The 104,631-nt window shown below is 40.1% G+C and overlaps 2 protein-coding genes across 2 annotated transcripts; one reads left to right on the forward strand and one right to left on the reverse strand.

Moving 5' to 3' along the window:
* Nucleotides 1-6: 6 nt before the first annotated feature.
* Nucleotides 7-2,249, reverse strand: LOC117083827 (transcriptional repressor p66-alpha-like). Its single transcript, XM_033211928.1, has one exon. It carries the CDS (start codon nucleotides 1,799-1,801, stop codon nucleotides 197-199), a length of 1,605 nt encoding a protein of 534 aa, XP_033067819.1. The 5' UTR covers nucleotides 1,802-2,249; the 3' UTR covers nucleotides 7-196.
* A 17,243-nt stretch (nucleotides 2,250-19,492) lies between these two features.
* Nucleotides 19,493-80,776, forward strand: LOC117083834 (probable ATP-dependent DNA helicase HFM1). The gene is made up of 13 exons (XM_033211940.1): nucleotides 19,493-19,658; nucleotides 28,467-28,598; nucleotides 31,202-31,287; nucleotides 31,507-31,590; nucleotides 31,716-31,873; nucleotides 33,652-33,755; nucleotides 34,216-34,362; nucleotides 67,033-67,113; nucleotides 67,359-67,474; nucleotides 69,908-69,987; nucleotides 71,231-71,334; nucleotides 77,914-78,024; nucleotides 80,582-80,776. The coding sequence occupies exons 1-13, from the start codon at nucleotides 19,493-19,495 to the stop codon at nucleotides 80,728-80,730; spliced, it is 1,518 nt and encodes a 505-aa protein (XP_033067831.1). The 3' UTR covers nucleotides 80,731-80,776.
* Nucleotides 80,777-104,631: the final 23,855 nt, after the last annotated feature.

The raw sequence follows: 104,631 nt of genomic DNA on the forward strand, positions 1-104,631 counted from the left end.
CGTCTTCTTCCAGTTGGAGGTGCCGCTGCCCTTGACAGGTTCATTCGGAATGTCTGCCGGTCCTGCTGACCAGGGCTGTGGCCAAGGCTGAGTTCTGCAGTTTGGGTGACGGACTGAACGTATGCAGGACACCTCGGGGCGTCATGGCCGAACCCCGGGACAGTAGGCTAAAGGCCTGTGGCACAGCCCCGTTACTCTAGTCGCAGGCCTCTCCTGAGTCGAACGCCAACCTACGCCGGAGTTTTACGACCTGCTTCGGCGTGGGATGTGGGGCGGCGGCGGCCTCGGCCTTGGCCGGTGCAGCAGAGGCTGTGCCCTGCTGCAGGAGCTGCTGCTCAATCTCCTGCTCCTGCTGCAGCGCCTTCACGAAGGCGGCCTTCAGCCGGCTGGTGTGCTCCACCTTGAGCGCCTTCTTCTGGTTGGTCGTCATGCAGTTCTCACACATGATGGCGCCGCTCTTCTCCTCCCGCCAGTGGCACGTGAAGTCCATCTTGCAGTGTGCACACATGTAGGGCTCCCGGGACAGTACAGCGGCGGCCAACATCCTGCCCGCTTGTGTCTCCAGTAGGTTCTGCACCACCTCCTCCAGGCTGACCAGGTAGATGAACTCATTGTTGGGGGAGCTGGGCAGAAAGTTCATCTCCGGGGCTGGGGGCTCGGGTGGGGGCATCTCGAGTAGCGTCTTCTCCAGCTGTTTGCGCAGCACCAGCCTGGCGGCCGCCTGTCGGCTTGCTGAAGACTCGGTGGAAGTGACCACAGAGGCCACGCTAGTTGGGGTGGAGTTGGCCTGAGCGTAGGAGGCTGTCGTCCCCTTCAGTGATGCTGGGGTGGGCTGTGGGATGTTGACGAGCAGGCTGGTGTTGGGAACACTGGCAATGTGGATGAGGCCCTGCTGGACGATCCTCTGTCCCTGAATCTGCACACTGGACACCGATGCCCGGGGGGCCAGAAGGAGGGGCGGTGGGCTTGTGCTGGAATGTTTCATAATGCTGTGGATTTGCTGGGCCCCCCTGACGAGTGGGGACATGACGACCTGCGAGTTCCCCTGCGGCCCCAGCTTCACGGACGCCTGCTGCCCACCTCGGACCTGGGGCGGAGATATGACACTGCCGAACATCCGAGCTGAAGAGATCTGGAGTGATGGCTTGCCAGCAGGAATGTTCTGGGTGCCCCGAACAAGCGGCGGAGGGGTGGTCACGGCGCTCCAGACAGAACCTGCGGGCTTCTGGGCGGTGGCTTCCTTTCGTGTTTGACTCCTCCGCAACTTTTTCAACAAAACGAGTTTTGCTTCTTCTAACCTCAACTCTTCTTTCAGCTGCTTGAACATCCTTTCTCGTTCTTTCGGGTTGCTTTTCATGAGAGCCTCGGTGCTAGTCTCCAAGGCCACCATGATCAGCGCATTCTCTCTCGGGCTGGAGGGCTGCTCGTTGTGGGAGAGTACAATCACGTCGGGTGAGGGGGGGTCTCCTCTCAGATTTCGTGTCACTGTATGAGGAGGGCATGTCCACGGTCCATCGCCCACCAGACCTTCGCCTCTGCCCACGGCCACCGTCGTGGCCCCTGTTGCCCTCAGCAATCCTTGGGCTGGACCCGCTCCCGGCTCAGGTGTCACCCTCATGTCTCTGTCAGTGTTTAAATCTGAAGCCAGCAATCCTCTCTCCATTGTTATTTTCTTGCTCTTCACGTCGTCCTCCGTTGCGTCCAGTTCAAGTGCTCGTTTCTGACGCGTGTTTGGCATGCTTCTTCGGTCATTCTGAACTGGCTTCGCGGTATGGGGTGCTGGTCCTACCAGTTTGGTCATGGCCACAGTGACGTCAAAAGGCTACCTACTTGAGACGACGTGCTGACCAACCCAGCCGTGGGTCGGCCAGGTCCTGGGCAGCGCGCGGGGTAGTGGGGCTGCGGGTCCGGGGTCGCCCGCGGGGCTGGGCGGTGTTGGGGCCGGGGGCGCCGGGCCGCGCGTGCTTGTTCCGCCTGTGGGGCCGCCCAGGTCCACCGCACTCGCTCACCTGTGCTGGCTCAGCCTGTCTGCTGGCCCGCCAGCACCACCGGCCAGATAATGCGTCCCGGGGCCGCACACATGGAGCCTGGCACCGGCGTCACAGCCCAGGACATGCGCACCAGGTCAGTGCGCTCGGCCCGCGGTCCCCAAAACACTGGGGAGCTTTCACAGGCTACGCCACCCGCCGGTGCCCAGCTGGGCGGGGCCTTACACTGTGCTTTCTAACAAAAACTGAATGAAACTAGGAATTAAAAGTCAGATGGCAAATTCAAAAAGATGTGAATACAAAACACATTCTTCAACATATTCTTGCTCGGGGGTCAAAAAATTTCATTGTTCAAATTTGTCAATACAACCAACGGTTAAAAGCTACAGTATCAACCCTGATTAAAATAAAGTTGAATTATTTCCTTGAATGATACAAAAATATATTTTAAATAAAATACTTAGACAAAATGAACTAACAAATCTTTTAGAAAAAATACCAAAAAAAGCCAGGCGCGGTGGCTCACGCCTGTAATCCCAGCACTTTCGGAGGCCGAGGTGGGCAAATCATGAGGTCAGGAAATCGAGACCATCCTGGCTCACACGGTGAAACCCCGTCTCTACTAAAAATACAAAAAAATTAGCCGGGCGTGGGGGCAGGCGCCTGTAGTCCCAGTCGGGAGGCTGAGGCAGGAGAATGGCGTGAACCCGGGAGGCGGAGCTTGCAGTGAGCAGAGATTGCGCCACCGCACTCCAGCCTGGGCAACAGAGCAAGACTCTGTCTCAAAAAAAAAGAAAAGAAAAAATACAAAAAAAAGACATGACACTGGTCTTGGCACCATTTTCTTAGATACACCATTAAATGTATAAGCAACAAATAAAAGAACAGAAAAGTTTACACTACACTTCAAAATTTCTGAAAGAAAAAATTTCAAGAGTGACAACGTCCCTTAGAAAGTGGCTGAAAACATTTGCATATTACTTGTTAGAGGAGTTACTATTCAAAATATATAAATGACTCTTTAAACAGTAAAGTTGAATAAGTTGATTTAGAAATGGACAAAAAACTTTTCTCAAAAAAATACACAAATGGAAAAATGCACTTGAAATGACACACAAAATTACTAATTTGTAGAAAAATGAAAAAAAGAAACATGATAACATACAAAATCACCTCACACCCATTAGAGTGGCCACTATAATTTTTTTTTAAATACACCAAATCTGTTGATGATGCAATAAAAATGAAATCCACGTTGACTGGTGGAAAATAATTTTGCAGCCATTATTTTAAAATGTTACAAATGTTCCTCATTTATAAATCTATATCCAAAATACGTAACACAGGCCAGGCACAGTGGCTCAAGCCTGTAATCATAGCACATTGGGAGATCAAGGTGGGCAGATCAAGTGAGGTCAGAAGTTCAAAATCAGCCTGGCCAGCATGGTGAAACACTGTGTCTACTAAAAATGCAAAAACTAGATGGGCAATGTCACATGCACATAATCCCAGGAACTTGGGAGGCTGAGGTAGGAGAATCGCTTGAACTCAAAAGGCAGAGGTTGCAGTGAGCCGAGATCACATGACTACATTCCAGCCTGGGTGACAGCATGAGACTTGATCTCAAAAAAATAAAAATAAAAATAACAAATAACAAAAGAAACAAAATATGTAACACAGGACCTGGAAGACACATTTGAAAATCCATGTTTATTGTACCAGTATGCACAAAAGTCAAAAGGCTGAAGCAACCCAGATGTCTCTTGATTTATAAACATACCAAAAAATGTAACATATACATATGATGGAATATTATTCCACCTTAAAAAGAACAATCTTGTCACATTTTAAGATGAACATTGAAAATATGTCACCTGAATTAAACCAGTAACAAAATTATGGATACTGTATGATTCCACTTATATGAGGTATCTTTATTTTTATTTATTTATTTTTTTTGAGATGGAGTTTCACTCTTGTTGACCCGCCTGGAGTGCAATGGCACAATCTCGGCTCACCACAACCTCCACCTCCCAGGTTCAAGTGATTTTCCTGTCTCAGCCTCCCAAGGAGCTGGGATTATAGGCATGTGCCACTATGCCCGGCTAATTTTTTTGTATTTTTGGTAGAGACAGGGTTTCTCCATGTTGGTCAGGCTGGTCTCAAACTCCTGATCTCAGGTGATCCGACTGCTTCGGCCTCCCAAAGTGCCAGGATTACAGGCATAAGCCACCACGCCCAGCTATATGAGGTAGCATAAGTAGTCAAAAATCATAAAAACAGAAAGTTGAAGGTTTCTCTGTCAAGGGCTGGGGAGGGGGTAAAATGAGCAGTTGTTACTTAATGGAATTAAGTTTTAGTTTTATAAGATGTAAAGTTTCTAGAAGTCTTTTGCATAACAATGTGAATATACTTAACATGCCTGAAATGAACAATACTTTTTGAGACAGGATCTTACTCTGCAGTGTAGTGGCACAAATTTGACTCCCTCTCAATCTCCCAAGTACCCGGGACCACGGCTGCATACCACCATGCTTGGCTATTACTTATTTTTTTATAGAGAGGGGTCTCCATATATTCTCCAGGCTGCTCTCAAACTTTTGGGCTCCAAGGATCCTCCTGCCTTGGCATCGCAAAATCCTGGGATTACAGATGAGAGCCACAACCATGCCTGGCCCTGAAATGTACACTTCAATAGATTTAAGACAGTAAATTTTATGTTATGTGTTTTTAAAACAATTTTATAAAGAAAAACTGAAACAAATACAGAATTATAAATCCTATTGAAAATTACCTTCAAATCACAAAAGTGTTTTTCTCACAAAAGGAAGTATATATTCATCATTAAACACATGGAAAAAATAAAACTATCTCAATGACTGCTCACTTAAAACTACCATCACAAATCAGATAAGAAAGAATATAAGAGAAGCCACAACTAAAATTGGCGTCATATTTATAGATAAAGACGCATACATATGTAATCTGATTGTAATAAACTGCATAATTTTATTTATTTATTTATTTATTTTGAGACAGAGTCTCGCACTGTTGCCTGGGCTGGAGTGCAATGGTGTGATCTCGGCTCACTGCAACCTCCGCCTCCTGAGTTCAAGTGATTCTCCTGCCTCAGCCTCCCAAGTAGCTGGGATTACGGGCACCCACCACCACACCCGGCTAATTTTTTTGTATTTTTAGTAGAGATAGGGTTTCACTATGTTGGCCAGGCTAGTCTCAAACTCCTGACCACATAATCCACCTGCCTCAGCCTCTCAAAGTGTTGGGATTACGGGCGTGAGCCACCGGGCCCAGCAATTTATCTCTTATTTAAACCTCAAATTGACTTAAATGTACAAACAGAATTGCAAATTTTCTAAAATTATAACATAAAAGTAAAACCAAGACACAATAAACTGATATTAAGAAACCTACACTAAGGCCGGGCACAGTGACTCACTCCTGTAATCCCAGCTCCTTGCAAAGCAGAGACATGAGAATTGCTTGAACCTGAAAGGATATTCAGTCTGTCCAAAAATAAAATGGGAATCACAACTACCCAAGCCCCTGTACCAAGCCAACTAAAGGTGGGCCCTAGTGCAGACCCAGCAGTCTTATGACCAAGCAACAACCCCTTTTCACTAAAAATTCACAGTGTATCTCATCACCCTAAGGGCCCAATAAAAGAAGATCTTTACCTTCTAAAATCAGTTTATGAAAACTTGAAGAGGTGTTTGCTCCATCAAATTTAGATACCAATACAAAACTACATTGTGCCCATTGTCGATGCTTCTATTTTTTTTTTTTTTTTAATTGAGACAGAGTTTCGCTCTTGTTGCCCGGGCTGGAATGTAATGGTGTGATCTCAGCTCACTGCAACCTCTGCCTCCCGGATTCAAGTGATTCTCCTGTCTCAGCTTCCCAAGGAGCTGGGATTACAGGTGCATGTCACCACACCTGGCTAATTTTTGTATTTTTAGTACAGACGGGGTTTCATCATATTGGTCAGGCTTGTCTCGAACTCCTGACCTCAGGTGATCCACCTGCCTTGGCCTCTCAACGTGCCTGGATTACAGGTGTGAGCCAGGGAGCCCAGCCAATGCTTCTATTTTAATGTAGCACTGGAAGTATGTGGCAGAAGAATTAGTCAAAGAAATAAAAAACAAAAAACAAAAAACATTGAAATTGAAAAAAAAAGTAAAAAGTTGCTGTTTGTAGATCATACAATCATATATTTTAAAAACCATAAATGGTACATTAAACCCTATCTAATAAATACAGTCAGTAAATTAGCAAAATATAAAGTTAACATACAAGTATATGTATGGTTTCAAACACCTTTTTTTTTTTTTTTTGAGAAGGAGTCTAGCTCTTTTGTCCAGCCTGAAGTGCAATGGGGTGATCTCAGCTCACTGCAACCTCTGCCTTCCAGGTTCAAGCGATTCTCCTGTCTCAGCCTCACGAGTTGCTGGGATTACAGGCATGCACCACCATGCCTGGTTAATTGTTTTGTTTTTAATAGAGACAGGGTTTCTTTGTGTTGGTCAGGCTGGTCTCAAACTCCCGACCTCAGGTGATCAGTGCATTTCGGTCTCCCAAAGTGCTGGGATTACAGGTGTGATCTAGTACTTTGGGAGACTACGCCCAGCTATGGTTCAATACACTTAAACTGCACCCAGCTACAGTTTCATACACTTAAACTATCTGATAAAATAGAGAAAAAAAATCTTATTTACTATAGCATTAAATAATACATTTCTGAGAAAAAAATTAACTAAGGATGTAAAAAACCTTTACAATTAAAAAAAATCAATGAAAAAAGCGAAGATCAAAATAAATTTTTTAAAATTTTATGTCTTTGGATTGAAAGAACAAATATTAATAAAGTGCCATATTATCCAAAGTGATCTATAGATTCAATACACTTCCTATCAAAATTGCAGTAGTATTTTTTTCACAGTAATGGAAAATTCAGTTGTAAAATTTACATGAAACTAAAAAAAAAAAATGCAACAGAAACTACTACTGTCACGCATTTCAGACCTGATGTAAAAAGAGGACTTAAAAAAAAGTTTTAGTTTCTCAATATTATGCAGATATTTGTGTGTCCCCAAAACAATGGAAAAGCAGCCACACTGTGAAGTCTCTTTCTTCTTTTTTTTTTTTTTTTTTTTTTTTGGTGAGATGGAGTCTTGCTCTGTTGCCCAGGCTGGAGTGCAATGGCATGATCTCAGCTCGCTGCAACCTCCACCTCCCAGGTTCAAGTGATTCTCCTGACTCAGCCTCCCAAGTAGCTGGGATTATAGGCACCCACCACCACGCCCAGCTAAATTTTGTATTTTTAGTAGAGACGGAGTATCACCATGTTGGTCAGGCTAAGTGCAAACTTCTGACCTCATCTGATCCACCTGCCTTTGCTTCCCAATGTTCTGGGAGTACAGGCATAAGCTACCACGCCTAGCCTGCGCAGTCTCTTACATGCCATGAAGAGGATTTTGGCTCTCACTGTGAACTTGAAGGAAGCTCACCAAAGGAGAAGTAGAATTCTTAGAGAATTTAAAAGCGTAAGACAGAAGATGCCCTTTTGTGATAGCAAAATTAAAATACAGCTGCCCAGGAACTATTTCCTTTGGAACACAGCATCCCGAATCACATTTTAAAGACTGGCTTTCTCTTTGACATTGGGACATCTTATCTGTGTCATCTGTTGTATTCATTTTCACTCACACCTACCTGGGGATTTGGCAATCATCTCATGTCTCTCCATAGGTTTTTTTCCTTGCTCCAGATAGGTAACCAGGTCTGGCTTAGAGACAACAATACCTGTTTTATTAAAAATAAATAACATGAATCTTGCTCATATACTCCAATTACAAGCTAGTAATGTGCTCAGCAGAGATGTCATAAAACATTCTAGTAAATTAATACCAAAATAATAATTTATAACAGAAATTTCTAAATATTTAGAAAATACTTTCAATTTATAGGTTTCTTAATTTCACTATCTGGTACTACTGAATGAAAAATTGGTGGTGACAATTAGATTTTTAGGTGGGGGCAACAATATTTTATGTCACTAAATGTCTGGAATTACCATTAATTTAGAGTGAAGAATACAGCTCAACTCAGGAATGTGGAAAGTTTGGATTAAGATTAAACATGTTGAAGAAATTATTTTCTAAATAAACAAATTAGGAAGACTTTCTGGAAAAAGGGGATCTGAAACTCTTTTATGCAAAGAATAAACTACTAAAAAACATTCTACAAAAAAGAGAAATAAAACCTTTCGGGTATATTATGAATTATGTATTAAAGTTATCCTCACCAAGGAAGACCAGGTTTCTGTAGTTCTCTAACATCACATCCCTATATAAATTCCGCTGTGCAGTGTCCAGGCAATGCCACTCCTCCAGAGAGAATTCTATAGCCACATCTCTAAATTGCAATGGTCCCTGAAAAACACACACACACACATATTTACTAAATAGCCATGAGTGGAATTTTTAATTTGACTGAAGATGAAATTAGAGAGTAAAGAGAACTAGTTCTGACTCATAGGACTGCCTAAAATTATCCAATAAAATATTTTTAAACACAAAAATATTCTCTAATGTATTCTCTAACTCTGAGAAAAAAGAGCAGCACAAGATCCACAACATCAGTTCATATATGATATTTTTCTAGATAATAGAGTATAAAATTAGGGCCATGAATATGTACATTTTTGAGTGCTATATTTGCATCATATGGAAAGAGTTGTGAATATTTTTCAGATGCAAAAGACATCTTGAGTTAGAAGGTACCTTTCAAATTTTAATATACACAATAAGCTGAAAACTTTGTTGTGCAGGGTTTTTTTTTTTAATTCCAGAAGATCTGGCATAAAGTCTGACTTTTTGAATTTCTAAAGAGCTCATCTCTAATGCAAATGTTTTTGGCCCAAGAACGGTATTTTGTCAAACATCCAGTAAATGGAAGAACCTGTGTTTTTCCCAGTTTTTCTGGCCTGTAAACAAAGATAAGAACCTTCATTTTCCAAAGAAAAGTATGTAGCAAAAAAGAGAAAAAAGGACAGCTGCCAGATTAAATGTGATGCTTTATGCACATCAGCTGCATAAAAATACTTAATAATGAAGAGAAAAATAATTAACTCTATTGTAAAAAAATCTATCAGAGAACCATGTCACCAAGTGAATCATTAACCATTAATTGCACTAGGACAAATTTTTATGATGTGCTAATGCACACAGAAGAACACAGCATCATGGCTGAAATATTCCTCCCAAAGAAAGTAAATAAAATTCTGAATTTAACCATAAAGAAACATGTTTTACACTAACTTCAAAATACAGATAACTCCTATGTTCTATAATTTTTAGTAGGAATTTTAAGTAGGCTTCATTTAGCACCCTAGAGAGCAGGTATCTTAATTTTTTTTTCCAGAACTTTCTGGTTAATAACTGCCATCCCATTTAAATAAGCTTTTCCTTAATCTTGTTCGGCATAGAGCTAATGGAACACATAAATGGGGCCTCAACATTATGTTTTCCATCTTTACTAAGGACCACAGTTTCCCCCAATAGAAATCTTGAGTATCCACAACTTTCCATGTTCAACAGCCACAAAGGGAGCACTTTTAATATTGCATATCATAAATTATTGCTGAGAATCCTGCATGGCATATAAGAAGCTATGATGTAGCGACTGTAGAGGAGGCTCTAAGGTATAGAAAAGAAATATTTTACAGAGACCGTTGACTATCATAAGAATTTTAAGAAGTATTTAAACCAAACTTATTAGAAAAAAAAAGCAAAAGTAGAGAAATAAATGTTTGTGAATACTAAATGCATAGCATTCGAGGAGGCAGAGTGAATACAGGTCTTGATCTGAGACAGAAAAGCCACTTTTTTTCTTTCTCCTGCTTCTCTGGAATTCCTTCTCAGATGAGATTCTCTGGACAAATTATACCTGTATCTTGAGAATATGTCCTTAAAAGTGTCAGCACCACCTGTTTACCTGGTAGCATGACATCAAATGGGAGAAAAAAAAAAAAAAAAAAGACAGAAAAAGTCCACACATTTCTGTCCTTTAAAACAGAAGAGATTCAGGAACAATAAGCTGCTTCATGAAGATAAAAATATAAGTTTCTCCTTTCCTGTCCGCAGGTGCCCTCCCTGCCAGAGACACCAGCAATTTCTGCTACAGTAATGGAAACATGCACCACAATCACCTCTCCCTACTAAACCCAAACAGAACAGGCCCTGTGACCACCCTTTAGTGCAAAGGTGGAACTTAACTCTCATGAATGAGAGCATTGCCTCTAAAGTTTTAATGAGCTTATAAATCACTTGGTAATTTTGACCCCACTTTATGTAATGTGATTCTGCAAGTTTGAAAAGGGTCCATGAATGGGTGTTTTAAACAAGTTTCCTGTCAATGCTGATGTTGCTCCCCCTTGGCTCATTATTAGCATTAGTTAGAGAAGCAGGCACAGCACAGGGTCCCTTACACTCAGCACTCTTGTCACAACCAAATACTTCTGGTACAAATAAAGACAACCCATCTCCATCCTAAAGTTTTATATTCTTTGCTGGCTCTTTAAAGTTTACAGAAGAAACAGAAAGCAGTAATGTCTGAATAAATCTGTATTTAAAAAAGAACATGTACACATGTACTAATGCAATGTTTATTAAGCAGGTACTATGTGCTCGAGGGTATGATACAGAGCACTGTCCTGGGCATAATAAATTATGTGATTTAATTCTCATAACACCCTGGGAGCTGGGTTTAATAATTTCCAGGGTTTAGATAAAGCACCCAGCATTTTTATTTCTTCTTCTGTTTCTCTGTCATCAACTTTTAAAAAAAATTATATGGAATAAAAGCTAAATATAGACAGATTTCAAGCTATAGAAAGAAAGAGTTTAATGTAGTGTAGAGAAAATTTTATTCTGTTTATATTTACTTCTTTTTTTGTCACTTGTGGAGCAACTACTGGATCTTCAGAAATACAAAACAAGTTGCTAAATAGAATGTCTCTGCGAGCGCTGGATTCATAGAAAATTTAAAAATTAACACCCTCTAATACATACTTTGTTTTTCTGATTTATCTGCTTTTGAGTTTCAGTAAATTCTAAGCACCAGCTCTAGAAAGGCAGCAGGATTCAACAGCCAAAACTCTGATCTCTTCTAATCATTTCTGCGAGGCAAGACTCCAGGGTAGATTTAGACCTAAATAAGGCCTCTAAAAAGGGTGATCTTAACAGGTCTGGGATCGGGTGAGAACCCTATGTGGAATTCGGTTCTCTATGCCACTAGGGTATTTCCAGTTTTGTTTTTTCTAACCTTATCTAAAAGAAACTTAAATCCCAGAGTTTCTGTAATTTTTATTTTTTCTAGCCACCAGCCTGTCAATTTTATACTATATACTACTATGCAATTTAAACAAATTCCCAAAGTTTTCTAGGGTAATTTTTATTTTCTTTTTTTGGAGACAGAGTCTTGCTCTGTCGTCCAGGCTGGAGTGCCCTGGTATGATCTCGGCTCACTGCAACCTCCACCTCCCGGGTTCAAGCTGTTCTTTTGACTCATCCTCCCAAGTAGCTGAAACTACAGGCGCATGCCACCATGCCTAGCTAATTTTTGTATTTTTAGTAGAGACAGGGTTTCACTGTAATGGCCAGGATGATTTGGAATGCCTGACCTTGTGATCCACCCGCTTCAGCCTCCCAAAGTGCTAAAATTACAGGTGTGAGGCACTGCATCAGGCCTTTCTAGGGTAATTTGATTAGAAAAGAAATATGTGGCTGGGCACAGTGGCTCACACCTGTAATCCCAGCACTTTGGGAGACAAAGGCAGGCAGACTACCTCAGGTCAGGAGTTAAAGACCAGCTTGGCCATCATGTTGAAACCGTCTCTACTAAAAATACAAAAAATTAGCCGGGTGTGGTGGTGGGAGCCTATTAATCCCAGACACTCTGGAGGCTGAGGCAGGAATATCGCTTGAACCTGGGAGGCAGAAGTTTCAGTTATCTGAGCTCACACCATTCCACTCCATCCTGGGCAACACAGAGAGACTCCATCTCAAAAAACAAAAATTAATTATAATAACAATTCTTCTCTTCGTGAATATCCCTACAGGTGTAGACATCAGAAGTCACAGCAATATAAAGTGGCCTAAATGAAGCCCAAGATTTTGGACACATCTATTTATTGTACCAACCATATGATGCATAATTCAATTATTTATCCAGTGGCTAGGTTACGCTAAAAGTTTCTGGATTGTAGGAACCATGACTGCTTCATTTTTTTTTAAATGGTTATATGAAATGTAAGGAAGTACTTTATCTATTTAGGTCTCCAGATCTCATCCTTGTTTATCATTCAAGCACCGGAAACTGGAGAAACTCTCATCTGGGTACCAACCAAAGACACCTCTTATATGAGGGGAGGAACAAACACAAGATGACTCATTTATCTTACACTGAGACAGAAGCGCAATTAACCACACTTCTCAGCCTGACACAATTCTGCTCTGGACATCCTCGAATACCCCAAAGACACCTAGATCATTGTGAGAGAATTCCCAGTGACCCTGGATTGATGGCCCAATGATAAACCAGGCTGGAGAGACTCAGGCTGACTCTAAATAAAAAATAGAACTGCACTGGTGGAGCTCAGAACCTGGATCACCCATTCTGATTTGCTAGCTCTTGGGTAAGAGAAAGAACAAAAATACTCTGCTCCAGTCTCACATTTTACAGGTAAATGTAGCTGTGGTCATGGCTCTGGATACTTTGTGGCCTTGATCTCTCACTCCTAAGATGCTTATTTACACTTACAGATTCTGCCATCATTTCCTCCTGGAGCCTCTCACATAACTGTAGCAGGTCAATGAACAAGATGTGAAAAATCTCAGAGCCACACTCCCAAATGGGGGCTGTAAGATGTCTATGTTGACATCTCACAATGCAGAAAATGTCTTTTGCTTGTTTTCTGTACATTCTCAATCAAAAGTCCGGCCCTTTTTTGTAAATCCCAGGCAGAGGCCAGACTTTATCTGCAGATTCTACATAGGATCCACCTGGCTCTGCATCTTCTGGTATTACAGCAAGTGGAGTACAATAGGAGAGATCCCCTCATAGAGGCTGCTCTAGCCTTTCTAAATGATAAGTCTCCATGAAAGAAAAAAAAGCTGATACAACATGAATATAAGTAGACAGTTTATTTGGATCAAGCTTAAGGATTGTAACCTGGGAGCAAAGATTCAAGTTGCCTGGAATCTACACTTTGATTAGCAGCAGTTACAAGAGGATTGGTAAAGACAGGAAAACAGTGGGATGATACAAAGTTGTCAGAAATTTTTATTTACAGAAATAACATTGATTATATATATTTACATATATATCATTATGGTTTAGGCTGTGGGGTATAGTGTCCAATGTGGCACTGTTAGCTTAATTTATAGCTACTTGTGACAATAGTGAACAGTTTCAAGAGATGAATACATAGTTCAAAGGGGGAGAAAGACATAACCGTACTTTTTTAACATCTGAGTTTGATAACCAAAAGAACTTGCATTTGTCAGATAAAAGTTTTTTTTTCCCAAATCTCAAAAACTTGGATTCAAAATGTGGAGCTGCAGATGTAGGACCTGAATGGCTGCAGTAGCAGCAGGTGTTACCTGCATATCTGTAAGCATTTTAGCAAGAAGAGAAAGGGGAAAGTGGAGATTCTCATGTCTACACGTCTACTCAATGCATACATGTTACTGTGATTTGGTCTGTGAGCTCCATGGTCTCTGAATCAGTTTCAGGTCTGAAGATTCAAGAGTCATTCTGAGAGAGAGAAAACAATTGATCACAGCCCAGTGAAGTTCATAGAAATGTAGTCTAGCCTCTCTTGAAGAGACTGTAGAGGACTATAGATGCCAAATAGGAAGAGACACAATTTTTTCTGCATATTTGGGGGACAGCATGCACTCTGCTGCACAACTGTGAGTTGACTGGAAGCCTGAGAGGGAAAGTCCCCTCTAGAGTAAATTCTGGTTGGCACTGTATGTGTTTGTATCATGTCTGGTAATTCTAGACAGTGTTTGGAAACAATAATTAAAAGAAAAATTTTATCTAGCCCCAGAAAATCTTCACAATAAGACAAAAGAAAGAAAACGTTTTTATTACACAATTAAATGTGAATGTGACATGCATCATTGTCAATCTGCTTAAGAGGCTGCAAAGACAGAAAGATGATCACCACAATTAGTCCACAAGTAGAAGAATTTCCAGCACCATGTCATACATGGTGCTAGAAATTCACCTGGAGATTGAAGAGGTCATCTGTATATGCTAATTGCTTATATTCAATGACAAATAAACTTTTCTCATCTTCATAAGAGGATGTAGTTTAGCAGCTTGAAGCCAGGTGCCTGCTGAAGGCAGGATTTCACTCTGCTAGCATTCTATCTTTTTGGCTATTTACATTTTAGAGTAGTGGCTCAGTGCTCCCTGGCACTGGGCTACGACACTCCTGCTTGCATTCTCCTGGTTGCTAGTGTCATCTCTTGACCTCTACCATCTGCCACTGAGACACAGATCAGAGCACAGTTCACATTTTATGTGAACCCCATTTTCCACAGCAGCACTCTAGTGTCACATCACAGAGTGAGGCCTGAGCTGCAGGAGGAGAGGCTGCAGGCCACGTGGGTAGAATTGCACCTTCACAATCATGAGAATGTGAGCAGTGTTTCAGCCACAGTTTCTACTTGTAATGGTGACATGAAGAAAATACTGCTGAATTTCCAGGATGAGTCCAGATAGAAATAGCTCCAAAAGTTCTCACGGTGACAACCCACCTCATTCAGACACCATGGGATGCTAACAGGGCTTCTGAAACAGACACTGAAAGTATTGGAGAGAAAAACAGATATCCATCTGAGCAAGATTATTTTGACAGAAAAATGTTAAAAAATCTTTAAAAAAAAAAAGCTCAGGTTGGCCGGGCGCAGTGGCTCAAGCCTGTAATCCCAGCACTTTGGGAGGCCGAGACGGGCGGATCACGAGGTCAGAAGATCGAGACCATCCTGGCTAACACGATGAAACCCCGTCTCTACTAAAAAATACAAAAAGCTAGCCGGGCGAGGTGGCGGGCGCCTGTAGTCCCAGCTACTCGGGAGGCTGAGGCAGGAGAATGGCTCAGGTTAAGATTGATCAAATGGGCCAGAAAATGTTCCCCTAAAAGCAATTTCTCTATAAACACTCAAAGTGCACAGGTACTCTCAGCATGAGAAACATGAGCATTATGAAGAAAGGGGGCAGAGTTTCAGAAGAATTTTATAAAGTTTTTTTCCATCTCTGCTGCTCTCTCATCTCCTAGCCATTGAATGGGGGTTCTATATTGAAATACATCTGACAACTTCCAATAACACTTAAAGATGAAGAAATAGAATCTGACTGTGTTCATATAGTGGAATATATTACAACTTGCAACATAGCTAACTGAAGAGCTATCATGGTTCTTGGTGGCCACATCACCTGTCTTTATTTTTCCTGTAATAGCAGCATTCCAATTTAGTGAAATAAAAGATTACAAAATTGTGTTTACTCATAATTATTCCTATTGAGTAAAGTAATAAACATATCAGACTAATATCTACTCTAACAATTTTATAGTAAATTTTCTTTGGATATTAGATATAAATATCTAAGTATGAATAATTTTAATGAACTAGACATAATATATGTAGCTTTTGTTTGTTTGTTTGTTTGAGACACAGTCTCATTCTGTTACCCAGGCTGGAGTGAAATGGTGCAATCTCAGCTCACTGCAACCTCCGCCTCCCAGGAACAAGTGATTCTCCTGCCTCCGCCTGCCGAGTAGCTGGGATTACAGGTGCGTGCCACCATACCCAGCTAATTTTTTATTTTTAGTAGAGATGGGGTTACACGATGTTGGCCAGGCTGGTGTCGAGCTCCTGACCTCAGGTAATTAACCTGCCTCAGCTTCTCATCTCAAAGTGCTAGAATTACAGGCGTGAGCCATTGCACCTGGCAATGTATGTAGCATTTTTAAAAACTGCAACTATACTTCAGTTAAAACACTTTATATTTCAAAAGTATAAATAACAATATTAAAATAACCATTTAAGTGAATCATTCAAAGTAAGCATTGTGGCTTTATATTCACACCATCGTAGAAAATACTGTTTTTGGCTCACGCCGGTAATACCAGCACTTTGGGAGGCTGAAGTGGGTGGATCACCTGAGGTCAGGAGTTGGAGACCAGTCTGACCAACATGGCGAAATCCTGCCTCTACTAAAAATACAAAAAAGTAGCTGGGCATGGTGGTGCACGCCTGTAACCCCAGCCACTCGGGAGGCTGAGGCAGGAGAATTACTTGAACCCAGAAGGCAGTGATTGCAGTGAGCCGAGATTATACCACTGCACTCCAGCCTGGGCAACAGAGTAAGACGCTGTTTTAAAAAAGAAAAAAAAAAAGAAGGCCAGGCATGGTGGCTCATGTCTGTAATCCCATCACTTTGGGAGGCTGAGGTAGGCAGATCACCTGAGGTCAGGAGCTCAAGACCAGCCTGACCAACATGGAGAAACTGCATCTCTATTAAAAATACAAAATGAGCTGGGCCTGGTGGTGCATCCCTGTAATCCCAGCTACTCGGGAGGCTGAGACAGGAAAATTGCTTGGACCTGGGAGGCACTTTGCCTGAGCCAAGATCACACCATTGCATTCCATCCTGGACAACTCTGCCTCAAAAAAAAAAAAAAAAAAAAAGTTTAATGTATATGAATGCAGGTTGCCTACAAACCCTATACATAACTATGCTAATTGTTCTGAAGTAATAAATAGAAAGCAAGGTACAACTACAGACTCCACTGTTTAGTTTATGCACTGAACTGTTCTTGCTTGTGCAGTATAAGTACTTCAGCCTGCAAATATCAGATGATTACCTTGGATAATCAGGTTTCTGTCAAAGAAACTTAGTATCTTTTAGTCTTTATCATTCTGTATTGCTAAATTTAATTCTATCTTTGTGCTAAGCTTCTGTGTGCTCTTAAAATGGACTTTTATCTAAACAAATCTGTGTATAATTTAAAGGACTAAAAATGAAAAAAATAAACTTTTCAGAAGCAAAAACAAAGCAATAATTCTGAAGTACTACATAATCTGGACCTGAAAAAGTGACTAAAGGTTTATTTAAATGTTAATACGATTTACATATATTTCAAAAAAGCAGAGAAAAATCTATATATAACCTAAATTCCTTAAGAAAATGAAGAATATCAAAATATTTTTGAAACTTTTTATTATTTATTATACTTTAATTTCTGGGGTACATGTGCATAATGTACAGATTTATTACATGGGTATACATGTGCCATGGAGATTTGCTGCACCCATCAACCCATCATTTACACTAGGTATTTCTCCTAATGCTGTCCCTCCCCTAGCCCCCCAACCCCCTTTTTGGAACTTTTTAAAGAGTTTTTGAACTGTTGGACATCAGAATTTTGCACACTGTGTGCACTTGAAAAAATGTTTATGGGGGAAAAAGCAGAAGAGAGACAGATGTTATAAAAAAATCCATGAGTGCACAAGACCAGTGCAACAGACTAGAGAGCCCAGAAATAATGCCACCCTCCTACCATCATCAGATTTTTGGCAAAGCTGATAAGAAAAATGTGGGAAGGTTTCTCCATTTAATAAATGGTGCTGAATAACTCGCTAGCACTATGTAGAAGACTGAAACTGGACCCCTTCATTACACCATATACAAAAATCAACTCAAGATAAATTAAAGACTTAAATGAAAAACTTGAAATTGTAAGAAACCTTGCAAGACAACCTAGGAAATACCATTCTAGACATAGAAACTGGCAAAAACTTCATAAGCTACCAAAAGCAATTGCAACAAAAGCAAAAATTGACAAATGGGACCTATTTAAACTAAAGAGCTTCTTCACAGCAAAGGAAACTATCAACAGAGTAAACAGACAACCTACAGAATAAAAAAAATATATTTGCAAACTTTGCCTCTGACAAAGATCTAATATCCAGAATTTATTAAGAACTTACACAAGTTTACAAGAAAAAAAAATCTCATTAAAAAGTAGGCCAAAAAAACATGAACAGATGCTTTGCAAAAGAACATATATATGTGGCTAGCAAGCATATGGGAAAAAAATGCTCATCACTAATGATTAGAGAAATTAAAAGAGAAACCACAATGAGATACCACCTCACACCAGTCAGAATGGCTATTTTTAAAAAGTCAAAAAATAACAGATGCTGGCAAGGTTGCAGAGAAAAGGGAATGCTTATACTCTACCTATATAATTGGGTATATACCCAAAGAAATATAAATTATTGTATTATAAAGATACATTCATATGTATGTTCATTGCAGCACTATTCACAATAGCAAAGACATGGACAGGCCCTATCAATGGGAGACTGGAAAAAGAAAATATGCTATGGTCAGATGCGGTGGCTCATGCCTGTAATCCGAGCACTTTGGGAGGATGAGGCAGGTGGCTTGCCTGATCTTAGAAGTTTAAGACCAACCTGGGCAACATGGCAAAATCCTGTCTCCACAGAAAATACAAAGAGAAAAATCGGCCAGGCATGGTAACACAGGCGTGTAGATCCAGCTACTTGAAAGGATGAGGTAGGAAAGAATTGCTTGAACCTGGGAAATTGAGGCTAAATAAGGCCATATCACACCACAGCACTCTAGCCTGGGCAATAAGTGACACCCTGTCTCCAAAATTAAAATAAAATAAAACAAAATAAAAGATGTAGTAAAAACAAAATATGGTACATAAACATCATGGAATAGTCTGTGGCCATTTAAAAACAAATGATCATGTCCTTTGTAATAACATCAATAAAGCTGCAGACCATTATTTCAGAAAACTAATGCAGAAACAGAAAACCAAATGCATATTATTTACAAGTAAGAGCTAAATAATACGAATACACAAACACAAAAAGGGGAACAACAGACACTGAGGCCTAGTTGAGGGTGGACAGTGGAAGGACTAAGAGGATCAGAGAACATACCTCTTTGATGCTATGCTTAGTATCTCAGTGACAAAATAATCTGCACACCAAACCCCCATGACATAATTTTTGCTGTATAACAAACCCACATGTGTAGCCTGAACCAAAAATAAAAGCTAAAAGAAAAAGAAAAACCTCTGGGTGGGAGAGAGTGCAATGTAGGTGAAAGACTGATCTTTGCTACAGATAGTGACCCAGGTGGGGCTGTACTCTGATTTATTTCTGTGTGCATGCAGGCAGATGAGATTATGAACAAGTGATCCAAATCCTAGGTTGGTGGAGAAAAAAAGTTTGCTGCTGCAGATTCAGTGTCTGGGGGTGGGGAAATGCCAGAATTATAGACACTGTGGGCTCTTGGCAAGAAACACTAGGATCAAAAATGCCGTGGTGAAGTTCCTGAGGGTTGTGCCTATGCCTGGGAAGAGTGTGGACATGCCAATGTCTAGTGTGTGTGTTTGTGAGTTGGTGGGAATCCTGTGGTGGCAGCTGCGGGAGAAGGGAGTCTGTCATCAGAGCTCCTTTCCTCTAAGTTTGCAGTCTTCTGTCACCCTGGGAGAAGAACTAGAATCACAGGACAATGGGCAGTGTGACAGCCTGTGTACAGAGGCTCCCACTCCCAGACACCCAGAGTTTTATTCCAGGCCAGGCCTTGGCGATACGTTTTTCCTGGCACCAAATCCGTAGTGTGCTGCACATCAAACAATTCTCCAACAACAACTCTTGTCTAACATTTGAATTCTGACACCACCCAGAGTCAGCACAGACCCTGATTCAGGGCTAGGTCCCACAACATTGTCCTCACTGCAGATGCCAGTCACAAACCCCATGGGTCCATTTATGCTTCTGAGCTACTGTTTAAAAACCGGGAACTCCCATAACCTCCCTGAAGTTCAATAATTTGGTAGAGCTACTCACAGAACTCAGCAAAACACTGCAGTTATGTTTACTGGTTTCATATATAAGATGCAGACCAGGAAAAGCCAAAAGGAAGAAATGCATAGAACAAAGAAAAGAGATGGGGAAAGATGAAACACATAGATAATCCTGAAAAATATTTATGATTAATAAAATTCTCCAAGTTTTGTGTACTCCAGGAACAGTTTATGGAAAGAGACACCCTTCCCATTATGACTTAGATGGTACTCTCTTTTCTTACCTATCACACAGCCAGACACACATTCTGCACATTTTCTCCTTTTTCCCATTAAAAAAAAAAAAAATCAGCTGAATTTGTCTTCAGTGGTTAAAATAAAATCTTTTTCTTTTTCTTTTTCTTTTTAGCCAGGGTCTCACTCTGTTGCCCAGGCTGGAGTGCAGTGGTACTATCTCGGCTTACTGCAACCTCCGCCTCCCGGGTTCAAGCAATTCTCCTGCCTCAGTCTCCCAAGTAGCTGGGATTACAGGTGCCCACCACCACGCCAGGCTAATTTTTGTTATTTAGGGGTTTTTTTTGAGACGGAGTTTTGCTCTTGTTGCCGAGGTTGAAGTGCAATGGCACGAACTTGGCTCACTGCAACTTCTGCCTCCCAGGTTCAAACGATTCTCCTGCCTCACCCTCCCGTAGCTGGGATTACAGGCATGCACTACCACGCCTCGCTAATTTTTTGGATTTTAAGTAGAGACGGGGTTTCTCCATATTGGTGAGGCTGGTCTTGAACTCCCAACCTCAGGTGACTCGCCCACCTCATCCTCCCAATACTTTTTGTATTTTCAGTACAGACTTTCACCATGTTGGCCAAGCTGGTCTCGAACTCCTGACCTTGGGTGATCTGCCTGCTTTGGCCTCTCAAAATGTTGGGATTACAGGCGTGAGCCACCGCACCCAGCTTAAAATGAAATCTTTTTTTCTTTTTTGTTTTTTTGAGACGGAGTCTTGTTCTGTCGCCCAGGATGGAGTGCAGTGGCCGGATCTCAGCTCACTGGAAGCTCCGCCTCCTGGGTTTACGCCATTCTCCTGCCTCAGTCTCCCGAGTAGCTGGGACTACAGGCGCCCGCCACCTCGCCCAGCTAGTTTTTTTGTATTTTTTAGTAGAGACGGGGTTTCACCATGTTAACCAGGATGGTGTTGATCTCCTGACCTCGTGATCCGCCCATCTCGGCCTCCCAAAGTGCTGGGATTACAGGCTTGAGCCACCGCCCGGGCCAAAATGAAATATTTCTTTCTTTTTTTTTTTTTTGAGATGGAGTCTTTGGAGTCTTGCTCTGTGGCCGGGCTGGAGTGCAGTGGCCGGATCTCAGCTCACTGCAAGCTCCGCCTCCCAGGTTTACGCCATTCTCCTGCCTCAGGCTCGCGTGTAGCTGGGACTACAGACGCCCGCCACCACGCCCAGCTAGTTTTTTGTATTTTTTAGTAGAGACGGGGTTTCACCATGTTAGCCAGGATGGCCTCGATCTCCTGACCTCGTGATCCGCCCGTCTCGGCCTCCCAAAGTGCTGGGATTACAGGCTTGAGCCACCGCACCCGGCCGAAATATTTCTTAATCAAACTTTACTTAAGTTTATCTCCCTCCCTCAGGCTCCTGACCCTCAGATCTGAGTCAACATACAACAGCATTTTATGTCCCTCCTAAGAACATGCTGATTTCAGGGTAAGGCCTTCTCTTTTCTATAACTTGACTTTTTCACCCTCTCATTCCCCTCCCACCTCCTTTCTAATCTTGTTTGCTCCTCCCTAGGAAAGAAAGCCCTTTTCTGCCCAAATTTTTCAAGCCATAAAGATCTTATAATTAGGCCAGTCGCACTCTAATTATAACCTAGGAGTCACTAGGTCTAAGCTTTAATTTCCATGTCAGAGTTATTCACTTGGAAAAATGGCTTGCAAAAATTGAGTGTTTGGAAAAACCCAGTGAAATTACTCATTTACAGTGTTTACATAAAGGAAGGAAATTTTAAGGTGCTAACTTTTTTTTTTTTTTTTTGAGATGGAGTCTTGCTCTGTCTCCCAGGCTACAGTGCTATGGCATGATCTCAGCTCACTGCAACCTCCACCTCCCCAGTTCAAGTGATTCTCCTGCCTCAGCCTTCCATGTAGCTAGGACTACTGGCATGTGCCACCAAACTGGGCTAATTTTTGTATTTTTAGTAGAGATGGGGTTTCACCTTGTTGGGCAGGCTGGTCTCAAACTCCTGACCTCAAGTGATCCAGCCGCTTCAGCTCCCCAAAGTGCTGGGATTATAGGCGTGAGCCATTGCACCTAAGGTGCTTGTATTTTATACTTTCATAAGAAAAGCAAATATATCTACTTCTTTATTTCTATTAAAAAATAATGTAATTAAACATTAATCATATGGGAACACTTGTAGAAGGTACCACATTTCAGCCGGGTGTGGTGGCTTATGCCTGTAATCCCAGCACTTTGGGAGGCTGACTCGGGCGGATCACCTGAGGTCAGGAGCTCGAGACCAGTCTGGCCAACATGGTGAAACCCCGTCTCTACTAAAAATACAAAAAGTAGCCAGGTATGGGGTCATGCACCTGTAATACCAGCTATTTGGGAGGCAGAGGCAGGACAATGGCTTGAACCCAGGAGGCAGAGGTTGCAGTGAGCCGAGATTGCACCATTGCCCTCCATGGTGGGTGACAGAGCAAGACTCCAACCAAAAAAAAAAGGAGGTACCACATTTCATCACATATAATTTAGCATTAAACTCAGAAATCAAGACAACAGGATATAGAACCGAGATATTCACTGTCACAAATTTACCCTGCAAAAGGAGAAACTGATATTTTGATCAATCTATGTAACTCATCAATTATCTACCACATTTTCCTGTGGAAACCTATTTCTTATCTATAGTCAAAATGGAAGAGAGATTTTCCCTATTTCTTTCCTTGGTAGCTAGCATTCTTAAAGCTAAGGCTTGGAATTCTGTTTGAAGCCACTTAGCCATAAAAAACACACCTGAGAAAATTCCTAAACTCACTCTGAGAAATAAAAAGGTAAATGAGAATTATTAACAAATGGAATATGTGATTAGATACTTATTTTTTGAAACTCATCTGTTTTATGTTCTTTATAAATATTTTCTTACTTTTCAAGCCCTAATAATAAAATGCAAATTATACTTAAAAACTGATGTCAGCTGGGTGCAGTGGCTCACACCTGTAATCCCAGCATTTTGGGAGGCCAAGGCCAGCAGATCACTTAAGACCAGAAGTTGGAGACCAGCCTAGTCCATCTCTACTAACAATACAAAAACTAGCTAGGTGCAGTGGTGCGCATCTGTAGTCCTAGCTACTCGGGAGGCTGAGGCATGAGATAAACCCAGGAGGTGGAGGCTGCAGTGAGCTGAGATCAAGCCACTGCATTCCAACCTGTGCAACACAGTGAGACTGTCTCAAAAAAATAAATAAATAAAAATAAAAGTAGTGAGGTCAAAATAAGGTTTAGCTGTGGCTCTCCCAATACTTGCAGGTCACACGGCCACAGAGGCTGGGTCTTTATAAGCACAGGACACAAAACACAGAAGATAAACCTGGAGCTCCCGCTGCAGCCAGAAACAAAGGCCTCCAGACAGCATTCTCTTCGCTCCAGCTGCGTACCTGATTGGACGGATTGAAATCTTTTCAAGGTACAGATCCAATCACCCACCCCATCCTGCTCCCTTACATGCTGAATAACCACCCTCCCAGGAGATACTGCGCTATGCCCCAGTGAGTGCACCAGGTGCATTTTACTTTGTAAGTTTTTACTCCATCTCACTGGGGTCAATTTTTTTGTCTTTTGGAGTGTTTTTTCACGAACTTTTCACTATTATTTTTTTCCACTATTTTTCTGTCCCCGCCAAGAGAATCCAGGAAGCAGAAATTATTGGTTTTTCCCTCAATACCAGCATCTGATCGGCTGACCAGCAATGTATCTCCAAGAAATGGAGCTAAGTTAGGTGAAGACAATCTTCATGTCTCAAGGTGTTAGCTTTAAAAAAAAAAAAAAAAAAAAAAAAGGCACCAGGAGATACCTTTCAGCCCCAAAGCTGCCACCTGCTCCTATTGAGAGGCTACACTCCATACTTAAGGTGGTTCTATGGGAGAAAATGACCAAAGAGCTAATAGTCACTAGACACTCTAGCAGACATAGCCATGGTAGGTATCTTGGTTTATCCCCAGAAAGTACTAAAACAGCCTAAGTGGAGTGGCACGATCTCGGCTTACTGCAACCTCCACCTCACGGGTTCAAGCGATTCTCCTACCCTAGCCTCTTAAGTAGCTAGGACTACAGGCACGTGCCACCACGCCCAGTTAAGTTTTTGTATTTTTACTAGAGACGAGATTACACTGTGTTATCCAAGGTGGTCTCCATCTTCTGACCTCGTGATCCGCCCACCTCAGCCTCCCAAAGTGCTGGTATTACAGGCGTGAGCCACTGCGCCCCGCTTCAAAAGGGAAATGTTGACCCAAAAACATCCTGGTAAGTTCTCTGGAAAAATAAAAGAAAAAGAGGCACAGATATTTTTTACAATACAGTGTCAGGGGATTAGTCCCGCTTCACATTGGAAATATTTACAAACAGAAAATCTTTTCAATATTGTTAGGCAATGCTTTTTAAAAAAATGATTAATTGAGGAACATGGAGTACAGTTGAGGCCCTGCTTGGGATACATGTGAAAAATGCCAGGAATAATCAGTCTCCTGTGGGGTGTGAAAATAACTAAGTGGCAAGCAATTAGACTGAGGAGGGTCTAGTCCCCAGATTCCTACTTCTAAAACAAAAATCTAAACTCAAGTGCATTTTTTGGTAAATTACTACATTAGGGGAAAAAATTTTAGGCTTAAACAACTATAAACTGCCAATTAAGCTCTGATTACATAACCAGGAAATTTCTACCTTGATTGTACAAATTAAGGAACTATGTAAATATACCTAACCAATTATTGAATTTGTTTTCTTCATCATGCATTTTGTTTTATTTTATTTTTTGTCTGAGACAGAGTCTCTGTCGCCCAGGCTCGAGGGCAGTGGCGGGATCTCGGCTCACTGCAACCTCCGCCTCCCAGGTTGAAGCGATTCTCCTGCTTCAGCCTTGCCAGTAGCTGGGATTACAGGCACGTTGTCACCACGACCGCCTGATTTTTGTATATTTAATAGAGACAGGATTTCACCATGTTGGTCAGGCTGGTCTTGACCTCGTGATCCTCTGGCCTCAGCCTCCCAAATTCCTGGGATGGCCAGTCACTGCACCCGGCCATCAGGCATTTTATAAATGTCTTTTCTTCAAGCCCCTCCATGGACCACAAACTACAAACTGTAGCTGGGTGCTCTACAATTCTTGAATCACTCTTTGATTAAATTATTTCATATTTGTGCAGTGACTCTCACAATCTTTTTTTTTTTTTTTTCAGACAGAATTGCTCTGTTGCCTAGGCTGGAGTGCAGTGGCGCGATCTGAGCTCACTGCAACCTCCGCCTCCCGGGTTCAAGCAATTCTATCACCTCTGCCTTTCCAGTAGGTGGGACTACAGACATTCGCCATCACACACAGCTAATTTTTGTACTTTTAGTAGAGATGGGGTTTCCCCATTTTGGCCACGCTGGTCTTCAATTCCTGACCTCACGTGATCCACCCGCCTCGACCTCCTGAAGTGCTGTAATCACAGGCCTGACCTACCGCGCCCGCCCCATAAATTTTTAATAGGAGAAAAGAGAAACTGTGAATCCTGACAGATATAATAGACTCCTCTTCAAAGGCCTTTCTTGTTCCTTGTTCTTAGGACCAACTTTTTTGTACCTCCTTGTACCTAGACACCCACTCTTCTACATTTTTGGTGTGTCTCTTGTGCCTGGTGGCATTATAGGCACAAAGTACATGCTAAGAAAATGTTTTAATTATTTTTAACTTTTTGTGGGTAAATAGTAAGTATATATAGACTCCAATTTAATTAAAATATTGCTCAGGAATTTTAAATGGTCACCTGTTGTTTTACAAATCAAATCCAAAATATAACCTCTTTTAATATCATTTGAGGGCTCTTTCAGGCCTCTCTAGTCTATCATTTTTCTTTTTTTTTTTTTTTTTTTTTTTTTTGAGACGGAGTCGGCTCTGCCGCCCAGGCTGGAGTGCAGTGGCCAGCTCTCAGCTCACTGCAAGCTCCGCCTCCCGGGTTTACGCCATTCTCCCGTCTCAGCCTCCCGAGTAGCTGGGACTACAGGCGCCCGCCTCGTCGCCCGGCTAGTTTTTGTGTTTTTTAGTAGAGACGGGGTTTCACCGTATTAGCCAGGATGGTCTCGATCTCCTGACCTCGTGTTCCGCCCGTCTCGGCCTCCAAAGTGCTGGGATTACAGGCTTGAGCCACCGCGCCCGGCCTAGTCTATCATTTTTCATGTTTTATAATAAAAATAAGTAACCCTTATTAAATATTAGGCACCATGCTAAGTACTGTATATCCATTTTTAATTGCACTTAATCTTCTCCACAACAAACTTCTGAGGTGGGTGGTTTTATTATTCCCACATTACATTAAGAACCTGGTCACGTAACTTGTACATGATCACTTGCCTGTCCAATAAGAGGAGGAGCAGGGATTCTAATCAACTCAGTTTGATCAGGACTCATAATCACTATCAAGCCATATGTATTTCCAGCCATCATTACAGTATTCTAAAGATAGTCTTTTTAACTTTACTCTTTGGATAAAGAGGATTTTCCCCAAGGTCATAATTGCATTATTTCCTCTCTACCAAACCTTGTTAGTCACTTTAAAAACCCTTCTCAAGATCCATTATTTGTAGTAGGCTGTTCTACACTGACCATTCCTCTTAGGTTTGACTTTCTCCATACTCCAGTTTGTATGTAAATACTAATGTTAGCTAATTTTTTGTCCTCTAGGTACTTGGCATGTAGTTATCTTTCTAGTCAACCTATAAGTTCTAGAGATTGTGTCTTCTACATTTTTGGTGTGTCTCTTGTGCCTGGTGGCATTACAGGCACAAAGTACATGCTAAGAAAATGTTTTAAATTATTTTTAACTTTTTGTGGGTAAATAGTAAGTATATATATTTATAGAGTTCATAAGATATTTTGGTACAGGAATGCAATGTGTATAATCATATCATGGAAAATCCATCCCCTCAAGCATTTATCCTTTGTGTTACAAGCAGTCCAATTATACTCTTTATTTTAAAATGTATACTCAAATTATTATTTACTATAGTCACCCTGTTATGCTATCAAATACTAGGTCTTATTCATTGTTTCTGTTTTTTTTTTTTTTTTTTTTTTTTTTTTTTTTTTTTTTTTTTTTACCCATTAATCATCCCCACCAACCTCCCTTCCACCCTCTCACTACCCTTCCCAGCCTCTGGTAATCATCTTTCTACTCCATGTCCATGAGTTCAATTATTTTGATTTTCAGATTCCAAAAATAAGTAAGAACATGCAATGTTGGTCTTTCTGTGCCTGTCTTATTTCACTTAGCATAATGACCTGTGGTCCCATCCATGTTGTTGCGAATGATAGGATCTCATTCTTTCTGTGTCTCACTAATACTCCGTTGTGCATATGTACCACATTTTCTTTATCCATTCATCTGTTGATGGACACTAAGTTGCTTCCAACTTGGCTATTGTGAACAGTGCTGCAGTAAACACTGAGAGTGTAGATACTTCTTTGATATAATGATTTCCTTTCTTTGGGGTATATACCCAACAGTGGGATTGCTGGATCATATAGTAGCTCTCTCTTTAGTTTTCTGAAGAACCTCCAAACTATTCTCCATAGTGGTTGTACTGATTTACATTCCCACCAACAGTGTACAAGGGTTCCCTTTTCTTCATATCTTCACCAGCATTTATTATTGCCTGTTATTTGGATAAAAGCCATTGTGACTGGGGTGAGATGATATCACATTGTACTTTTGATTTGCATTTCTCTGATGATCAGTGATGTTGAGCACCTTTTCAAATGCTTGTTTGCTGTTTGTATGTCTTCTTTTGAGAAATGTCGATTCAAATCTTTTGCCCGTTTTTCAACTGGATTATTAGATTTTTTCCTATAGGGTTGTTTGAGCTCCTTATATATTCTGGTTATTAATCTTTTGTCAGATGGGTAGTTTGCAAATACTTTCTTCCATTCTGTGGGTTTTCTCTTCACTTTGTTGATTGTTGCCTTTGGTGTGTAGAAGGTTTTTTAACTTGATATGTTCCCATTTGTTCATTTTTGGTTGCCTGTGCTTGTGGGGTATTACTCAAGAAATTTTTGCCCAGACCAATGTCCTGGGGAGTTTCCCTAATATTTTCTTGTAGTAGTTTCGTAGTTTGAGTTGTTAGATTTAAGTATTTACTCCATTTACTGCAAAGATTTCCAGACATGGCTCCCGAATTACAAGATGTATGTTACAGGATTAGTGAATTTTAAATATTTTTTCCAATAAACTGGTATATTAGATTTAATATTGGAAACTTTTTTTTAGGGTTATCAGATTTTGTAGCTGCTCAAGAAAAGAAGTTCACCGTACTATTGAATTGTTTGATTTTAGCTAAATGTTTTAGGTGTAAACTTTGGGAAAACTCTCTGCATATATCCAAACAACTGGAAAAAATTGGTAGGTACTGAATACAGGCAGGCAGTTTGGCCATGTCTGCAATTTATTTTGTATTCACTGTTAGTAAAATTATTCTGTGATGATTACAGACCTTCAAGGAAGATATGTGTTTGTAGGCTTAAATAAGTGCTATACTTTACTTTCAAAAATCTGATTTTCATTTGCTCCTGATTAAAGGATTCCATTTGAAATCAACTGAATGGTACATGAGTACATGAGAAACCTAATAAAAATTAATGCTCTCATTTGAAAATTTTTTCTCATAACGAGGGGGAAATTTGGTTATAGTAATTAGGTAACTATGTGATGCCCTCTCTTCCACTTTTATGACTAATATTTTGTTTTAATCTCAGTTACAAGGTACAGAGTCAGCAGTCCCAGCCATTCCTAATTCGTTACAGAAAATTATGTCACTTCTTTATGTCTTAATTTTTTTTTTTTGGTTTTCAATAACAGTAGGGTATTAATACTGATTTTCATAGAGATTCTATAGACAAAAGATTGTACCTGATTATTTTGTCTATAGGAACCTTGTGTAGTATGTGCTCTGAGACTGTAGGGAGTACCATTTACAAAGGATTTTCCTGTTTGGTACCTGTGACCTTGTGACCCTATTCCTTCTTAGATAGCTAGAATTCTAAAAAGAGTTACTATCTTATGACTGACAGCCTTGTTATTTTACAATTTTGTATGCATCTTGGGGGTATCAACAAATTAAATAATGGATGTTTAGGGATATTTTGTTATTTATTTGGACAAAGATCACCAACTGTTTATGAAGAAGTCCTGCCTTTTGTATCTGTGAAATTTGAAATCAGTGGGATGGCGGAGGACTGACTAGGAAGACATAGGAGCTGGGGTGAAGGGGAGATTGGCTGGTGAAAGTAAGGGGAGAGATTCCTGATAGAAAGGCTAACCTTCTTACAGAAGTCCTAGTAACCAAATACCACATCCATCCCACAAAGGCAAGAGTTCTCAATTGGAAAGGTGGTTCCATACAACATTTAGAAAATTTTGAAATTCGGCTAAGTGATTACTAGTAAATTTTATTATACTTGAAAAAGACAATCTTTCTGGCTTTCTAGAGTATTGTCAATATGGGCATCCATTGCATTCTGTCCCTTCCAGATTGGTGAAACTAACCTGTTTTCACACATACTCATTACAGCTGAACAGAAAAAAGCAAATATTGCCCAGAAAAAAATAATAAATCATACACTAGAAAAGTGAGAGAATCCAAACAAAAAGTCACATCCAATATGTTATTGAGCATCTTGAAAAAAATAATTCATAGAAATTGATTTTAATGGTGGCTATAAACTAAAAAGTTAAAAGTCAATAAACATTTTCAGAGGAAAAGGAAATGAACATTAAAGAATTATGAGTACTAGAAGCTGTGTCTTCAGAACTAAGAGAAATTCCCAAGAACAAGTAAATATATGAGTAAGGAAATAGGGTCATGTCTTCACCAGTAACACATGTAATATATGTGCCTTAGACAAGGTAGTAATATTTTGGAATTTTATACTGCTCAGTGTCTTCTATTTGGGGATTTGGATAAATTCATTCATAAGCATTTAAGAATTTTAAATTCTGCCTTCTGAAAGTATAAGGAAATAGGAAAGATCCAAAGAAGAAAAAGAACTTGATGTTTTTTGTTGTTTGTTTTTGAGATGGAGATTCGCTCTGTTGCCCAGGCTGGAGTACAATGGCATGATCTTGGCTCACTGCAACCTCTGCCTCCCACGTTCAAGTGATTCTCCGCCTCAGCCTCCTGAGTAGCTGGGATTACAGGCATGTGCCACCTCGCCTGGCTAATTTTGTATTTTTAGTAGAGACAGGGTTTCTCCATGTTGGTCAGGTTGATCTCGAACTCCCGACCTCAGGTGATCCACCTGCCTCGGCCTCCTAAAGTGCTGGGATTACAGGCATGAGCCACTGGGCCCGATCAAATTTGATGTATTTAAGGAATAAAATGAAAGCAAGAGTGACTGGAGAGTAGTCAGCAAAAGGAGAGTTAGAAGAAATTAGATTTGAGACATAGGCTGTAGTCAAGTCATATCAGTAAGGAAATTTGACCCCAGTAAGGAAATTGCCACTTCATTCTAAATGCAATGGAAAAGTATTGGAAGTTTTAGGCAGTAGAGTAAAATAGTCTGGTTTAGATACAGAAACACAGAACTGTATTTCTAAGACAGAAATGGTCAGAGAGCCATAGCTTCATGAAGCAGTATTCCCTTGCTTCATTCAAGCATGATCCTTGAATCATGTTGCCTTTCTTTCAGGCATGAGTACAAAAGTACATGTCTCTTGGTGATTGGCCTATGGATGACATATAGTAAAACTAAATGTCCATCATGTGGACCAGAGTTTCTCTTCCTTTTATAAAGCAAATGCATATTTTATTTGTCTGAATAAATATGAATAATTGAATAATGTCACAAACCAAATAATCCAACTGAAAACTTTTTACAAAAACTATCAGTTAGTTATTTGACTGGATCTTTAAATTTTTTTTTACTAATTTAGTTGTTATATATTTAAATATATGTTTTATTTAAAGTGGATTATTTTTAAGTTGTTGTTTGATTAATTTTCCACAGGTATAACATTGTCAAATGCAATCGTAAATGCTGGTTTGACTTCCTTTAAAAAAATAGAAGAGACAGATGCAAGGGAACTTGAATTGGTATTTATATTCACTTATTCCTAATTCCTGAATTCTATCTAAATTCTGAGGCCTACCTTTATTTCTATTAAAAGTTATTTTCCTTCTCATAGTCATAAGTATTTTAAATTACCAAGGTTTTGGGTGATAAGCATTATTAAAGCTATGTATTCTAAAAAATATTTTACTGAAAGAATTTCATGTGTTGTGGTAAGGATATAATGATGTAAATATTTTTAGATTTTAAATAGACATCCCCCCTTTGGAACCCAGATAAAAGAAGCTGTGATGTATCTACCAAAATATGAACTTAAAGTGGAACAGGTAAATATTTTCTGTTTCTTAGATATTTTATTGTCTTTTCATAAATAAAGCTACCCATAAGTAGGCTTCAGCTGAGTATAAGAAAGATTATTTTTAACACTTTTTATACTTGTCCTTTTTTAAAGATTACAAGATACAGTGATACGACGGCAGAAATATTAGTGACTGTTATATTAAGAAACTTTGAACAGCTACAAACTAAAAGAACAGCATCGGATTCTCACTATGTTACCTTAATCGTAGGTGATGCAGATAATCAGGTAGTTTATCTGCACAAGATTATGTAAGTATGAAATTCCTGATGTTTGATTTTATTTCTAAGCATATACTGTAAAAGAAAAATTCTACTGGGAAAAAAGAAAAAAAAAAAAGAACATTATGGGATCAACTAAATTACATTTTCCTGACCCAATAATGGGGTAGTTTGTCTATTTTTCTGTTGAAGAAGATATTAACATTGGGTCTGTTTTAAATTGTTATATTGAATACTCAAATGAACAAAGTGTAAAATCTATCACCGTGGTCTGAAACAAGTGAGTAGATTATCTCTAGGAGGTCTTTCTTATTTCATTGCTTTTGTCCAGTTATTCATGGCCCTAGTACTGTTTGGATGCAGTCTTTCTCCTACTGACCTCAAAATACACCTTCTACTTCCAAATTAAAATCTAACAAATTACTATAACTCCATTGTAGGAGCCAAACAAACAAAGCAAATGTATAGAGGAGGTACCCTCCCTTATATCTAGTTCTGTGTCATGCCATTCTATAATTTTTACTTCAGCATTTTTCCAGATACTAATATTTTCTCCCAGGATATCATAAGCAATCTCTAAGTATCAGTTGCAGCTATAACTAATTTTTTTTAGCACTTAGTAGGTTTCAAATATTGAATTATTTAATATTTGTATGAGACAGGTTCTATCCATATTTTGTAGAGGAGAAAATTGAGACAAAAAGAGTTTAATGAGTTTATGATTAATCAAACCTTAATCATGGTCATATAGCTAGTTAACAGCAACATCTAGATTTGAACCCAAGCAGTTTGACTCCAGAGCCTAGACTGCCAACCATATTACTGTACTTGTAAGTTCAGGAATGGCAGTGATTCTGAAATGGGAATCTCCTAATTGTGCCAGTATACTGGAAGATACCTTCCCAAAAAGTCGCATGCAAGGTTTCTGAAGGGACTGCAGTGACCAGGATATCCCTTTCACTGGTAACTGCTCTCCTGCAGCTAACCATGACCCACTTACAGAGAATATGCTATTGTACAAATCTTTGTTCTCTGTGACTAATAAATCTATGACTATATGAGACTAAAATAAGTTCAGTCATAAAATTGGTTGCTGGTTTGTTTGTGATGTTTTTAGATACAAACCATTTTATATCAATTTAAAAATACTATTGAAATTGTTCTCATAATACATGTAACCTACGTATAGCCAGTTTAAAATGGTAGTAATTTAGGGACAAGCTCATGTGCTATTAATACAAAGTATATTTTCTTATTGGGACTAAAATGAGTAAATGCAACTTGTAAACAGCTGTAATTAAGGAAATTAGGGATCAGATGGGGTGGCTCACACCTGTAATCTCAGCATTTCGAGAGGCTGAGGCAGGAGGATCACTTAAAGCCCAGAGTTTCAGACCAGCCTAGGCAACAAGCGAGACCCTATTTCTACAAAAATAAATAAATAAATAACCTGGGCATAGTGCCAATGTGCCTGTGGTCCCAGCTCCTCAGGAGACCGAGGCAGGAGGACTGCCTGAGCCTAGGAGTTTGTGGCTGCAGTGACGTGTGATTGCACCACTGCGCTCCAGCCCAGGCAAGAGTGATACTATCTCAGAAAAAAGAAAATTAATTAATTTTTAAAAAATCATGGGCAAGAGAGTTCCATTGATACTTTATTCTCCCTTCTTAAAAGTTGGGGAAAGCAGTTTTCAGTAATTGATTTCAGTTTATTACTAGAGAGTATCTTTCTTAAGAACAATCAGCCCTTGATGATTAATATGTATTTAATTCAGTGTTTGGATCACTATTTAAACTCTACTATTTTTCAGGGATTCTGTTTTGCTAAAAGCTGGAAATTGGGCTAAAAAGATGGCTGTGAAGAGAGCTCTTAAATCTGAAGATCTTAGCATAAATCTAATAAGTTCTGAATTTGGTAAGTTAGTTGAAGTAATGAAGACATGAATATAAATAACATAATTGCATTTAAAAATTACATCCTTTATGCTGGTACAGAAAAACAGTATAAATGGTATAATGCAAAAATAATATATTTAGATAATGTGAATAAACTTTAAAGGAAGTTTCATGTATTTAGGTATGTAAAAGATATCATGGACCAGGATGCCATAATTGAAAGTTTATCTTTTCATTTATAGGTATTTTATTTTCCTAGATAGTTAAATTGCAGTTATTTTTGGAAGATTTTTATTTTTATAATGATCAATATATAATTTTTTAGTTGTCATATTTTTTAACCTTTCAACATATTTTAACTTTCTGGACTTCTTAGCTCTAGAAGTTATAAAAATATAAGAGAGATAAAAAGAAATGTGTTCTCATATGTGGATTTATATGACTTAAATAAGCATTTGTATACGTTTTTCATTTTCCAGTTGGGCTTGATGTTCAGCAGAAATTTACAGTCTTTTACTTAGAACTCAAGAGGTTTGGAAATCAAATGACTATGCAAAGAAAATCTGAAACACAGATTTCCCTTTCTAAACTTTCAGATAGAGCTACAATAGCAGGACCTAATAAAGGTAAATAGCTCTATTAATTCTTATTTTATATTAAAGCAAAGGTATGGCTAGAGAGGAATATCAGTGTTATAGTACTGCAACACTCCGATTGCGGATACTCTGGAATAAGATACTTAAGATTCATAGTTATTGCATTAATAGTATATAGTAGAGATTCTTATAGTTAGTATTTATCAAATTGGGGTGATAATTGGGGGAGAAATTTTTTGATTCACCTTTTGCTATATGTATTAGTCCGTTTTTGTGCTGCTGTTAAAGACATACTTGAGACTGGGAAGAAAAAGAGATTTAATTGGACTTACAGTTTCACATGGCTGGGGAGGCCTCAGAATCATGGTGGGAGTTAAAAGACACTTCTTACATGGTGGCAGCAAGAGAAAACTGAGGAAGAAGCAAAAGCAGAAAACCTTGATAAACCCATCAGATCTCATGAGACTTATTCACTATCAGAATAGCAAGGGGAAAACTGGCCTCCATGATTCAGTTACCGCCCCCTCAGTCCTTTCCACAACATGTGGGAATTCTGGGAGATACAATTCAAGTTGAGATTTTGGTAAGGACACAGCCAAACCATGTCAGTATACGTTTTTCCTTTTCCATACTTATGCCATCGTTACAGCCATTGTCAGGGGAGAGCAAGTGATGTACAAGAATCAACAGATCTGTTAAGACAAATCAGAGTGAAAATGAATTATTGTTTTTTATTATGGGAATTTTTCAAACATATACAAAAGAAGATAGAAGTATATGATGAACTTTCTTTTTTTTTTTTTTTTTTTTTTTTTTTTTTTTTTTTTTTGAGACGGAGTCTTGCTCTGTCGCCCAGGCTGGAGTGCAGTGGCCGGATCTCAGCTCACTGCAAGCTCCGCCTCCCGGGTTTATGCCATTCTCTCGCCTCAGCCTCCCGAGTAGCTGGGACTACAGGCGCCCGCCACATCGCCCGGCTAATTTTTTGTATTTTTTTAGTAGAGACGGGGTTTCACCGTGTTAGCCAGGATGGTCTCGATCTCCTGACCTCGTGATCCACCCGTCTCGGCCTCCCAAAGTGCTGGGATTACAGGCTTGAGCCACCGCGCCCGGCCTGAACTTTCATTTACTCATTATCCACTTTAAACAGTAATTAACTCATGGCTACTACTTTCATCTATACCTCTCTTTAGTTTTTTTCGATCCATATTTTGAAGCAAATTTTAGATATCGTATTATTTCCTCTGTAAATGTTTCATTATATATCTATCTAAATGGTAAAGATTTTTTTTTAAACTACATTACTTTTATAGATAAAAACTAATATCCAATATTAAGTCAGGGTTCAAATTGTCTCATAAATATTGTAGATATATTATCATCTTCATACCATCTAGATATACTAGATTAACTCCTGAGTTCTTTTGACTGTTTCCAGTAGTTTTGATAGTTTCTTTGCTATGCAGAGTAATATGCTGTTCTAGGCTCATCTTGTATATATCTAGCTTCAGTCCCATACATAATAAACCCTTTGTTCAAGAAGCCTATTTTTTAATGTTAGTAGGTTTCAGAGATCACAATCTGTGTCCTAGAGGAGCTCATTGCCTTTGACTGATCATGATCTCTTAGATTTTTTCATGCATAGAGTTGAGTATTATGTGATTTTTTTTGTCTTAAAAGACATCATGAATTCATACTTATCAAATCAAATTCAGAGATAACAGAATTTATCCTTAAACTCAATTATCTATATACACCTTCTATCATGCTGAGAAACTTGGTTCTCAATGGCTCAAAAATAATAGAATATCACTAATTTTCTATCCTTTGTATACATTACACACATAATAAACAGTCTGAAAATAGCAGCATCAGACTATCACTCTTAATATGATCATTAAAATTTGAGAATTATTTTGCAGGTATTTTTGTTCTTAGACTGTATCTTACTATCTTAGACTATATCTCAATAGTAAAATTATGTGTTTAAAAATCACTTGGAATAGATCCTCTGTATGCGGCCATGTCACTCTGGATACATATACTTTCATTTATTTCATTTTATATTTTTAGGAATAGCTTTTAAAAATTAATTTTGTTTTATAATAATGTAAAACATTTACATGGCTCTGTAATTAAATCTACAAAACAAGTACTAAATATATAAACACTTGCAGCATAGGCAGTCTGCCTTACATGAAGCATAGGCAGTCTGCCTTGTAGTGCATTCTCATTCAGTTGGTCCTATTTTCATCCTTTTGACCCCATAATGGGAGCAGTTAACAGGCACTGGGGAATTTGAGAGCAGCAGTGTGATTAGTCATGCTCTCTGAATAGTATTGGCAATTATGATAAATAGTAACTGCAGTGAGTAGTGGCAGGAAGAGCACATTTAGAACCATTCTGTGAGCTCATGAGCATTCATCTTCTTCCTTTTGAAGATCACAAGAGAGCTTCCATTTCTGGGTAGGATATAGTTTTGTGGTAGGCCAGTGCTTCCCCAGCTACAACTATGAAAACCTTCATACCTTATAAAATTATAATTTTTAGGGCATCAGAGATTTGTGGAAGCAATAAGGAATAAAGGATCTAAAATTCTTATACAAAGGCTAGGTAGACCATGCCCTATAAAGGGGTTTACATGATCAGCCACTCAACATGTTTGCCTGACAGAAGAAAATGGAAACCTCTTCTGGTGAAATATAATCTGGAAACCACCACACAATGTCTGCCATACGATAAAAAAATTATGAGGCCTGCAAAGAGACAAGACTATATGACTGATAATCAACTGTGTAAAGAAACAAGCCAGACATGGTGACACACACTAGTAGGCCTAGATATTCAGGAGGCTAAGGCAGAAGGACTTCTTCAGTCCAGGACTTTGAGGCTGTAGTGCACTATGATCATGCGTGTGAATTTACCACTGCACTCCAGCCTGGGTCACATAGCAAGACCACATCTCTTTAAAAATGTATAAAATAACTATGATTAATATTTTTAAGAAAATATAGAAAAAATAGGTAAATGCACAAAAAGATGGAAAGTTTTACCAGATAATTATAATCTATACAGAGATTTAAATGGACTTTCTAGAACTGAAAATACAGTATCTGAAGTGAAGAGCCAGTTGGGTAGGTTTAACATTAGATTCAATATAAGCAAATGTAGGATTTGTGGGCTTTGAGACATATAAGTAGAAAATATCCAAATTGAAGCCCAGAGATAAGAGAATGGAAAGAACACAAAGGAATATAATACTCAAAAAAAAAAAAAAGAAAAAGAAAAAGAAAAAGAAAAAGGTCTAGCATATGCACAATTAAAGTCCCAGAAGCAGAGTAGAGAGAGAATGGGACAAAATTAACCTTCAAAGAGACAATGGCAGAGTCCATTTCAAAATAATAAAAGACATCAACCAACAGATTTAGAATTTTGGTAAACCCCAAACAGAGGCAAATACAGGGAAAACCACACCTGGACACATTGTAGCAAAACTGCTGAAAATGTTAAAATTAGACACATCATTTATGCATTCCCTTCAAAAGAGCAACAGCGAAACTGACAGCTAACTTCTCAACAATAATGATGGAAAACAGAAGACAATGGAATGTCATATTCAAAATTTTACCAACCTAGGTTTCTGCCCAGTGGAAAATATCTGTCACGATGAAAGTGAAAAAAGACATAGAAAAAGAAAATAACTAAATAACTTAATTACTATTAGTATATTTGTCAGCCTGAATTAGAATAAATACCAAGGCCAGGCTCAGTGGCTCATGCCTATAATCCCAGCACTTTGGGAGGCCAAGATGGGCAGATCTCTTGAGCCTAGGAGTTTAAGACCAGCCTAGGCAATGTGGTGAAACCCTGTCTCTACAAAAAAATTAAATTAGTGAGTGTGGTGACATGCACCAGTGGTCCCAGCTACTTGGGAGGCTGAGGTGGGAGGATCATTTGACCCTGGGAATTTGAGGCTGCAGTGAGCTGAGATCACACTACTACACTCCAGCCTAGGTAACAGTGTGAGACCCTGTCTCAAAATAAAAAATAAAATAAAATAAATACTAAAGAAATTTCCTTAGAGGAAAATGATTGCAGATGAAAACATGGACGTACTGGAGGGAATGAAGAAGAGTAGAAAGGATAAATATATGGCTAAATATAAATTGACTATGTAAAACAATAATTGAAATGGCTTGCAGAGTTTAAAATATATGTGGAAATAAAATGCAAAGCAAAAAAATACAAGCTTGCATCTCAAGAATATGCCATATCAAACAATAATGTAATGAGAAAAACAGAAATCAACGATACATAGGATGTAAATATACAACAGAGAAAAATCAACAAAGCTGAGATTTGGTTCTTAGAAAAGATAAATAAAATTAAGAACTCTCTATGAGTGAAGACTGATCAAGAGAAAAAGAAAAGAAAACACAAGTAACAATATCAAGAATGAAGAAGAGGATATTACATTGTACATCAAAAAGTTATTGAAGATATTCAAAAGCACAAAAACAAGATATTAACAATTTTGTAACGATAAATTTGACATAGTTTGGGTTAAAATGAGAAAATTTATTGAGAAGCAGAGGTTACCAAAACTGACAGAAGAAAATAAAAACTGAGTAGTCTGATACTAGTAATGAAATTGCAGCAATTGTTAGTAAAAATTTTCCACAAAGAAAACTTGAGGCATGGATGACTTCACTGTTAATTTTTCTCAATTAAGAAGAAATAATATCAAACTTACCTAAACTTTTCCAGAGAATAGAAAAAAAAAAGAATATTTTCTAATGTTTCATTTTTTTTTAATGAGGCCAGTATGTCAAAACCTGACAAGGACATTAAAAAGAAAGGAAAATTATTTAGCAACGTATCTCATGAACATAGATCCAAAAGTCTTTAATGAAGTATTAACAAGCTGAATTCGGCCATATTTTTAAAAGGCACAATTAAGTATGGTTTATTGCATGTATGCAAGAGAGGCTTACCATTCAAAAGTAGATCAACATAATTCACTATGTTAACAGAGAAAAGGGAGAAAACCATTTGATCCTCTTGATAGGTGTCAAAAAGTTTGACAAAATTAAATACTCATTTATGACTTTAAAAAAAACTCTTAGCAAACTAGAAATAGTAGGGAACTTCTTTTGTTTTGTTTTGTTTTTGTTTTTGAGACAGAGTTTCACTCTTGTTGCCCAGGCAGTAGTGCAATGGCGCAATCGCCACTCACTGCAACCTCCACCTCCCAGGTTCAAGCTATTCTCCTGCCTCAACCTCCCGAGTGCTGGGATTACAGACTTGCACCACCTTGCCCAGCTAATTTTGTATTTTTAGTAGAGACGGGATTTCTTCATTTTGGTCAGGCTGGTCTCGAACTCTCAACCTCAGGTGATCCACCTGCCTCAGCCTCCCGAAGTGCTGGGATTACAGGGTGAGCCACTGCACGTGGCCTGGAACCTCTTAAATATAAAGAATATCTACAAAAACTATAGCAAATGTTATACTCGACAGTAAAATGTTAAACACTTTCCTATTGAGTTGGAGAATGTTACAAGAATGCTCTGTGTTACTATTTCTATTCAACATTGTGCTGGAAGGTCTTAGTAATACAATAATACTTAAAAAAAGCAAAAAGGGGGCTAGGTACAGTGGCTCATACCTATCATCCCAGAACTTTGGGGGGCCGAGGTAGGAGGATCATTTGAATCCAGGAGTTTAAGACCAGCCTGGGCAAGAGTGTGAAACTCTGTCTTTACAAAAAAGAGAAAAAAATTAGCCACATGTGGCAGTGCTTGCCTGTAGACCCCGCTCCCCTGGAGGCTGAAATGGGAAGATCATTTGAGTCCAGTTTTTTGAAGTTACAGTAAGCTATGATTACACTGCTCCATTCCAGCCTGGGTGACAGAGTGAGACTTTGTCTCAACAAAAAGGAAAAAAAAAAAAAAAAAAAGAATTAAAGAAATTGTCATTATTTCTAAGCAACATGATTATTTGTAAAGAAAATCCAAAAGACTCTATAGACATGCTGTTGGAATTAATATGTTTAGAAATATCACTGAATGCAGTCAATATAAAAAACAATTGTACAATAGCCTCAAAAAGAATAAAATACTTAGGAATAAATTGAACAAAAAAGCGTAAGAAATGAACACCGAAAACTACAAAACACCATTGAAATAAATTAAAGAAGTTCTAAATAAATTGAAAAATATTTTATGCTCGTGGGTTGAAAGTCAATATTGTTAAGATGGCAGCACTTCTCATATTAATCCACAAATTCAACAAAGTCTTTATCAAAATCCTAGCTGTATTTTTTGCAGAAATTCACAGGCTGAGCCTAAAATTCATGTGGAAATACAAGGGACCCAGAATAGCCAAGCCAACCTTGAAAAAAAAGAACGAAGGTAGAGGACTCACAATTCTTGGTTTCAAAACTTGTTACAAAGCTGCAGTAATTAAGACAAGGTGCTGCTGTCATAATAATAGACATAAAGATCAATGGAATACAACTGAGAGTATAGAAATAAACCTATACCTCTCTGCCATTGATTTTTGACAAGGATGCCAAAACAATTTGATGGTAAAAGAATTTGAGGCCGGGCGCGGTGGCTCACGCCTGTAATCCCAGCACTTTGGGAGGCCGGCCGAGACAGGCGGATCATGGGGTCAGGAGATCGAGACCATCCTGGCTAACACGGTGAAACCCCGTCTCTACTAAAAATACAAAAACTAGCCGGGCGTGTGGTGGGTGCCTGTAATCCCAGCTGCTGGGGAGGCTGAGGCGAGAGAATGGCGTGAACCCAGGAGGCGGAGCTTGCAGTGAGCTGAGATCGCGCCACTGCACTCCAGCCTGGGCAACAGAGCAAGACTCCGTCTCAAAAAAAAAGAATTTGAAAATAATTTTTCAAGAAATAGGGCTACGGAACTGCATAGACACATGCAAAAGGATGTATCTGGATTCCTACCTCATACCATATACAAAAATTAACTCAAAATGAATCAAAGACCTAAAAGTAAGAGTTAAAACTATAAAACTCACTAGGTGCAGTGGCTCACGCCTGTAATCCCAGCACTTTGGGAGGCTGAGGTGGGTGGATCACCTGAGGTCAAGAGTTCAAGACCAGCTTGGCCAAGATGGTGAAACCCTGTTTCTACTAAAAATACAAAAAGAAAAAAGATTAACTGTCCATGGTGGTGGTCCCCTGTAATCCCAGCTACTCAGGAGGCTGAGGCAGGAGAATCGCTTGAACCCAGGAGACGGAGGTTGCAGTGAGCCAAGCTCGCTCCATTGCACTCCAGCCTGGGCAATAAGAGTAAAACTCTGTCTCAAAAACAAATAAAAAACCCTATAAAACTCTTAAAATAAAATATAGGTGTATATCTTCATCCATTACCATGTACAAGGCAACAGTTTCTTAGGTATGACATGTAAAGCTCTAGCAACCAAAGAAAAAATAGATGAATTGGACTTAATCAAGATTAAAAACTTTTGTGCTTCAGAGGACACTATTAAGAACATGAAAAGACAACCCACAGAATGGGAGAAAATACTGCAAAATATATCTGATAAACTAGTATTGAGTATATATAAAGAAATCTTACATTTCAACAGTAAAAAGACAAATAGCCCAATTAAAGTTAGTCAAGGGGCTGGGCACAGTGACTCATGTCTGTAATCCCAACACTTTGGCAGACTGAGGTGGGTGGATCACTTGAGGTCAGGAGTTCAAGACCACCCTGGCCAACATGGTGAAACCCCATCTCTACAAAAAAATGCAAAAATTATCCAGACATAGTGGTGCACACCTGTAATCCCACCTACTCAGGAGGCTGAGGTGGAAGAATTGCTTGAACCCAGGAGGTAGAGGTTGCAGTGAGCTGAGATCGTGCCACTGCACTCCAACCTGGGTGACAGAGTGAGACTTAGTCTCAAAAATAAAATAAAAATAAAACTAGTCAAGGGATCTGAAGAGACATTTTCCAAAGAAGTGATACAAATGGTTAACACACATATGAAAAGATCCTCTACATTGTTAGTCAATGCAGAAATGCAAATCAAAACCACAGTAAGATACCACTTCCCACTCAGTAGGATGGCTTTAGTCAAAATGATGGACAATAGCATGTGTTGAAAAGGTTAGGGAGACACTGGAACCTCATACACTGCTAGTGGAAATGTAAAATTGTGGACTGCTTTGAAACACAGTTGATAGTTCCTCAAGAAATTTAACATGGAATTAACATATGATCCAGCAATTGTACTCCTAGGTGTATATCCAAAAGAATTGAAAACATAATCATATGAAAACTTAGACATGAATGTATATAGCTGCATTATTTATAATAGCCAAAACTGGAAACAACCCAAATGTCTATCAGCTGATGAATAGATAAGCAAAATGTGGTATATCCATACAATAGAATATTATTCAGCCAAAAAGAAAAACTATTGATACATGCTACAGCACCAATGAGCCTTGAAAACATGCTAGATAGAAACTAGTCACAAAAGACCAGATATTGTATGGTTCAATTTATATGAAATGTCTACAACAGGTAAATCTATAGAGATGGAAAGTAGACTGGTGGTTTTCAGGGGTTGAGGGCAGAAATAAATGAAGAATGACTAATGATCATTATATGGTGGGTTTTTTGTGTGTGTGGTGATGACAGTGTTCTGGAATTGTATGATGACTGTTGCACAGCCTTGGGAATATACTAAAAAGCCACTGAATTGTACAGTTTAAAAATGTGAATGGTATGGTATGAATTATAATTTAATTAAGAAATTTAAAAGTCCGTTGTATTCCTATATACCAGCAAAAAGGAGAAATTATAATTTTAAAACAGCATTTACAATAGCATAAAATACCAACCTAGTAATAGAATAACAAAAGATGCTCAAAACCACTACATGAAAACTAAAAATCATTTTTAAAAGGCAATTAGAGAAAACATACATTAATTAAGATACTATTTCACGGACTGAAAAGTTTAATATTGTAAAGATGTCAGTTCTCGCCAAATTAATCTTTATATTCAATGCCATCCCAATTTCAGCAGGGTTTTGCTGTTGTTGTCATTTTTTTTCTGAAATGACCAGCTAATTGTAAAATTCATATGAAAATTCAAAAGGACAGGGTAGTCAGGGCAAACTTGAAGAAAAACATATTTGGGCAACCTACTTTACTAGATATCAAGACCTGTTATTAAACAATAGATAAAAGAACGTGATGTAGGCATAAGGATAGACACATTAACCAGTGGAATGGACTAGAGTCCAGAAATACACCTATGAATAATACAGTCATTGATTTCTGACAAAGGTGAAGTGCCACGCAGTTGGAAAAAGGACAGTCTTTCAATAAATGCTGCTAGACCAACTGGACGTCCATATTGAAAAAATTGTATGTCAGGCCGGGCACGGTGGCTCACGCCTGTAATCCCAGCACTTTGGGAGACTGAGATGGGCAGATCATGAGGTCAGGAGATTTAAGACTATCCTGGCTAACACGGTGAAACCCCATCTCTACTAAAAATACAAAAAATTAGCCGGGCATGGTGGCAGGCACCTGTAGTCCCAGCTACTCAGGAGGTGACTGGCATGAACCTGGGAGGTGGAGCTTGCAGTGAGCCAAGATTGCCACTGCACTGCAGCCTGGGCGACAAAGCGAGACTGTGTCTCAAAAAAAAAAAAGAAAAAATTGTATGTCAACCCTGACCTCACACTGTACACAAAACTTATTTCCAAATAGATGACTGATTTAAATGTGAAAGAAAAACAGTAAAACTTTTAGAGGAAGAAAAATAGGTCTTCAAGACCTTGAGATAGGTTGGCTTTTTTTTTTTTTTAAACAGGGCACAAAACATTCTAACCATAAAAACACAATGAATTTGACTATGTTAAAATTAAGAACTCTGTTCATCAAAAAGATACCATTAAGAGAGAGAAGGGTGCAAGTCACTGAATGTGAGAAAAAAATTGAATACTACATAGCTAGTTGTTATGAGCTGAATTGTGTGCACCCCCAAATTAATATGCTGAATTCATCAGAGTGAGACTGTATTTGGAGATAGAGTCTGTAAAAGATAATTGAATTAAAATAGGGTTCCTTAGGGTGAACCCCAATCCAATATGACTAGTGTTCTTATAAGAAGAGGAAATTGGGATGCAGGCATGCATGGAGGGAAGATCATATGAAGACACAGTGAGCGATAAACATTCACAAGCCAAAGAGAGGAACCCTATGAACACCTTAATCTTAGACTTGTAGCCTGTAGAATTGTGAGACAATAAATTTCTGTTGTTTAAGCCACTCAATCTGCCACTTTGTTATGGCAGCCTTAACAAATTAATATACTGAAAAGAACAATTTTACATAATATATAAAGAGCTCTTATGTGTATAAGTAAATATTTTAAAAATGAGTACCCAATTGAACAGACACTTCAAAATAGAAGATATCCAAAAAGTCAAGAACATATTAAAGGGTATTTAAGTTCATTAGACAATGTGAGAATGAAAATCTACAATGAGATACTGCTGTATCATTGTTCAACCATCAAAAGGACTTAAGTGAAAAAGAAAATACCAAGTATTGATAAGGATATATAACAGCTGTTACTCTTAATCACTAATATGATTATAGATTGCTACAACTACTTCAGAAAACTAGCAGTATTTATTAAAGCTTAGCATATGCATTCTACGATAGAGTAATTCCCCTGGCATATTATGTGATAGAGCCATTCTTCTTCTAGGTATATACCAGGTAGAAGTGTGCATATATGTTCACCAAAAGATGTATTTTGGAATGTTCATAGCAGTACTATCATATTAGCCCTAAAATGGAAACCAGCCAAAAGCTCATCAGCAGTTAGATGGACAAATGAATTGTGGTATATTGACCCAATAGAATTCTACAGGGGTCAGAAAACTTTCTTAAAAGGCCAGATAGTAAATGTTTTTGGTTTGCAGACTATAGATCTTTATAACTATGCAAGCCTGTCTTCATAGGTCTTTGCAACCCAAAAGCAGCCGTAGACAATATGTAAATGAATAGACATGGGTGTATTCCAGTAAAACTTTATTTACAAAAATAGATGGCTGGCCCATGGACTATAGTTTCCAACCCCTGCTGTAGAGCAAGGAGATTGAATTAGCTATGACTACACACAACAATATGAATGAATATCACTAACATAAAGTTCAGCAAAAGAAGCCAGACACAAGAAGTAATACTGTATGAGCCCATGTATATAAATTGCAAAAATAAGCACTACTAACTCTCATGGTTTGAATTGTGTTTCATGAAAACGTATGTTGATGTTCTAATCCCTGGTACCCGTGAATGTGATCTTATTTGCAATAGTTTGCAAATGTAATCAAGTTAAGGTGGACCCTAATCCAATAGGACTGCATCCTAATCCAATATGACTGGTGTCCTTATATGAAAAGGCAAAAAGACACAGACACAGAGAAAACTCCAGATGAATACCGATACAGAGGAAAGACAGCCATTCAAAGACAAAGGCAGAGCTTATAGTTCTGCTCCCACAAGCCAAGAAATGTCTAGAGTTATCAGAAATTGGAAGAGTCAAGGAAGGATCCTCCCCTAGAGGCTTCAGAGGGCATATGGCTCTGCCAACAACTTTATTTCAGATTTTTAATCTTCAGAACTGTGACAATAAATTTCTGTTGTTTTAAGCCACGCAGTGTGTGGTATTTTGTTATAGCAGCCCTAGAAAACTAATACACTAATCTGTGCTGTTAAAAGTCAAGATAAAGTTTACTCTTGACAGAGTTGACTAGAATAGGACAGAAAGATAGTTTCTAGGGGTACTGATATTTCTCTGTTGTGGGTAGTACTGAACCCTATATGTATTATTTCCTTATTAAGTCAAGAACTTTCACCTTTTCACTTAAAGGAAACACTTTACAGCTTCTCTTTGGCACATCCAAATTGCCAGCATCACTACTCTTATGCTTTGGAGCCATTATTAAGTAAAATAAGTGTTACTTGAACACAAGTACTGTGATACCATGACCGTCGATTTGATTATTGAGACAGCTACCAAGTGACTAAGGGGTAGTTAGCATATACAACCTGGATATGCTGGACAAAGGGATGATTCACATCCAGGACAGAATGAAGTGGGACAGCATGAGATTCTATCATGCTATTCAGAATGGTGTGCAATTTAAAACTTATGAGATATTTATTTCTGAAAATTTTCATGTAATATTTTCAGACCAGAGTTGACTTTGGGTAACTGAAACTGTGGAAAGTAAAATCATGGATGAAAGGGGCTATTGTATGTAGTCATCCAAATCTTAGGAACTTATGCATATCCCTATTGTACAATTCAATTTTTATATGCAAATGTATATATCCCTGGATAAAGATACACAATTAAACCTTTAAACATAACATACCTACACTATTTCTTAATAACTGACACAATGAAGGGTCAATAGATTACCCTACTAAGGTTGTGACACCAAATTTGGGCCTTTTCTTTTCTTTTTTTTTTTTTTCTTTTGAGATGGAGTCTGGCTCTGTCGCCCAGGCTAGAGTGCAGTGGCAGGATCTCAGCTCACTGCAAGCTCCGCCTCCCGGGCTTACGCCATTCTCCTGCCTCAGCCTCCCAAGTAGCTGGGACTACAGGCGCCCGCCACGTCGCCTGGCTAGTTTTTTGTATTTTTTTAGTAGAGACGTGGTTTCAACGTGTTAGCCAGGATGGTCTCCATCTCCTGACCTCATGATCTGCCCATCTCAGCCTCCCAAAGTGCTGGGATTACAGGCTTGAGCCACTGTGCCCGGCCTGGGCCTTTTCAAAACAATCCAGATTTCAGTTGTTCTAATACCTTGTCAGATTGTGTTATTAAATGATACAAACTGATATTTAGTTCAAAGAATATAATTGCTAAATGGCTATTTCCAAATGTGCTTGCAAGTTGAACAAATGTTTCTATTTTGTGTATTACCAAATTATAGGACTATGTATAAAAACAAAAACACACACCTTAGGGAATGTAAAATAATGGAAAATTCTTTTCATGCTTTCTACAACTTATATTAGTCCGTTTCCATGCTGCTGATAAAGACATAACTGAGACTGGGTAATTTAAAAGAAAATGAGGTTTGTTGGGCTCACAGTTCCACGTGGCTTGAAAGGCCCGTCTCACATGGTGGCAGACAAGAGAGAATGAGAGCCAGGTAAAAGGGGAAACCCCTTATAAAATCATCAGATCTTGTGAGACGTATTCACTACCACAAAAACAGTATGGGGGAAACTGCCCCCATGATTCAGTTATCTCCCCCAGTTCCCTCTCACAACATGTGGGAATTATGGAAGCTGCAAATCAAGATGAGATTTGGGTGGGGACACAGCCAAACCATATCAAACTTTTTGAAAACATTCTTTTAGCTGCAATTTCTCACATATGGTTATAGTTCCAAGAGGTAAAATTCTTGTACAATTTGAAGAAGAACATTTTTGTTATTTTTAGTATATGGCAATGTGAAACATATTTTTAAGTTGTAAAAACAAAAATTAAAAAATGTTCAGGCCTACTCTTAGTATATGAAGATTAGGCATTCAAACTTCTTATCCTTTAAATGCATTCTAAATAAGAATTATAGGCTTTGCTTAATTTGAAGAAAATCTATTTGACATTAATAAATTTATCTTCATTTGCAGTGTTTTTCTGAATATGAAAATTTAATGTCTTCGGGCTGGATGCAGTGGCTCACACCAGTAATCCCAACACTTTGGGAGGTCGAGGCAGGCAGATCACCTGAGGTCAGGAGTTCGAGATCAGCCTGGCCAATGTGGTGATACCCCATCTCTACTGAAAATACACAAATTAGCTGGGCGTGGTAGCAGGCACCTGTAATACCAGCTATCTGGGAGGCTGAGGCAGGAGAATTGCATGAGCCTGGGAGGTGGAGGTTGCAGTGAGCCGAGATTGCGCCACTGCACTCCAGCCTGGGCAACAAAGTCAAAACTCTATCTCAAAAACAATAATAATGATAATTAACGTAGTTGAATGAATACAAGGATAAAGCCAATCCTCAGGCACATTGTGTGTCCATCTAAATACCAGTCAAAAGGCAATCTGCTTTTCTTTATATTCTTTGGTGTGTATGTGCATTAAGTTGCAAAATCAAGGACTCTAGTTCAGTGTATTCCTTTTCTTCATAAATAAATAACAAAACGATAATATAATATTTGACAGAAAAATGAAAAGGAGACTCTCTTATCATTAAAAACAAAAGTAAAACCATGAAGTGCATAAATCTATGATTAGCATAAATGGAGAACTGCAAAAGTCAAAGTAATATTAAAAAATACTCCAGTGGCTTCTGCACAGACCAGATTATTTGAATTTATAATTAGAAAGTTACACTAAGTGTGTCAGAGATTCTTGCTATTTTCTACTTATTGTCAGGACTTTTTTTCTAAAGAAGTGACCCTTGCCCCGCCACCTGTTAATGACCCTGTTAAAGTAATTTTAAGTATTTTCTTTCAATACATTTCTATTTGATATTTTTAATAAATTTACTTTAAATGCTTGGAACTGGAGACTTTATAACAAGTAAATTAATATAATATGTGGCAAAACTATGAAAATATTTGCATCTCAGATGATGACAGTGATCGAATATGGAATCTGCTATCTTTGGAGTATACTTAAGAGTACAGCTTAGGCTGGGCACGGTGACTCACACCTGTAGTCTCAGCACTTTGGGAGGCCGAGGTGGGTGGATTGCTTGAGCTTACAGGTTCGAGACCAGCCTGGGCAACATGGCTGGTCTCTACAAACCCTGTCTCTACAAAAAATACAAAAATAACTGGGTGTGGTGGCGCATGCCTGTAGTTCCAGCTACTGAGGGGGCTGAGATGGGAGAATCGCTTGAACCCGGGAGGCCGAAGTTTCGGTGAGCTGAGATGGTGCAGCTGCACTCCTGCCTGGGTGACAGAGCCAGACTTTTTCTCAAAAGAGAAGAGTACAGCTTAGATTAATTTTTTTCTGAGAACCTTATCTTTCTAATTACCAATATCTGTAAGCTTATATTGCTAATAAGACAAATTCAGACAATTCTCAGGAGGTAGGGAGGGCGGCAGGGTAGAGGGGAGCACTTTTATTTTCGAAGTACCATGTGTAACAAAAATACAGCAAAAAGATTTCGTCAGGTAGTATCCATTTGCTAGTATTATATAGACAAACAAATAAAACTTGCATACAGTCCTCATTCCTGACAAGATTTGCCAACTTTGCCTTGAAATTTTTGGGAGCCCTCAAAATCTCTCCATTAGATTCCCAGATCGTAGTTGTTGCCACTGGGAGCAAATGTGCGTAGTTATTGTGCACCACCTTGTGGCAGCGTTTAGACATCCTTTTTCAGAAGTTCTTTAGTATTTAAGAGACAAAGGCAACTCTTTATTGCTCATTTTAAAACAGCAACTTGCAAAGCTTTTCTTCCTAGTCTTCCCACCTCAAAACAATAGGTTCCTTCTCTAAATAAGTTAAATGAATCCTTTGGAGAGCTGAAGCAACTGGTACAACTAGAGAAAATTGTTGATAGATCAGGCTCTGGAATTAGACTACCTTGAATTAGAATCTCAAATTTGCTACTTACTAACAGCATAGTCTTGAGCATCTTACTTAACCTCTGTAAGAATTTTCTCATATGCGAAATGGAGATATGGTAGGAACCTTACAGGCAGACAACCAAGGGTGACTAGACATTTGAGGAAAATGTAGAATGTGTGAAAGTCCAAAATAAGTAAATAGAAAATGGATGAAAGAGCAACAGGATAATTCAGGAATGTAATAAAACCTAATATAAAACTTTACACTTTGGGAGGCCGAGACGGGTGGATCACGAGGTCAGGAGATCGAGACCATCCTGGCTAACACGGTGAAACCCCGTCTCTACTAAAAATACAAAAAACTAGCTGGGCGAGGTGGCGGGCGCCTGTAGTCCCAGCTACTCGGGAGGCTGAGGCAGGAGAATGGCGTAAACCCGGGAGGCGGAGCTTGCAGTGAGCTGAGATCCGGCCACTGCACTCCAGTCCGGGAGACAGAGCGAGACTCCCTCTCAAAAAAAAAAAAAAAAAAACTTTAGTAACCTCAGAGAACTTTAGTAACCTCACAAAACTGAATAGGATGCCATTTTAAAATAAAAAGAACCACAGCAAGCACAGAGAAGCAAAAATTATGTTTGGAAAGAAAACTGGAGGGCTTGAAGATAAAGTCAGTACCTTCTCACTGAAAGCAAAAAGTCAAGAAGACAGAAAATATAAGAGAAAAAGGAGGCAATTTAAGAGCCCAGTATCTAACTTTTAAGTATTCAAGAAAGAACAAATACATCAGAAGAAATAATTTGAGAAAACTTTTTAGAACTGAAGTGAGACAGAAATCTTCACATTAAAAAGGCTTACTTAATGCTAGTTAGGCTGAATGAAAGGTCTACATATAAAGCATAATTGCAATATTTCAGAACATTGTGGATAAAGATAAAATTGTAAATGCTTACAAGGAACGAAAATAAAAAATTGCAATAGTCTTTTTGTGAGCAAAGTTGGATGCTAAAAATCAATTGATTTAAAATTGCACGGGTAAGCCAGGTGCAGTGGTTTGTGCCTGTAATCCCAGACACTTGAAAGGATGAGAAGGCAGGATTGCTTGAGCTCAAGAGTTCAAGGCTGCGGTGAGCTATGATCTCATACCTGCACTCCAGACTGGGTGACAGAGTGAGACCCTGTCTCCAAAACTGTAGTAATAAAAAATAAAATTCCAAAGGAAAAATGATTTTCTACCTTATATGCCCAGCTAAACTACTAAGTATGAAAGTAATATAAAGATACCTTAATGGCCGGGCGCGGTGGCTCAAGCCTGTAATCCCAGCACTTTGGGAGGCCGAGACGGGCGGATCACAAGGTCAGGAGATCGAGACCATCCTGGCTAACACGGTGAAACCCCGTCTCTACTAAAAATACAAAAACTAGCCGGGTGAGGTGGCGGGCGCCTGTAGTCCCAGCTACTCGGGAGGCTGAGGCAGGAGAATGGCGTAAACCCGGGAGGCGGAGCTTGCAGTGAGCTGAGATCCGGCCACTGCACTCCAGTCCGGCGACAGAGCGAGACTCCGCCTCAAAAAAATAAAAAAAATTAAAAAAATTAAAAAAAAAAAGATACCTGCCGGGCGCGGTGGCTCAAGCCTGTAATCCCAGCACTTCGGGAGGCCGAGACGGGCGGATCACGAGGTCAGGAGATCGAGACCATCCTGGCGAACACTGTGAAACCCCGTCTCTACTAAAAATACAAAAACTAGCCGGGCGACGTGGCGGGCTCCTGTAGTCCCAGCTACTCGGGAGGCTGAGGCAGGAGAATGGCGTAAACCCGGGAGGCGGAGCTTGCAGTGAGCTGAGATCCGGCCACTGCACTCCAGCCTGGGCGACAGAGCGAGACTCCGCCTCAAAAAAAAAAAAAAAAAAAAAGATACCTTAATGCATTCAAAGATTCAGACAATTTTATTCTCACACATCCTTTCTTAGGCAGTTGCTTGAAACTGATCACCAGTAAAACAAGAAAGAAAAAGCCCAAGAATCCATTCGTAGCAGATTCAGCCCAGGAAATTAATGAAAAAAAGTTCAAAGATGACAGTTATAGGACAGGGCTAGGTTGCATTAGGAGGCAGATAGAGGGTTCAAGGAAGGAGGCATCTATGAGGGAGAAATAAATGGGTGAGGTATTTCCATGTATTTGTTTTTACCCTTGAACTATTGAGTGAACTTAAAGAAACAAGGTGAATATTGCTAGACTAAAAGGAAGGCTGCAAAACTTCAGGGGAAGCAATATGCTGCTCAAGAAAGAAAACCACTCCACTTGATTCTGTGTTAAAAATATTTTTACCGGCCGGGCGCTGTGGCTCAAGCCTGTAATCCCAGCACTTTGGGAGGCCGAGACGGGCGGATCACGAGGTCAGGAGATCGAGACCATCCTGGCTAACACGGTGAAACCCCGTCTCTACTAAAAATACAAAAACTAGCCGGGCGAGGTGGCGGGCGCCTGTAGTCCCAGCTACTCGGGAGGCTGAGGCAGGAGAATGGCGTAAACCCGGGAGGCGGAGCTTGCAGTGAGCTGAGATCCGGCCACTGCACTCCAGTCTGGGCGACAGAGCGAGACTCCTTCTCAAAAAAAAAAAAAAAAAAAAAAATATTTTTACCTTCTGTATATCTCTCAAATCAGTCTATTCTCTGTAACTCTACCTCCACCACCACTCTGGAGTTACCATCATTTCTGCTTAGACTTCTACTGGTTTTTTTGCATCCTTTCTGTCTTATCTCAAATCTCTTCTCCATATTACATTCTATATAGTGATATTTTTCAAAATGCAAATCTGATTATGCCCCCTCTTTGACTAAAACACTTCAGTGGCTTCCCATAGCTCTTCGAATCTAAATCATTAGCATCCCCTAGAAGGTTCTATATGGTCACATGGTCAGCCAGTCCCTAAGCAGCAATGCAGTGGTAGCTGCTATGTAGTCTTGCCTCACTTTTGTAGATTTGGCTGGTAAGGATACCCTGATGGATTTAAACAGTTTTATTACTTACACAGATGGCAAAGCAAGATCAGCATGGTATTAGCTGCTTTATCCCCAATTCCACAGGATGATACCAAACTAGAGGGGTCAGATGACAGACAACATAAGTGGTAGGTTGCTTTGTTTTTGAGACGTGAACTCTAGGCTGCAGCTAAGCAGTTTTATCCGAAATGGACAAAGTGGAAAGTTCCATGCCTTAGTGGAATCAGGGAGGCAGATGAGAAACTGCCTCATGGCAAGTCTTCTGCAAGATCGGGGGTCTTCTGCAAGGTATGGAACAAATGTGAAATGGCCTTTGATAGCTCCTCACAAGACTGCCTATCTTGCCCTTTTTAAGGGTGATCACAGGGCATTCTGCCACCAGTTGAGTCTTACCTACATGGCCTATATGGAGACATGCAATTGCCATGGTGCCATGGTGGAACTGTTCCCCTGCTAACATAGGCTGCCTTTACTACCACTATAGTCTCATCTTATGTACTTTCTCATATTTGCTAGCATCAGTCATACTGATCTTTCAGTTTCTCCAACGTGCCATGCTTTTCCTTGTCATAGAGCTTTAGCATATGCTATCCCCTTTGCCTGAATCCCACTTTCTCCTCCTTCTTTGCCTTCGTAACTTCCCTTCTTTCTTCGGTACTCAGCCCAACATTCCTGACCAGAACAGCTCCACCTCTTGTCACATAGCATGATGTACCTTTCCTTCACAGCATTCAGAACTATTTTAGTTTTAAATTTATTTGTATAATCTTGAATTGATGTAATAGTAGAGATAGTGGAGATAATATACATTAATATATTATCACTTAGTTGCAAATGTTTTTACATACTTAGTTACATTTTATTTTTACATCTCTGTGAGATAAACAGAACAGATACTATTTTAAATCTATTTTTTCCCAAATAAGAGCTTATATTAGAGCTCATTTTTAAATTCTATTTTAGTGTTCCCTGTACTTCACCACTATGTTTTTTCTGTAAATACATTAAATATAATGCAGCATACAGTAAGCAATAAGCACAGAGAAAATGCCACAGGGGCCCAAAGGAGAGGGAAATGAGATCAGGTCATCACCATAGACCTCCAACCCAGAGGTCCCATTTGAGTCAGACTTGAAGGTTGGTAGGCATCTGTTGGGCAAGGAAGGGAGGGTCTTCTAAGACAAGAGACAGTATCAAAGCTACAGTTCTAGAAAGGCATGGGGCTATTTGAAGAATGGCAGTTGAATGTGTTTTGATGGATGTAGGGTCCCAGGAAGGGAAGCTGGAATTGGATCGTGCAGGGCCTTGAAGATGGAATTGATTTTGTTTGCAGTAGGAAGTAACTCATGTTTCTAAGTGGGCAAATTGATCTGATCAGCATTGAACTTTAAAAGCATTAAATAAGCAACAATGTGTAGAATAAATTGTAGCATGGAGGACTGGATTCAAAGAAACCAGTTCTGCTCTAAGTGAGAGGTAACGGGATCATGATTTGGGACAAAACACCTGAAGCAGTAAGTCATGACACACCTTACAAAGTTTAATGACAAAGCCTTTCAGTCAGTGCCTAAGAGGAACACACTTGTGTTTGAGGAATGTTAGGTTTATTTAATATACTGCAGCAAAGGAGAGCTCCATAGCAACAGAACTGTGGGTCATCTCAGGGAGCCAGGAGGATTTTCTTCTTACAGGATTTCAGAATCTTATTATAGGATTTCAGCTTGTGCTGGGTGACTCTTAGGAAGCTTTAGGGAAGCAGAGGTCAGTTCTAGATTGGATGCTCTCAGGAAGTGAGATATTGGGTATTTTGGTACATTTTATTTTGGAAGTGAGAGGATTTAAAAAATAGTAGTCATCTGTGTTAGCCAGAAGAGGGGGATGTTTCATTATTTTTTATGGTTCTTGAGACTTCTTTTCTCTAGTTTCAGAAATATTTATATGGTAGTCTATCGAGGACCGCGCCGGGGATGGTGGAGAATGAACAGACACAAGAGACAAAGACAAACAGAGAACATGGCGGCCGCGCGCAGAGCCCCTGCCTCACTTTATTTATACTCCATAAACCCCACGTCAGCAGAAATAACACAATGCAAAACAACTTTTCTCTACCCAGATGTAACCTTCTGCTTAGTTCCTTGTCTCTAGGCTCTTCCTTATTTATCTGCCTTCTTGGTGCCTACTGGAGTTCATTAAAAGTTCAACTGAAGATACTGTCCTTGAGCCCTATCTATTCTTAGCATATTGTTTTCAATGGCCCCTGCATTTCCCCCTTTTTGTTTTGCCTCAATCCTAGAAAGGTAGCCCATACTTGTTCCTGTGTTTCCCTTTGTTTTTGGATGCGACGGAGGGAGCATCGGATCACCATGAGAAGTAGAACCAATCCTAGCACCCAAAGCAATATACTTCCAGAGATTGTAGAAATCCATGTTTTCTTCTGGGTCCATGGGTTAAGGGCAGCAAGGCGTTGACCCAGCTCCTGCAGGGTAGCTGATCTGGACAATACATGTAATTGTTGTCAAAATGCTTCGGAAATGTTTTGAGTGAGTTCTTGGATGTCCAAACTAATATTTTTATGGCCTACTAATAATTTTTGGATTTCGGTCCAATTCTCAGACATTAAAAGGCACAGGCATTATGCAAAATTGAGTGGAGTTCCAATCACATTGCAATGTTATCTGAGTACTGAGGACAGTGAGCTGATTTCCAAGCCACGTTAAGGCTTGCTCCATGTTGTCCAATCTTTCAGCAAGTTGAGAGTCAATGTTTCGTTGTTGAAGCCACAACTGGTGAGATTGCTTGTGCCATTGCTGCACGGATTCAGCATTTTGTATGCTTTGATGTAGAGCGAGCCCTGCCACGGCCGCAGTGGAGGTGATGGCGACAAGGCCCATCATTGAGGCAATTATAAGTCCAAGGGCACGGCGGGTCCACTGGAGCGAAGTCCAAATATAAGTCTCAAGAGGTGATGCCCCCCATGGTCGCGTAAGGTTGACAGGTAGCCAAATTTCCTTACAAGCCCTGAGGATATAAATATCCCCAGTAAAGTTGTGCCACCAGGAATGATTGAGGCAAGACAAAAATGTACACGTATCTGTACAATTAACAATCCCCGTATCATTATCCCATGTTAAATTCCCTGCTAATAATAGGTGAGGCTTTCAGACACAAGCAATAATATATTGGGAGGTATTCCGATGTAACTGAATATGAAAGGAGCTATTTGGGTTAGAAAGATTAAGGGACATATTCCCCACAAAAGTACTAATGGCATCGCCTGCAGCTAATAACTTCCAAAGATGACTCTGTACTTGTAAAGAGTGTTTAAGATGAGGCATAGGTGGCGACAGGCCTCCTTCACGCCATACCAAGGTTTCATTACTGTCAGCAGCAATACTTTTATTTACCTGGTGCCATTTCAAAGGTATGTGACTAAATTTTGTTTGAAAATCACCGTGCACACTCCAATCAGTTATAATGCAGCCCATTATATTCTAATAAAATCCGGGGCTTAGTTCCCCAACAGTGCTGCCACTCCAGCACCTCAATATTAGGGGAAACCTCTGGGATAGGACAAAAAGGTAAGGAACTAGGAATAGTCTCATTACTATATACAGTATGATTATACTGAAAGCTTCTAGTTACAATAATAACAGTATTAGCAGCCACATGGCTATGATTATGGCGAACAGCCCAAGCTTCATGCGATTTCCGGAGACACTGAGGACTATTTCCCATGCAAATTGGAAGTCCTTCCACTCCAAATTGATATGTGCTGTTTATTATTCCCATTTCCCATTCTATGTTGTCCTTGTCCATATAGGGGGACGGCATCCAAGTAGTGTCATTGGTGAAAACCTTAATTTCCGCCTCCTCCCAGGTGACTCCCTGATACAAGGGTGGAAAGGGAATATAAGTCCAATATTCATACAAAGCCTCACTAAGGGAAATAAGTCCCCCACCGAGGCACATCCAACAAAGGAAGAGATGCATGCTGAGTCCAATTTTCTTTTCAACAGGGTTTCAATCGCCTTGTAGGAAACCACTCAGGTCCGCTCCCTGTAAGGACAAGAGCATAGCCCCATCCCTGTTTTAGAACTTGCCCTTGAGCATACTTACCTTCTTCATTAGGATACCAACCCTTACATTGTTGGCGGGGACTATCACCAAGGGAGGTGAGGAAAGATGGGTTACGGCAGCGGAGTCCTGCAATGTCTCCATTGATTCAAAAAATTTAAGATAAAAAGAACCTTCAGAATCTGGTTTCTGGGGGACTCATTTCCCCCTTTTTGTTTTTGCAGCTGAGTTTTTAAGGTTAAATTTGCGCGCTCAATGATGGCTTGACCTTGACTGTTGCCCGGGATACCGGTGATATGTTGAATATTGTATTGCTGTAAGAAAACCTGTAATTTACAAGAAACATAGGAAGGGGCATTATCAGTTTTAAGTATAAGAGGAATGCCCATGATGGCGAAACAAGCTAAGAGATGAGTAATAACAGAATCAGCTTTTTCAGATGGCAACGGAGTTGTCCACTGAAAATGAGAAAAAGTATCAATGGTATGATGAACATACTTTAATCGTCCAAAAGAAGGGACATGTGTGACATCCATTTGCCAAATTTGATTAACTTGAGTACCTCGTGGATTAACCCCAGGATGGAAAGATGGAATGCTCAAAGGAGCACAAGAAGGACAAGCTCGAATAAGAGAACAAGCTTGTTTACGAGTTAAATGAAACCGTCGTTGAAGGCCAGAACTATTAGTGTGATGTAGAGCATGTTCTTGTTCTGCAGTCTGTAGGTGGCCGATTAAAAGCAAATCCATCTGAGTATTACCATGAACTAACGGTCCAGGAAGTTGAGAATGAGAACGAAGATGAGTGATGAATAAAGGAGCTCGACGTTGGCTCAAAGTAGAGGACAACAAAGAAAAGAGTTTTTGAAGAGAAGAAGTAGCACAAAGAGGTAGAGTGGCCTGAGAAATATAAGAAGTAACATAAACGGCGTATTGAGAATCACTAACAATGTTACAACTGGTGGTAGGGAAATCAAGTAAGACCATGAGAATAGCAAACAGTTCTCCCTGTTGTACCGAGGGATAAGGATAAACTGTAACTCGAGATTGATGAACACTCCAATATCCAGCCTCACCATTGTTACTAGCATCAGTAAAAAAGGTAGGACCTTGAACAGCAAATACAGATATTGGTGAGAAAGGCCACACAGAATGTTGCCTGCAAAATGAAAAGATCGGAGACTTAGGATATTGGGTAGAAAATTGTCCAACAAAAGAGGCGCAAGCAACTTGCCAAGAATCAGAAGTGGCAAGAAGATAAGTAATCTGACTATGAGTGAATTGAGAGATAATTAAGGAAGGATCTCCTCCCCAGAGTTGTCGACAGTGATGCCGTCCTTTGATGATCAATTCAGCTAAATGGTCGATATAAGTAGTCAAGCATTTAGATGTTTTATTGGGCAAAAAGATCCATTCTAACGGCCGATTTGTTTGATGAATCATTCCTGTGGGAGAATGTAAAGTATGAAATAAACAAAAGGAAAGGGGAACGTCGGGAAGGATATAATGTAAATGGGCCTTTTGAAGTTGCTATTCTACAAGCTGGAGTTCCTGTAAAGCCAAAGGAGTTAAATGACGTGAGCTGTTCAAGTGACTGTCTCCTTCTAGAATAGAAAAAAGATGTTGTAACTGATACGTTGGTATTCCTAAAACAGGACGCATCCAATTAATATCTCCTAAAAGCTTTTGAAAGTCATTTAATGTTTTTAAATGATCGCGTCGAATTTGAATTTTTTGGGGTCAAATATTTTGTGCTCCCAAGGTATAATCTAAATATTGAATAGGAAAATCCACTTGAATTTTTTCTGGGGCAATATTAAGTGAGTAAAAAGAAAGCTGAGTTTGTAACGATGTGAAAGCTTCTTGCTGCTTTTCTTTGGTGGGTGCAGCAAGAAGAATGTCATCCACATAATGATATAAAAGAACAGAAGGATGACGCTTTCGAACAGGATCCAGGGCCCGATGGACAAATTCTTGACACATGGTAGGGCTCTTTAACATACCTTGAGGTAAAACCTTCCACTGATATCAAGAAAGTGGCTGAGAATTATTAAAAACAGGGACAGAGAAGGCAAAACGCTCACAATCCTTTTGATCCAAAGGAATAGAAAGAAAACAATCCTTTAAATCAATAACCATGAGCAACCAATCTTGAGGAATCATAGAAGGGTTAGGAAGGCCAGGTTGTAAGGATCCCATGGGTTGAATACATGCATTAATAGCATGAAGATCTGTTAATAGTCTCCATTTACCACTTTTTTTCTTTATTACAAAAACAGGGGAATTCCATGGAGAAGTACTAGGTTCTATATGACCTAAGGATAATTGTTCCTGAACTAAGTTTTCCAAGGCCTCAAGCTTCTCACGTGTTAAAGGCCACTGTTCAACCCATAGAGGAATATTAGTTTTCCACGTTAAGGGAAGGGCTTGAGGCTGCTGAACAGTGGCTACATGTTTAAAGATTTTTCTCAGGTTTGTTAAACATCAGATGGCTGTAGATGTGTGGTATTATTTCTGAGGACTCTGTTCTGTTCCATTGGTCTATATCTCTGTTTTGGTACCAGTACCATGCTGTTTTGGTTACTGTAGCCTTGTAGTATAGTTTGAAGTCAGGTAGCGTGACGCCTCCAGCTTTGTCCTTTTGACTTAGGATTGTCTTGGCAATGCGGGCTCTTTTTTGGTTCCATATGAACTTTAAAGCCGTTTTTTCCAATTCTGTGAAGAAAGTCATTGGTAGCTTGATGGGGATGGCATTGAATCTATAAATAACCTTGGGCAGTATGGCCATTTTCACGATATTGATTCTTCCTATCCAAGAGCATGGTAAGTTCTTCCATTTGTTTGTGTCCTCTTTTATTTCACTGAGCAGTGGTTTGTAGTTCTCCTTGAAGAGGTCCTTTACATCCCTTGTAAGTTGGAATCCTAGGTATTTTATTCTCTTTGAAGCAATTGTGAATGGAAGTTCATTCCTGATTTGGCTCTCTGCTTGTCTGTTACTGGTATATAAGAATGCTTGTGATTTTTGCACATTAATTTTGTATCCTGAGACTTTGCTGAAGTTGCTTATCAGCTTAAGGAGATTTTGGGCTGAGATGATGGGGTTTTCTAAATATACAATCATGTCATCTGCAAACAGGGACAATTTGACTTCTTCTTTTCCTAACTGGATACCCTTGATTTCTTTCTCTTGCCTGATTGCCCTAGCCAGAACTTCCAACACTATGTTGAACAGGAGTGGTGACAGAGGGCATCCCTGTCTTGTGCCAGTTTTCAAAGGGAATTTTTCCAGTTTTTGCCCATTCAGTATGATATTAGCTGTGGGTTTGTCATAAATAGCTCTTATTATTTTGAGCTACGTTCCATCAATACCGAATTTATTGAGCATTTTTAGCATGAAGGGCTGTTGAATTTTGTCAAAAGCCTTTTCTGCATCTATTGAGATAATCATGTGGTTCTTGTCTTTGGTTCTGTTTATATGCTGGATTACGTTTATTGATTTGCGAATGTTGAACCAGCCTTGCATCCCAGGGATGAAGCCCACTTGATCATGGTGGATAAGCTTTTTGATGTGCTGCTGAATCCGGTTTGCCAGTATTTTATTGAGAATTTTTGCATCAATGTTCATCAGGGATATTGGTCTAAAATTCTCTTTTTTTGTTGTGTCTCTGCCAGGCTTTGGTATCAGGATGATGTTGGCCTCATAAAATGAGTTAGGGAGGATTCCCTCTTTTTCTATTGATTGGAATAGTTTCAGAAGGAATGGTACCAGCTCCTCCTTGTACCTCTGGTAGAATTCAGCTGTGAATCCATCTGGTCCTGGACTTTTTTTGGTGGGTAGGCTATTAATTGTTGCCTCAATTTCAGAGCCTGCTATTGGTCTATTCAGGGATTCAACTTCTTCCTGGTTTAGTCTTGGGAGAGTGTAAGTGTCCAGGAAATTATCCATTTCTTCTAGATTTTCTAGTTGATTTGCGTAGAGGCGTTTATAGTATTCTCCGATGGTTGTTTGTATTTCTGTGGGGTCGGTGGTGATATCCCCTTTATCATTTTTTATTGCGTCTATTTGATTCCTCTCTCTTTTCTTCTTTATTAGTCTTGCTAGCAGTCTGTCAATTTTGTTGATCTTTTCAAAAAACCAACTCCTGGATTCATTGATTTTTTGGAGGGTTTTTTGTGTCTCTATCTCCTTCAGTTCTGCTCTGATCTTTGACAAACCTGAGAGAAACAAGAAATGGGGAAAGGATTCCCTATTCAATAAATGGTGCTGGGAAAACTGGCTAGCCATAAGTAGAAAGCTGAAACTGGATCCTTTCCTTACTCCTTATACGAAAATTAATTCAAGATGGATTAGAGACTTAAATGTTAGACCTAATACCATAAAAACCCTAGAAGAAAATCTAGGTAGTACCATTCAGGACATAGGCATGGGCAAGGACTTCATGTCTAAAACACCAAAAGCAATGGCAGCAAAAGCCAAAATTGACAAATGGGATCTAATTAAACTAAAGAGCTTTTGCACAGCTAAAGAAACTACCATCAGAGTGAACAGGCAACCTACAGAATGGGAGAAAATTTTTGCAACCTACTCATCTGACAAAGGGCTAATATCCAGAATCTACAAAGAACTCAAACAAATATACAAGAAAAAAACAAACAACCCCATCAAAAAGTGGGGAAAGGATATGAACAGACATTTCTCAAAAGAAGACATTCATACAGCCAACAGACACATGAAAAAATGCTCATCATCACTCGCCATCAAAGAAATGCAAATCAAAACCACAATGAGATACCATCTCACACCAGTTAGAATGGCAATCATTAAGAAGTCAGGAAACAACAGGTGTTGGAGAGGATGTGGAGAAATAGGAACACTTTTACACTGTTGGTGGGATTGTAAACTAGTTCAACCATTATGGAAAACAGTATGGCAATTCCTCAAGGATCTAGAACTAGATGTACCATATGACCCAGCCATCCCACTACTGGGTATATACCCAAAGGATTATAAATTATTCTACTACAAAGACACATGCACACGTATGTTTATTGAGGCACTATTCACAATAGCAAAGACTTGGAATCAACCCAAATGTCCATCTGTGACAGACTGGATTAAGAAAATGTGGCACATATACACCATGGAATACTATGCAGCCATAAAAAAGGATGAATTTGCGTCCTTTGTAGGGACATGGATGCAGCTGGAAACCATCATTCTTAGCAAACTATCACAAGAAGAGAAAACCAAACACCGCATGTTCTCACTCATAGGTGGGAACTGAACAATGAGATCATTTGGACTTGGGAAGGGGAACATCACACACTGGGGCCTATCATGGGGAGGGGGGAGGAGGGAGGGATTGCATTAGGGAGTTATACATGATATAAATGATGAATTGATGGGTGCTGACGAGTTGATGGGTGCAGCACACCAACATGGCATAAGTATACATGTGTAACAAACCTGCACGTTATGCACATGTACCCTAGAACTTAAAGTATAATAAAAAAAAAAAAAGATTTTTCAAGGGGATTGTAGCCCATGCGGAACATCATGTTCTTGGCAGAATTAGAGACATGAGGAATAGAAACAAAAGCTCCAAATTGTTGCAATAAATCTCGCCCCCATAAATTTAGGGCAATAGGAACAATATAAAACTGGACTTGGGCCGTTTGACCATCTGGCCCTCGACAACTCAAGGATTGAGAACTTTGATATACCTCAGAGACAGAACCTAATCCGGTAAGAGAAACAGCAACAGGCTGTTTAGGCCACTGTAAAGGCCATTGGTCGGAGGCAATAATGGAAACGTCAGCTCCAGTGTTGACCAAGCCCTGGAAAATTTGTGCCTCTATTTTGAGGGGAAACAAGGGTTTTTGTTGAGTTACTAAGGTTTCCCAAAAAATATGTTTACCCGTGCTTCCAAAAACTCCGGTTCTTTCTTGCCTCCATGAAGGAAACTGAAAATAGGGTAGTAAAAGGAGTTGTGCAACCCGCTGCCCCTCTTTAAGGGATATAGCTTTATGAGCCTGTGCCATAATTTGAATTTCCCCTTTATAATCAGAATCTATAACACCCAAATGAACTTGTAAACCCTGTAGAATACTACTACTGCGTCCTATAAGCAATCCAACAGTATGTGGAGGTAATGGCCCAAAAACACCTGTAGCCAATTTAACAACTCCCATTTCTGGGGTGAGTTCAATGGCCTGCAAAATCACCACATCAGCAGCAGCACTACCAGAAGTAGCAGAGAAAAGCTGAGCTACTGAAAATTGGGGGTTAACATTGACTGACTGGCCTGCTGATGCTGGACCCCCGAGCTGACTGGAAATTGCAAATGAAGAGGGCTTGTATTGTTGCTGGGGCCCCAAGCTGAAGGGCCCCTCTGCAAGTTTCCCGATCTGGAGGTTAGAGGATTATCGTTTTTGTCCACTTTAGAGTGACATTCATTAGTCCAGTGTCGCCCTTTGCCGCAACGACGACAGGGCTCAGTGGGAAGCCTTTTAGATCCTACTTTGGAGGAGTCATTCTTATTAGATAACTTAATGCACTCCTTTTTAAAATGACCGGTCTTTCCACATTGGAAGCAAACTCCCTTTTTTCCCATGAGTGCCTTAGATAGAGCTCCAGCAAACAATTGAGCATTATAAGCAGCCCCTCCCACTCCTGCACAGGCTCTAATAAAATCTTCTATTTGTAAGTTTCCAGCAGCCTTTAAAGGACGCAACAACCTCTGACATTCCTGATTAGCATTCTCAAAAGCTAATGTGGTTACCAGGATTTTGCCTGCTGCCCCATTACCCACAGTCTTTATTACAGCATCTTGGAGCCGGGCAACAAAATCAGGATAAGGTTCATTGGCACCCTGCAAAACCTTAACAAAAGACAAGGCAGTTTTTCCCGATGGTTCTACTTTACACCAAGCCTTTAAAAAAAGTCCTTTAATTTGTGATAATGCCATGTCATCGAGCCCAGATTGAGCCACTACGGTAGCAAACTGACCAGTACCTGTTAATTGCTCCTCTGTTGGTCCTGGATGATTTCTAGCGGCATTGCAGTGGGCCTGTTCTTTGGCATCTTTCAGCCACCAACTGCGTAACTGAAGCCACTGAGAGCGGTCCAAAACAGCCTTTCCCAAAGTCTCCCAATCAAGAGGTAAAAACAAATTCTCAGAGGAGAAAGAATCTAGAAGCCCCATGACAAAAGGAGATTGAGGGCCATAATTAGCAATAGCTGCCTTCATTTCTTTAAGGAACTTAAATTGAAGGACATTATACTGCACATTCATACCTCCTTGAGGAAATTGATCATTAGGGCCAAAAGGTTGCCTAGTAATGGGGAACAATTGTAGAGGATCCTCATCCTTTTGAGAATCCAATACCTCAATTACAGCTTTAGCAGTAGAAGCGGGGACAGCAAAAACCGTGCCTGAACGAGGCAGCATTTCCACCGGCGGTGGTGGTGGAAAACTATCCTCCTCCTCTGCCTTGGGTGCTGATGGGGATGGATGAACCACGGGAAAAGTAAAAACAGGAGTGGGTGGAGGAGAAGGTCGAGGGGGAGGTAACTGCAATTGTAAAATTTGTTGTAGCAATTGAATAACCGGCTGAAGCTCCTTTTGAATTTCTGATTCCTTTTCCTGAGACACATCATTATACAAAGGACCTTCTCCATCAGTTACAGGATTATCTAAAGGAGGGGAAATGGCTATCGGAGACTTCGAAGACTCCTTATCCCCACCTTCCCCTTTTTCAGAGTCTGTCTCTAAGAGCTCCAAGGCCTGAGTAATAGAGGCACAGAGGGCCCACAAAGGTGCCGACATTACATCGCCACGCTGGTGCGCTTGACGAAGGGTCTTAACAACCTGTTGCCAATCTCGTTTATTTAATTGCACTTTAGTTTGATATTGAAACCAATAGCAATGTTGTTCCACATGAGCAAACAATTTCCGCAAAGTTCTCTCTTTTGTATCAACCCCAATCGAAAGTAAAAGCCCTTGTAATAATCTCAAATATTCTGAGGCCAAGGAACTGGAATTCCCCATAATGAAAGCTTAAGAAGGTTCCCCTTAACAATCTCTGGGTTTTACCCGCTCCTAGGGGGTTCCCCTTCTTGTTCCCCACTACTCACCCGTGTGGACCCTGCTCGCTGCACCACTTATCGAGGACCGTGCCAGGGATGGTGGAGAATGAACAGACACAAGAGACAAAGACAAACAGAGAACATGGCGGCCGTGCGCAGAGCCTCTGCCTCACCTTATTTATACTCCATAACCCCACGTCAGCAGAAATAACACAATGCAAAACAACTTTTCTCTACCCAGATGTAACCTTCTGCTTAGTTCCTTGTCTCTAGGCTCTTCCTTATTTATCTGCCTTCTTGGTGCCTACTGGAGTTCATTAAAAGTTCAACTGAAGATACTGTCCTTGAGCCCTATCTATTCTTAGCATATTGTTTTCAATGGCCCCTGCAGTAGTCTTATCTCTGTCTTCTTCTACTATGGTCACAAAGTGGCCTTATCTGGGTATTTATATTCTCAAAATTGTTTGCTCAATTGGGAATACTGTGATTTAGCTCTCAGCTTCCAGCTGCCAGGTACTTTCTTTTTACTTCATCAGTACCCAATACATTGATCTGTTCAGCCCTAAGGACCAGCCATTGCCTCATATGTTGAGCAGCCTCATCCATTTACCCTAGGCTGCAATATGTGTATTATCACTGTCTAGATGTGCCATGGCTTGGAAAAGCTTGATTGAACAATGGTACCGAAAATGAAGAGTAAAGGACCAAGAAATGTTGTAAAGGTTTTCAAGCTCTCCACTATCTCCAACATTTCTGGGTCACTTAAAATCTATGCTTCAGCAAAAATAAGCTGATTTCAGCTCTTACAATCTGTGATTTGCTACCTTTGGGTATTATGCCCTCCATCTGGAATATCTTCCCTTGGTCTCATTCTCATTTTCATATTTCTGTCTGTCCTTCAAGGACCAGTTCAAACATCTCTCCTTCCCTGTGCTACTAGTGAGAGCTAAGATCAAGAAAAAGCTGGTTTAAAATATAATAAATGAAGAATAAACTATATATTTGGATATGTTAATTCTAACTTAGAGGAGTCAAGATGGAAATAATCTCTCTTTTCTGTGAATTCATATAGCAAATTTATTAGATCCCTAAAGCATTTATTTCTAATATTTATTAAATATATATTACATCCTGTTTACTAACTTCTGTCAGCAGTACCGTCAAAATGCCATGATGTTGGCTTCTTTCCGGGTTTTTCAGGCTTAAGTACAAAGCAGCAGAAGTGTTTTTAAACTCCACCTTCATTCTTACCTCATTTAGTATAAAAGTTACTGATATGTCGCCATATTTGACCCTATTAACATTATATATATATATAATGTTTTATATATATATACACACACATACATACATAGAAAATATATACCATGGAGGTTGAGAGTATTAAATTATATATATATGTCTGTGTGTGTCTATATAGTCTATATATATATAGTGTCTATATATATATACGTGCGCATGCGCACGCGCACACACACACACACACACACACACACACACACCAGGGAGGTTATACACACCAGGGAGGTCGAGAGAAGCTTGTAGGTGGCTCGATGTTTCTTGTTGGGACTAATAGTGGGGCAGGGACTAACTTATCGAAAATATGTTTTAAAAATTACCAGGCATGGTGGTAAGTGCCTGTAGTCCCAGCTACTTGGAAGGCTGAAACAGGAGGATCTCTTGAGCCCAGGAGATTGAGACTATAGTACTAATTATCATGCCTGTGAATAGCCACGGCACTCCAGCCTAGGCAACATAGCAAGACCCTATCTCTTTATTTAAAAAAAAATTATGTGGATTACAAAACACTTGAGGAAGTATAAAAATCAATATTTTTGTATTGTCTGAAAGGAAGGAAACTAGATAAAAATTAATTATATTAAATTAACAATAATAAATGCAGTGACAAATAGGTTTGTTTTTTCCTATATTATTTAGGAATGACTGCCAGCAAAAAACCTGGGAACCGAGAATGCAATCATCCTTGTAAAAGTAAACATACATGTGGACATGACTGCTGTGAGTTCCTTAAAACAAGTTTATTTCAAGTGTTCAGAATTGAAAGGTTTTTGGTGGATAGTAATGACATCCTAATTATCTATGTATGATATTTATATTATGCAACTTAATAACTCAAATAATTTTCTCTGTTTTCTGGGCAACATGAAAAAGGTAAATACTAGATTTGAAAATTTAAAGAAATTTGACTTTATAAGAATAAAATCTGAAGTTTAACCTAAAGAATCTGAAGTTTCTTTTCATAGGTAAAATTGGTGTTGTACAGAAGTCAGAAATTAAAGAGTCAACAATTTCTTCATATTTATCTGATTTAAGAAACAGGAACGCTGTTTCATCTGTTCCTCCAGTTAAATGTCTGAAGGTTAGTTTTAATAACATTTTTCCCTTTGTTCTATAATTAAATGTATATAAATATTCTTTATTCTGTCTATCAATTAGGTAGGTATCCACAGTGTACTTTAGAATTACTTGTGGGCTTGACTAAAAATATTACCATTATTCATAGTCCTTCTTCCCTTCTTTCTTCCTTCCTTTTTTTCTAAATCTTTCTTCTTTCCTTTCATCTTCATTGAGCACCAAGAATATGCCGAAGTGCTAAGATATAGTGATGAATAAGACAGTATTATTCCCAATCATAGAATTTGTAGTTGAGTGAGAAATACAAATAAGTCAGTATGCTTTTTTAGTGTAGTGTGATGAGTGATTCTGTGACAGAAGTACAACACACTTAAGTTTAGATAGAAAATGTACTCAATCAACATTTGATGGACCAAGAACGGACTCCTAATAGATGTGATTGAGACCTGAAGGATAAGCCAAGGATGGAGGGGCAGGCACCAGAATTATAGAAGGAAGGGATAGCTAAATATTCCAGGCATAAAGATTATACAAAGGTCCAGAGGTAGTAAAGAGAGAGAGAGAGAGAGATCTTTAAAGAAACTCTTTCTCAGTAACACAGTATGTCTAGAGTTCAATTACAAGTAAAGGAATAGAGAGAGAGATGAGGCTGAAGAGGCAAGTAGGAGCTAGGTCATGCAGACCTATTTGCTATTTTAAGGAATTAGACTTTATCATGAAAGTACTGAGAAGCCAATGAAAAGTTTTAACAGTAACATGATCAAAATTGTATTTTATAAAGGTCACTCTGACTGCAATGTAGAAAAGGGATTAGAGGATGATAGAATAGGAACAAAGGGACTCATTAGGTGGTTTTTACAATAATCTAAGCAAAATAATGGCCTAGTTTAGGGTAGTGGCCATAGCAATGGAGAGAAGTGACTGGGTTAAAATATTTTTCAGAGGTAGAATCACTACCTTGCCACTTCATTGGTTATAAGAGACAAAGTAGAAGGAGCAGTCAAAATGATGCCCAGCTTTCTGGCATTAGCCACCGGGAGAAAAGTAGGGCCTCGTTTGGGTAGATATTCTGAAGGAAAAGCAAGTTTGCCAGAATAGAGAACAGAATAAGTTCAACTTGGGAAATACTGAATTTAGAGGGCCTGCAAGATATCTAGATAAAGATGTCCTACAGACAGTTGGATAAAACTGTTTGAAAATCAGGAGAGAGGCCGGGCGCGGTGGCTCAAGCTTGTAATCCCAGCACTTTGGGAGGCCGAGACGGGCGGATCAGAAGGTCAGGAGATCGAGACCATGCTGGCTAACCCGGTGAAACCCCGTCTCTACTAAAAAATATTAAAAAACTAGCCGGGCGAGGTGGCGGGCGCCTATAGTCCCAGCTACTCGGGAGGCTGAGGCAGGAGAATGGCGTGAACCCGAAAGGCGGAGCTTGCAGTGATCTGAGATCCGGCCACTGCGCTCCAGTTTGGGCGACAGAGCGAGACTCCGTCTCAAAAAAAAAAAAAAAAATCAGGAGAGAGAGCTGAGCTAGAAGTAGAAATTTGAGAGTCATTCACACGTAGATGACAATTGAAGCCACAAGAATGAGATTTTTTTTTTTTTTTTTTTTTTTGAGGCGGAGTCTCGCTCTGTCGCCCGGACTGGAGTGCAGTGGCCCTATCTCAGCTCACTGCAAACTCCGCCTCCCGGGTTTACGCCATTCTCCTGCCTCAGCCTCCCGAGTAGCTGGGACTACAGGCGCCCACCACCTCGTCCGGCTAGTTTTTGTATTTTTAGTAGAGACAGGGTTTCACCGTGTTAGCCAGGATGGTCTCGATCTCCTGACCTCGTGATCCGCCGGTCTCGGCCTCCCAAAGTGCTGGGATTACAGGCTTGAGCCACCGCGCCCGGCCAAGAATGAGATCTTTGATTGAGAAAGTGTAGTGTAAGAAGAGACCTAGTGAAGAACCATGAAGAATGCCAATATTTAGGCCGGACGTGGTGGCTCACGCCTGTAATCCCAGCACTTTGGGAGGCCGAGGCAGGTGGATCACAAGGTCAGAAGTTCAAGACCAGCCTGGCCAACATAGTGAAACCCCGTCTCTACTAAAAATACAAAAATTAGCCAGGCGTGATGGCAGGCGCCTATAATCCCAGCTACTCAGGAGGCTGAGGCAGAGAATTGGTTAAACCCAGGAGGCAGAGGTTGCAGTGAGCTGAGATTATACCACTGCACTCCAGCCTAGGTGAAAGAATAAAACTCCATCTCAAAAAAAAAAAAAAAAGCCAACATTTAAGAAGGACCTGAGTGAAATATTCAAGTCAAGAACTAACCTGAGTTTCTCCTAATTCATTGATTTGGGGACTTTATGTACCAGCAGGAGTTTTGTTGTTTGGCTCATTTGTTAAAGTTATTGATGTGAAACTGCTAGTTGGACTTATTTTTGTTTCTTTATAGATACAGATGAATAAATCTCAAAGTGTGGACCTTAAAGAGTTCGGTTTTACTCCAAAACCTTCCCTTCCTAGTATATCGAGGTATAAATATAATGTTAATATCTAAGGTAAAATATTTATCATAAACTCTGTTCCTGCAGGTAACCACTTATTCAGGGAAAGATAATCACTGGCTACCATCAAGTCACAGTTACCGTTTAGTTCCATAATGAAGCAATAACATCATAATGGTGTCATTATCTTTTTTTTTTTTTTTTTTTTTTTTTTTTTTTGAGACGGAGTCTCGCTCTGTCGCCCAGGCTGGAGTGCAGTGGCCGGATCTCAGCTCACTGCAAGCTCCGCCTCCTGGGTTTAAGCCATTCTCCCGCCTCAGCCTCCGGAGTAGCTGGGACTACAGGCGCCCGCCAACCTCGCCTGGCTAGTTTTTTGTATTTTTTAGTAGAGACGAGGTTTCACCATGTTCGCCAGGATGGTCTCGATCTCCTGACCTCGTGATCCGCCCGTCTCGGCCTCCCAAAGTGCTGGGATTACAGGCTTGAGCCACCGCGCCCGGCCTGGTGTCATTATCTTTAATACCCTAAATTTGTTTAGAACTCTACAGTTATGAAATAACACTCATGAAATCATCTCTTCCCTAGGAAACTACCTCTCCTATGACATTCCCGTAGGGTCTCTCTTTATAGGGAATATAAACTAAGTGACAAGAGTATACTTTAAAAATGGAAATCATGTTGGCATATAAAGTCTAACCTTTCCATTTAGAAGCTCAGTCCATGCTAATAATATCTCAGATTTATAATATGAAAATTGCACATTTGTGCATTATATTTTCTGACTTAAACAACAACATGGCCCATAAAATGAGGTATTTTTTTCCCCATTGTTTAAATGGAAAAACTGAAGTTCATATTCCTAGTTAGCAAGCAGAAGGTCTTAGGTGGTAACTCAGTATTCTTTTTCTGTATCCTGATGCCTACAGGACAATCATATATGTAATTTCCCTTCCAGATAAGGGCATTCTATATGCAGAAATGACATTCAATATATTTAACAACTAGTACAGAACAGGAACTGACTCATCAGGACAGATGCCAGCAGTACTTCTACAGATCGTGGCTTTTGTTATCTAACTAAGGGCGTGTAAAGATGACTAAGTATTGGTCACTTTCATTAAGCACCTATTTATTTGCTACCCAGGCAGGGTCCAGTTTATCATAGAAGTATTAAATAGATAAATCATTATTTTTATTTATATGAATAAATAGTTTTCAGGCTTACATTAATTTTCATTTTTTAACATTTTTATTGTTTTATCTTTATAAAGATCAGAATATTTAAACATATCTGAATTACCTATAATGGAGCAGTGGGATCAGCCTGAAATCTATGGAAAAGTTAGACAAGAACCATCTGAATATCAAGACAAAGGTAGATTACCATTGATACTTACTTGAGAGAGTAAAAGGCTTATTATTACTTTGAATTGAGAAGCAGTGTTATTGAAACACCAGTATGTGAAATTATTATAATTATTAACTTGGCAACATTTTTCTCTTAGATTACTGAATCATTTTCAAATTCTTGGGTCTGTTATTCAAATGGTCTTACTCTGTTTGTCATACATTTTTTTAAAATCTCTTTCCTACATAATGCTATTTTAATTTAAAGATACTATGAGGAAAATCTGAGCAAATAAGGTATCCTTGGGTATATAAAGTATTAACATACTGAATGATTATGTTCATATCATTAGAATTATTTAAAATAATTGTATGCTTATAAAACTAGGAGAATTAGAGTATTTATCCAACTTATTCAAAGCCTGGATATTATTACAAAGTGGATAGGAACTATAAAATTTTATGTTTATAAAACTAGTCCAGTTTTACAAAATATCAATGTGACCTTGGGTAAGTTATTTAATCTCTTTGGGCTTTAGTCTTACCTTTAAGATGAAGGTATTGAACCGGGTGACCTTTAATATCTCTCCAATTCTTTTTTTTTTTTTTTTTTTTTTTTGAGACGGAGTCTCGCTCTGTCGCCCGGACTGGAGTGCAGTGGCCAGATCTCAGCTCACTGCAAGCTCCGCCTCCCGGGTTTATGCCATTCTCCTGCCTCAGCCTCCCGAGTAGCTGGGACTACAGGCGCCTGCCACCTCGCCCGGCTAGTTTTTTTGTATTTTTAGTAGAGACGGGGTTTCACCGTGTTAGCCAGGATGGTCTCGATCTCCTGACCTTGTGATCCGCCCGTCTCGGCCTCCCAAAGTGCTGGGATTACAGGCTTGAGCCACCGCGCCCGGCCTCCAATTCTTAAACCTATGATTCTTACAATTCTATGTTAGTATGAGAATATAACTTAGGTTGTGGAATATAGCTAGTTTGTAATCTAGATTTGCTTTTTTATTTGTGTCTGTCATTAAATTAATGAGATAATGCATATAAATTTGACACTGCCTGGTTCATCATTACTCTGGTTCCTGCAATTAATAGAGCATAATTTCCCTGAATAATGCTACTAATAGCCAGTCTATTAAAACATGAGACAGTCCTATCCATTGAGTTATTTCTTCAAGTGGCTGTATGTAGAAATGGTAAGCTTGGGGTTTTCTGAAAATCATTTCATGTGTTTGGCATTGGTTTCTGTTGACATTCTTTTCTTCATGCTGCCATTTTTTTTTCATGTTGTAACTTTTTTTTCGTCTAGTCATAATTTAAGATTTTACAGAGGCAGGGGCTGGAGTATTCACTACCTCTTATGATACCATGGCAGCTATTAGGCCCAATAATGATACCAAGAAAAGTTCCCTAATCCCACCTGGAGAATCAGAACATTTATCCGACTTATTCAAAGCCTGGATATCATTACAAAGTGGATAGGAAGTATAAAATTGTCAACTTTCTTTTTTTTTTTTTTTTTTTTTGAGACAGAGTCTCGCTCTATCGCCCCGGCTGGAGTGCAGTGGCCGGATCTCAGCTCACTGCAAGCTCCGCCTCCCGGGTTTACGCCATTCTCCTGCCTCAGCCTCCGGAGTAGCTGGGACTACAGGCGCCCGCCACCTCGCCCGGCTAGTTTTTTGTATTTTTTAGTAGAGACGGGGTTTCACCGTGTTAGCCAGGATGGTCTCGATCTCCTGACCTCGTGATCCGCCCGTCTCGGCCTCCCAAAGTGCTGGGATTACAGGCTTGAGCCACCGCGCCCGGCCCAACTTTCTTATATTTATCTTCGTTCAACACGTAGCCCTCTAACTTACTGCTTCCTTATTCTACTACTCTATTACTTGTCCTTCTGCACACAAGAGCTTATCTGTCCTTCCCTCTGCTTACTTTTGTATTCTATTTACATGGTTTTCCTCCTTTATTTCCCACTCACTATTCCAAATGCAATTTATATTATTATATTAAAGCCTCATCTAGATACCTTAACACCCAATAATAATTGTATCCCTGTTTTATTGAGTGGGCTACTTTTTTTTTTTAAGGAGGAGCTGTATGGTATAGTAGTTAAGTTCACAGGATCTGAAAACAATATGTCCAAGTCCTAGCTCTGACATTTAGTGTAACCTTTCATAATCTGCTTAACCACTTTGTCTAAATTCCTTATCTGGTTATATTTTAGGGCTTTCGGGATTAAATGAGATAATGCATGAAAAGCTGTTATAGTTTCTGGTACTGTTGGTAATAATTAATTGAGTATGTTTATTATATTTTTCACATATTAGTCTTTGGTGGCAAAACATACTTTAAATATATTCAAATACTGCTTTTGAGAATGTTTTTTAAAAAGCATAGCAGTTTTTATCTTCCGTATTCCAATTTCAAAAAGGGAAGAAGAAAAATGTCAAAAATTATATGAGAAAGCATGTTGAATCATAAGACTTAAATTGGAAGGGACCTTTGTGCAGTTTGTCATTTTATAGTGAAAGAAGCCAAGACTCCAAGAGATTAAATGACTGGTCCAAAAATTTCATATCTAATTAATGAAAGACCAGAAATAGATTCCATGTCTTTTGAATCCCAGCCCAATGCCATTTCTATAAAATGAAATTGACTTTTACTTATCAGTGGAAAATTGAAAATCGAACCAGTAGTATATGAACTCTTTCAGCTTTTCGCCCCACCCCTCAACTATATATTTCCCTGTCTCTGCATTCATCTGTAACCATCTATTTGTCTTAAAAGAAAAATTATCTTTTCTTCCACTTGAGGCATATCTCTCCTCCTGTAATCTTAATTCTGTCCAATCCTGCTTTCCCTGGGACTTCAGAAGATCATTATCCATCTCCTCTTTCCCATATTTTCATTGTTTCCTCTCCACTGTGTCTTTCCCTTTAGCATATAAATATGCTGAAGTCTCTTCCTTCTTCAGCTTCATGTCCTCATCTAGTTGGTCATGACTTTTTTTATTATAAATGATAACAGTTCTACTCAAAATGACTTAAGCACAAGAAAAGGAACCAATTATCTCAAGTAAACTGAAAAGTATCTGGCCTAATTCTGGCTAAATCAAGGCACTCATGTCTCTGGCTTTCTCTCAATCTTTTAGCTATGCCTGTTGCTGCTTGGCTTTACTTTTTAAATAGGGTTTCTCACATGGCAGGTAGCCCCTAACTTTCATCTTACCAGTTTAGCAGCCTCAGTGGAAAAAGGTAGACTTCCCTGTTAGGTTTGGCAGACCAGAACTCATTCTAACTGGCCTCATTTGAGTTATGTGTTTATCACTTGCTCAATCCCAGTAACCTGAGGATTGGGTCATTGTATACCTGTGGCCCCAGAGAAGGCAGGGCACCATGAATAATGGCCTTACTAGGATCCAGTGGAATTGTAGAAGTAGGTCCTTCAAAGGAAAGGGAGGGTACTGCCACTAAAAGAAGGGAAAGCATACCAGGCAGACAAAAACCAGAATTCTAGAGTCCCGATACCCTCTATCTCTTGCTTTCTCATCACAACAAAAATTAATTGAAAGAGCAATTGACACTCAGTATGTTCATTACTTCCTTATACCCTAGTTCCTCTTTATTCATTAAAATTTGGATTTTCTCTGTATAACTCCTTTGAAATTGTTTTTGTTCAGGCCATTTAGTGACTTTCTAAGTTCTGAATTCAGTGAACTATTTTCAACTGTTACTCTCTTTGACCTCTGTAGTATTTGATACTTCTGGTCTTTCATTTGGAAATCTCCCTTTGGTTTCAATTAAACCATTATATTGGTTTCCTGTTACCTCTTAGGCGGCATGGGCTTTTCTTCCTGTTGATGTTGCAAAAGTATTCTTTTTTTCTTTTTATTCTTCTCACTTCAAAAACTTTTCCTATACAATATCACCCAAGCCTGTGTCTTTAATCACTATGTTTTGATAATTTCTAAGTCTGTATCTCCCATCTAGATCTTTCTTTCTAACTCCAAATTCATCTATATAATCACCTTCCTGGACATATCCACCTAACAGTTAACATATCAGACATGTCAGCATCTGAACTCTGGCTTTTTTGTACCTCACTCTGCACCTTCTCTTTTTTCCTTAGCTCGGCGAATGAACTCTTTTCTTTGTTAAGCTGCTAAAGGTAGAAAAAGTGTCCTTCTAAATGGCTCACCCCATGTGTAAATAATCACCAAATCTTAATTATTTTGCCTCCTGCACATCTCTTATATTTGTTATTTCCTCTCTATCCTTTCTGCTGATACTCTAGCTTAAGCATTCATTGTCTCTCATTTACTACAATAACTTACTTTTCTCTCTGCTTTCAGTCTCATTATCCTTCAATCCATAATATTCCAGGTGATCTAACAGACATATCTGGTTGTGTAAACCTTTTGCTGAAACATCTTCAATAGTTATCCTTTGCCTGTAAGGAAAAAACAAAACAAAACAAAAAAATCTCCTCAATATGGCAAATAAGCTTCAACATGATCTAGCGTTTAACTACCTGTGCAGACACAGTGGACCCTGCCTTCTCCTACTTTGTACTCCAGAAATCCTGAAAACTTAGAGTTCTCCCAAAATTCTTGGTTCTCTCATATTGCTGTGTCTTTTACATGGTGTTTTCCCTTCATGGCATAGGTTCCCTTTCCTCTTGCCCTGCCTCACAACCACAGCTCTATCAAGCTGAAATTCCAACTACTCTTCCTTCATATGCTATCACCTTAGGAGTCTGTCTGTCATGTGGTATCCCCTAGAAGAGTATGTCTCACTTCCATTGTAGGGTTAGATCCTCCTTCCTCTGCATTCCCATTGCACTCTGTACAAACTTCCATTTTTAGTACATTGTGTGTCTCAGTGTGTGCAAATCAACATACAAAAGTAGAATAATGTGAACTGTAGTTATAGGTACGGTTGAAGAATAAAGAAGGGTTTGGACAGGTGAAGAAATCAATTGGTGGAGGATACTTAAAGTGGAGGAAACTCAGTGATATGCTGGAGCAAGTTTATACTGACTTATGAGAGGTGATTATTAAATTTTCAAGAATCTTTCAGCCATTATTAAAAATTTAATTACATAAACTCTCAATTAAATTATGTTAAAAACAAAGGCAAAAATATTCATAACTCATCACTTTCTAATTGTTCCACTGTATTTTACTGTTATATGTGTTCTTGAGGTTATTTATCTATATGGTAGAAATGCTATATAATAGGGTGCTGTCATGCATTTTTTTCCCAACTTCTTATTCAATTATGTCACATTAATAGCTTGAAATCGTTATGGTGGGAACATTTATACCATAGGAATCAGCAAACACTACCAATCTGGGTTTGATTTATTGTTTTGCTTATTATTTAGACTTAAGAAAGTGAGGGATACAATTTAATCGTGTAGATTAAACAAACGCGTGTTGTTATTGTAGCCATTACATTGTGAATAACACAAAAAATTGAGAGAATATTCTTCTAGTATTTGAAAATTACTATCTAATTCAGGAAAGAAGTTACTTAAGTCAATGATGAATGAGTGAAATCCCAACAGATGTCTTTGTTGTTTTATTAATACTTTCATCTTACTTGTTAGAGTCAACAAAAATATCAAACAACATTCACATGAGAGCTACATTCATTTGTCACTTGCAACCATGGGTTGACTACAGATAAAAGAGTGGCAAAACTTAATGAAAACATTCAATGAGAATCAATTAGATATATGGAAGTTACATGTAAGCATACCATATATGTTACTGTTATTTATAAAATGTGTGCTGTATAGCCTTTACATCAGTAAAGATTATAATAAACTTATATATGTATACATAAGCATACGCTTTTTGTAGAGGTAGCTATTAAACATTTATTAGCACAATACTATGTAAAACTGTACAACTAAAAGCATTTAGCCCCCCATAACAATCTTTTGAGGTAGGTACTATTGTTGCCTTATTTTGCAGAATCAAGAAGTTTGAATTACTTGTCTAAGACCACACAACTAATAGAAAGGTGGAATTTTCACTTAGGTAGTTTGGCTCTAAATCTAGACTATAAACAATGAATAACAGTGAGGATTTTTTAGCAGGAGAAGAATAAATATTATTTATTTTGTACAAATACTTTTTATAACAATACTGAAAATTAACTTTAGGGAGAAGATCTGGAGGAAGAATGCCATTTTAAAAACTATTATAATCCAATCTTGGAGTAGAGTTATTCTAATATGGGAATTAAGAGGAAAAATTAATTGCCTAAAAAATTTATTGAAACTTAAATTTAGTGCAACTTAATACAGTTAATAGAATTGGCTGAATACAGTATTCAACAATGCTTGACACAATGCTTTTGAAAACTGTTACTCAAGAACTCTGTTTAGTAGTTGAAAGATGTGTTTGATATATCAATAGACTACGATGCTTGTGGTTTAAAATGTACCTACAGTCTTTTATACATACACGTAACAGATTTTTCGAGATATAACTATTCTACAACTTCAAATGAGAAAGTCTCTCAAACAGTGTTCTTCAACAGAAGTCTTAATATATCTGGAAATCAAAATTTGACAGATGCACATAAAAGCAATTCTCTATTTTCAGAAGTTTTGAATGTGAACTTTGAATTGGGAAATGAAGTTCGGGATGATTTTGATGAGGAAAACTTACAAGTTACTAGCTTTTCAACTGATACGGAGAAGACAAAAATATCAGGTAAAATCATACTTAGCATGGAATCATTTCATTAGAAATTCTTTGAATATTTTTCATTTCAACTCCTGGAACTAAATTTCTTTGCCTTTGTTGTGTGTGCTTGTTTAGTTAGATTTGGTTTGTTAAGATTGTAATTTTTAGCAAAACTGAAAATGTGACCCTTCTACACAGAACATTTCCCCCCTAAGGACAGAGATCAAGGTTGTTCCATAATGATAATATAGCAAATGAGCACTTTCTATTCTATTGCTCCTATCTCTTGTAAAAGTCAATTCAAATTGTTTATTCAATTTTCTCTCATGGAACAGACTATTTTGCTCTCCATTGTAAGATTGCAAATGGTCTGCTAATATTTGTGAAGGACAAAAAAATCCATTTTTGGCCGGGCGCGGTGGCTCAAGCCTGTAATCCCAGCACTTTGGGAGGCCGAGACGGGCGGATCACGAGGTCAGGAGATCGAGACCATCCTGGCTAACATGGTGAAACCCCGTCTCTACTAAAAAATACAAAAAAAACTAGCCGGGCGAGGTGGCGGGCGCCTGTAGTCCCAGCTACTCGGGAGGCTGAGGCAGGAGAATGGCGTAAACCTGGGAGGCGGAGCTTGCAGTGAGCTGAGATCTGGCCACTGCACTCCAGCCTGGGCCACAGAGCGAGACTCCGTCTCAAAAAAAAAAAAAAAAAAAAAAAAAAAAAAAAAAAATCCATTTTTAAAACTATTCATCTGTTTGCAAAGAAAATAACTTTTATTTCTAGTTGAAATATGGACTTTTCAGCTTGAAGTAAATAAATAAGTAAATAGGAAAGAAAAGATTAGTTTGTCCTATACTAGAAATTCTATTTAAGTCATATACAACCCCAAAATAATGAGGCTTATTAGCTCTTTAAGTGAAAGCCAAATTTGGCCGGGCGCGGTGGCTCAAGCCTGTAATCCCAGCACTTTGGGAGGCCGAGACGGGCGGATCACGAGGTCAGGAGTTCGAGACCATCCTGGCTAACACGGTGAAACCCCGTCTCTACTAAAAAATACAAAAAGCTAGCCAGGCGAGGTGGCTGGTGCCTGTAGTCCCAGCTACTCGGGAGGCTGAGGCAGGAGAATGGCGTAAACCCGGGAGGCGGAGCTTGTAGTGAGCTGAGATCTGGCCACTGCACTCCAGCCTGGGCGACAGAGCGAGACTCCGTCTCAAAAAAAAAGGCAAATTTACAGTATTTCACTAAAACAGAGAATTGAAAATCTTGGCAAGCATATGACAAGATAGCAATGGAGATACTGTCTCCCATTAGGGCTGACAGAAAGAAATCAGTCCCTCAGCCTTCTCAGTGCAGACTGGTATTCCCACAATTATAGATGCCTCTTACTATAACCCACCTCATGTTTTTAAAAGAATATTTCGCCGGGCGCGGTGGCTCAAGCTGTAATCCCAGCACTTTGGAGGCCGAGTCGGGTGGATCACGAGGTCAGGAGATCGAGACCATCCTGGCTAACACGGTGAACCCCGTCTCTACTAAAAAATACAAAAAAACTAGCCGGGCGAGGTGGTGGGCGCCTGTAGTCCCAGCTGCTCGGGAGGCTGAGGCAGGAGATGGCGTAAACCTGGGAGGCGGAGCTTGCAGTGAGCCGAGATCGGCCACAGCACTCCAGCCTGGCGACAGAGCGAGACTCCGTCTCAAAAAAAAAAAAAAAAAAAAAAAAAAAGAATATTTCAAAGGGAAGCAGTTAGAAGTTGAAGTGTTATTGTTTTGGGGCCCTTAGAATTACCTAGAGAATTAATACTACTTCTGAAAAGAAGAGGATTTGACCACCTTCACAGAATGGGCCAGGACAATCTCCATGGTGTGGGTCATGAGGCACAATTTTGTATATCACTGGACAACTACTGTTCCCTACCTCAAGCTTAAATGTCATTGGGTACTGTAAGTTAATAGGCAATGTGTACTGATCCTTTGAGGTAGCCTAGTCCTAAGAGGGCATAGCTTTGTCACTGGGAAAATCAGTCTCAATACATTTCCCCCCATGTATAGAGCATTTTAAATGATTATGAGCAGACCGTTGAAAATACTGAGTGAACTTCATCTTGATCATTTATGTGAATGAAAATGTGAGTATATAAAGAACGAGGGTGAGTGGAAAAGCACAAACTGTTTTTCCTCACTCTCACACCATGATCAGCCCAGAAGACATCTGTGACCAAATGTCTGTGGGTTTTTCCCCCACACACCAAGCAAGCAATCAGTTCCGCAGTGAATACCAACTGGGTGTCTTCCAACCCAGTAGAGTTAGAAACAGGGGTCAAAGACCAAATACGTATTTTACAACAACATAGGTGGCTTGAGGACCTTATAATATAGTTACTAATAAGCTAACCTACATGTTTTATAGTTTTACTCCCTTAGCTTTGTGCCCCTAATTTTTCTATGCAAATTAAATTAGGTGATTGAGAATTATTCATTCCTTCCTTAACCAGATCATATCTGTTGGAGAGAGCATTGTAGAACTTGTGAAAAGCTTCATTCAGCTGTTTCTTGGCATTTTGTTTCAAAATGTTATCTCTTCACATAGGATTTGGAAACACTTTGAGTTCAAGTACCAGGGGAAGTAAGCTACCCCTTCAAGAGTCAAAGAGCAAATTCCAACGAGAAATGTCAAACAGGCAAGTTTTAGAACTTTGGTTTGTAATACATACAACTTTATATCCTCTTGACACATAGTTGGAGATGGGGATCAAGGTATTAGATGTCAGAGATGCTAAAAGGTATTAGCCAACCTAAACCCTCTTAATCTTAGAGGTGTGTTTCTCAAAGTGCTGTTGTGAAACCACCTGCATCAAAATCACTTTGTGGTACATATTAAAAATGCACATTCTTGAGCCCCACATTAGACCTACTAAATTTTTGTCTCTGGGACTAGAGCCCAGGAACCTTCACTTTTAACAAGACTTGAAACTGAATAGGAGTTTGACAACTAGAACAGAGGCAGATAGGCATTCCAGGTACAAGAAAGCATCTGTAAAGGGATAAGGCTTGAAAAGGCATCCTGTCTCAGCCGGGTGCGGTGGCTCAAGCCTGTAATCCCAGCACTTTGGGAGGCTGAGACGGGCGGATCACGAGGTCAGGAGATCGAGACCATCCTGGCTAACACGGTGAAACCCCGTCTCTACTAAAAATACAAAAAACTAGCCGGGCGAGGTGGCGGGCGCCTGTAGTCCCAGCTACTCCGGAGGCTGAGGCAGGAGAATGGCGTAAAGCCGGGAGGCGGAGCTTGTAGTGAGCTGAGATCCGGCCACTGCACTCCAGCCCGGGTGACAGAGCAAGACTCCGTCTCAAAAAAAAAAAAAGAAAAAGAAAAGGCATCCTGTCTCAAAGATCAGTAAAGTGTGGTATGTGTGGTCACAGCATAATCTCTGTTGCTGAGGTCTTATTGTAAGGGCTTTGAGTGCTGTGCTTAGATACCTATCCTGTGCCCAGACAGTCAGGGGTCGCAAACCCAAATACCTTCAAGATTTGGTGGGCCAAGGCCAACTGCAGAGTGTCCCATCTAAAGGAAGCAGCCACTACTCAGCTCCAAACAGTTGTTACTATGCAGGCAATGTGAGTCTAGTTCTGATTTTTCAAGAAAAGCTAGGAATCTGAAATTTTATGTGATATCTTATTATTTTTAAATTTTGACAACTAATTTAAAAAAATGTGATGTACTCTGTGGCACCCTCCTTCCAAATAATAATATCTGTAGGCCAGATGTGTCCTAGGGCCCTCTAGTTTTTACCTGTATGGTAGGCAGTGAGGAAGCATCCAAAATATTTAAGCACAGGAAAAACAATTTGATTTAAAAAATCATCCTAGCAGCAGTATGCAGAGTGAATCGTAGGACGTGGGATTGCCAGAGGCATGGTGGCCAATGAGAAAGACAGACTATAATGAGGCCTAAACTAGGGCAGAAGTGATAGGAACAGAGAGGTAGGGTTGGATTTTTAAAACATTTCAGAAATAGAGCAGATTCATTGTGGCAACTGATAGGATATGATAGTTGAGGAAGAGAGAATAATAATGGCACCTAGGTAGATGTTATTTAAGGATATAGGAAACAAGAGATTTAGAATGGAAAACATAATTTTATAAATGTTCAATTTGAAGTATCTTTACAAAAAATGCAAAATGCATTGGGAAATATTGGACTTGATTAGAAGTCAAGGGAGAGAAATTATGGCCAAAGCCAAAATTTTCAAAACAGAAGAAATACCAACAGCTTTTTATTCAGGGTCTGATTTTCTACTTAAGGATTATTTATTTCTCTGCTTTAAAAAAATACTAAGTTTGTGGTATCCCTTGGAATTTTTGCTGTTATTTAGTCATTACTGATCATTAGTATCAGCATCACAGACTCATAGTTTTCATAGAATTCCAGAGCTAAGGGGGGTCTTAAGCATTGTTTAGTCTCCCTCTCACTGGATCCTTGAATCACCATTCAACATCACTGGCAAGTAGTCATGCCACCTCTACCAAGACAATTCCAGTGACCAGGAGCTCATCCACCCTTGTTCCATGTTAGGATTCTTAGATCATTGAATAGCTTTTCAAAACATTTGCTTAAAATATGTCTTTTTATCATTTTGTTTCATTGGTTATAACTCTGAGTCACATAGAATAAACAGATGTAAGCATCCAAGTGAGACAAAGTTGTAGGTGTAGAGAAGCAAAAAGTAGACAAATCATAAGGAGGAAGGTGACAAGGCACATGAACAGTTTTGTGCACCACACCTTTAAAAAACAGCAAATAATTTTGGAAGAGTTTAGAAGTGACCAACAGAAGATGTGTAGGTTTAAAAATGGATTCTAACAAGAAGCCTCTGAGGATCTGGTGTAGAAGTTGCTGCTGGGGAAAGGCCTGTGGGACCTGAGGATTTGGGATAGAAAGGAGATTTGCTTTTTTATTTTTTTAAGCTAGAGTACAGTGCATAATTATGGCTCACTGCAACCTCAACCTCTTGGGCTGAAGACCCTCCCACCTCAGCCTCCCAAGTAGCTGGGACTACAGGTACATACACACCACTATGCCTGGCTAATTAAAAAAAAATTTTTTTTTTCTAGAGATGGGGGTCTTGCTATGTTGACTAAGCTGGTCTCAAACTTCTGGACTCAAGCTATCCTCACACCTCAACCTCCCAAAATGCTGGGATTACAGGTGTGAGCCACTGTGCCTGGCCTCCTTTTTCTTTTATACACTTTTTACTGTTTTAATTCCTTGCCATGTATATATATTTATTAGTCTGAGACAAAATGATCCAGTCCTATAAGTATATGCGGTTCTTCCCTGTCCCCACCCACACTGCTTGTTGCTCCTTACATGGTTGTTACATTTTAGCCTTCAGGTGTCAACTTAAATGGTTACCTCATCAGAGATGCATTGATGATCATCTTTTAAAAATGGGTTTATGGCTTCACACTGTTATTTCTTATGCTATTACCCAGTTCATTTTCTTTTTATAATTTTAGGATCTATAATAATGTATATATTTGTTTTTAGTCATTGTCTGCTTGATGGTAACTCCCTGATGTTTTCTTTATTACTTCATACTCAGCTTCTAGTACAATATCTGGCATAGGGTAATGAAGAATAAATGTGTTTTAGTGAATGAGTTAATACAGAAGGTTCAGAGTAAATTCTTGCATACAGTTATATCTAAGAAGATAACTAGAGATGTCTATCTATAGTGAGACCAGAATAGAGAAAGGAGATTAAAAGTTAAGCAAGTGGAATTTAGAAAATGTTTATAGGGTTCTATGTAATAGACAGTTAAGCATTAGACTCAATTTTAAAGAAAATTGTTGAATAATTATTTCTATAGTGCCTTAAAAATAGTATTTTTTCCTAATTTGGGATGTATAAATTATGGTTTGGTCTAAAGGAAAGGAAATATACCAAGTTCTCCATGAGTATTAGAAACAATGCATTACATTTTTGTGATAAATGTGATAAACTTTGATCATATTCCCCAAAAATCATTATGATCCAAATTAGAATGATGTGTTTTTCTTGTTTGCCATATTTTACAAATAATTAATTTTAATTTTTAGTTTTGTTTCATCACATAAGATGTCAGATATTTCTTTATCAAATTCTGCTATGCCCAGGTTCAGTGCATCCTCCATGACAAAATTACCTCAACAAGCCGAAAATGTAGTTCTTGTAAGAAGAAGCACTTCTTTGTTTTTCTTTTAAATTTTGCCCAAGTGCTTAAACTTTCAATAATTGTTATTTTTTATCTCAAATGTAGGATCATTTTCAAGAAAGAAAACCACAAAATCTGTCACCAGAGATTGAGAAGCTATGCTTTACTTGCTCTGAAAAAAACCCAAATTCTTCAAATTATAAAAAAGTGGATTTTTAAAATTAGAAACAGTGAATGTAAAAAGGAAGTTGATTTCAGGTAAGAACTCTTTAAAGACACTTTAAGATTATATCAATAAAAAACTTTTTACAAAGAAATTCAGCATTCCTTATTCCTTGGTTCATTTTAAAGATTAGAGCCTGAATATTTCATTTATTAAAGACATTAAAATTTTCAAGCCTCAGTGAGCTAAGCTCCTTAAGATGTTTCAGGCCGGGCGCGGTGGCTCAAGCCTGTAATCCCAGCACTTTGGGAGGCCGAGACGGGCGGATCACGAGGTCAGGAGATCGAGACCATCCTGGCTAACACGGTGAAACCCCGTCTCTACTAAAAATACAAAAAGCTAGCCGGGCGAGGTGGCGGGCGCCTGTAGTCCCAGCTCCTCGGGAGGCTGAGGCAGGAGAATGGTGTAAACCCGGGAGGCGGAGCTTGCAGTGAGCTGAGATCCGGCCACTGCACTCCAGCCTGGGAGACAGAGCCAGACTCCGTCTCAAAAAAAAAAGATGTTTCAAACATCATATACCTCAGTTCTTGAAAACCTATATGTTTGATGCTGTTTATTCAAACATTATATTGAGTTGATAAACTTACTTCTACTGATTTGAATACAGTATGTTAATTTTGTAAAGTGTAAAGTCACTTGAGAAATCCAGATGAGATCAGCTAATTTTTCAAAATTTGAAGTTGTGTTTTAGTTAACCAGTTATTTCACAATCAATAGGTTCAATGAAAATGTCAGATTAAATCACATCGGTTGCCCCACTGCTGGCTATTTTAGAAAAGGAAACTGTGTTGCAGTTTCTGTCTCCTTGAAGAGTCAAAAGATTTGAGACCTGTTCACAGTGTTTTGTTTTTGTTTGTTTTAAGACTAGTCAAGTGAAGCAGTGGGAGTGCAGAAAAAACAAAGAAATCTGTAAATGATTGTGATCAATTAGTTGTAAACACCACTTCTCTTGGACCAGGCTGTTCACACCTTTATTAAATGACATAACTTTTCAATATGTTTAAAGAAATGCCTTTACAGTTCCTACCATTTGCAGTTTATGAAGTCTAATTTTCCCCAACAGACTTCCTATAGAGTTATGCATACTGAAGTTTATTTGATACATTAACTTCACAGCAATCTTCAAGTTTATTTTATTGTATTTAGTATTATTTATTGTGTATTTTAAAATAAATTGTGTTAAAAAGTGTTATTTTTACTTTTTCTTCTTTCTCCCAGTATGTATCATCCTGATGATGAAGCTGACGAAATGAAGTCTTTATTGGGAATATTTGATGGTATTTTCTAAAACAAACAAACGCTTTTATATTAATAAGAGAAAGAATAAAGACACCTAGTCACAAAGCATGCTTTTCATTTTTAAAAAGTAGTTCATAATTGTTCAGAGTTTTTTCTCCTGAATTTGATTAGCTTTGTTCACTTTTTGCAACAAAATATATGGACCGATTTATTTTCCCATTATATTGTAACTTCTTGAAAAGCTCTTTTACAGTGGCTTTGTTTCAATAAGCCCTTAAGTGAAGGGCTTATTGCACTTAGAAATAAGTTGCACTTAGAAATAATTATTTGGTTATTAATTGGATTTTGACAAGAACCAATGGAAAATTTTGTTTTTATATTTTGTTAAGAAGAAAAATATTATTTGAAAGCAAAATAATGCTAATGTAATGAATCTGCTTATTGTATGGATTAATCACTAATATTATTCCCATGTATTTTGTTTTACTAAGATTTTTAAGAATCCAATGACTCTTTGAACCTACTGTTATCTAACTTTGAGCAACAATAAATGAAACATTAATCAGTATAATTGTTGTTTTCATTTAGCTTGTTTTTCAATGTCGTGAATTCTAAAACTTTGTTATGTTGAATTTTACTGTAGTAAAAAGATTTTACATTTTTTCCAATGAATTACATTTCAAATTCATTTATTGATAAGTATTATAAAGGTACCCTAAGCAATGTTTATTATCAAAATTTTTAATAGGTACTATTAGAAGTTGAGGCCCACTTAAGAACTTTCAGAAAATAGTTTTTTCTTTTTTAAAAAACTTTTATTTTAGATTCAGTGTTATCTGTGCAGGAGTGTTACATAGATAAACTCATATCATGGGGATTTCTTGTACAGATTATTTCATGACCCAGGTACTAGGCCTAGTACCCAATAGTTATTTTTCCTGATCCTCTCCCTCCTTCTACTGTCCACCCTCAGGTAGGCCCCAGTGTCTGTTGTTCCCTTCTTTGTGTTCATGAGTACTCATCATTTAGCTCCTACTTATAAGTGAGAACATGCAGTATTTGGTTTTCTCTTCCTTTGTTAGTTTACTGAGGCTTCCAGCTCCATCCACGTTCCTGCAAAAGACATGATCTTCTTCTTTATTACGGCCGTATATGTAAAACATTTTCTTTATCCAGCCTACCATTGATGGGCATTTAGGTGGATTCCATGTCTTTGTTATTGTGAATAGTGCTGTGATGACCGTAAGTGTGCATGTGTCTTTATGGTAGAATGATTTTTATTCCTTTGGCTATATACCCTATGATAGGATTGCAGAGTCAAGTGGTGGTTCTGTTTTTAGCTCTTTGAGGAATCACCACACTGCTCTCCACAATACTTGAACTAATTTAGACTCCCGCTAACAGTGTGTGTGTTCCCTTTTCTCTGCAACCTTGCCGGCATTTATTTTTTTTTAACTTTTTATTTATTTATTTATTTATTTTTTTTTTTGAGACGGAGTCTTGCTCTGTCGCCGGGGCTGGAGTGCAGTGGCCGGATCTCAGCTCACTGCAAGCTCCGCCTCCCGGGTTCACGCCATTCTCCTGCCTCAGCCTCCCGAGTAGCTGGGACTACAGACGCCCGCCACCTCGCCCGGCTAGTTTTTTGTATTTTTTAGTAGAGACAGGGTTTCACAGTGTTCGCCAGGATGGTCTCGATCTCCTGACCTCGTGATCCGCCCATCTCGGCCTCCCAAAGTGCTGGGATTACAGGCTTGAGCCACCGCGCCCGGCTTTAACTTTTTAATAACAGCCATTCTGACTGATGTGAGATGGTATCTCATTGTAGTTTTGATTGACATTTCTCTAATGATCAGTGATACTGACATTTCAATGAGGTTGTGTTGGGGTTTTTTTGTTTTTTGTTTTTTTTTGTTTTTTTCCTTGTAAATCTAAGTTCCTTAAGATGCTGGATATTAGACTTTTGTACAGATGCATGGTTTGCAATTTTTCCTATTCTGTAGGTTGTTTCTTTACTCTGTTGATAATTTATTTTGCTGTGCAGAAGTTCTTAAGTTTAATTAGATCCCATTTGTCAGTTTTCCCTTTTGTTGACATTGCTTGGCATTATTGTCATGAAACCTTTGCCCATTCCTATATCCCAAATGGTATTGCCTAGGTTGTGTTCCAGGGTTTTTATATTTTTGCTTTTTTTTTTTTTTTGAGACGGAGTCTCGCTCTGTCACCCAGGCTGGAGTGCAGTGGCTGGATCTCAGCTCACTGCAAGCTCCGCCTCCCGGGTTCACGCCATACTCCTGCCTCAGCCTCCCAAGTAGCTGGGACTACAGGCGCCTGCCAACGCGCCCGGCTAGTTTTTTTTTTGTATTTTTTAGTAGAGACGAGGTTTCACCATGTTAGCCAGGATGGTCTCGATCTCCTGACCTCGTGATCCGCCCGTCTCGGCCTCCCAAAGTGCTGGGATTACAGGCTTGAGCCACCGCGCCCGGCCGATATTTTTGCATTTTACATTTAAGTCTTTAATCCATCTTGAATTGGTTTTTTGTATATGATGTAAAAAAAAGGGTCCAGTTCAGTCTTCTGCATACAGCTTGCCAGTTATCCTACCTCCATTTATTGAATAGGAAGGGAATCCTTTCCCCATTGTTTGTTTTTGACAGCTTTGTCAAAGATCAGATAGTTGTAGGTGTGCAGCCTTATTTCTGGGCTCTGTATTCTGTTCCATTGGTCTATGTGTCTGTTTTTGTACCAATACCATGCTGTTTTGGTTATTGTTGCCCTGAGTACAGTTTGAAGTTGGGTAATGTGAGACTTCCAGCTTTGTTCTTTTTGCTTAGGATTGCCTTGGCTATTTGGGCTCTTTTTTGGTTCCATATGAATTTTAAAATAGTTTTTTCTAGTTCTGTGAAGAATGTCATTCATAGTTTGATAGGAGTAGCATTGAACGTATAAATTGCTTTGGGTAGTATGGCCATTTTAATGATGTTCATTTTCTTATCCATGAGGATGGAATGTTTTTCCATTTGTTTGTGTCATTTCTGATTTCTTTGAGTAGTGTTTTGTAATTCTCTTTGTAGATCTCTTTCACCTACTTGGTTAACTGTATTCCTAGGTAGTTTATTCTTTTTGTAGCAATTGTGAATGGGATTGTGTTCCTGATTTGGCCTTTGGCTTGGCTGTTGTTGGTGTATAAGAATGCTAGTGCCAGCCGGGCGCGGTGGCTCAAGCCTGTAATCCCAGCACTTTGGGAGGCCGAGACGGGCGGATCACGAGGTCAGGAGATCGAGACCATCCTGGCTAATACGGTGAAACCCCGTCTCTACTAAAAATACAAAAAACTAGCCGGCGAGGTGGCGGGCGCCTGTAGTCCCAGCTACTCGGGAGGCTGAGGCAGGAGAATGGCCTAAACCCAGGAGGCGGAGCTTGCAGTGAGCTGAGATCTGGCCACTGCACTCCAGTCCGGGCGACAGAGCGAGACTCTGCCTCAAAAAAAAAAAAAAAAAATGCTAGTGCCGGGCGCGGTGGCTCAAGCCTGTAATCCCAGCACTTTGGGAGGCCGAGACGGGCGGATCACGAGGTCAGAGATCGAGACCATCCTGGCTAATACGGTGAAACCCCGTCTCTACTAAAAATACAAAAAACTAGCCGGGCGACGAGGCGGCGCCTGTAGTCCCAGCTACTCGGGAGGCTGAGACAGGAGAATGGCGTGAACCCGGAGGCGGAGCTTGCAGTGAGCTGAGAGCCGGCCACTGCACTCCAGCCTGGGTGGCAGAGCAAGACTCCGTCTCAAAAAAAAAAAAAAGAATGCTAGTTATTTGTGTAGATTGATTTTGTATCCTGAAACTTTGCAGAAGTTGTTTATCAGCTGAAGGGGCTTTTGGGCCAAGACTATGGGGTTTTCTAGATACAGGATCAGGTCATCTGCAAACAAGGATAGTTTGTCTTTCTCTCTTCCTACTTGGATGCCCTTTATTTCTTTCTCCTGCCTGATTGCTTTGACCAGGACTTCCAATACTATGTTGAATAGGAGTAGTGAGAGAGGGCATCCTTATCTTGTGCTGGTTTTCAAAGGGAACATTTCCAGCTTTTCCCCATTCATTGATGTTGGCTGTGGGTCTGTCATAGATGGCTCTTACTATTTTTTTTTTTTTTTTTTTTTTTTTTTTTTTTTTTTTTTTTTTGAGGCGGAGTCTCGCTCTGTCGCCCAGACTGGAGTGCAGTGGCGCATCTCGGCTCACTGCAAGCTCCGCCTCCCGGGTTCACGCCATTCTTCTGCCTCAGCCTCCCGAGTAGCTGGGACTACAGGCGCCCGCCACCTCGCCCGGCTAGTTTTTTGTATTTTTAGTAGAGACGGGGTTTCACCATGCTAGCCAGGATGGTCTCGATCTCCTGACCTCGTGATCCGCCCGTCTCGGCCTCCGAAAGTGCTGGGATTACAGGCTTGAGCCACCGCGCCCGGCCGGCTCTTACTATTTTGTGGTATATTCCTTCAGTACCTATTTGTTGAGAGTTTTTTTTTTTTTTTTAACATGAATGAATGTTGAATTTTATCAAGAGCCTTCTCTTCATCTGTTGAGAAAATTATGTGTTTTTGTCCTTAGTTCTGTTTATGTGATGAATCACATTTATTGATTTGCATATATTGAACCAGCCTTGCGTCCAGGGAGGAAGCCTACTTGATCATAGTGTATTAACTTTTTGATGTGCTGCTGGATTTGGCTTGCAAGTATTTTGATAAGGATTTTTGCATCAATGTTCATCAAGGATATTGGCCTGAAGTTTCCTTTTTTTGTTGTCTCTTCCAGGTTTTGGAATCAGGATGATACAGGCCTCATAGAATGAGTTGAGGAGGAGTCCCTCTTCCTTGACTTTTTGGAATCGTTTCAGTAGGAATGGTACCTGCTCTTCTTTGTACATCTGGTAGAATTTGTCTGTGAATCTGTGTGTGGTCCTGGTCTTTCTTTGGTTGGTAGGCTTTTTTTTTTTTTTTTTTTTTTTTTTTTGAGACAGAGTCTTACGCTTGTTGCCCAGGCTGGAGTGCATAGGTGCAGTCTCGGCTCTGCAGCCTCCGCCTCCTGGGTTCAAGCAATTCTCCTGCCTCAGGATCCTGAGTAGCTGGGACTACAGGTGCGTGCCACCACGCCCAGCTAATTTTTGTATTTTTAGTAGAGATGCGGTTTTACCACGTTGGCCAGGATGGTCTCGATCTCTTGACCTCGTGATCTGCCCGCCTTGGCCTCGCAAAGTACTGGGATTACAGGCATGAGCCACTGCGCCCGGCTGCTTGGCAGACGTTTTATTACTGACTCAATTTTGGAGTTCATTACTGGTCTGCTCAGGGAATCAATTTCTTCCTGGTTCAGTCTTGAGAGAGTGTATGTGTCCAGGAATTTATCCATCTCCTCAAGGTTTTCTAGTTTGTGTGCATAGAGGTGTTCATAGTAGTTTCTGATGCTTACTTTTTTATTTTTTTGAGATGGAGTCTCACTCTGTTCCCCAGGCTGGAGTGCAGTGGTGATCTCGGCTCACTGCAGGCTCTGCCTCCTGAGTTCATGCCATTCTCCTGCCTCAGCCTCCTGAGTAGTTGGGACTACAGGTACCTGCCACCACGCCCGGCTAATTTTTTGTATTTTTAGTACAGACAGGGTTTCACTGTGTTAACTAGGGTGGTCTCAATCTCCTGACCTCGTGATCCTTTGCCTCCTAAAGTGCTGGGATTACAGGTGTGAGCCACCGTGCCTGGCCTCCGATGCGTATTTTTATTTCTGTCGGGTCAGTGGTAACATCCCCTTTGTCATTTCTAGTTGTGTTTATTTGAATTGTCTCCCTTTTTTCTTTGTCTACTAGCAGACTATCTTATTAATTTTTTTAAATAACCAGCTCCTAGATTCATTGACCTTTTGAATGGTTTATGGTTTGCTCTTGCTTCTCTTAATTTTTTTCAGTTATGATGTTGAGTTGTTATTTTGAGATCTAACTTACTGATGTAGACATTTAGTGCTATGCATTTCCCTCTTAACCACAGCCTTAGCTGTGTCCCAGAGACTCTTCTGTTTTTATCTTTGTTCTCATTAGTTTCAAAGAACTTCTTGACTTCTACCTTAATTTCATTATTTACCCAAAAGTCATTCAGTAGCAGGTGGTTTAATTTCCATGTAATTGCATGGTTTTGAGTGATTATTTTAGTCTTTTTTTTTTTTTTTGAGGCGGAGTCTCGCTCTGTCACCCGGACTGGAGTGCAGTGGCCGGATCTCAGCTCACTGCAAGCTCCGCCTCCCAGGTTTACGCCATTCTCCTGCCTCAGCCTCCCGAGTAGCTGGGACTACAGGCGCCCGCCACCTCGCCCGCCCGGCTAGTTTTTGTATTTTTTTTAGTAGAGACGGGGTTTCACCATGTTAGCCAGGATGGTCTCGATCTCCTGACCTCGTGATCCGCCCGTCTCGGCCTCCCAAAGTGCTGGGATTACAGGCTTGAGCCACCGCGCCCGGCCTATTTTAGTCTTGACCTCTATTTTTATTGCAATGTGGTCCAAGAGTGTGTTTTGTATGATTTCAGTTCTTTTGCATTTGCTGAGGATCATTTTATGTCTGATTGTGTGGTCATTTTTAGAGTAGGTGCCATGTGGCAAGGAGAAGAATATATTGTCTGTTTTGGGATGGAGAGTTCTGTAGAGGTCTATTAGATCCATTTGGTACAATGTTGAGTTCAGGTCCTGAATATCTTTGTTAATTTTCTGCCTCACTGTTCTGTCTAATATTGTCAGTGGAGTGTTGAAATTTCCAACTGTTATTGTATGGGAGTCTAAGTCTCTTTGTAGGTCTCTAAGAACATGCTTTATGAATTTGGGTGCTCCTGTGTTGGGTGCATGCATATTTAGGATAGTTAGGTCTTCCTGTTGGATTGAACCCTTTACCATTATGTAATGTCCTTCTTTGTCTTTTTAAATCTTTATTGTTTTAAAGTCTGTTTTGTCTGAAATTAGGGTTATAATCTCTACTTTTTTCTTTTTTCTATTTGCATGGCGATTTTTCTCTATCCCTTTATTTTGAGCCTGTGGGTGTCACTGTGTGTGAGATGGGTCTCTTAAGACAGCAGCATACTATCATTAGGTCTTGCTTTTTTATCCAGCTTGCCACTTTGCCTTTTTTTTTTTTCCAAGACAGATTCTCACTCTGTTGCTCAGGCTGGCTGGAGTACAGTAGCACAATCTTGGCTCACTGTAACCTCCACATCCCAGTTTCAAGCAATTCTCATGTCTCAAGCTCCTGAGTAGCTGAGATTACAGGCATGTGTCACCATGCCCAGCTAATTCTTGGTATTTTTAGTAGAGACGGGCTTCACTATGTTGGCCAGGCTAGTCTCAAACTCCTGGCCTTAGTGATCTGCCCACCATGAGCCACCATGCCCAGCCTCTTTGTCTTTTAAATGGGGGCATTTAGCCTGTTTACATTCAAGGTTAGTACTGATAGGTGTGGATTTGATCTTGTAATTGTGTTGTTAGCTGGTTATTATGCTGGCTTGTTTGTGTGGTTGCTTTATAGTGTCACAGTAGTCTGTGTACTTAAGTATGTTTTTATATTGGCTGGTAATGGTTTTTCCTTTCCATATTTAGTGCTTCTTTCAAGATCTCTTGTAAGGTGGGTCTTTTGGTAGTGAATTCCTTCAGTATTTGCTTATCTGAAAATGATTTTATTTCTCCTTTGCTTAGGAAGCTTAGTTTGGCTGGATATGAAATGCTTGGTTGAAGTTTTGTTATGCCCAGACCGTTTGTTCCCCGAAGAAGACCACCAGAGTCCAGAGTCAAAGCCAAGCGGCAAGGATCTTTAATGCAAGTTCGAACTTGGTCCCTCCGTTCTATAACATACAAGAGGGCCTCAAACAATGCGTGCGCTTGCTTTTTATAGCTCGAGGTAAACAGGACTTGTCAGGTTACAGAGGAACAAGGCATTTCTCTAGGCTACAGCATTACAATTGGTTTACATGTTAATGTTAAGTTATGCTTTTAGCAGCCTTCTTATCGGTTCCTGCGCTTTTACAAACGGTTGTAACCTTATTGGAGCTTCCCCAGGTGTTGTTTTTCTTAATGTGTTTGTGTCGGGCCAAGGAAGTTGGGACAAAATAGAGGATTGTGTTTGTACTGGGCCCAGGGCTAAGATATGTGGCAGACACTGGTAATTAGAGCAGGACAGAGACTTTTACAACGTTTGTCCTTACAATATCTGGAGTCTATAGATAACCTTAATCGGTTAGGTCCGGGGTCGATCTTTAACTAGGCTCAGGGCGCCGCCCGGGCTGTTTGCCTGTGGACTTCATTTCTGCCTCTTAGTCTCTTTATTTGATCTCTTTCAGTTTCTTTCTTTTTTTTTTTTTATTATACTTTAAGTTCTAGGGTACATGTGCACAATGTGCAGGTTTGTTACATATGTATACATGTGCCATGTTGGTGTGCTGCACCCATTAACTTATCATTTACATTAGGTATATCTCCTAATGCTATCCCTCCCCCTGTGAATCCATCTGGTCCTGGACTTTTTTTGGTTGGTAGGCTATTAATTATTGCCTCAATTTCAGAGCCTGTTATTGGTCTATTCAGGGATTCCACTTCTTCCTGGTTTAGTCTTGGGAGAGTGTAAGTGTCCAGGAAATTATCCATTTCTTCTAGGTTTTCTAGTTTATTTGCGTAGAGGTGTTTATAGTATTCTCTGATGATAGTTTGTATTTCTGTGTGGTCGGTGGTGATATCCCACTGATATCACTCTGCTTGGTGCAGAATTGAGTTCAATTCCTGTATATCCTTGTTAACTTTCTGTCTTGTTGATCTATCTAATGTTGACAGTGGGGTGTTAAAGTCTCCCATTATTATTGTATGGGAGTCTAAGTCTCTTTATAAGTCTCTAAGGACGTGCTTTATGAATCTGGTTGCTCCTGTATCGGGTGCATATATATTTAGGATAGTTATCTCTTCCTGATGAATTGATCCCTTTACCATTATGTAATGGCCTTCTTTGTCTCTTTGGATCTTTGATGGTTTAAAGTCTGTTTTATCAGAGACTAGGATTGCAACCCCTGCGTTTTTTTGTTCTCCATTTACTTGGTAGATCTTCCTCCATCCCTTTATTTTGAGCCTATGTGTGTCTCTGCATGTGAGATGCGTCTCCTGAAGACCTACCCAAACTGATGGGTCTTGACTCTTTATCCAATTTGCCAGTCTGTGTCTTTTAATTGGACCATTTAGCCCATTTACATTTAAGGTTATTATTGTTATGTGTGAACTTGATCCTGTCATTATGATATTAGCTGGTTATTTTGCTCATTAGTTGATGCAGTTTCTTCCTAGCATCGATGGATTTACATTTTGGCATGTTTTTGCAATGGCTGGTACCAGTTATTCCTTTCTGTGTTTAGTGCTTCCTTCAGGATCTCTTGTAGGACAGGCCTGGTGGTGACAAAATCTCTCAGCATTTTCTTGTCTGTAAAGGATTTTATTTCTCTTTCACTTATGAAACTTAGTTTGGCTGGATATGAAATTCTGGGTTGAAAATTCTTTTCTTTAAGAATGTTGAATATTGGCCCCCACTCTCTTCTGGCTTGTAGAGTTTCTGCCGAGAGATCTGCTGTTAGTCTGATGGGCTTCCCTTGACGTTTTTTTCTTTAAGAATGTTGAATATGGGCCCCCAGTCTCTTCTGGCTTATAGGGTTTCAGCTGAGTAGTCTGCTGTTAGCGTGATAGGGTTCCCTTTGTAGGTGGCTTGCCCTTTCTCTCTGGCTGCCTTTGACATTCTTTCTTTCATTTTGACCTTGGGAAGTCTGATGATTATGTGTCTTGGGGATTATTTTCTTGTGTAGAATCTAGCAGGGATTCTCTGTATTTCCTGAATTTGGCTGTTGGCTTCTCTAGCAAGGTTGGGAAATTTTCATGGATGATATCCTGAAATATATATTCCAGGTCATTTGCTTTCTTCCAGTCCCTTTGAGGGATGCCAGTGATTTGTAGATTTGGTCTCTTTTCATAGTCCCATATTTCTTGGAGGTCTTGTTCATTCCTTTTCACTCTTTTTTCTTTATTTTTGTCTGACTTATTTCAGAAAGCCAGTCTTCAAGTTCTGAGATTCTTTCCTCAGCTTGGTCTTTTCTGCTGTTATTACTTGTGATTGCATTTGAAATTCTTGTAGGGTGAGTTCTATCAGATCAGTTAGGTACTTTTTTGTACCAGTTATTTCATCTTTCAGCTCCTCTATCCTTTTATTGTGTTTCTTAGTTTCCTTGGATTGAGTTTTGCCATTCTCCTGAATCTCAATAACCTTTGTTCCTATCTATATTCTGAATTCTATTTCTGCCATTTCAGCCAACTCAACCTGGTTAAGAATCCTTGTTGGAGGCCGGGCGCGGTGGCTCAAGCCTGTAATCCCAGCACTTTGGGAGGCCGAGATGGGTGGATCACAAGGTCAGGAGATCGAGACCACCCTGGCTAATACGGTGAAACCCCATCTCTACTAAAGAATACAAAAAACTAGCCGGGCGACGAGGCGGGCTCCCAGCTACTGGGGAGGCGGAGGCAGGAGAATGGCGTAAACCCGGGAGGCGGAGCTTGCAGTGAGCTGAGATCCGGCCACCGCACTCCAGCCTGGGCGACAGAGCCAGACTCCGTCTCAAAAAAAAAAAAAAAAAAAAGAATCCTTGTTGGAGAACTAGTGTGGTCACTTGGAGGACACAGACACTGACCATTTGAGTTGCTGGAGTTCTTGCATTGGTTCTTTCTCAACTCTGTATGCGTATGTTTCTTTAACTGTTGTGTAGATTGAGTACAGTCAATAGATCTGTTTTCTAGATGTTTTCACAAGGCCAAGGCTTTTGGCATGGTCTTTATTTGTAGCTCACTTCTTGTCTTTGGCTTCACAGTGGGTATGTTAGCAAGGTATTTTTGGTGTTGAAGCTTTGGTGTGATCCAGTAGGTGGTGCTTAGGGGTAGTGGTCAGTTGGTAGGTAGGCTGTTGCTCAGTTGTGTGGCTCCCCTATATTTCTGCAGTTGCAGCTGTGCTCCCTCTCAATGCTCTGAAAGTGTAGGCTTCTCTCCCACTTGAGTACTGGCTGTAGATCGTGGCTTGGGGCCCTCCTGGGCTGCCCACCACAGCTCTGGGGTGATCTCAGGGTTTATGTTTCCTCCTCAACTCGGAAGAAGCAGAGGAAGGGACCTTCATAGTAGTTGTAACCAAGAATCTTTTGCTTGTTTCCTGTAGGCTCCATCCCCAGAGAGATAAAGGTCAGCAATTGCTCAGCCCAGGATGGGGGAGTTCTGTGCTGTGGGCCCAAGTCAGGGGTTCCCTGCCTGGTGATGAGCGAGGATGTGGGTGAGATCCATAGGAGACAGACTGGCCTCCTCTCCTTCAGTTGACTGCAGCTTGTCGGAGGTGTGGATAAGTCACTTAGGGTCTTCATTAGTCTAAGGGTAGCAGGGGTAGTACCACTGCAGAGGCAATGGCAGAGAGGCTTTTGGTTGGCTCTGCCTCCGAGAAATGTGGAGTTGCTGTTACTGGGAGTGTTCAGCCAGTGGGGTGGGATAGCTGCACTGCTGGCATGAGCTTGGGGCTGTGCTTGTTGAGGAGCAAGGGATTGAGGGCTCACCAAGAGGAGAGGCTGGTATTTGTTCCATATGGTGCCTGTGGTGTGCTATAAACTCGGGTGTATCACTCAGGCTATTTCTTCCCCAGAACACTGGCAGCAGGGAGGGAACTGCTGCTGTGGCAGTGGCAGAAGGGCTTTAGGATGCCTCTGGGAGCCTCTCCTCAGGAAAACTTTGGGCCACTACCGGTGGATATGCTCAGCCATGGATGAAGTGACTGTTCTGTGGTTATGAGCCAAGGACCCTGCCAGGTAAGGAGTGGGGGAGGGGGGGTTCCTAGAGAAGAGGGACTGGACTCCTCTCCATATGGTGACTGTGGTATATTGGAGGTGCCAGCATAGTGACTAGGCCGTTTGTTCCTTTCCCAGCCTGAGGGCTCTTAGGGTGGTACCACTACAACTGTAGTGATGGAGGGGCTGTAGTTTGACTCTGGGATTTCTTCCTCAGAGAAATGCTGGGCTGCTTATGCCTCTAATTACAGTGATCAGGCAGGGGCATGGTGGTGGTACACTAGGGTCCCAGGTTGGGAGGCCCTGCCCAGTGAAGAGAAATGAGGACCAGGACCTGCATGGAGAACAATGTGGCTGGTTTTCCATGAGGTGATTGCTCTGTGCTGGGAATTCAGACCAGCCCCTGCTCCCCACAGACTCTGCAGAGCCCAGAGACAGCAAGGGTGAGTGCTGTAAGACAGCAAACATGGCAACTTGTCCCTCCCACTGGGAGCTCTGTCCAGGGAGTTGCGGAACTGCTACTGGCTCAATAGCCCCAGCTGGAGAACCTGCCCAGCGAGGATATACAGGATTAGGGACCCACATAACAAACAGTCTGGCCAGTTTTTTGTGGGACTGCGGCAGCATGCTGGGGGTCTGCTCCAGTCCCTAGTCACCTCGGATTTTCCAGTACCTAAAGCTGTCAACAGTGGAGTCTGCAAAACAACAAGGATGGTGGTCCGCCCCTTCTTCTGGGAGCTCGCTCTGTCCCAGGGAGGTATGGACCTGTTGCCGGTCCAAACACACCTGCAGGAGGTGGCTGGAGACCCCAGTTGGGAGGTCCTGCCCAGTGAGGAGGAACAGGATCAGGGATCCACTTAAGAAAGCAGTCTGCCTACGTTTTCCTAGAGCAGCTGTGCTATGCTTGGGGTCTACTCCATCCCCCAGTTGCCTCAGACTGCCCAAAGCCCAAAGGCAAGAATGACGAAAGCTATCAAACAGCAAAGATGGCAGCCCACCCCACCCTCTGTGACCTCTATCCCAGAGAAGTTTGAAATCAGTGGGTTGGAAAACACCAGTGGGGGTAACTAGAGACCCCAGCCAGGAGATTCTGCCCAGTGAAGAGAAATGGGATCTGGAATCCACGTGAATAAGCAGTTTGACTGCTTCTCCGTATAGCTTCTGGGCTGTGCCAGGAAACCACTGCAGTCCCTAGTCAACTGGGACTCCTTAGAGCCCAAAGGCAACAATGGCTAAGGCTGTGAAATAACAGAGATGGTGGCCTATCTCTGCCCTTGGGAGCTCCACCTCAGGGAGCTGTAGTGCTGCTACTAGTGGCTGGCTTGTTTCCCAGGCCAGTGGGTCTTATCCTGAGAGATGCCATGGAAACAAGGCCTGCAGGCTGTCACTTCTCGGCCCCCTGGATTCAGCCCCTTTCCTAGGGACTTGTATAGGGGTCTACCTCCTGCTTTGCTGGAGTTACAGCTGCTTTGCTGGAGTTGCAGCTGCTTTTGCTAGGAAGCCTGGGTATCTAAGGCTGCTGGAGCTGTGTGTGTGCCTGAGTGGCTGCTCTGCCAAGACTCCATGTAGCTCTGCATGTCAGACTGAATGCCCTGATGGAGTGGGTCCATGAGAGGGTCTCCTGACCCAAGGGTTGCAAAGATTCGTGGGAGAAGCGTGGGTCTCAGGGTTTGCTCACTCAATCACCACTTCCCTGGGCTGAGGAGGCTTTCTGGCTCCACGTGACTCCTGGGTGGGCAGTCATCCTGCCTTGCTTTTCTCCATTCTCCATGGGTCAGGTTGTTTCCTTGATGAGTTTCCAATGCATGTACTTGGATGTTTCCGCTGAAGGTGCTGTATTTACTCGTCTGTTCCATTTCTCTTCATGAGAGTGGCATACACTAGCTACTTCTATTCAGTCATGTTGGCCAACTCCATATCAATATTTTTTTTCTTTAAGCATAAAAACCTTGGAGATAAGAGAAGTAAAAAAGAGAGACTTCTACATGAGATTGTTACTGTTATTAGTAAACATTTATGAGCCATCATATGAATTAAACTTAGATAAAAAGTTTAAAACAAAACTAAGACTTTGTCCCTGTGTTGAAAAATAAGGGCAATCAGTCCCTTTATTTTAGTCCTCTTTACAATTGGTGTGTTTCTGCATCTGAATCAATCATGCTACAACTTTTAAAGGTTCTTAAACACCATTAAAATGAGAAATTGGTGCACTACATTCTGCTCATCTCACATACATAGATGTTGACACTGAAGAAATAGCAACTTAATTCAGCATGACTTATTGTGATCTGCTAAGTGAAAAGCACTGTACTTGCTACTGTAAAGGAGATGAAAACACTGTTTCTTGTGCAGCTTAGTTTACATTCTGGTAGAGAAGTTAAGATACATAATAAAGTAATAATAAAATATACAGTACATCACAGCAATACCCAGAAACTATTTGCTAAAGAGATTAATATGGCTAGAAGGGAACCTGGTACTAATCATCAGGACAACGGGAGAACGACCCTGAAGGCATTGTAGAGATCTTTGAGGCTGCTCCCCGCATCACAGTCTGAGAACGTTAGGATCTTGAGGGCAGCAAGGGCTTGCTACCTTGAGCCTAGTTAGGGTGGGCTAGGGTCTCTCTGCTCTCTGCATTCAGGAATGAAAGAAATCAGGCACATTCCTCAGTCCTGGGCCCAGTACAAACAACATATATCTCTCAATTTCCTGGGCCCAGTACAAACAACATATATCTCTCAATTTCCTGAGCCCAGTACAAACACCATATATCTCTCATATCTCAACTTCCTGAGCCCAGTACAAACACGTCCCACCATATATCTCAACTTTAGAAAAACACCACCTGGAAAAAAATCCCTGATAACGACACAGCTGTTTGTAGTTTTACTGAAAGCACGGGAACCAATAGATCACTGCTAAATGTATAACTTAATATGTTAACCAATTGTAATGCTGTAATCTAAAGAATTCCCTTGTTCCTCTGTAACCTTACAAGTCCTATTTACATTGGGCTATAAAAAGCGAGCGCACGCATTGTTCGGGGCCCTCTTGTATGTTGTGGAACGGAGGGACCAAGTTCGAACTTGCAGTAAAGATCCTTGCCGCTTGGCTTTGACTCTGGACTCTGGTGGTCTTCTTCGGGGAATAAACGGTCTGGGCATAACACCTGGTTTATGTAGCAAGACAACATCTCCAAAATAAGTGCATCTAAGAGAGATTTGAGATCCAGGGACACAGTTGTGAGACACTGTTAAAGCTTAAATTTGAAAAATGTTCTATTCAGAAGGCACACACTTATTCAGGTGGGAAACTAAAGGATCCCTGTTCTTGGCTAGAGACCAGGCTAGGGTTTACCCAACTTGGTCCCACTGAGAATTCTGACCTTACTCTGTAATCATCCCAAACTCCTCCCAGCCACAGTCTGGGAGAAGTCCAGCCATTCCAGAGACCTGGAGGAAGGCACACATTTACAGTTATGTAGGCAGGCCTGCAGACCTTGGCCCTTACTGTGCCCCTGAAGCGGTTCAATGACTCAATTTCAGTTACCTGAGCCACAGTTTATGGCCAGTTCTGCCTATATAGAAACCCACACAGATACCTGAGGAAATGCTCTCTGGTACTCACTGAAAACCATACTCATCCACATCCTGACACAAAGCCCACCATATGCAGGCCCAACTGCAAAAACATGCCCTAGTGTCTGTGTAATGCCCAGACCCGCGATGACCCGAAAGCAACCACCAGAGTCCAGAGACAAAGCCAAGCGGCAGGGATCGCTTTATTTCGAGATCGAACTCGGTTCCCTCCAGCTAGTATCCGATCCTAGGGAGAGACCCTGAGCTCGGTGTTCAGCCGTCTTTTATAGTCAGACACAAACAAGTTACAGCAAGTTACAGAGTCACCGGGGATTTTTACAGTTGTAGGTTTACAATTGGCTGACATTTAAAGTTAAACATTAGTCAGTTGTTCATTGGTTCCCGCCCTTTGACCAAACCACAAACGGCTGCTTGCCCTGCTAGGGACTTTCCAGATAACCTTGTTGTTTTAGCATTAAGGGGAGTTTCCTGACTTTTCTGACCTCTGATATTCAGTATTTTTCCACTCCTCATCTGCCCTACGGAGCAAAGTCCTGAAGGGTATTCAGTCTGTCCAATAAAAAAATGGGAATTACAACTACCCAAGCCCCTGTAACAAGCCAACTAAAGGTGGACCCTAGTGCAGAACCAGCAGCCTTGTGACCAAGCTACAATCCCTCTTCACTACAAACTCAGAGGGCTTCTCATCACCCTAAGGACCCAATTTTAAAAGATCTTTTTTTTTTTTTTTTTCTGAGACAGAGTCTTGCTCTGTCGCCCAGGCTGGAGTGCAGTGGCCAGATCTCAGCTCACTGCAAGCTCAGCCTCCCGGGTTTACACCATTCTCCTGCCTCAGCCTCCGGAGTAGCTGGAACTACAGGCACCCACCACCTCGCTCGGCTAGTTTTTTGTATTTTTTTTTTTTAGTAGAGACGGGGTTTCACCATGTTAGCCAGGATGGTCTCGATCTCCTTACCTCGTGATCCGCCCGTCTCGGCCTCCCAAAGTGCTGGGATTACAGGCTAGAGCCACCGCGCCCGGCCTAAAACATCTTTACCTTCTGAAATCAGTTTATGAAAACTTGAAGAGGTGTTTACTTCATCAAATTCAGACACCAATACAAAACTATATTGTGCCCATTGTCAATGGTTCTATTTTAATGTAACATGGGAAGTATGTGGCAGAAGAATCTGTCAAAGAAATAAAAAAAAATCCATTGAAATTGAAGAAAAGTGGCAGGGCGTGGTTGCTCACGCCTGTAATCCCAGCACTTTGGGAGGCCAAGGTGGGTGGATCACAAGGTCAAGAGATGGAGACCATCCTGGCCAACATGGAGAAACTCCATCTCTACTAAAAATACAAAAAATTAGCCAGGCATGGTGGCGTGCACCTGTAGTCCCAGTTACTCGGGAGGCTGAGGCACAAGAATTGCTTGAATCCAGGAGGTGGAGGTTGCAGTAAGCCGAGATCACACCACTGCACTCTAGCCTGCCTATACAGCGAGATTCCATCTCAAAAAAAAAGAAAAAAAAGAAAAAACAAGAAATTAAAAAGAGTAAGGAAAAAGTTGCTGTTTGTAGATCATACAATCTCATATTTAAAATACCATACACAGTACATTAAAACCTGTCTAAACTAATAAGTACACTCAGTAAATTAGTAAAATATAAAACTAACATACAAGTATATGTATGGTCTCATAAACTTAAACTGATAAAATAGAGGAGGAAAAAATCTTAGTTACTATAGCATTAAGTAATACATTTCAGAGAAAAAAATTAATCAATGAGGTGAAAAATCTTTACAATAAAAAAATCAATAAAAAAATTAGAAAAGATCCAAATAAATTTTAAAATACTTTATATCTATGGATAGAAATAATAATTATTAAATTGCCATTTTATCCAAAGTGATCTATAGATTCAATAAACTTCCTATCAAAATTGCAGTGGTATTTTTTTCCTAGTAATAGAAAATACAGTTCTAAAAGTTACATGAAACTAAAATAAACTTTGATAGCCAAAGCAATCTTGAGGAAAAAGAACAAAGCAGGATATCATACTTACAATTTCAAACTATATTTCTTTTTTTTTTTTTTTTTTGAGACGGAGTCTCGCTGTGTCGCCCAGGCTGGAGTGCAGTGGCGCGATCTCGGCTCACTGCAAGCTCCGCCTCCCGGGTTCCCGCCATTCTCCCGCCTCAGCCTCCGAGTAGCTGGGACTACAGGCACCCGCCACCGCGCCCGGCTAGTTTTTTGTATTTTTTAGTAGAGACGGGGTTTCACCGTGTTAGCCAGGAGGGTCTCGATCTCCTGACCTCGTGATCCGCCCGCCTCGGCCTCCCAAAGTGCTGGGATTACAGGCTTGAGCCACCGCGCCCGGCCTCAAACTATATTTCAAGACTATATAGTAATAAAAACGGAAAGGACTGTGCAGAAAAATGAACAAAAAATGCAACAGAAACTACTACTCTAACACATTTCAGACCTGATGCAAAAAGAGAACTTAAAAAATAGTTTTACTTTCTCAAAATCATGCAGATATTTGTGTCCCCAAAACAATGGAAAAGCTGTGGGGAAAAGAAAGAGAGATCAGCCTGTTACTGTGTCTATATAGAAGGAAGTAGACATAAGAGACTCCATTTAGTTCTGTAGTTGAAACACTGTTAATCTGTGACCCTACCCCCAACCTTGTCCTTGCAAGAAATATGCGCTGTGGTGACTCAAGGTTTAAAGGATTTTGGGCGGTGCAGAATGTGCTTTGTTAAACAAGTGCCTAAAGGCTGCTTATGGTTAAAGGTCATCCCCATTCTCTTTTTTTTTTTTTTTGAGGCGGAGTCTCGCTCTGTCGCCCAGACTGGAGTGCAGTGGCGCAACCTCGGCTCACTGCAAGCTCCGCCTCCCGGGTTCACGCCATTCTCCTGCCTCAGCCTCCGAGTAGCTGGGACTACAGGCGCCCGCCACCTCGCCCGGCTAGTTTTTTGTATTTTTTAGTAGAGACGGGGTTTCACCATGTTAGCCAGGATGGTCTCGATCTCCTGACCTCGTGATCTGCCCGTCTCGGCCTCCCAAAGTGCTGGGATTACAGGCTTGAGCCACCGCGCCCGGCCAGTCCCCATTCTCTTAAATCTCAAGAAAGAGAAAAAGAAAAACATTTGTCTCCTGCCCCTCCCTGGGCAATGGAACATCTCCGGGTAAAACCCTTTGTGTGCTTTGTTTACTGAGTAAGGAGAAAACCGCCTTTAGGGATAAGGTGGGACTTGCTGGAGCAATGCTGCTAAAAGGCTTATGGAGATGTTCGCATATGCATCTCAAGGCACAGCATTTTCCTTTAAACTTATTCATGTTACAAGGACTTTTTGTTCATATGTCTTACTGCTGATTTCCTCCCTACAATGATCCTATTGTCCAGCCACTCCCTTATCTTTTTGATGGTAAAGATAATTATCAATAAATACTAAGGGAACTCAGAGGCCAGTGCCGGTGTGGGTCCTCTGTAAGCACAGCACCGGTCCCCTGGGTCCCGCTTTTCTTTACTTTGTCTCTGTGTCTTATTCC

Source organism: Trachypithecus francoisi, unplaced genomic scaffold, assembly GCF_009764315.1.
Source record: "Trachypithecus francoisi isolate TF-2019V2 unplaced genomic scaffold, Tfra_2.0 Contig00397, whole genome shotgun sequence".
Classification (NCBI taxonomy): Eukaryota; Metazoa; Chordata; class Mammalia; order Primates; family Cercopithecidae; genus Trachypithecus; species Trachypithecus francoisi.

Coding starts and splice junctions, on each gene's coding strand:
- LOC117083834 (XM_033211940.1), top strand. CDS start 19,493: ATGCCAATGTCTAGTGTGTGTGTTTGTGAGTTGGTGGGAATCCTGTGG. Junction 34,363..67,032: donor AATAGCAGGACCTAATAAAG/GTAAATAGCTCT, acceptor TATATTATTTAG/GAATGACTGCCAGCAAAAAA. Junction 67,475..69,907: donor CTCCAGTTAAATGTCTGAAG/GTTAGTTTTAAT, acceptor GTTTCTTTATAG/ATACAGATGAATAAATCTCA.
- LOC117083827 (XM_033211928.1), bottom strand. CDS start 1,801: ATGACCAAACTGGTAGGACCAGCACCCCATACCGCGAAGCCAGTTCAG.